The sequence below is a fragment of the Salvia hispanica genome, chromosome 6, assembly GCF_029641045.1.
Source record: "Salvia hispanica isolate PSC_SH4W2 chromosome 6, Shi_PSC_v1, whole genome shotgun sequence".
Classification (NCBI taxonomy): Eukaryota; Viridiplantae; Streptophyta; class Magnoliopsida; order Lamiales; family Lamiaceae; genus Salvia; species Salvia hispanica.
Window position 1 is genome coordinate 23509092 of NC_142697.1, and position 138871 is coordinate 23647962.

At 35.7% G+C, this 138871-nt stretch overlaps 21 protein-coding genes, 3 long non-coding RNA genes and 2 pseudogenes across 32 annotated transcripts; 14 read left to right on the plus strand and 12 right to left on the minus strand.

Annotated features, from left to right (window-relative positions):
• Positions 1–730: 730 nt before the first annotated feature.
• Positions 731–1632, minus strand: LOC125200331 (uncharacterized). Its single transcript, XR_016132395.1, has 2 exons — positions 1516–1632; positions 731–1009 (listed from the first exon to the last, which is right to left on the minus strand). It is a non-coding gene; the product is annotated as an uncharacterized LOC125200331 (long non-coding RNA).
• A 7837-nt stretch (positions 1633–9469) lies between these two features.
• On the minus strand, positions 9470–11135 carry LOC125208232 (uncharacterized). Its single transcript, XM_048107813.2, has 2 exons — positions 10676–11135; positions 9470–9761 (listed from the first exon to the last, which is right to left on the minus strand). The coding sequence occupies exons 1-2, from the start codon at positions 10951–10953 to the stop codon at positions 9722–9724; spliced, it is 318 nt and encodes a 105-aa protein (XP_047963770.1). The 5' UTR covers positions 10954–11135; the 3' UTR covers positions 9470–9721.
• A 2768-nt stretch (positions 11136–13903) lies between these two features.
• On the minus strand, positions 13904–16855 carry LOC125203673 (transcription factor BHLH094-like). The gene is made up of 6 exons (XM_048102075.2): positions 16305–16855; positions 15765–15956; positions 15555–15620; positions 14850–14918; positions 14623–14688; positions 13904–14394 (listed from the first exon to the last, which is right to left on the minus strand). Exons 1-6 carry the CDS (start codon positions 16572–16574, stop codon positions 14266–14268), a joined length of 792 nt encoding a protein of 263 aa, XP_047958032.1. The 5' UTR covers positions 16575–16855; the 3' UTR covers positions 13904–14265.
• A 9511-nt stretch (positions 16856–26366) lies between these two features.
• LOC125203440 (uncharacterized) lies at positions 26367–30006 on the plus strand. Its single transcript, XM_048101778.2, has 9 exons — positions 26367–27128; positions 27397–27480; positions 27563–27988; positions 28111–28246; positions 28336–28498; positions 28827–28955; positions 29181–29375; positions 29581–29703; positions 29826–30006. The coding sequence occupies exons 1-9, from the start codon at positions 26966–26968 to the stop codon at positions 29934–29936; spliced, it is 1530 nt and encodes a 509-aa protein (XP_047957735.1). The 5' UTR covers positions 26367–26965; the 3' UTR covers positions 29937–30006.
• LOC125203439 (exocyst complex component EXO84A-like) lies at positions 29968–32984 on the minus strand (annotated as a pseudogene). The gene is made up of 7 exons (XR_016132863.1): positions 32701–32984; positions 32509–32558; positions 31410–32427; positions 30849–31335; positions 30590–30783; positions 30372–30508; positions 29968–30292 (listed from the first exon to the last, which is right to left on the minus strand). The product of XR_016132863.1 is annotated as an exocyst complex component EXO84A-like (transcript).
• A 3018-nt stretch (positions 32985–36002) lies between these two features.
• On the minus strand, positions 36003–37891 carry LOC125203096 (glycerol-3-phosphate acyltransferase RAM2-like). Its single transcript, XM_048101379.2, has 2 exons — positions 37230–37891; positions 36003–37000 (listed from the first exon to the last, which is right to left on the minus strand). The coding sequence occupies exons 1-2, from the start codon at positions 37842–37844 to the stop codon at positions 36113–36115; spliced, it is 1503 nt and encodes a 500-aa protein (XP_047957336.1). The 5' UTR covers positions 37845–37891; the 3' UTR covers positions 36003–36112.
• A 1932-nt stretch (positions 37892–39823) lies between these two features.
• Positions 39824–43987, plus strand: LOC125203903 (hydroxyproline O-galactosyltransferase GALT6-like). The gene is made up of 7 exons (XM_048102414.2): positions 39824–40945; positions 41352–41581; positions 41664–41954; positions 42055–42183; positions 42274–42444; positions 43189–43296; positions 43505–43987. The coding sequence occupies exons 1-7, from the start codon at positions 40096–40098 to the stop codon at positions 43712–43714; spliced, it is 1989 nt and encodes a 662-aa protein (XP_047958371.1). The 5' UTR covers positions 39824–40095; the 3' UTR covers positions 43715–43987.
• An 852-nt stretch (positions 43988–44839) lies between these two features.
• On the minus strand, positions 44840–46055 carry LOC125204619 (Putative membrane lipoprotein). Its single transcript, XM_048103327.2, has 2 exons — positions 45146–46055; positions 44840–45072 (listed from the first exon to the last, which is right to left on the minus strand). The coding sequence occupies exons 1-2, from the start codon at positions 45996–45998 to the stop codon at positions 45020–45022; spliced, it is 906 nt and encodes a 301-aa protein (XP_047959284.1). The 5' UTR covers positions 45999–46055; the 3' UTR covers positions 44840–45019.
• A 4926-nt stretch (positions 46056–50981) lies between these two features.
• On the plus strand, positions 50982–55451 carry LOC125203399 (uncharacterized; annotated as a pseudogene). Its single transcript, XR_016132839.1, has 5 exons — positions 50982–51207; positions 51326–51388; positions 52015–54288; positions 54554–54623; positions 54697–55451. The product of XR_016132839.1 is annotated as an uncharacterized LOC125203399 (transcript).
• Positions 55452–56633: 1182 nt separating this feature from the next.
• On the minus strand, positions 56634–59662 carry LOC125203400 (HIPL1 protein-like). The gene is made up of 7 exons (XM_048101732.2): positions 59321–59662; positions 59082–59239; positions 58125–58907; positions 57816–58032; positions 57551–57729; positions 57206–57444; positions 56634–57108 (listed from the first exon to the last, which is right to left on the minus strand). The coding sequence occupies exons 1-7, from the start codon at positions 59412–59414 to the stop codon at positions 56727–56729; spliced, it is 2052 nt and encodes a 683-aa protein (XP_047957689.1). The 5' UTR covers positions 59415–59662; the 3' UTR covers positions 56634–56726.
• Positions 59663–60822: 1160 nt separating this feature from the next.
• LOC125203402 (glutathione S-transferase U17-like) lies at positions 60823–63499 on the plus strand. Its single transcript, XM_048101736.2, has 2 exons — positions 60823–61173; positions 63001–63499. The coding sequence occupies exons 1-2, from the start codon at positions 60859–60861 to the stop codon at positions 63379–63381; spliced, it is 696 nt and encodes a 231-aa protein (XP_047957693.1). The 5' UTR covers positions 60823–60858; the 3' UTR covers positions 63382–63499.
• Positions 63500–64556: 1057 nt separating this feature from the next.
• LOC148923392 (glutathione S-transferase U17-like) lies at positions 64557–65710 on the plus strand. The gene is made up of 2 exons (XM_089061269.1): positions 64557–65039; positions 65119–65710. The coding sequence occupies exons 1-2, from the start codon at positions 64719–64721 to the stop codon at positions 65485–65487; spliced, it is 690 nt and encodes a 229-aa protein (XP_088917395.1). The 5' UTR covers positions 64557–64718; the 3' UTR covers positions 65488–65710.
• Positions 65711–65895: 185 nt separating this feature from the next.
• Positions 65896–67048, plus strand: LOC125203405 (glutathione S-transferase U17-like). The gene is made up of 2 exons (XM_048101740.2): positions 65896–66450; positions 66548–67048. Exons 1-2 carry the CDS (start codon positions 66133–66135, stop codon positions 66920–66922), a joined length of 693 nt encoding a protein of 230 aa, XP_047957697.1. The 5' UTR covers positions 65896–66132; the 3' UTR covers positions 66923–67048.
• Positions 67049–67860: 812 nt separating this feature from the next.
• LOC125203406 (glutathione S-transferase U17-like) lies at positions 67861–68850 on the plus strand. The gene is made up of 2 exons (XM_048101741.2): positions 67861–68297; positions 68377–68850. Exons 1-2 carry the CDS (start codon positions 67980–67982, stop codon positions 68746–68748), a joined length of 690 nt encoding a protein of 229 aa, XP_047957698.1. The 5' UTR covers positions 67861–67979; the 3' UTR covers positions 68749–68850.
• A 158-nt stretch (positions 68851–69008) lies between these two features.
• On the plus strand, positions 69009–70030 carry LOC125203404 (glutathione S-transferase U18-like). 2 transcript variants are annotated; one of them, XM_048101739.2, is made up of 2 exons: positions 69009–69445; positions 69543–70030. In XM_048101739.2, the coding sequence occupies exons 1-2, from the start codon at positions 69128–69130 to the stop codon at positions 69894–69896; spliced, it is 672 nt and encodes a 223-aa protein (XP_047957696.1). In that variant the 5' UTR covers positions 69009–69127; the 3' UTR covers positions 69897–70030. The 2 variants fall into 2 exon arrangements, with proteins under 2 accessions (XP_047957696.1, XP_047957695.1); XM_048101738.2 differs by having other exon boundaries at positions 69018–69445; positions 69522–70030.
• An 891-nt stretch (positions 70031–70921) lies between these two features.
• LOC125203401 (Tetratricopeptide repeat (TPR)-like superfamily protein) lies at positions 70922–75227 on the plus strand. Of its 4 annotated transcripts, XM_048101734.2 has the most exons (14): positions 70922–71097; positions 71477–71629; positions 71735–71833; positions 72345–72446; positions 72583–72726; positions 72991–73085; positions 73160–73289; positions 73378–73482; positions 73864–73970; positions 74035–74086; positions 74461–74550; positions 74634–74718; positions 74798–74862; positions 74942–75227. In XM_048101734.2, exons 1-14 carry the CDS (start codon positions 71002–71004, stop codon positions 75026–75028), a joined length of 1410 nt encoding a protein of 469 aa, XP_047957691.1. In that variant the 5' UTR covers positions 70922–71001; the 3' UTR covers positions 75029–75227. The 4 variants fall into 4 exon arrangements, 1 of the variants encoding a protein (XP_047957691.1); XR_016132840.1 differs by lacking the exon at positions 74942–75227 and having other exon boundaries at positions 74630–74718; positions 74798–74868; XR_016132841.1 differs by lacking the exon at positions 74942–75227 and having other exon boundaries at positions 74468–74550; positions 74798–74852.
• A 159-nt stretch (positions 75228–75386) lies between these two features.
• On the minus strand, positions 75387–77522 carry LOC125203323 (Protein kinase superfamily protein). The gene has a single exon (XM_048101643.2). It carries the CDS (start codon positions 77453–77455, stop codon positions 75506–75508), a length of 1950 nt encoding a protein of 649 aa, XP_047957600.1. The 5' UTR covers positions 77456–77522; the 3' UTR covers positions 75387–75505.
• Positions 77523–83045: 5523 nt separating this feature from the next.
• CRR28 (Tetratricopeptide repeat (TPR)-like superfamily protein) lies at positions 83046–86953 on the minus strand. The gene has a single exon (XM_048104455.2). The coding sequence runs from the start codon at positions 86850–86852 to the stop codon at positions 85026–85028; it is 1827 nt and encodes a 608-aa protein (XP_047960412.1). The 5' UTR covers positions 86853–86953; the 3' UTR covers positions 83046–85025.
• Positions 83351–84963, plus strand: LOC125205486 (uncharacterized). Its single transcript, XM_048104456.2, has 3 exons — positions 83351–83911; positions 84243–84534; positions 84646–84963. Exons 1-2 carry the CDS (start codon positions 83351–83353, stop codon positions 84531–84533), a joined length of 852 nt encoding a protein of 283 aa, XP_047960413.1. The 3' UTR covers position 84534; positions 84646–84963.
• Positions 86954–90110: 3157 nt separating the features above from the next.
• LOC125205886 (uncharacterized) lies at positions 90111–93029 on the plus strand. Its single transcript, XM_048105060.2, has 3 exons — positions 90111–90265; positions 90422–90923; positions 92358–93029. The coding sequence occupies exons 2-3, from the start codon at positions 90451–90453 to the stop codon at positions 92803–92805; spliced, it is 921 nt and encodes a 306-aa protein (XP_047961017.1). The 5' UTR covers positions 90111–90265; positions 90422–90450; the 3' UTR covers positions 92806–93029.
• Positions 92970–93810, minus strand: LOC125205887 (thioredoxin H-type-like). The gene is made up of 3 exons (XM_048105061.2): positions 93570–93810; positions 93379–93501; positions 92970–93291 (listed from the first exon to the last, which is right to left on the minus strand). Exons 1-3 carry the CDS (start codon positions 93738–93740, stop codon positions 93160–93162), a joined length of 426 nt encoding a protein of 141 aa, XP_047961018.2. The 5' UTR covers positions 93741–93810; the 3' UTR covers positions 92970–93159.
• A 1478-nt stretch (positions 93811–95288) lies between these two features.
• LOC125205908 (uncharacterized) lies at positions 95289–100265 on the minus strand. Of its 3 annotated transcripts, none has more exons than XM_048105102.2 (6): positions 99550–100265; positions 98718–98917; positions 98452–98538; positions 98309–98353; positions 95840–96040; positions 95289–95760 (listed from the first exon to the last, which is right to left on the minus strand). In XM_048105102.2, the coding sequence occupies exons 1-3, from the start codon at positions 100181–100183 to the stop codon at positions 98512–98514; spliced, it is 861 nt and encodes a 286-aa protein (XP_047961059.1). In that variant the 5' UTR covers positions 100184–100265; the 3' UTR covers positions 95289–95760; positions 95840–96040; positions 98309–98353; positions 98452–98511. The 3 variants fall into 3 exon arrangements, with proteins under 3 accessions (XP_047961059.1, XP_047961061.1, XP_047961058.1); XM_048105104.2 differs by having other exon boundaries at positions 95840–95890; positions 95977–96040; positions 98309–98538; positions 99550–100264; XM_048105101.2 differs by having other exon boundaries at positions 95289–95501; positions 95571–95760; positions 98309–98538; positions 99550–100264.
• Positions 100266–103313: 3048 nt separating this feature from the next.
• LOC125208041 (uncharacterized) lies at positions 103314–104436 on the plus strand. The gene is made up of 2 exons (XR_007174050.2): positions 103314–103563; positions 104202–104436. It is a non-coding gene; the product is annotated as an uncharacterized LOC125208041 (long non-coding RNA).
• Positions 104437–113217: 8781 nt separating this feature from the next.
• LOC125203705 (uncharacterized) lies at positions 113218–114484 on the plus strand. Its single transcript, XR_007173425.2, has 3 exons — positions 113218–113364; positions 113563–113623; positions 114150–114484. It is a non-coding gene; the product is annotated as an uncharacterized LOC125203705 (long non-coding RNA).
• A 4322-nt stretch (positions 114485–118806) lies between these two features.
• LOC148923393 (protein FAR1-RELATED SEQUENCE 4-like) lies at positions 118807–120420 on the plus strand. The gene is made up of 2 exons (XM_089060630.1): positions 118807–119774; positions 119871–120420. Exons 1-2 carry the CDS (start codon positions 118889–118891, stop codon positions 120257–120259), a joined length of 1275 nt encoding a protein of 424 aa, XP_088916756.1. The 5' UTR covers positions 118807–118888; the 3' UTR covers positions 120260–120420.
• A 7788-nt stretch (positions 120421–128208) lies between these two features.
• On the minus strand, positions 128209–135620 carry LOC125207394 (AMP deaminase-like). The gene is made up of 19 exons (XM_048106715.2): positions 135118–135620; positions 134472–134638; positions 133736–133937; positions 133412–133587; positions 133260–133311; positions 133038–133165; positions 132771–132950; positions 132575–132642; positions 132349–132491; positions 131801–131862; positions 131264–131377; positions 130526–130666; positions 130023–130175; positions 129594–129647; positions 129403–129513; positions 129143–129316; positions 128994–129074; positions 128667–128765; positions 128209–128594 (listed from the first exon to the last, which is right to left on the minus strand). Exons 1-19 carry the CDS (start codon positions 135533–135535, stop codon positions 128526–128528), a joined length of 2592 nt encoding a protein of 863 aa, XP_047962672.2. The 5' UTR covers positions 135536–135620; the 3' UTR covers positions 128209–128525.
• Between the last annotated feature and the right edge of the window lie 3251 nt (positions 135621–138871).

Here is a 138871-nt window from a genome sequence, read left to right on the forward strand (position 1 = left end):
TAGCACAGCATTGGCATCTCGTCGGGCCTGGTTTTATGATAATATTTCTTGTGAACTTTTGTCGTAGTCAAGCTTGGGAAAGAAGTTTAATAGATAACGGGTATCTATTGGTTTCATTCACTCTCGAGAATTAAGACAATAGTCGATTCGAATATCCTTAAGGTTTAGACACTTGAGCGATAAGACAATCTCGTGTGTTTCTTTTGCGTGTTGAATGACTCATTGTTACGCCATTCTCTTAGTTTTTTTTTTTTTTGTTTTTTTTTTTTGCTCAGAAAAGCGATGCTAAAATCATACATGTCATTCTAAGTTCAAACTAAGTTCCATAAGGGCAGTTCTTCTTAAAACATTCTAAGGTTCAAAAGGGACAGTTCATTTTAAAGCATTCTATGTTCTTCGATCCTAAAAGACAACTTAAAGAGTTATTCCTTCCCTTCAACCTCTTAAAAAAAAATTTCACATAAAAAGTTACACTTCCAACTTTTGCTAAAAAAAGTAAGTTACCTTTTTTTGGTTGAGTGTGATGAACTGGTGCTGAGCTTTGGTCGAGTCGACACATGGGCTAGTGAAACAAATACAGACCATTTAAGAATGAAGACTCGCGGGTTCAGAGCGGAAAGGAAACCTAGGCTCTGATACCACTCTGTTACGACCGCACCTTGCTAAGGATAGCATTGCTCGGTGAATCATGACTAGGGGAGAGAAATAAGAAGAGGGTATAGAAAGGGGATAAAAGAAATAACGATAAGACAATCACATACTTCTTAATAAGACAAAGGAGGTTCACAAGACAACGAAAGATGATGAAATTTAAAAGAGTGTTTGACACAGTCACTTGTTACTAATCATTATTCTTACGATCCATCTAGTAAATAATACTACAATAGTGCACCGCGGAAGGAGTTGTAAACACATGACCATATGTGTGAAGACATATGCCACAAGAACCCTACAAAAGAGATGAGACGACCACCAACTCCACTCAGCCACCATTTCATCACTGCTCAACCTGCACATTTAGAAATACATGCAGGGCTGAGTGCGAGGTACTCAGTGAACACATTGCCAAAAGTTACACATATATAAGAAAAAGTCATTATCATGCCATCACAGTAACACACGGGGTTTTCTTAAAGGCCCGAGCTTACTAAGTTCATTTTCGTAAAGTTCGCTTGATCAAGCTAAGTTCATTCCATCAATCCGCCATATCTGATAGTTCATTGTGTGTCGGGAAGGTGGCCACCTTCCACGATCACATTGACCGGCCAACCCTTACGATGACTCACGGTCCATTCCTTTGTGTACACTAACTCGAATAGGATCTTGGTCCTATTGGAGCCGAATTCGTTTCATTCATTCATTCATTTGGCATCGCCAAGCAGATAGGCATCATAAAACAAATAATTTATGGCACGATAACATTTTAAAAAAAGTAAGTGCGATTTTATCAAACAAAAATCATTTCATATATTTGATAATTTTATCCACACTTAATGTGTTGGATATAAAGCCCACCTCAAAGCTTCCGAATAAAATGCTACAAAAGCTTGGCCTTGGAAATCAAACTCCGCGAGCATGCCCTTCTTGAAAGAGTATAATGATTTAAATTAGTCTTATGAACATACATAAGGTCCATGACATGAAATGATCCTACAAGGAGTATGCATCCTATGTTCGGGGTTCGATCAAGATAACTTCAATTATTACAAAAGTCAAATCAAATATCACAAGAAAAAAATAAAATGAAAACAACATATGAATATGAAGATGAACACTATAAAGAGATAACACAGTAAGAGTTTCAATTTTTAACTAATTATTTTCACTATATTACTTTATCTTTAACAACATCTGTTTACATAAATTCAAAATCTTCTATGAACATATAAAACGTAACATTTGTTATTTAGAATATAACAGCAAAACAAAATTTTATCTAAAACAGTAGTAATATTTATGCGAATGAAGACCAACTTTCCATAAAGTGTTCAATACTGCCAAATATGCAAAAATAATATTATAAAAAGTTTACTTTACAAACTATATATTCCATTTCATATACAAAAAATATTTCATATACAAACTATATACTCCATTTCATAACATTATGTATCAATGAATTGAGAAATTTTTGCTTGACAACAGCATTGCAATTGATAGTTTATTGCCTTACATAGTGAGTTACATTTATAATGCATTTCTCTGAAAAAATGGTCTTCGCCTATTCGGATGAAAATTAATTTCCACAAAGGATATTTTCTTTTTAATCACTGTTCAACATACTTCCTTACAAAATTAGTTAACAATGTATATTTCATTTTTGTTAATAAAATTCCATCCCTAGATGAATTATCACCCTATCAAACATATCATATCAACTAACTTGTTACAGATTTTACACTAACAACGTATGAAGTAACTAAAACAATTGAAACATCCAGCAATGCAACAACAACAACAAAAAAGAAGAAGAAAAATGTTCCATCAGCAGAATACAAAGTAGCACAAAAAACTTCTTATGCCATATCTTTGAGATTACGTATGAATGACTGTACAACTTTACTCTATTGAACTTGCTTCAGATTTTTATAACTATATTATAGATTTATAATTAACTTGTTGCATAACCTATTTTGCTAATTATTTTGTACAACAAAAATTTTCGGAACAATAAGAAATAATGACAAAACTAAAACAAAATATATTATAAACATTAGACATCATATTTTAGTAACTATAATTTATAACAATTTAAATCATAGCTTACAAACTATTGTACATACATATACATTATTTTAAAATCAATCATGACTCTGTCACCGATTGACATACTCTTTCAAACAAATAATAACAAAGTTCAAAATATATTTTCTTACATCATCCGTGCTAATACATGATACAATAATTTCAATTCCAATCTATATAAATACAAAGATACCAAGAGTATGAAAGAAAATACGGTGTTATAATCCGATGTTTGGATTTACATCAATGGGAGGCAAGATTTTGTAAATACATGTTTGGATTTACATCAATATGACGCTAGATTAATACTGCCCCCGTCCGCAAATAGGATTCCCAATACATTTCGGCACGCGTTTTAATAGGGAGTAAAAATCTTAATAATGCGAGATCTACTCCCACGCACTATTACATTAAACAACACCGCAATATTATGTAAGCTTGTCTACCAACTTCTACCTACAAAATCAATCCACTTTTCATCATCCACATAAAACATACAAAAGATTTTAAAAAATACACACCACCTACATAATAAGGCTAAGACACCGCCTCCACCTCCACTTCTAAAACTAAAATGAAGACTAAATTAATTTTAAAAATACCTAAAATTTCCAATGCCGCACATTCCGAAAAGTGAATGCTTTTTCATCTGAAATTTCATCCTTTTGTTACCTAACAACACGTGCGTATCATCTCCATCTAACATTGAACCATAAAAACTTTGAAGCAAATAAAAAATATTGTTACTGTGAGTCAGTTCAATATTTATTACAATAGAAGAAGAGAGACAACACTAAAGAAATTGTATTTTTTGGTGTCCTCGCCACAAACGCATGGCTCATTAAATAAGCAACCTTCTCAAAAAAATTAACAATTTTTCACTTAATTTATGTATTCCAAAGAATTCTTATTTAAGACGTTAGTCATCCCATTCTTTAGGCTTTTGAAAAACCATGAACAAACCTGACAAGATTCCTCACCATAATTCATACTGAAAAAGCTGAAAATATTCCTCAGCATATGAAGTACCATCATTATGAATGTGAAAATTTAATTTATAATTTTCTCCACAAAAGTTAGTTATTTATTAAAGATTATTATTATAAATATTTTTTTACTACATTAGAATTCAATTAAGATAGGATTACATCCAAATGGAAGAATGTGCTTGGATGAACGATGGAAACAATTCCACAACGATCACAAGTTAAACTATGCAGATTTCTTGACTTTTCATTTGATCGCAAGCAATCACTTCTTTGTGAGAATGTTTGATGAATCAGGATGTGCTAAAGTATACCAACAATCACATATAATTTTTAACTTTGTCAACAAAATTTTTAACACACCATGCTTTAATTACTCATTTATAAATTTAATAGGCCAAGATATGGACGACACTTCAACTTCACATTCTACTGTTTCACATTCTTCAACATTGAATTTTGCAATGGCGTCTAATGATGTTGTTGTGGTTAATGGTAATCTTTTTATTTTTATTTTTAATTTTGTTATCTAGGGCTTAATTTTATTTGTTTATTTTTATATGATGCGATAATGTCTATGTTTCAATGTTGTTGATATGTAGGTGTTAAGCTTTCTGCATTGGAATATGTTAATCAGGTTATCTCAGTTTTTATTTATTTATTTTTCACCGTTTATCTCAGTTTTTATTTATTTAAGCTTTCACCGTTTATGACGTATGGTTGTGTGTATCGTATTGATAATCTAAAATGAACAACAAATAATAATAACAACTACTGTTCAAAATGATCAAGAAAACTATATAAATATCTTAAAAAATAATTATGTATTATATTAACCAATAAACCATATACTTATATTATAGACAAAAAATCTTCACAAATATTTAAGATATTTTACCACCAATAACACATAATAGATTACAAATATCTACATCATTTTGCAATACTCCTACAACATTAATTATAAATAGATAACAAAAACAATATTTACACAACAATAAAGAAGATGACGGAACCATCACATCAACAAATAACACTATTGACATTCAAATCCAATCCATCTGCATCTCACCGTTTCAGAAAGTCAGCTTTTTTCATATATAAAATCAATTGTTTCAAGAATCAAGCAACAATTGATATTTGGTAGGCAAGAATAAACCTTTTTTCATAACAGTCAATGCATACAAAAATATACATATATAAAATAAAACAACTGCACCACATTGAAAACATAACAAAATATAAAACGAATCAACAAATATTAATAAAAAATATTTGAATCATTATTAGACAACTACCGATTGACAATTCCAATACATTTAACCAATACATATAAACTAATGGATGCATATACACATCTAAACATTCTATCATAAATTTTAAATTAAGCAAAATATTGAAAAACATGTCAATCAACAATAAATGAAACCACCTCAAAAACAGTGATTTAGATTATCTATGAATTAATACTGCATTAAATAATCAAAATTATTGTATTATAAATCTTGACGAAGCAGTATAATCAATCAAAAGAGTACTGTAATAAATTATAAAAAATACTACCATATGCTAACCGTATGCATTAGTAAACCCTATGGATATAGATATATCACGATTACCTAATGAACATCAAGATATGATTACAACTATGAAAAGTAGGTACTACACCCTACACCCATGCAACACTAAACCCTAGAGTTATGCGTGTATTACAAACACAAAATATAATTCGCACATCTCAATGTTCTCTGCATACATACAAACTTGAATAACACGTCGATCAACGATAAATGGAATACCTCAACAACTAATTTATCAACTATTAAAATTAAATAACTGAACTTACAAAAACAAACAACACACATGTAAACATATATCTGTAAAAAAATTCAGTGGTACACCATAAAATATAACAAAAATTCGACATAAGTTAGTATTCACAAATAACTTGATGACTAATTAAAATTTTTGTGGTACACCACAAAAATTCAGTGGTACACCATAAAATATAACAAAAAAACCATATAGTTTTGTGGGAATTAAAATTTAATACATACAAATACCTCTAAATGATCAACATTAAACACTATAAAAACATCAACGCAAAAACCTAATAACTACAATCAAAATAAAGTTTGATAACATTTAAATTATAACTATTAGTTAATGTAGTATTTTATGCATAAAATTACATACAAAAAAATAATGTATAAAACTGTAAACAAAATTCGCTAATTAGATGATAGACCCTAGCCCTATGGATTACTAAACCCTTAGGGGAAGGATTTAACTACGATCAATTATGAACACTATCATAAGGTCATAACTCATACCCATAAGGTACAACATAAAAAATTACAAAAATCCAACAATAACTTATCATTCACAAATAGCTTGATGACTAATTTCATTACATAAATAAGCTCAAAAAAACCATACAGTTTTGTGGGAATTAAAATTTAATACATACAAATACCTCTAAATGATCAACATTAAACACTATAAAAACATCGACGCAAAATCCTAATAACTAAAATCAAAATAAAGTTTGATAACATTTGAATAATAACTATTAGTTAATGTAGTATTTTATGCATAAAATTACATAAAAAAAAATAATGTATAAAACTGTAAATAAAATTCGCTAATTAGATGATAGACCCTAGCCCTATGGATTACTAAACCCTTAGGGGAAGGATTTAACTCCGATCAATTACTGAACACTATCATAAGGTCATAACTCATACCAATAAGGTACAACATAAAAAATTACAAAAATCCAACATAACTTATCATTCACAAATAGCTTGATGACTAATTTCATTACATAAATAAGCTCAAAAAACCATACAGTTTTATGGGAATTAAAATTTAATACATACAAATACCTCTAAATGATCAACATTAAACACTATAAAAACATCGACGCAAAATCCTAATAACTACAATCAAAATAAAGTTTGATAACATTTGAATTATAACTATTAGTTAATGTAGTATTGTATGCATAAAATTACATACAAAAAAATAATGTATAAAACTGTAAATAAAATTCGCTAATTAGATGATAGACCCTAACCCTATGGATTACTAAATCCTTAGGGGAAGGATTTAACTCCGATCAATTACTGAACACTATCATAAGGTCATAACTCATACCAATAAGATACAACATAAAAAATTACAAAAATCCAACATAACTTATCATTCACAAATAGCTTGATGACTAATTTCATTACATAAATAAGCTCAAAAAACCATACAGTTTTGTGGGAATTAAAATTTAATACATACAAATACCTCTAAATGATCAACATTAAACACTATAAAAACATCGACGCATAATCCTAATAACTTCAATCAAAATAAAGTTTGATAACATTTGAATTATAACTATTAGTTAATGTAGTATTTTATGCATAAAATTACATACAAAAAAATAATGTATAAAACTGTAAACAAAATTCGCTAATTAGGTGATAGACCCTAGCCCTATGGATTACTAAACCCTTAGGGGAAAGATTTAACTCCGATGAATTAGTGAACACTATCCTAAGATAATAACTCATACCAATAAGTAGATGCTACACACTACCATCAAAGACTACAAAACCCCAGAGTTTTGTGTGTATTAACAAACACAAATATGCATAACAAATTCAATGTTACTCGAATATTATTATTTGAACATCCACTGATTATTCAACATTCGACATATTATACAAATGCTTTATTACACAAAGACACAGATAATAAAATAAAATAATATGCATGACAAAAACAATGTTATTTTATTATCTGAACTTCAAATAATAATTATTTAACATTCCAAAAACTGTACAACTGTTACTCACTATTCCACTATCTATCTGCCCTATATACACAGGGTAAAAAATTTACACAGTTAATCAACTGTCAGAGCCATCTTCCAAACTCAAACTACGTTTTCGGAATGTTCAGCCATCTCCATTAACCATCTCCATCTTCAACCATCTCCACCTTCACTCTTCAAACTGTCTCTCCATAAAAATCGTTCTCAGCTCTTCATACAAAAACCAGACTGAAAAATAGCGAACAACTGCCTAAAACTCGAAGACGATTACTGCAGAAGAAGTGAAGATATTGTTAAAACAATAAAATAAAATTAAAAAAAAAAACGAAGATCTATGAAGAGGAAACAATAATAAAGTACAAACAATGGAACAACAAAGATCTCACTTTATAATCTGCAAAATGAAATATCATCAGCGTAAAATGAACTAATCAAAATACTAAAACACAAACGATGAAACAACAAAGATTTCACCTTTACAATCTGCAAAATAAGAAACCATCAGAAATTAATGAATTAATGAAAAAAAATAAAAACGAAACAATACTAAAACAGAAACAATGAAACAACAAAGATTTCACCTCTATAATCTGCAAAACAAAAAATCATCAGCATTTAAAGAAGGATTAAAAGAAAATAAAAAGAATAAAAGACATATAAAAGCAACAATAAGGGAATAGAGAGAGAAATAAGAACTGCAGCAAGAGTATTGTTTGCAATGACAACTGATATTTATAGAGAAGTTTCTATTATGAAGGTGGGAAAACCGCCCTTTTCTTTGGGGGGAAAACCCTCTCTTTTTTTGGGGGGGAAAACCCACCCTTTTTTTTATCGGAAAAACTCGATTTCAAAGTGTAAAAAAAATTAGCCTTTGATGTGATATAATTAGATTTAAAAATCAGTAAAATGCTCTTGACCATAGGATTTAATGCAAGAAGTGTGTACTGTCAATGAAACTATTGGTTAATATATGGGAGTGTGTGTGGGCAGTTGGCATTACTAAAATTCCCCCCAAATTGCAAATTTGAAAATAGGGGGGAATTCCCTTTGATTTCCCCTAAAAAAAAACCGAGCTTTTATTGATAGTATAGATATGTAATGGTATTTATCTTTTTATTTTGATTTTTTATAACCGGATAATTTTTTGTAAATCATTCTTGAGTTCACAAAAATAATTGCCACATAGTTATGCCAGTAATTGTAATAAGATTTTTTCGTTTAATAGATATTCATGTGATAGGGTGATGTTCAAATGAGGAAAAATTTACGATGGATACCTAGGCACCAAAGACGAGCGTGGAAGAGAGTGAAATAGAACAAGATATTATAAGCTCCCAAGCAGTGGGACAATACTCAATTAATCATGTCAAGATAGAGTCTGCGGTTTGAGACGAGTTTGGAGAATCTGAAATAACTTTAGCAATTTCGAAAGGACTAAAGCCTGATGACCAATACAGCACAAAAGAATCTGATGAAAAAGACTAACCCCAACAAATCAAGCTACTTTAATTGGTGGATTCGCTTTATGTACTTATTTTAAACACTTGCCGATTATAATTTTCATTAAAGTAATTAACTAAAATTGATTAAAGGAAAATTCTTATATCCGAGCTTTCCTTTTGATTAAATTCTGATTCCATACTTCAGTTTTATTTTTGTTTCAGAATAATGAGCCGTTGTATCTACAGTGCATGGTAGCTGCTACATGTAATATTATATCTTTCTTAATTTTAAGTGCACATTTTTGTAATGATATACTACTATAAAGTAGACTAACAAGGATATTAATTAGTACTACTTCATTAATTAGAATATAATTGTGATAAATTATTCTCAATTATAATATTGTGTTGGAAATTGCCTAGAGTCAAATAAATATTAACAATAGAAATAATAAAAATCAAGCTCGGTAAAAAACAACCTTCTTACATGCATTCGCGAAAATTTGCATAATCATCATTAGAGAAATCTACAATTACACCAACACTGTAAAATTCAGGACAAATAAATGCTCTAAAACAAACTTAGCCCACATATATAAACTTAATTCTGTAAATAAAACTCAAATATTTCCTACCTAATTGAAACAAAAACAAAATTTAATCCAAACGAGCTCGATTTTTTTTTTAAGTTCCTGAGATTTATTTAACCTTCAGCCTTAAGCATGGCCTGGTGGTCGATGAGATTTTCCAGCTCCTCTGTTATTGCAAAGAAAGTCTAATTAAATTTGTTATGTTAGAACAAAAACATTTAAAAACAATTCATGAGGAGGATAATAATGATAATATTCACATGTAAATCTAATTAAGTTTTCTTGCATTTAACTTGGTTATGAAGTTCAAAAGAAATTAAATAAAAAATACTCCATATGCTAATGCATATGATGAGTGTCTATATCGAATTATAACGCTATACTACATTCTCTTATAAAGCCATATTGTACTTAATTTTGGGAAAGTGTTTAGCCTAAAAATAAAGGAGGGAGTAAAAAAGAGAGCAAAAAAAAGGCAACATTAAAAGTTTGAATTTACCCTCAAAAGTGAGAGAAATTAAAAACACAAATGTTTGTATAAAGTGATGATAATGTTAGTAAGCTTTTCTTTTTCGTCTGCTTTATTTTCTACTATATAACTAATTAGATGACAAAACAAAGTACACATTTTTTTTTCTCTATCATAACCTCGAAAATTGCTATAGGGCATGCCAGCTCCACCTTTTTAGAGATAGTACGTTGCCAAAATTGAGTTGCATATAATAAATTAAATTACTAACTAACTTTGGTAGTTAAGTTATATACTACTACCTCCGTCCCTGAAAATTTGATACAGTTTACTATTTTGGTTCGTCCCTTAAAATTTGATACACTTCACTTTTACCATTTTTAGTAGTGGACCCCATATTCCACTAACTCATTCCTACACACATTTTATTATAAAACTAATACTTTAAAAGTAGGATCCACATCCCACCAACTTTTTCAACTCACTTTCCATTACATTTCTTAAAACCCGTGTCGGGTCAAAGTGTAGCAAATTTTGGGGGACGGAGGTAGTAACAGTAATTGATTTTGGAAATATAACAATATTTGATGCAGAATTGATTATGAACAAACCTGTTATGGATGGGGTCAGGACCATTAGGAACTCTCCTTTTGCTCATGTAGTTAAGCTCCAACTTTGAAAGATTCCTATGCTTCTTTTTCACCACATTCATAGCTTCAACAAACTCATTCTTCGTATTTCCAGAAGCTTCTTTTTTTATAACTAGCATCCCGAAAGCCCTAATTCTTGGTTCGTGGTGGCGATGATGATGATTAGCCTCAATGATCAAGAATCGAAGAAATCCGAGTAAAAGAACTAATCGAAGACTGGCTTTCAAGAACTCCCTCATCTCCAGTTTCAAACTGTAGGAGAAGAAAATGTGTGAGAATTAATGGAAAATAAGAAGGAATGATTGGAGATGTAAGAATGTGTAGGAGATGATGAAAGGAGAAGGTGTTTTTGTTTGGGGTTTGAAGTGCATGGCTAGGGTGGTTTGGTTTCTTTATAGGCTGGAGTGCTTCTGTTTGCTTTATTGATTCTAGAGAGAGAATGTGAGTTTTGAAAATTAATGAGGATTCTAATCTTATCTTTGTAAATTTCACCCTTAATAATGCCTAATGGCATTAAATTTGTAGGTATGATATGGCGAAGTTATTAATTAATTACTACTACAAACGTAGCCTTTTTGGAAAATGTTAAATGTAGCAAAAACAATTAATGTCCATTCAATGAAGAAGTGACAATTTTATTTTAATTTTAATATTCTCTTTCGTTAGTTATTTTAATTTTAATTTTTATTTTAATATTCTCTTTCGTGTCTCACAATGAGTAAGAGAGAAGAGCTTGCTTTATTTTGTGTACTGACGGCTTGTTTGAAGGCTGAGGCTCTCTTTTCTTTTTCCCTTTTTATAAAGATCTTGACTGAACATACAAACATACCAATCTTCAATTAAAAAGAGCATAATCTCATTAATAAATAAATGCAGAAACAAGCTCAAATTAATTAAGGATATGAAACTCGTTGATCCTTGATCAAATTTAAGATTTTTAAATGACTACTGTAGAGAATAATTGCAGTACAAGATATGATTAACAACTTTAGAGTTTCTTGTGGCCATGGACCCATGGTCCACCTCTCTATACAAGAACCACTCTTAGTTGGAAAATGGTCATTTGATCATCTGAAATTAATGGACAACAGAATATATTGGAAAGTGACAAAAATTAATCTGGATTCTTTGCTGCAGACAAAAGATGGTTTTATCATATATGTATATATATATACACCAAGTTAACCAGAAATTAAACAAATCTGGGTGTCCGAGAATCAAATACTACTAATACTTTGTACTGTATAACTGTAACGGCTTCATTTGCAAGTTTAACGACGCTATTAAAAAAGTTAATAATTTGGCATCTTAGTTATTCAGTATTTTAACTTCGTATTAACGATACATGTCAAATCAAATCTATAAAAGGATAATCAAATTATACATGGTCTCGAAAGTAGGTACGTGTAAGCAAATCGATTATCAATCTAGAAAGAATAATTATGTGTAAGTAATTGGCCTAAAATCTGAGTAATTAACAAATGGGGTTGAAAGAATCAAAACGTAAAGTCTTGTCGTCTTTACATATTCGTACAAGTGTGATTACTGTCCAAATTTCCCATGATTCTGTTGTTACTAAAGAAGAATAATTCGGACATATATTTGAAAGTGAGGAATCTGAGGCTGTTGATTTTACTGTGTAAGAAAATAGCATGGATTTTGGAGGATGCTTAACTTTGTCGCACAAGCTTCTGTGTTTGCCAATTGGATAAGTTCAAGTACACTTTTTGAAAGAATATAATTCTGGCATAAGGTATCTCTCTAAAAAAAAAAATACTACAACTTATGATGGATGACACGAGTTTTAATGGTTTCTTCATGAATATGTAAACTAAGGGTTTGTTCGATTTGCAAGATTATGTTATAGTATGATTAAATATGTGTTATGTTTGGTTCATGAGATTGAATCTCACAACTTAATTTTAGATAGATAATTATATAGTCACCCTCTTAAATTAAAATAATCTCACAACTTAATTATAGATAGAGATGAGCATACTATAATGAGTCATAGCATTGGAACCGTAACTAATAGGGTTATTTTGGCTAGCTAATAATGTGGCAGAGAGAAAATGGTACTAGAATCCTCAACCAAAGACACAATTAGGTATGTGAATATAAAGGATAGAGAGAGAATGGAAGGGAAGGGTGAAATGAGTGATCCTCCTATGAAGCATTCCTCTATCTTTGGGAATCAATCTTGGAGCCAAGAATATAGCAAAGAATATCATCATATCACTGTGTCCTAATTCTTGACTAGAACAATATATTTTTATCATATCAAACATGCACCTTGTTTCATTTTGGCAAGATACAAACCTTTTTTTTTGTTTTCATGTCCCATCTTTCTGGTTGATCCATGGAGGAAAACGCGTCACCTCGACGTATCAGAAGGGCGGACAGGTACGACCGGGTGGGCACGTTGGAGGTGGAGGATCAAGCTCATACAACAACCTCAACAGAATCTGAGCTTCGAACCTTGTTCCATGATCTCAACATGCAGATGCAGTCTGCATGCAATGTCATAGATTGGGATCGCATATTCATGACAGCCTTAGCCACAATCTCATTAGTATTGGTTGTGTTTGCATTCTTCCCTTACCTTCAAACTCAGATTGTGACAGACCAGGAATTCCAGCATCTCTTTGTCCTGAAATCTTTAACGATCTCCGAGTTTCAGGCTGCCCCGGATAGGGTGACCGGGAAATGTGATGTTAGGTTCAACATCAGCAATCTTGGTGAGAGAAGCATCTACCACGAGACGTCTGTGATGTCGATTTTCTTGGACCATGAGCTGCTGTGGGTGTCTAGGACGGGCGACTTCTTCATAAGTGTTGGTGATTACATGTTGTTTAATGTCACCATAAACACGACCGCAATCTCTGTCCCTGCCTCCTTCGTCCCAACGGCTCTCATGGAGAGCCGCTCGTTTCATAAGCCCCTTCTGTTCAAGATCAAGTATGATGGGATGGTCCGGGAGGGCCTGGCTGCGTGGTACGAGGAGAGGACTCATGTGTATGTGGTTTGTGGTTGGGTTGAGATGCAGTTCATCAATGAAACCACCATTAGGGGAGGGCCAGCAAATTGCACTTTAGAAAATAGTTAGGAATTTTTTTTGTGTTTTTGCTTCCTAGATTGCAGGAAGTATAAAAAGCAGAGAAACAGATGGTGTGTGCATGTTTCTGGATATATATGTAACTTATTTTTATTCAACGAAACAATAGACTATGTCACACCCCAGTTTTTAATGGCAATGACAGATAAATACAACAAGAAGAATTTCAAAGTTGGGAACAGGGCATTTTACAATATCATTGATACTCTGTGAAATATGAATCTTCCCTGCCTGACAGAAAAGGGGAGGAGCTCTTCTATAGGAGACCGACGTCGGGCATGGATTGTTAGGATACAATCTTCAGTAGCAACGCGCTTAAACACATCTACACCTGATTATACGAACTGAGATATATCAGATTTAAGAAAATATGTATACTTCTGCAGTCTCTGAGGAAGAAGCACAGCTTTTCAATGCTCTTATTCATGGAGAGTTCTCATGATGATCGTTCAAAACCGCCACCAATCTGCATGTGCAGCCATTCTGGTGAAGAACCCCTACCGTATTCCCTCGTATTTTGAGAAACATATGCCATGCCAGAACTATCAAACGATTGCTGAGAGAACTGTCCAATGAAAACAGGTAAAATTGTCATCTCACACCATAGACATTTCTGTATTCGGTGACGGTAAAACATGCAAAGATATTGTACTGACAATTAGGCATATTCTCTGTATCAACCATTATTTCTGAAACGTTTTCCAGGGAGGATCAGTCATCTTTCAGAATAAATGTTATAGAAATGAAGTTGATATATTTTCAAGAAAGTAGGTGATTTGTTTGAAGCACTTACATCTTTTGAAGGGTATCCATCAATGCCCACTCTTGCATTGACTGCTTCAAGCTTCATTGACAGAAACTGTGACATATAATGATTAATTAGATAATATTCCAAGTGGACCGGTCACGGTATGCGGTACAGCACAAAAAGATCACGCAGACCCCCACGGCCCCCTCCCACCACCACCACTCATCACACTGCCCACACAAGAAGGAATCGAGAGAGAGACAGCAATCTACCTCAACCTGGCGTTGTAATGATTGGATATAGTTAATAATCTCATCGAGCACTAGTGCTTTGCCTATAACCTGAAACCATAAATAAAATACTGTCATATACTACAAGTTTTTTATAAAAGAAAAAATAAATATCAAATTTCAGGATGATTTGCCCATAAAACAGAAAAAAAATATGAGAAAATACATATTGAATGCTGAACTATATACACGACAGAAATCAACAAATAGTCACATAACAATCAAAATGAGAGATTGAATAGATTAATCGATAAAAGAAAGAATACATAAGTCAGCACCAAACTCTTAAGACTAAGGCACGGAGATGGTTAATAGCTGAAGACAACACTAATTTGTTGAAAAAAATAGTATAGATCATTGAGCATCAAGTAGCGTAAGTAACTTATTCGGCAAAAAGAGAATAGCAATGGAAGAGTCCGATATATAAAGAGATGCAGCTGCAGGAATTATGCATAAATATTAGTATCTGTCATATTAAAAGCTTTCCGGTACAAGCTTCAACAATGATCAAAGCCCTCAGCATCTGTTTACTAAGCCTAATTCCTTGAAAGCTGAGAAACCTCTTTGCTAACATATCTAGTAGTATATATTTCAATGTAATTAACAAGAAAAAGAATAGGCTTGTGTAAGGGAAACTAATTTCTATGAGAGAATGGAGTCCAACAGTTATTGGTACGGAGTACTTACTTTATTACAGCCAGGAACTAAATCTTGAAGAATTCTCATCCTCTCACTAATCTTTTCTCTCCTAGCCTGCAAACAAGATGGTGAAAATAAGAAAAGCAACTTAGTTACCATTCATCATCTACTACTTATTCATCAAGGCTAACAAACCAACATGTAGACTTATTTTGTCCTTCCCCGAAACCTCAAAAAGATTAAAAGAAACACATTTACCCTTTCAGCTAAACTGTGGCTGTCAGTAGCTTGACCTCTTCTTGCTCGTACATGGATGTAGTCTTGCTTTGATGGATCAGCTGGCTTTGCAAGTGCTTCTGACGCCTTAGTCGAGTTCCCTTCCCCTTCGGTTTTAGTTTCACGAGCACCATTAGATCCAACGGCCTTCATTCTCTTCTTATCTGCTTCACACTGCTCCATTCCAACAACAATTTACCAACTTATAACTTCAACAAAATGAAATTAATATCTCCCTATACACTTTTCACACTATTAATCTCCAACAATCAAATCACGCATAAAATTGTACATCCCTCCACACCCACAGAAACACATACTATATATAAAATTCCTTATGAAGCAGATCATACAAGGTTAATCACAATACAATCAACTGTTCAGGCTGGCAAACAGCATTATCCCACACATTGAATTTGAATAACAACACAATTATCAATATCCAAACCAATAATTGTAAAAATGAATTTGATATTAATCACCAAAATTAAGTGAATTTGTGACTTAAAAAAAGAGATTTACCATAACATTGGTGTTGTTATTATTGGTAGTATTATTGCTGTTGCCATTGCTGTTGCTAGTGGAAGCTCCTCCCTTGAGAGAATCATCATCTTCGCGGCGCTTCCTGGAATTGGGATTTGGCGGACTATGATTCGATCTCTGGTCCATGAGCATCGGATCCAAGCCCAATCCATACGACGTCGCAGCGGCATTCATCTGAAAACCCGGCCAGATCTCGGCGAAGTTATAAGCCCCGCCTTCATTCATCATAGCCGCCCCTTGTGGATCCATTGAATCGAATTGCGGCGATCACCGGAGCATGAATGTATAGACACAGAAAGGGGTGTGTGTTTTGTAAATTGTAAGTATGTATAGATGGGAATGGAAGGAGAAATAGAGTGGATCTTCTTTCCTTTCCTTGAATGAGTGCAGCAGATTGTTGGGAGAGAAGTGTAGCCAGTAGCGTACAATGGCTACTAGCAGTAGTGATTCTCAAATCTAGAGAGAGAGAGAGAGAGTGAGGAGACCTTGGGAGTTGAAAAGAAGTGACTTTGAGTGAGCTTTCCTCGGAGCCTCCAGCGCTTCATGTCTTTAAGCCTCACTTGCTTTTCTACTCTACAACCGGCTCACCTGCACCTGCCGCTAACTATTTACTGTACTTTTATTTTTTCTATTTATTAATTTTCCATTCTATTCGGATTCTCTAATTTCTTTTTTTTTTTCATTATAATACGTTGCAAATAATGATTGCAAAATGCCACTATAGTGAGATTATGCGACGTTGAGTGTTAGTTTTACCGAATTAAGTTGTAACACATTTTCACAAACACATTTAGACAAATCGTTGCTTGAAATATTATGCGTCACTAATTGATTAGGATTTAGGATATCCTATGATTTGAGCATCCCTTATAAATTCTACAAATATTGTCTTGGCTATAGATATAACTATAAGCAGCAATAATTGAATAGTTTATGTGTCAAGGATTTTTTAAATCATATGATAATATGGATGAAAAATGTATACTAAATAATAATTATTAATATATATGATGATAGTATAAATTTTTTTAAAAAGGAAATTTTGAGTTAGTTCACGATTATTGTTTCGTTTATTTTTGAAGTTATATACGCCTTAATGAAAATGTAAAAGAGCTTTTAAACAATTCATAGTAGTCTTAATTAATTTCTTTCCAAAATATAATCGATCATGTCACCAAATTCAAGACGTTCGTTTTCGTTGATTAAGTTGAATAATAAATAAAGAATACTAAAGTAGATCTGCAATAAATGCGTTTAAACTTTTATAATTTGGATTATGATTAAGCGTCTATTTGTAGAAAGGTTAGTGATAATGATGGTTTTGGCTTTGGAAATCAGCCTTTTAAGGATAATCCTGAAAGTCTGGATTGATAATGACTACCCCATAATTTATTGGCCCACATGTTTTAGATTGTTTGTTTGATTTTGTACCAAACAAACCACCATAATTATTATTTGCCTTGATTTTTTTTAAATATTAAAACTATTTAACATTTTAAATATAAATAAGAAATACTTTCTCCTAGCATTACATGTATACACATAGGACCACATCCAAATAAGGACATTAAATCATAATTGAAAATCAATAAATTTTAGTTAGAATTAACTAATGTATAGTATAAAATCCACAATAATAATAATGTTTGGAATAAAAGTGTAATTTAATTTATGATAAGATTGCAGTTTCCTATGCTTTCAACTTTTCATCAGTTACTTGATACCTTTGATTTTTTATGAGGATTGCAAATGCCAAGACATGGCCAGATTCAGTTCTCCGAAAATACATTAAATGCACCTTAAGAATTAGAAATATTATTAAATGAGTAATTAATAATCAAGCAGCGAATCAACTTGCAAAGGATTAAAGGAAGCAGCAGCAGAAAATATGTTTTTTATAAGTCCCCAGCTATTTTTATTCATTCTGTATTTCGCATGCTTTATAGGAAAAGGGGGAAAAAATAATGATTCAATTTTTTGCATGTCATTGTATTAGTTTGCAATGAAACGTGTCTCGTGTTGCAATTTCCAGATAATTTGACTATTTTAATTAAATTGATCGTCTTTACTAGAATAAGTCATTAACCAACTTTCCATACTTTAACATATTGTTTGATCATAAGTGCTTATTTCCCCTTTATTTCACTTTCTTCGTTTGTCACAATTTGATTGCAACAAGAAGTTAGATGTGCGTAGTAATCAATCATTATAGTATTTCAATTGGATAAACTGCAATTCTGCTGATAAACTTTTCCTAGGACTCGGGAAATCCTTGATATTTATAGTAACAAAATTATTATTAATGAATTCGACCTTTTCATTTTTTCAAAATAAAAAATGAAAATTATAGCAGTATTATTGGCGAAATAACTGTAATTTATTTCAATTTCATTTTTCTTTCTTTTTTTTTTCGGGCAAGTGGTATTTATTATTTAAGTCCAGTACTACACGCCATAAAGCATGCCTTAAATTCAAGAAATGATCAATAAATTATTTATTAATTTGATGTCATCTTTAACCACTAGGGCGATTTCTGTACCATTAGTACACTTTATATCTAAAAATCATTTTCTAGCTAGTACATTTCTTGGTAAGAAATATTCAAACCAAATTTTTTGATGAACAACTAATTAGTATAGCAGTACAGAAACAGTTTGTAATTAACAAAAATCAATATATAGATAAAAGTAAATATTTTATTCAAAAAATTATTAAAAAAATAATAAATTAACGAAAGAAAACAGAAGCAAATATGCAACATACGTCCTAGCTTTACCGGTCATCTTCGCCTTTGCACGCATTCGGCATTTGTGTAGAAAGTGGTTTGCATGTGTGTAAAACTGAATTAATTCATTTCCCAATCATATCTATGAAGAGACATTTAGATTTCATTGATGACTTAAAGCCAGATTACTCATATAGGCATGATAATAGAAAATGAAGATGTCGATATACATCTTAAATAATAATAATAATAATAATAATAATAATAATAATAATAATCCCACAAAAGACAAAATATTAATTGAGATTAGACAAAATAAAGCAATATGTGTCTAGATGTATACATTCATAATCATAACACCGTATACCAACTCATATAGCAAGCATGCTAGTGACGTACTAACGCATGAGAACGATTGAATTAGCTAGCGATAACCTAATTAATAAATTTCCAATTCCAAGGCAATAATGTTAATGTTAGTATGTGTTAAACCCTTTTTTTGAGAAATATTAAAAATATTTGCTAGTTATATTTGATGCTCAAATTTGTTAAAAAAGGGAAGCATATATTTTTATATTATCAATTAAATAGAATAATAAAAAAGAAATACTCTCGATAAGTTAAACATATAATTGAGAGCGTAGGTAGTGATATTAAATAAAGTTGAAAATCGGTGCCAAAATTAACAATTTGGATTTGGTAACTCCAATATAGCTGCCATGCCAAACTTGGCCTACACATTGTCCAATTTAGTTAGACACCAATCATCGATATAAAGCTCACTGCCTACTTTCTTGGAATTTTTTTATCAGATTCACACCACACCCTCTTCAAATTTTAAATTAATCGATCACTAATTCGGGTTCCAAATAAAATTACAAAGTGCCACAATCCTACTATATAGGGATTATTTATGGAATCATATATAGCCTGTTTTACTTTGATTTTATATTTTATTTTGAATCTCTTCCTATATACATATATATATGTAGTTGTTCTAGAAAACCGCAATCAAGGGTAGGGAAGAATCATAATTGAGAGAAGTTTCTAATTTGAAGTATAAAGTTTCAACATATTTCAACACGTTGAAACATATACTAGGATCTAGGCATATTTGTATTGTGGTGGGAAAAAATGCACAAGAAAGGTATGTAAATCGTGGCTTTTTAACTATACTTTTGTTGTTACGACGGAACAGCAAGCCATGTGATGGATTGATTAAAATGGTAATGTATTTGAGGTATCAATTTACTATCTTTTACAATTGCTAACTCTATCCACAACCTTATCGGAAAACACCAAAACTACTATTAATATTTTTCACTAAAATAATGGTTTAGCAGTAATTCTTGGTTGTTGTATGGTCAAGTGGAATCTAAGATTAAGATGCCATTTCATAGGACTTGCTTTACTTGTTATAAATTCAAGATATTAAACTAATTCTCATAAGAAAATAATGGACAAACAAAAACAACACACATCCTGACGTTATCTGTCAACCTCATCCGCTACAAAGACCTGATAACTAGAAACAGCAGTAAACAAAAAGCATATACTAAAACTCAACAACAACTAAATCATAGTCCTTAAATCATATATAGCCCCACTCGGTAATTTACCCAATTTAACAAAATGTTGCATAAAATCGAGACATGGTTATAGCTAAGACAAATAATCTAATTAATCTTGGCTCGTATCCAACGAGAAATTGCATATAATTAAGAGGAGAATATAAATTGTTTCAAGAAATTATTTAACAAATCTAGTAACGTTTACTTTATAAAATATACATTATAAAATAAATAATTTTAGAGCCATTTCTTTTGACCATACCTATGTCCAACAAACACTATTGAAATGTAAAACAAACTAATAAACGCTCTTTATTTTGAATTGAACGACCTTTCTGAAAATCGAAGTCAATAGGACGAGATGATGGATAAATAAATACTACATGTAAGTATTTAAAGAATTAATCATTTCATGTCCACAGTTAGTTAATCAAAAGCAAGTATTTGTAGCAAGTAGTAATTGTATTATTTAAAGTTGGTAAGTGTAACGCACTACTTGCATATAAATATATGATTCTGACTTAGATCGCAGTGTACGCTGAAATACATAGTTTATTTCACTTTAAACAGGACATGAGTATACTTTAATGTGATTTACTGTATAATTTTAGCTAGTATTAATTAAAAGAAGGCTAGCTGCACAACACCATTAATAAATGCACCCTCCTTATAACAACCTTCACTCCATATAACCAACTTTTATATGAAAGCAATAACTATTTGTAATTTGCAATTAAATAATTAATCAATGTAGATTAAAATTCTCGTTTCTACCCTTGAGGTTGACTTGGTGATAATTTTACATTACAAGGTTTGTTTCTAAATGACTACAACCACCAATTTACTGTATTAATTAGAGTACTAGAAACTCTTACCTTATGTTCATTGATTTTATTCTATTACAGTATAAAATTTTCAGACTAACTATTTGAAGTGGAATGATTACGACCTCTTTGCGTTTAAGTGTGTCATATATACGATTTCACAAGTAAATTTAAGTCTTTCTTGAGAGAATGTGACCTCCTATATAGTAAAGATCAGCTTTTAGGTGCAATTTTACAAATCAATAATAAAATGATTTCTAATTCTTTAGGTGCATTCAATTGGTCAAAAGTTTAAACCAGAACTCCAGAAGTAGTAATTATTTATCAGTAATGAAACCCTAAAATTTGAGGTGTAGAAGTATTGATTACAGACTTACAGTATTTATCAGTAATGAAACCCTAAAATTTGAAGTGTAGAAGCCGTGTTACTCGAAATTAACCACGGCAAGCGGACTTTATTGCACAATTATTGCTCATTAGCAGTAAATAAGAACAGTTTTTATATTTTTATTGTTTCTTTATATTTCATACTCTCTCTATTCTATTAAAAATGAAACCTTTTTGTTTTTGGGTTGTTAGTGCCACTAAAAATGAAACTTTTCCTAAAATGGAAACAACATTCTCTACATTTTCCATGACTCTCTTAATTTATTCTCTCTTTCTTAATTCACAACACAACACTACATAAAATTATGTGCTGAAAAGCAAATATTTCATATTTAATGGAGAAAGGAATAGTTAATTTATAAGTGCATAGTAGGATTCTTAGTCAATGTCAGGTCGTCTCAATATATCGATAAATTAAAGTACTTTTATTTTATGTTATTTGTATGAAATAATATCATTTGTGCATACTGCATAGGTTACACACTGGGATTAGTGTTGCACTAATTGGTTTCTAGTAGTACTACTTTTTATAAATGAAATTGCAGTTATCAAATACGCTTGGAAGAACTGATCCCCTTTTCAGTGGGACAGATGAATGAATATTTTGGGGACGGTGGAGGTTGGAATTTAGTTATAAATTTTCATGGACTTTGATTCCTGCAGGTTTGTTGTCAAAAAGTTGGAAACAATATTTATTTATATAAGTAATTTTCAACTCCAATTAGAGTGAGATTTTTTTTTAAAGATCCAAATATAAATTTATGCATGCTAAGCTAAAACAGACAAAATCAAACTAATGATATGGAGTTTAAATATATTTCTAATAAGTGGTACCAGAGCCAAGTGTGCATAGACGCAAAATGACCAAGGTTAGGATTGAGCTCAAAATTTGTGAGTGGATTGATATCATGGGATGGGTCTTAGAAATCAATGACAAAATCGCTTAGACCTTGTATTCCCCATTTCCCCTCTCATCCTCAATGTGCTTGTTGAGGCTTTTGCTAATTTCCATACTTTTCTTTGTTGGTATTTGGTTGCTATCTATCCATCTTTGTGTATGAGTTTTGAATTCCACTCCATTCCATAGAACTATTATCTTCATTCATTAGTGCTTCTTTTTAAATGTGTGTTGAGGTCAGCTTTTGTTTGTGTGTCTTGTTGCCGGTGAACTATCATATTTATTTTTATTGAATCTTGTTTTTGAATGTTTTGGAGGTCTTAATTTGCTCAATCTCTTGATGTGACCGACTTTTCTTATTTATCCAAAATATGGGTCTTTAACGCCCAAGTATTTTGCTATTCAATCTATAGCTTGATGATTTGTTATTCGTCAAAAAATCACTTGCAAGACGTGTGTTAATTTCTTTTTTTTTTATTCTCCCATATGGATCCAATTTCCAATTTCCAAATGATGTCATGCTGCAAAAAGCCACAAAACCAAAAATATCATCGTCGAGTAAATCATGCACTCTCTTAAAACACACGACATCGACAACACATATACAAAAAAACACAGCTCATTTTTTGGAAATATATATAATACTTATCACATCTCAATATATTGCTTTGAAAATGAGCCTATAAATCAAGCGTGACTTATAAAGATTGTACCTCCAATTGTCCCGTCCCTAAAGCTATTAATCATGAAATGAGATTTACTATGATTAATTAATTTAGGAGATTTGTGAAGGGTCATGTCACGTGATAATTTTATAGTGAAAAAGGTTGATTAGAGATGGGTTGCCAACTCCAATAGAGATAGATTTTGAGATGAAATGAAATTGAAGGACCCCAAAACACAGACATCTACAGCTAAGTCTTAGCACACCCAAATACCCCACAGCTACACTATCAAAGTTTGTAATTAATTTCTCCCTAACTGGACCCTTTTCAGCTCTAATTATTGAAAAGATTGATCAATTGTACATTTTTGCCATGCAAAATTAATTTAAATAGTAGTATGGCACTTCAACATGTTTCAATAGGAACAATTTTGTTGACTGTTGTAATGCCAAAGATATAAGGTATAATACGGAAATTGTCCTACTTGGACCCCTACCCTAGCTGCCGGCTACTAATCATAACCTTTTCTTTTCTTTTCTTTTTTTAAAAATCCATATTCCCACATTATACATGTAAGTGGGCATTAATTGGTAATTATATAATAACGACGTGATGATATTGAGAGATTGAGCCGGTGTCCCTTTTTTTCATTATTGTGATTTGATCAAATTTGGTGAACTTTATTTTGAGGGGGTGAACTTTTTAACTAAAATATTAAATTGGATATTAGTTTTTGATAAGATATGTCCGAAAACATAGTAAATATAAATAAAGAACCAAAAAACTTTAGCAATAATAGCGTAAAAGCTCTTTAAGCACGATAAAAGGTGAGCAATATTCTAAAAAAGCTCAGAAATCTCGCACTGAAAAATAAGATATCAAACTCAAATAAAGACTAAACACCACTAAGTCAATGAATAAAGAAACATGACAAGAAGACTATTTCTATAGAAGTATAGAAGAGCTGAAATTGGAGAACATTAAAGAAGCGCACATAACAAATCTAAACAACAAAGTTGAGAAGGTAACACCACAAAGGAGCAAGGGAACAACAAAGAACATGTTCTTAGCTTCCAGTCCAATTCTCATATAATTCAAATCTCCTCCACCATAATTCCCATCTCCATGTTCATTCTTCCACTCTCCTATCTCCTTCAAAAACTTATTTATCTGAATAGGTACCATAAAAAGTTTTGGTAATAGGTTTTTGAGGCTCTTCTCCCATGTTTGGGCCTCGTTTCTCACTCATCTCTCGAATTTCCAAACTGAAGCACTCAAAGTTTACTATTTAACCCTATAAAAGTTGTTTGTGTCTTCCCACCCAACATGTCATGATTTATATATAATACTATAAATTTAATTATATTTTGGTAGACTTTTACTTTTTTTTCCTGAAATTTCAGAAAATTATACTAGAAGCACATAATATCTTCAAACTATCTTGAAGTAGAGTAAAAACTACAGTAATCCCAAATATTCCTAGAGTTTACAATTATTAATTCAATCTCGGAAGGGTCCATACGTATTAAGCCCATATTTAAGTAAAGGCCCACAATATGTGGCCCAACCCTTGCTTATCACAACTATTCCGACTATTTTATATTACTCCATTTTCTTCTTTAAATTATTTAGTCTATAATAATAGTTCGTCCTCTTTTTCTCATAATACAAAAGGTCTCACTTTGTACCATTTATAGCAATCTAAGTAGTACAATTTGATCTAAAAGGGTCTTTATCATTTTATTAGTGGGACACTGGCCACTGGTGAGTTTTGTAAGGGCATCCACCACGATGGTGGCCCTCTTGGGCATGCCCAAGCCATCATTTCTTGGGCATGCCCAACAAACTTGGCTCTTGCCCTCAAAACTTGGCCACCACAATGGTGGCCCTCCGGGCTACCATTTTTTTTTCTATTTCAACAATTAAAATTGTTTTTATACATTTTTGGTATATTTTAATATTTCTAGAATAAAAATTATATGCATATAATAAGTAAAAAATGCATAATTAAAAAAAATGCATACTTTAAAAATTACTAAAAACATTTGAAATTTTTAGGGTTTAGAATGGAGGAAGATAAAAAAAAATGGAATGAATATAGTATTTATAAATATAATTTTCGAATTTTAAAAAAAAAAAAAAAACAATTCGGTGGGCAGGGCCGCGGCTCTCGGCCCTTGCAGTGGCGGGCCGAGCCGCCTGCCCAAGAGCCTCGGCCCGGCCGAGCGCTCGGCTCTCTCTCGTCCACCCTCCCGAGCCGCGGGCTGCCCTCGCCTCAGTAGTGGGGGGCCGCGGGCTGCCCAAGCCCGGGCCGAGAGCCACGGCTCCCCCACTGTGGATGCTCTAAGGACTACTATCATCACAATAGTAGTAGTATGTCATTTCATTGATGGTAACTTTGGAAAATATAAGATCACATTATATGCACTTAGATAAATATTTGTTTGCTACTAGTTGTTAGATTTAAAAATAATTTTTTTAAATCGTTAAAAAAAACAATCCTAATCGTACTTGGTATTTGATTTTTAAAATTTTTGGATTTTTGATATTAGACTTTGAGATATACTCTCTCCGTTCTAATAAATATGCAACATTTGGTTTCCGGCATGAGATTTATGCAGTGTTGTTTTGTGAGTTAGTGAAGAGAGAGTAAAGTAAGAAAGAAGAAAAATTAGAGATAGTTGTGTTTTCATTTTAGGAAACGTTTCATTTTTATTGAGACAATTCAAAAAGGGAAATATTTCATTTCTAATGGGACAGTGAGAGTATATAATTTTAGATTTTTCGAATCGAATTGCATAATTTGAATTTTGAATTTTCAGATTTAGATTTTGGAATGAAACTGAGTATTAATCCAAATGATCACTTCTAATTTTAGATTAAAAAAAAACATTAGATAAAAATAGTGAGGTGTACAAAGTGTGAGATTTAGTTCTGACAAACAGACCTGAAAGACAGCAACGTTGAGAAGTGTATTCGCACAGCACACGTACGACTCTGTGAAGTGAGAGCTCTACTCCCACACGCTTGACCCCTTTAAATCCCGACACGTGTCACTGAGACTGCATTCAAAGTCTCAACTGCCGTCGCCGTTCTGGCTAAATCTCTCTTATTTCCTATACTATATTTTCGGATTTTATTTCCATAATTAAAGAATATGGATTCGATTGCGCATTAATTAGATTTGACCGGCGTTGTTCGCATGACTTCCTTTCTCGACTCAAAAATCCAGATTTGTTTTATTTTTTTTGCTCTCATTTATTGCTCGAGAGTTTGAGTTTTGTGGATCTCAATGGACATGGAAGTGATTAATGGCAAAGAATAATTACTTAAATTTATTGAGTGCGACACATAGTTGGAACTGCGGTAGGGAGATGAGGCTGCTCGATTGTGCTCTCTCTCTCTAGAATGTGCTTTCTCTCTCTAGGATATAATCCTGCACTGAGATTGAGAGGAAGATGATGTGTCCATATCTGACTTTTCTCTCTCTTAGTCTCAGTCTTCTTCTGTGATTATTAGTTTGTTTGTTTTTTTTGGAAAAAAAGGTGTTGATTTAGATTTTAGAGAGAGATGGGGGCATGTGTGTCTCGGCCAGAAAATTGCGTGGGAGGTAAATTAGGAGGTTCAAGGAAGAAAAAGAGTAGAAAGAGAAGAAAATCTTCCAAGAGAAGGCAGCCTTCTCATCCTTCTAATCGATCATCTTCACCTACTGCCATCAATCCCACTTCTCAAGGTTCACTTCTCCTCTCTTTGAATCTGAAATTGCTTAGGTGTTGGTGAGATTTAATAGATGAAAATTCCTAAACAATGGGATGCTGCATTATAGCCTTCTTGATTAATTTAGTATTCGAACCATGTCTAGTTTTTGGTTTCTTTGGAATTTGTTTATATGCTTAGATGAACTGAGCAGAGCAATGTGCTTTGCACCCTTTGTGCGAAGATGATGAATGAGTTATATTGTTTTGCCATGACTCGATAACGATATATTTTGGTACTAACAGGAGGTGTGGATGAAGCATGGTATGATTCTGCTGCAGTGCTAGAATCTGACTGTAGTGATGATGATTATCAAAGCCTTTCTGATGGTATGTCAATAACTTGTTTTTGAAGCTGCATTTAATTCATCACTTTGATTCTCTAATCAGATAGTGATTTGTATTTGTGTAGATGTGAGCTCCCTTAGTGGCTTTGATGGTGCTTCTAGAACTGGCATTGTTTCTCAGAGAGATCATGTCTCTTCCCTTGAAGAACCCCAAGAATCAGGCGGTGGTGTGTGTGATTTTTCCGGTGAAGCAGCAAGAAGCTCAGTTTCCACTAGTGCTTCTGATATCAGTGTGATGATAAATGATACGAGTGATGTGCAGCCTGTTTACCTTGATGAGTTATCGGGAGCCTCTAGGGAAAACGCTAACAAGGAGGATAATTTATTGGATAACTGTGGAATCCTTCCAAACAACTGCTTGCCGTGTCTGGCTTCGACTGTTTCTCCTGTTGAAAGGAGATCCCTTAGTTTTAGCCCTCCGAGTGCAAGGAAGAAGACAGCCTTGAAGCTCCCACTCAAATGGAAGGAAGAGCATACTGCGGCCTCTAAATGTGAGTTTGCATCATTTTGGTTCTATTTGGTAGTATTAAAAAAAATTCATAAGCATGTAGTAGTAGTTTATGAAATTAAAAACAGGGAGATTTTACACTTATCTGTCTTATGTATGTTGCAGTTTCTTCAAAGGCGGTACTGCAACGACCTATAGCTGGTTCACAGGTTCCCTTCTGCCCCCTCGGGAAGAAAATACCAGATAGTTGGTCGGATATTGGACCCGAGACATTCAAGATTAGGGGAGCGAATTACCTGAAGTAACAAACTTGCACTTGTCGCCTATAACTTTTGTCTCTAGTTATGTTTTGTTTTCCTTTGGTCTTCATATTGCACATTTACTGTGCAGGGATAAAAGAAAAGAGTTTGCTCGCAATTGTGCTGCATATAATCCTTTTGGTCTTGATGTATTTTTATCTCAGAGGAAAATCAATCATGTTGCTCGATTTGTGGAGCTTCCTGCTGTTCATTCTTCTGGAAAACTTCCACCTATTCTAGTTGTAAATGTCCAGGTACTCCTACTAGATCAGACATCGAAGACTACTTTACTACAGCCTTACATAAAAGAAGAAAGTCGGCATGTCTAGTCTTGCCAGATTTTTACCTTCTACTGATAATTTGATAGTAACCAGTTAAAGAGATATATAGAAGATACACAGATACTAAATCCTTATATAATGCATACACTACAATGTGTTAGCGGGTGTTGTGTCCAAGGTTAGATCAACGTGATTGTGTATCAACCTTGTTCTTATTCTTAGCAAGTCTTTGTGTGCTCTTGTTTTTCTTATTTGTCTTCTTGATAGCACGTAATAATGGGTCGTCTTTATGGTTTTACAGATACCATTATATCCTGCAACAATTTTTCAAGGTGAAACAGATGGTGAAGGGATAAGCTATGTTTTGTATTTCCAGCTTTCTGAAACCTTCGCCAATGAAGATTCAGCTCATTTTCAAGAAAATATTAGGGTGAGTATGTTGATGAATCTTATGTTCTCATTATGAGCAATGGTGATTCTTTGCCATGCTTCTGAATGAACTCAAGAAAACAGTTGTTTATCTTGGCAATTATCAGTGGGTCAGTTGCGATAATATGTGCGAGTGTGCTCCCCTTAGCAGATACAACAGCTGCCATTGATCATTTCTTTTTATGCATTAATTTGCAATGCACCTAACACCCAGTTTAAATTTCAGAGACTAATTGATGATGAAGTAGAAAAAGTCAAAGGTTTCGCTGTAGACTCTGTGTCGCCTTTCAGGGAAAGACTAAAGATATTGGGCCGCATAGCGAACATGGAGGACTTGCCTCTAAGTGCTGCAGAGAGGAAACTCATGCATGCATACAACGAGAAGCCTGTTCTTTCTCGTCCTCAACATGACTTTTACTCTGTAAGTTTGAGCTTAATTTTTTTTGCAGTTGTCGAATGTGGTCTATCGATTCTTATTTGACTTAACATGCTTAATTTTGCTTCATTGCAACTTCAATGAAACTATGTTTGGAGAGCTCCCTAGCTTTCAAGAGGAGTTGCGCATGTCAAGCGCTGGTATATTTTGATTTTTGTTTTAATTTTTCTAATATCTTTTCTTACTGCAGGGTGAAAATTATTTTGAGATAGACTTGGACATGCATAGATTCGGCTACATTTCTAGAAAGGGGTTCGAGACATTCTTCGATAGACTAAAGCTGTGTGTGATGGATTTTGGATTAACAATCCAGGCAAGTATCAAGTCCTTAAGCTAGTTTAACCAAACCTTGTTGCAGAACAAATTCTAGCTTGTGCTATCAACTCTCCTTGGTTAGTCATGATGTTAATACATGCTTCCTATTATTGTTGTCAGGGTAATAAAGCTGAAGAGTTGCCGGAACAGATCTTGTGCTGTATACGTGTAAACGAAGTTGATTATCTAAACTATCATCAACTTGGGTTCTTTGAGAAAACCCTTGAATAGGTATAAAAAAATAAGTGTAAAGCATCATAGATTATAGCAAAAAAATAAATACTAGACATTTTTTTCAGAAGCTTTCTTCCATTGTTTTGTGCAAGTCTCTACATCAACAAACTCTGGAGGATACTACAAATGCTGATATAACCCGGTTTCAGATGTCCTAATAATTTAAACTCATTGTCAGGTGAAGAATACCAAAATACCTGACCAATCCTAAATCTTGAGTTGATGCTATTGACTTCCATGACGCAGTCGGACTAGTGATATCGCAGTCCGGGTTATCAAAATTGGCTTGTCCCAGCATCATTTTTATTGCGATTTGAGCAACCTCAGCAAACCATTCGTCTCCGGGCAGGAAACTAAAAAATCAAACAAAAGTTTTGGAACAGAATAAATGTGATGTTAGATAGATAAGAAGCTTTTTCTGAGGAAACTGACCTATATGGATCAATGTTGTTTGCCTGAACTACTTCAATAGCTCTGGCAACAACGTTCTACATCACTTGATGCAGATTCCGGGATAAGTAGTGTCCTTGAGATGCAAAAAGTATCACAAATTCCATATCCAAATAGAACTGCACAAAAATGCAGATTATAAATCTCTTTGTAATTGTTGATTTGAATTTTATTGACTGGAAATGAAAGTAAGATTAGACCTGTTGAAGCCCCAGAGGGCCAAGCGGCCTCTGCGCTCCTTCGATCTCTTCCCAAAAGTTTTGATCCTCAGAAAACCATAAGATCACAGTCTCTGTGAGTTTCATCAACAGAATAGTTGCAAATCTCTCTCTACCCACAAATACATCAGATGCAATACAATACTGCCTAGTCTTGTCAGCTTAGCAAACAGTTCCTGAACAAGTGTTTCAAACCAAAATGTAAACATGTACTACGAAATTATTAGTACTGAATCATCACCTGATATACAAGAGATGGGAACCATTCAGGCTCCTCCTTGGTTTCTTCCATGCTTGTATACATCTCAGCACTCAAACGAACGCCTCCATCCTCCGTGACTATGAGCTCCAGCACATGCTGGCGGCAGAAACTATCTCTCAGTTGTTCAACTGAACGTTGGAGCCTTTTCTTCACCTCTCTTTGCTCGGGAGGGAGGTTTTTCCTGTCAGACCCTCCCCTGTTGTGGGCCATCACCTGTCATGGTGGAGCATAACTTGATGGTTGCGCTAGGGAGAAGCTCGTCTGCCAGCAAAACTACATGTTGAGTTTCAGTTTCTGCTACTCCAACTATTCTTCTTCCACTTCCCTCCAAGTTCTCAGTGTCCATGGAACTAGGCAATGCATTTACGAGCAAGCTCACATACGCATTAAATGACTGCAGGACGCCTTCCAGAGCTTGCTCAGATAAATGCAAGATCTCAAGAGAGCCAATATCTTCACAAAGCTCCTAAACCAAGATTCAGTTCTACAAACTAGAATCTCAGATATCAAGAGAGAGAGAGGAATTTGTGATATAATCACCTGAATCATTGTATGAAACCTGTGTGCAGTGTTAGAAAGCTTCTGGTGCGAGGCGACCATGCTAACTGAAGCACTGCCCCAGGAACGGCCAGCAATCGGAGAATGACAGAGCGACCAATCTTCAGAAGCAGCAAGGGCAGCTATACACAGATCAATCTTTTTTAAGGTCGTAGTGAGGGCCTGCTCCAAGAAGGACCTGAAGCATTTCCAAACAGTCGGCCAAAGAGCCAATCCGCGATCCTCTAGCAGCAACAAGTGCTCTAAGCATATATGAATGCACTCAGCAACAATCCTTAGCCAGCCTGATGCAGCTGGTGTCGCCACAACATTCCTCTTGATAAGCTGTGCAAAATCCAGCGTCTGATTAACTGCCCAGGTCACAAGCTCAGATGTAAAAGCTGGCTCATCATCAAATATAGTCAAGGAATCATTTGATGCCTGAGCAATGGTGGAGAAAACTAGGTGTGCAAGTGCAGTAGTGTATGCTGGTCCATATGTAGTGCTCGATGGCTGTAGGGACTGCATATTTCTATGCAGCTTCTGCTGGTGAGACTTAAGCAGCAACGTATGCGCCCGTGGGCCATCTCCAATCTTTTTCATTGCTTGAACTGCTGAACGAAACTCAAAGCCGTTGGTAGAAGCCTGGCAAGTTGCATCAGCTAGTTGATCTGCTAATTTTTGCCTGTTTACCATGATAGAGTGTTCTAGCGACAATATTGCTTTGGTAGTCATTGATTTAGAACCTCGCCTTCGTCTAGTATAGCCAAAGCTTCATCGATTCTTCTCTCGGCCAGTAAGACCTCAATCTTCTCCATAAACTGTGACAACCACTTGTCATATTTTGGAGGCTGTGTGTTGGAATTCTAAATCTGCAGCCTCTCTGGCATGATCAGTTCCGTCTGGCAAGGACTCGATCCGAACTCCATCAGCTATCCCGTGGATGATATTTGCTCGCGATGACAAGGGGTTTTTCAAAGAAACAAGCTCCCCTTCAAGATCAGAAATCTCTCTTGATGTCCTGTAAAAGGAATAGCAGGAATGAGCAGACACTTTAACACGATCACTGGCCTTAAAAAAGATGCATAATTGGCATAGACACTTTTCCGCCTTCTTCAATCTGTCAAGGTGCATGCACAGTTGCCTAATTTCCTGCTCCAAATGTGTGAATTCAGTCCAAATTCAGCCCCATAGACAACTGTTATAAACATCCCGCAGATGCAAAGATTGATTTCTAATAAAACACATATAAATTAATCTAGGTTTGCCGGGAATAATGCGAAAAACGATGGACCTTTTCGGCCATGGTGCCGCTGTTGCTGTGGAAGTAAGATTGAGGATCGAAATTGTTAGATTTGATGTCACTCAGTGTCATCTCGGCGTCGAAATCTATGGATCCTTGCATCGACGAGAATGCCATCTCTCTCTATATTTCTGTATGGTACTAGTATTAAACTCACCTCTATCATACGAACAACTCGATTGATACGCAAGGATATTTTTTGGAGTGCGAGTTGCGGTTGATCGTGAACGCAGACAATCCGATTTTGGATGCCATGCTCATGCGATGTGGATAAATGGATATTGCTGAAAATTTGCTCGCAATTACAGTTATTTTAAAAAAAATAAAACTACAAATTTTGGAGTTTTACTACTAAGTTCTTGTTACGTTTGTGAAATACAAGTACTCCTAATTGAAACTATTTTTTTATTGCAACTAGTCCATTCCCATTCTATTGATTTATTATGAAACTTGTAGAAATACATGGACGACATTATGGATTTTCAATTTCAGATTTCGATGAAAACAATTATAAATCCTAATTGAAAGTATTGTAAAACGTAGTAGAATGCTAAAAAAAATATGAAAGTTGTGAATGAATGAAATCTATACCTGTATAAAAGGCGAGTTTTGGCCTTCTTTTGAAATATTTGTAAATTTTATTCTCATTTTGGAGTATCTATAAGTTATGTGATCAATTTGAATATTTATTGAATAACTTATTCATTGAAATTAATAAATAATTTGCATTAACATGGGATTTTGATATAGGCGTTTGGAGTGATTTATAGGTGTAGTTTGGCCATATGAATTGACTACAACATTAGTGGATTTAGGCGTTTTGCCGTTTATCTGTCAAAGAGAGAAAATAATTTAAATGGCAGTTATTTTGCCTATTGAAGGTAAATAAATGTCATATGGAACGTTGACTATTTTAGGTAAATAAATGTCATATGAAATATTGATTGATACTATTACATTTAAGAGCTTAATTGAAAATTTTGGAGCTAAGAATAATGATTCATTGTAAATACAATTTTAAATTCATATACTACCGTTTCATCTTATATACAACATTTTTTATATTAAAAAAATTATTAATTATATCTTATTATTATGTAACCGCCACATTTATGATTCCTTTTCAATACTTTATATTTATAAATATGTACCATTGATTCCAATCCATTTCTTCATTGTCTCCGTTTCTATCACAAATTTTTGGCAAAAATAAAATTTTGTTCACACAAGGGAATTCACATTCCTTAACGATCTACAGCCTAATAATGCTTCATCAGTAATTCGAGTGCGGTGCTTGCATGTTTATGAATTCATTAAGCATGGACAAATCAATGTAACCTTCTTGAAATATGTGATCAACGATCAGATGGTATGTGTGTCATTGCTTAGCTTATTACTATTTTTTTAGAAATTTATCTAAAAAAACTAAAATCGTTCATTTTTATTTTTCCATGCCGGGAACAAGGATTCAAAGCACGGTCTCAAGAAATTTTTAGAATACTTTCACCATTCTGTCTATAAATATGTATCATTTGCTAACTTATAATTTATTCCTCATTGTCTTATCCCATTGCGTCGCGAATTCTCTGCAAAAAGAAGAATTTTTCTATGGGTATCACTCTTTATCTATAGTAGTACATTTATTTGAGATTATATTGTTTCAGTGATGTTAGTTCATATTTATGTTTTTTCTTAATGTTAGTTTGTTTTATTTTTTTGTTAGTTTTGTTCTAATTTTTCCGTCGAGGCTATAATAATCATTTCTTTTACAAACATAGACCTAAAAGTGTAGTAATTTATTTAATTTTTTATCTATAATTATTTAACATATCGTCGTATATAGTACTCCCTCCGTCCCAGATAATTTGTCCCAGTATTTCATTTCGGTCCGTCCCACATAATTTGTCCCCCTTCACTTTTACCATTTTTGGTAGTGGACCTCATATTCCACTAACTCATTTCTACTCACATTTTATTATAAAACTAATATTTTAAAAGTAGGACCCACATCCCACCAACTTTTTCAACTCACTCTCCATTAGATTTCTTAAAACCCGTGCCGGGTCAAAGTGTCCCAAATTATCTGGGACGGAGGGAGTACTATATTTTTTATTTTTTAATTATGTAATGATTTACTATTTTTTATTTTATTTAGTATATTTATAATGTATAATTAATAGAATAAAAATATTATGTGTCGCGCATAGCGCGTGGGCTAATACTAGTACTATTAAAATACAAAAACTAACATTAAGCACGAATTGGACATTTATAATGTTGTACATTAACATGAAACTCCCTTAAATCGTATTCTCATAGTAGTACTATTTAATTTCATTGTAATTAATAAACTTAAAACTTCTTCTCTCTCATTTTAAATGATTTATTTTTCTTTTGAGAATGTCTCATTCTAAATTACACATTTTTTAAATTAGAAACACCAGTACTCTCTCAAGTTTTTTCCTCTCTCATATTTTTTTCCTCCCCATTTAACTCACAACAACACTACATAAAAGCTCATGCTGAAAAACAAATGTTCCACTTAGAATGAGATGGAGGGAGTATATAAATTTAAGTCTCATATTCCATTAAAATTCATATCAAGTTAAACAGAACAATCTATCACATAGAGACAGATGAATGGAGAATTATTAGTGACACAAATCTCGCCCAAAAACAGAAGTACCTCAACAATTGACACATACCATAAATTGTCACCATAACCACAAACCACCACCACTAGCTATCACCAACGGTATCACAAAACTCAACAAAATGATTCTCCTAATTAACAATCCAAGATTAATTGGCGCAATTTAACTAAACCGTCTACCACATTTATTTCAGTTTGGTTTTATATTTCAGTCTTCAAAAATGTACTATAAATCTTTTTGATTTCATTTATATACAACCTGGAGCTTAAACATATCTGCGTCCAAATATGAAGCTGCCAATCAAAATATCAAGACAGAAAAATACTACTACATCCGTCCCCTAAATTTTGACACACTTTGACCCCGCACGGGTTTTAAGAAATGTAATGGAAAGTGAGTTAAAAAAGTTGGTGGGATGTGGATCCTACTTTTAAAGTATTAGTTTTATAATAAAATGTGAGTAGGAATGAGTTAATGGAATATGAGATCCACTACAAAAAATGGTAAAAGTGAAGTGTGTCAAATTTTTAAAGACGGACCGAAATGGTAAACTGTGTCAAAATTTGGGGGACGGAGGTAGTACTATAATTCTTCTAAATAAATATCCTTACAAATTTATTTATTGTCACACACAAATAATAAGTGAGAACCATGTAGCATATAGTAATATGTTCTGTATATATAAAGGACATTAACAAAGTTGCTTGTATTTTAGCCTATGCCTATTAATAAAAGATGTCAAAAATGACTCAGCACCCCATAGCTTGCTTCGGCTTCTCCGGCACGGTGCCATCGTTTCCGGCGAGCGCCGTGTACTTGTCCTTCCTCGTAAACGCCGTGCACTCGTACGACAGCGTGGCCGCAATCACCCTCTGTATGTAATTGGCGACGTCGTGGCTGGACTTGCCCGCGCCGCGCGTGAGCTCGCTCGGCACCTTGTTTAGGAAAGTGACCTCGTAGGCCGGGCTCGGGTTCATGAAGAAGTAAAAAGGGTCCATCCCTTTCCACCCCCGCGCCGTGGTGCCGTGGAACATGCTCATCCGGTTCACCATCGCCACGGGCACCAGCTCGTCGGTCAGCTCCGCGAAGAGGGAGGAGAACCGGAGGAGGAATGGCTCCCGGCAGGTGGTGCCCTCGGGGCAGATGGCGAGGTCCCCCTCCTGGAGAAGCTTCCTGATCATCGCGGCGTCGGTGGCGCGGTCGCGGCTCAGGCGGACGGTTTTTATGGGGGATATTATCTCTGAGAGGCGGGACACGGAGTAGGTCACGGCCGGGATGGGCCGGCCGAGGGCGGTCGATAGGAAGATTGGGTCGAGGAGGGTGCGGTGGGAGCAGATGAAGAGGACGCCGGATTTTCCCGAGGACTTGATCACCGGCGGCGGTGGGGTCCCCTTGACGGTGACGCGGACGCCGAGGGCCCAGAAGGCGTAGTAGACGAGCGGCATAGGGAGGAGAGCGCCGGCTGCTATGCGGAGGCAAGCTAGGAGGAACCCTACCGGCATCCATAGTATGATGAGGAGAGCGAGGAAGGGCGTCGGCTTTTGCACGAGGCGCCCATCGTGGAATATCACCGCTTTCGGGAGCTTATCGACGCTCACCGCCTTCACTTCGGGTTTTTTCGGCACTATGTAACTCTCCTGTATAAGAGAATATATGTAAACTGGTATATTTAACCTATAAAATTGATATTAGTTATTAGTCATTATTGTAAATTAGTTAGAACTGTAAATTAGTAATTAGTATTGTAAATTAGTAATTAGTATTTGATCAAACAAATTTCAGAATAGGAGAAAAATATTTTATTTGTGAAGTAGAGTGGTTATCTATTTTTCTAATTAAGAATACTAATAATAGAGATAAAAATACCTTGCATAAACTCATGAAGGGAAAATCAGTATGCCTATCGCCGAGGCCAATCTCCGGTGGTGTATCGCCGAATGCGGCCCTAAGCGCGGCAGCCTTATTCTCATCGACCAAAACCCCGGGCAGCTTGACGAAGCCCGTGGCTCGCCCCTTAAACGTGGAAAGCTCGGTCCCCATCACCAAATCGGCTCCCAAAAAGTCCTTGAGAAACGCCTCCACCATGATCCGGGGATTCGCCGTCAGCACGTAGCGCTTTCCGCAGGCGGAGAACACGCGCCACGACTCCGGGTGGAGGTCCCCGGAGTAGAACTTGGGCAGCACGGCCCGCGCCACCGACTCTATGTCGGAGACGCGGAGTCCGGCGAAGGCCGAGAAGATGAGCACGCGGATTCCGGCCGACTCCGAGATGAAGTAGTAGAGAAATCCGGCGAGAGGAGAGAGAAGCAGCAGGAAGAGGAGGCGCAGGGCGCCGCCGGCTTCGAATGCGACTAGTGCGAAGTAGGGGAAGGAGCTCCTCCCCCTCAGCAGCGTCCCGTCCATGTCCGCCACCACGGCGTCGTTTTCTCTCCCCGTCGACGCGCAGTCGTGGATGCTGCGGAAACACGCCGCCGTCGTCATGTTGTTTTTTTGATGGAAAAAAAGGTATACGTATGTAGTGATGTGTGTTTGTTGAATTTAGTGTGTATATATAGAGGGAGAAGAGGTTGCCATTGAAGAGAGCGGTTGACAAATAGACAAAACAAAAGGGCATGGTTTTTGTGGGAGAACGATGATGAAATTTATGCTTGCTTTCTGATTTTACTAGTCAAAATTCATCGTTTTTTAAGAACATCAACTCTGTGTTTTTCATTCTTTATTTTCATTTTAGGACTACATTGTTACATGGAGTACATAATACAGAATCTATGCATCCACAACGCTCGAATTCTTAGTTATTGTCAAACTATGATTTTCAATTATGTTTTCTAAGAGGTATATTCTTGTCCAAGACAAGAAATCATATGATCAATCGGATTATTTTTTTAATTTTCAAACTCAAGACTTTTTGGCCTCACACATTAACCATTTTGTAGATCAACACAACTTCATTACCACAAGATTTTTGTTTCAAAAGATTATTTCTATCACATTCTAATTTTTTAAGATGGTTATTTTTACTTAGTCATGAGCCTTTTTTTTCTTTTTCTTTTTCCTAACTCCGGTGAACCATAGATTAAATTTTCAAACAAGTCAAGTTAATATAAGTAAGCGGTATAATTATCTTATAAACTACGTTTGTCTAGGAATTCCATCTCATTTTTTATTCTTCTTCTTCGTTTTGGGTGGGAGTTGCATGGAGAATTTAATGGTGCAAATAAAGTTGAAAATAGTCAAAGCACAAAGTCTTGGAAACCGTGCAGCGTTTGACTTATAGGGTGAAATGTCAAATAGGAGTATCAGAATAGAGACAAATATAGATATAGGTTTGACTTTTGACGAGTTTAAGGTAATTAATTGCTGCATTTCGTCATATCGAATTTCACTTTTCCAGAAAATTAATTATACGCAACTCACTTGGAAGTTGGATCTCTGCTAAATTAATGTGCGGCGTTGCTTGTAAACAACATATGGTGTATACTATATGTTTTTCTTATTATTGTAGTACTAGTATATAGTTAAAGATGAAATGTGTTCGAAATATGGTGTGATGCTTCACAAGTCTATTAGGAAATCAACATTTCTCGATTAATTAAGATAACTTATATTGTGAGTTGAGATTTCACTATCACCTACATACACTATGGTGGTTTTTGATTTTTTTATACTATAAATAAATAAATTAAAATGAATTTCTTAAAATTCATAATGATTAACAATCCCAGATGAATTGAATGAGTTAGGCCATTGTAGAGAAGGCCTAGCATTCTGGCCCAACCAATAAAAAATTATCAATTGAACTTTTTTTGGGACCATGTTTAAAGTCAAAATGAATTTTGGGTTTATAATCAACTTACCCAAATCGAATATATTCATTAAATATCCAAGAAACGAATAACATTAACATTTAAGAAATTTTTTATGATTTTTTAAAAACTTTGTTTCTTTTTCTTCCATACGAGAATTCGGAAAATTGAGCCAATTTACGATTAAACCACTTTATTAAGAGTGATTTATTGGGTAACTTCTATAAGTATATCACTAATTCAGTAGAAATCCACCCGAACCTAAAATTGCAAAAAGGACTACAAAAGTAGTAATATCTTAAAAAAGAATTAGAAAACTAAGATCATTTCCTCAAGATTGAAATGTTGAATAAGCTTTTAGCTAAACACCCCTTGATAAAACATTAATTACAATCAGCGTAAGTTGAAGTATCAATTTGCCTTAAAATAAAGGGGCATGATAGCAACAATATCTATAAAAGTAGATCATCAAGAATAAAGTTTGAATCCATAAGACACCTGTCTTTCCTGCCATTAATAATAATTAAGTAAGCCTACTGATTAATTAATGCTTAATCGAAACAGTTTATGATGACAGATAAAACGGCGCCGTTTGCATATTGACGACCATGACGCCGACGTGTGCCTATATTCAAATATTTCCTCCGTAACCGCACCTGCTCTCTTGCAGTTGCAACTCAAACAATAAAAACGCCATATTTGACAACATTCTTTCAGCATTGGATTCACATCTTACCTCTTTTGGATTGTTGGATCGAATTGCTGCACTTGTTTATGGAATTAGACCAATACCATTGGGGGGAAACCGTTCTAGATTAGGAAATTAAAATCTTGATCTGCGATTGGTTTCTATTAAGATCCAAACCCCTGAAATTTTGCTCTTTTTTTTTGTCGGGTTTTGTTAGTTAGTTTGATTTCTACGCGAGATGGGAATGAATAAGCGAGCTAAGATAGACTCGCTGATCTCACTGAGTCGACTCCGATCGATTCAAGTGTTCACAGGTTTGCTGTTTTTGTATTTGATTTTCATTAGCTTTGAGATTCCCATGGTTTTGAGAGCTGGGTTAGGGTTGGAATCCACAGAGGCAGAGTCTACTATACCTATTATTTCACATCCAATAATGAAAGCGGAAAATGATAATCAGCTATCACGATCAAAAAAGAATGAAACATTGGTTTTTCGGGCGCAGGGGCGGGAAATGGGCGGGTTTAAGAATGTTTCGGGTATGAATTTCGATGAAAATGCGTTCAATAGTGTGGGTAACGATGAGTTTTCTGAGCTGCACAAAGTGGTTAGGGATGCATTTGCTCTAGGAATGAAATGGATGGAGGATTTAAAGTCAGGAAAAATGCAGAGTGAGCTGCTAAATCGGACGGCTCTGAATAGAACAGAGGAGCCGTGTCCAAGTTCGGTGGTGTTGTCTGGGGACGATTTGATTGCGAGAGGGAAAATAATGGTGATACCGTGTGGTTTGTCGTTGGGTTCCCACATCACACTTGTTGGGACTCCACGGCAGGCCCACACTAGTAAGGAGTCGCAAGCGGGGATTAGGAAGGATGATGGGAGGAGCAAGGTGGAATCGCAGTTCCTAATGGAGCTGCAGGGGTTGAGAGCTGTGGATGGGGAGGCGCCACCTAGAATACTGCATTTCAATCCCAGGTTAGAGGGGGATTGGAGTGGGCATCCCGTGATTGAGCTAAATACCTGTTATAGGATGCAATGGGGGACTTCTCAGCGCTGTCAAGGGTGGAGGTCGAGGGCTGATGAGGAAACTGGTGAGACAGCATTACATAGAATTTATGACACAATCTGTTTGCTTGTTCAAATGTCTGGTGTTCATTTTGTATATTTGTTGATGACCAGTGATTATATGGATCCGTGGTTTCAATTGTTTATACATTGTGTAGTTGTAGTTTTTTTGCCTTTGAATGGTGAAGGTGAAGTAAATGAGTATAACATTCTAGAGTTGTGTTACATGTTCAGTTAGGTAGGTCCTACCGGTTGTTGAAATGTTAAAGTTGATCAATTGCTTAAGCAAATCTCAGAAGTCAGAATAAACCTGCTCCTAAATGTATTGTAAAATACTATTATGCAATGCTATGCTCTAAAAGTTTAAGTATTTCCTGAGTCTTCAAATTGTGATTTTGCCCTGCAAAATAATGTTTTTTCAATTGAATGAAGTTGATGGACAGGTGAAATGTGAGAAATGGATCCGTGATGATAGTGGGTCTGAAGAATCAAAGACCACATGGTGGTTAAAAAGGCTGATTGGGAGGACAAAGAAGGTCACTGTTGATTGGCCTTTTCCTTTTGCACAAAACAAGTTGTTTGTACTTACACTTATTACTGGTTTGGAAGGGTATCACATCAATGTGGACGGGAGACATATTTTATCCTTTCCATATCGCCCCGTGAGTACTCTTGTCTAGTTACTCTTTATGTGGAGAAATTCTGAATTATGTTGACATATCAGAGGTTGTATGATGTCAACAGGGTTTCACTCTTGAGGATGCTACGGGGCTGTTTATCAATGGGGATATCGACGTTCATTCTATTGTTGCTGCTACTCTGCCTACTTCACACCCAAGTGCTGCACCCAGGGAGCATCTGGATATGTCTGTGAAGTGGAAAGCCCCAAGCCTGCCTACTCAACCTGTAGATCTCTTTATCGGCATCCTTTCTGCTGGCAATCATTTCGCTGAGCGGATGGCTGTGAGAAAATCTTGGATGCAATATGAATTAGTCAAATCTGCAAATGTTGTCACTCGCTTTTTTTTAGCAGTGGTAAGTCTCCATAACAGATGGAAATGTCAGTTAAAGTGTATCCTATGCGGAATCCTTTACTTTTACAGGCTTTTTGTTTCTTAAATTCACATTTTGGCAGCATGGAAGAAAGGAAGTGAATGTGGAGCTCATGAAAGAAGCAGATTATTTTGGTGATATAGTCATGGTTCCTTACATGGACAATTATGATCTCGTTGTACTGAAGACTATTGCAATTTGTGACTATGGGGTGAGTATGTGACTATGTACTATTCATTGTTTCAGATTCTTTATCATTATTCCATGGTCCTCCTTTATTGTTCATGGGTCTGGTTGTTAGGTTCACTCAGTGGCAGCTAAGTACATTATGAAATGTGACGATGATACATTCGTAAGGGTAGATGCTGTTATGAGGGAAGTAAACAAACAAAGTGGTAGAAGCTTCTACATTGGAAATATCAACTACTACCACAACCCTCTACGGCATGGTAAATGGGCCGTCACTTATGAGGTATGGATATTTAGTGTATTTACCCCCATAGCTATATAATATGGATCTTCTTTGTAGTGTTTAAGTAATTACATGGACATATTTTTTGTTTCTTGGTTTAGAGTAAAAAGTGCACATGCAGTTTGTTTGGTAGTAGATACTTTGGTTTAGAGCCAAATTTGGATTAATATTTTCTTCTATATGGTTAAGTATATATTTTCACTGAAAGTAATGTATGATAATCAACTGAACTTGTAGATGCATATTCTCATCTTGCAAGTGTACACGTATCACCTATTTGCTACCCCTTCAAATATATAGTATAGGTATCCGGAATTGTGAGATGCAATTTAAACTTTAAAGTAAATTAAACTGGCCAAGTCTCTATGATCCACCTTCAGTACTGAAACTGCTCTTTGAACATTTCCTTATTTTGTTTAGAAAAAACCCTTAAACTATCTCTTTTTAGGAGCTCCTATGATAAGAACTTTCAAGGTAATATGCTTGGTTTTTTTATTTTGAAAACCTAGTTGTTAATTTTCACAACAACACTTCATAAGTTTTTGGTCCCAACTCTAAATAATCCTTGGGATTGTCAGACTAAGATATTAGTTAAATGGGCCTATTGATTCGAAAAAAGCTGTTCTTTTATCTTTGTATTTGAGTTAATTATGTCATAGAAACTTCTAATTTTGAATGAACAAAGAAAAAGTTATCTTTACTTGGGTTCATTTAATCAAATTCTGTAAAAAATATGGTTTGCAGGAATGGCCGGAAGAGGTGTATCCGCCCTATGCAAATGGCCCTGGTTATATTCTGTCATCTGACATAGCAGAGTATGTCGCATCCAAGTTTAAGGAGCATAAACTAAGGGTGAGTAAGCTCCCGACTTCCTTTAACAATCCTCTTTATGTGTGTGGGTTTTGGCCTGATTTGAATGGAAAGTAAAGGCTGTGTGACTGTAGATTGGAGTGTATATCCTGGACCAGTTCCTGTGGTTTTAGTTATACACTTGTACTAGTTTTCTTTTGGTGGTTCTTGATGTGCTGACTAAATTGAGCTTTTCATTCATTTGACTCAGTTATTCAAGATGGAAGATGTTAGCATGGGAATGTGGGTTGAAAATTTCAACAGCTCGAGGCCGGTTGAGTATGTGCACAGCTTGAAGTTCTGTCAATTTGGATGTGTTGAGGGTTATTATACTTCACACTACCAATCTCCCAGACAGATGGCCTGCTTATGGGAAAAGTTGCAACTTCACGGGATCCCCCGATGCTGCAACATCCGATGACCCCCCCTTTGTGATGATGGATGACTATACGACATTGTGACCTGTACATAACCCAAGCCCTGAGCCTTGGGATTGTTTCTGCTAATTGTCAGTTCATTCATTTCCTGATCCACCTTGTTTCAGGGCCCATTTTTTGTAATTGTTGTAGGACTATGCAAAACTAATATCTACTGCGGTTGTAGACTTGTAGTTGATATCAGACAATGTAACATTAACATCAGAATTCTGATGGACTTCGCCTCATTCCACTTATAGGCATGTTTTATTTTTCCATTTTCCTTAGCAAAGCTAACCAGATATGCCTAAATGGTATCCTCCTGAGAAATCAACTGTTCAATTTCTATGCGATATTATTCTTGTTGCTGGCCATATACCTTGTTTGGATGTTCTTTGCCAGTAATTAACAGGAAAAGTTAGGGGATGGTTTAGCTAATTATGCTGCTTCTGTGTCTGAATGTAATGTTGATTGTGCTTAAGAAAGCTGCTGCTCAAACTCAAAGCAGTCCTTTTCTTTTAAATTTACAGCTCTAATAATTCTTGCACTTGATGGTGATGTGTTCATTTTCCTGCATATGGTTGTATCAGCGTTTAAATGGATGCATAATCTGATCAATGGGATCTTTTCTTTTTCTTTTCCCTTGAAGAAGCAGGTGGAGCGAATTCTGGAGTGACCCGAGACTGATCATTTAGTGGGGATGCAAATGATGCCAGATCAAATGGTGGAGAGTGAACTTTGATGGAATTTGGGATAAAGAAAGAACATTTGAGAAGAAAGTGGTTATCCCTTTGAGTGGTGGCGCTTTAAAGAAGGAATATATTCCATAAGGTATTATTGTTGCATCTTATTTTTTTATTGATGTTGGTTTCTTGGGGCTTGAAAATCAACTTTTTGCTAGCTGTGCTACATATTTTGCTACTGTCTTGACCCACAGTTTCGGGTGAACAAGAATTTGGATGGTTATGAGATAAAGTCGATTTCGACTGTAAAGTTTCGTGCTTTGTGAACTGATCGAATGTTCAAAACCTTTGTGAGGTTTATGTGCAGATGACTGACTGCTTTTTGGAAATCAGTTTTGTTTGATTTAATGTGGTTTACTGTATGAGATTATTGCTAATAGTAACTGATAAAACAAGCAAACACATAGTGATGTTCTTGACTGAATGGTAGTACGATATTTGCAGCTAATAGAAATACATGGTAAAGGAATTAATCATCTTCCGTACATTAGGAACACAATTTACATCAAACTGTTAAGAGCATGACCTTTGCAGAGACGTGTCGAGTTATTCAAGACAACGGCTAGTCTAGACGAAGACCAGCATGATGAACCATGAAAAGCCGATTAGTGACAGAGCCTCTGCAAGTTGAAAATATCATGTCAGTTTGCAAGGAACATGCTAAATCTCAAGGTAAAACAAACTAGTTCTTACCAGCTTTCCAAGGAATAGATCTCGAACCATGGCTCCACGTTCCTCCATAGAAACAATCCATCGTCCTGTTCAAGCCATCGGGGCAGTTGCAAGTGAATGCCTTGTCAGGGCTGCTCTTGTATCCACAGACTCCACCACTCTTCTCACAGGTAGCGCACAGTGTCGGGTAATCATTGTTGTAGTTGAACTTATACTTGATCGCGATCCCATATTTCCACCCTGCGGGATTGGATTCCTGACCGTTGAATCCATACAGCGCTGAGTAAGACGTGCATTGCAGCTTCTGCAGGTCCATCTCAAAGGAAGGTCCGAGGTCCACGGGCGTGTAGACACAGCATGTTGTGATTGGCAGGCTCAGCCTGCCAATGGCCTCACAGGAGTAGAGCAGGCTGCAGACAGAGCCACCCTCAGAGTCGCACATCGGGAAGGTGGTATTGCCGTTGCTTCCGCCATCTTCACTGACACTGTAGATCGGTGAGGAGGTCGTGGAGCAGCCGAGCAGCGCGAAGACTGTGCTGTCATGGAAGCTGAACGGGGCGTCCCAGTCGAGGCCGAAGCCTTTGCTGGGCTGAGTGCAGGAACAAGTTGACATGGTGGGGTCGGAAATGTACATGACTTGGTTGCTATAGTCTATGGTGGTGATGGTGTAGCAACCGGTGTGAGTGGTGAACGTTAGCTGCTCGCCGGTGCAGGTGACGTAGGGCGTGTAGCGCGGTTCGCCACAGCCGGCGCCGGTGCCAAAGGGGTATTTGATTGGGACTTGACCACAAGTGTTTTGGCAGGTTTGGGATGAGACTAAGTAGGGAAGAATGATGATCAGGATTGAAGAAAGGTGAGTGAAGAATGAGTTCATGGCTTCACTGGAGAGACTGTAGAGTAAGATGGTGATGGAAAAATGAGCGCAAAGACTAGGCCAATTTTAGGCTTAATATAGATGTTTTACTGGCTAAAATTTATACGACGACTTCAAATTTAAATTCAAATACAATCAAATTCTAAGAAATTTACAAATATACTTGAATCATTTCAGAAGTATCTTAAATTGGGAACTATTAAACAAAATATATTGCTTCCCCTTCCTATAGAAATAGATCAATTATAATTGACTAAGATTGCGTGATTGATAAAGTAAGAGAAAATGAGAAAAAATAGTTGAAAATTGTGCAGTGGATAATGGGACCCACAAATAATAAAGTAAAAGTGAAAAAGAAAAAGATAGTATATGTGATAGGGGCCTCATCTTGCTCGACATAAGGACCAACCCTACAGCTCCGACGTCTCCACGCAGCCCAACAAATCGAGCACATCCACAGCTCGATGCCATCGCCTCGCAGCCAAAGCTTGAAGCCAGCAGCAAGCCGGCCCATGTTTAGTCGCACATCAACCCAGACCATGCAACGACTTCACAGGCCCAGCCCACCCATGAAGCCAAACCCTAGACTCCAAATCAGCCGCATATCTTTTATTATTTATGTCATGTTATTTGATTCATATCTCCTATATATAGGAGAATTGTTTTAGCGTAAAAGACATTGAGAAATAAAGTTTAAACTTATTCTCATTCCGGTTCTGGCGGAAATCGCCCCCTAGCACCTCAACTAGGGTTTATCTTGTTCTTATTCTCACTTCAAACGTTCGTGCTCTAATTCGATAGAACTAGATTCTATCAATTGGCACTTTCATTGTTTACTCTTCCTCCATCCTATTCCTACCTCTCAAATTCCCTAAAATCTCACGCCACAATTCTCACGCCACAATATTCCCCAAACCCTCCCAAAAAAAAACACCAATCCACTTTCTCAAGATTCTTGACGAACTATAGAATCACAACAACACGCTCTCTGCGATATCACTGAGATACTCATGGACTTACGCCGTCTAGTAACTACTCACGGCGAATTTCTAACCAATTTTAGACATCATACACTGACCGAGGAGCCACCGGACCAGCAGCTAGTCGCAGCGCCTCCGCGGTGCTGGACACTTCCTCCGTCAATCACACAGCCGCCGCTGGAAGTCAAGGCCGAGCCCTTACCGCGCCTTCGCGTCAATCCCCCTCGCTTTGACAGCGACAATGCTCATGATTGGGTTCATAAAATCCAACACTACTACAATAATCAGTACATGCCGCTCCACGATCATTTATACCTGACCCAATACTTGTTTGATCATCCGGCATTGGAGTGGATGGCATACTGGGAGGAAAACAATAAAGGCAAAGATTGGGACGATTTTCTATTGGCAGTTCTTTACCATTTTGCTTCGGAATTAACTGAGGAAGTGGACGATGAAAAGCAATTAGGAGGCAATCAATTTGCTCCGGAATCGAACGAAGAGGTTTCCCAGGTAATTATTGACAGTCAATTTGGTACTCAACTATTGAATGTGGCATCTACCGATATAATTGCTAATGAGAGTAGTTACAAGTCAATTATTAGCAACGTGAGTTTGAACATGAATCTGGAATCGAACAAGATATTTGCTAATGGAATTGAATTTGATATGGATGTAAGAAAAGAGGTTGATCCATTCCATTGTATTGGTACTCCAAAGTCGTATGCCAGTCGGAGTGTGGATGCTGATTTGCAACTCCCAAATTGCGAGATGGGTGACGGAAATTTGCAGCCTGAAGTACGGAATATTCGAGGGGTCTCCGCCGACGCAGCGAGTCTCCTTGCTCTATACGGCGATGCTCGTACAATACCACCTTGTGACGCATTTCCCCCCTTTGAGTGCAGTGGCGTGGATGATGACCATCAGGTTGAGGCTATTATTGTCGCACACAAAAGACACACGTTGGACTCTTCAATTCCAGAGTTGACTAAGACATTTAGCGACATCGAGGAGGTTGTGTTTGATGGGAGTTTAGAAACACATAAAGACTATCAAAGATTATACCACTGCTAAGCACGGGGTAGGCGTATTAGATGATCATTTGGCTCATATTGAAGTCATGAAAGAGAGTTTCCATGGCCAAGCCATTAATGGAGACATTTATGGGTATGCTCCTGCACATAGGTCATTGGTACTTGCCTTGAAGTTGTCAGCCAACACGACCATTGCCCTACAACTGCTTTCCTATTGTGGACATGTTGATTGGAACATTGCACCTCTACAATTTGATGCAGATAATGAGGTTCACATATTTGATCCAGGAGTCTTTGGGGCGGATGATAATAGCGCTAGTGAGAACTCAGGCAGACGTTCAAAACGTCAACAATTCCAAGAAAATTGCCAGAAAGATAACATACAAATTTATGGTGGATCGGTGACACCGATTTCCATTTGGCCTGTGGGAACAATGATATCAACATTCCTTTCAAGGTGGAGGGGTACTATCGGAAGCCCGAGTTACGTTAGAATGAGTTCGTTCAAGCTTGGTAAATCAGCACAACTGGAAGGGAGCTTAGTTACTGGTAGGCCGCCCTCTTCTGCATCTGTTCCTGTACCGGAAATGCATGGAGCTAGGAGCAGCTTTGCGTTCTATGGCTTAGAAGAAGTTGATCCAGAGATTCGCAACATTATCCACAAAGAGAAGTGTAGTCAATTTACAAGCTTGGAACTTGTTGCTTCAAGGAATTTCCATTCTCACGCTGCGATGGCTTTCTGTGTTCATATGAAGAGCCATTCTTTGAGAGTAATAAAGGTTTCTATTGTTGTTGGGTCAATTGGAATTTGTATCGATGTTTCAATGCGGGTGTTTGCTATCCTGGACTCCAACTTGAGGGCAAGTCGAATTTTATCGGAGGGGGAGTTGATAGGGGCCTCATCTTGCTCGACACAAGGACCAACCCTACAGCTCCGACGTCTCCACGCAGCCCAACAGATCGAGCACATCCACAGCTCGATGCCATTGCCTCGCAGCCAAAGCTTGAAGCCAGCAGCAAGCCGGCCCATGTTCAGTCGCACATCAGCCCAGACCATGCAACGACTTCACAAGCCCAGCCCACCCATGAAGCCAAACCCTAGACTCCAAATCAGCCGCATATCTTTAATTATTTATGTCATGTTATTTGATTCATATCTCCTATATATAGGAGAATTGTTTTAGCGTAAAAGACATTAAGAAATAAAGTATAAACTTATTCTCATTGCGGTTCTGGCGGAAATCGCCCCCTAGCACCTCAACTAGGGTTTATCTTGTTCTTATTCTCACTTCAAACGTTCGTGCTCTAATTCGATAGAACTAGGTTCTATCAATATGTTGAACATGTGAGGAAATTTGAAAAGGCTTTAGCCTGTCATTTTCCTAAGTCCTTTGGCCTTTCATCTTAAGGTAACCTCCAAAATGTTTTATGAGGTGTCTTAATGCCGAGACCTCTCATGTGGTCAATCCTATCCTATAAATAGGTGTGGATTTGAGAGATGGAAAACACACCAACAAATCTTTCTCTCATCTCTCTAGCTCTCAAGCATCCTAGTTCACATTTAGGAACATTGCATTGCTCGATTCTCAGTTCTCACCTTCAATTCAAGTTCGCCGGTGCGTAAGAGTTTGAGGTGCTTCAACTCGGTAGGAGGAAAGTCGTTTCATCTTTGAGGACGTTGCATCAATCCATGAGCACTAGCCGGGGTGTATCTCGTCTTGCGGAGAGAGGGATACCTTGACTCGACTTGAAGAAGACAATAGTTTACTTTCTTGTTGCTTTAATTGTATTTACTTTGTTATCTTTACCTTCTAGTTTTGATTATTTTGCAATAGCAAGAGTTTGTATGTGTAAAAGCTACAGAGTAAATACAATGAAAGCAACAAGAAAGCAAACTATTGTCTTCTTCAAGTCAAGTTGAGGTATCCCTCTCTCCGCAAGACGAGATACTCCCCGGCTAGTGCTCACGGATTGGCGCAACATCCTCAAAGATGAAACGACTTTCCTCCTACCGAGTTGAAGCACCTTAAACTCGTAGGCACCAGCGAACTTGAATTGGAGGTGAGAACTAAGAACCGAGCAATGCAATGCTCCTAAATGCGAACTAAAATGCTTGAGAGCTAGAGAGATGAGAGAAAGATTTGTTGGTGTGTTTTCCATCTCTCAAACACACCTATTTATAGGATAAGAGTGACTATATGAGAGATCTCGGCATTAAGACACCTCATAAACATTTTGGAGGTTATCTCAAGATGAAAGGCCAAATGACTTAGGAAAGTGAAAGGCTAAAGTTTTTTCAAATTTCCTCACAAGTATAAATGAATATGAATTATTTTTATGAAATGGAAAAAAAAAAGAAATATCGTCTATTTCTATGTAACGGACTATTATATTTTATGCTACAACGGATAGTTTTTATCACCAACTTATATGTTTTTCGCTTCCAACTTTATAAGTATGGATGCGTAAATGGTATCACACAAATTTTTATTTATTCTCTTATGTTTTTGTTCAAATAACTTGTGAGAAAGTATTTTAAATTCAAAGGATGTGATTGAATGTTCCGATAGGAACTTATTGATCCTTTATCAGTTTTTTAATACTCCTATAGTTCATCTATTCCAATGTAAATGAGACCGTTTTTTTTTTTTAATATTCCACCTAAGGTTTTGGCAAAATATTAAACTCCTTTATTTTTTAAAATATCTTCTTCTATTTCATTCATTCTCTTAGTTTATTTCCATTTATTATTTATAATTAATTTACTAAACATCATTATTTAAATTCATGTCTCAAAATAAAAACACATCATTTAGAAGGAGATAAAGAGAGAATTAAAATAATAATTACATATAATTTTCCAAAAATAAATCTTAATAAAAAATCATTGCGAACGACCTATCTTTATTAAATTGGAGTAATACGAATAGAAATTTATTAATTATATTTGTGTCTTAATGAAATAGTAATATGAAATGAAAAAAGAAGAGGAAGTTCTCCCTCTCGCGTGAACTCCATTGCCGCCCGTTGCGCCGTTCACGCCTATCGTCGGAAGTTTCAAACGCCATCCGACCACAGCCCGCCTCCGTCTCTTCCCCTATTCATCCCTCCTTTTCCATCCTCTATTGAAGAAATATTTAATAGCTTGAAGCTTCACTACCATTCACACCCAACCTTATTTCTTGCAAAAAATTGGTAAGAACTACATTGAATTGAAAGAGTTGTTCTTGAATTAAGCTAGCGAAAGGGGCTTATCTTATACTTCCAACTTTCCCTATTGAAACTTCCACTTTTCATTTTTTTTTCCTCTCAGGAAATCGAGGAGACTTCGCATTGCCAAAATCCATCATCTGCTATGCGAGATTGAAGATTTTCAGTTAGTACTCATTTATCCTCTGTGGTGATTAAATTTTTGGTTGCTCAAGCTTCTGTAGTTAATATGAAGTGGATTATTATTTTATGCTGGCTACATGTTTGATGAATTGCCTTGAGTTTTATGTATGGCGACTTTCATGCACAATGTATTCGTTTCAATGAATTTCAGTTGTCTCACATGCATACACTAGGAATTCTACTGTGTGCTTATTATGTGTTTGATGAATTGCCTTAGTTTCATGTGTGGTCATGGGCATGGGCATAAATCTCGTTAACATTTGGTTAATCATGGATGAGGTGTGCTTTAATCGCGATATGATTTCAAATGAGCATACGCAGAGTAACGTCAACTTCTAGCAATGCTGTTGCTGTTAGCCTGTTAGAGTTATTTATGAAATTAATCTCTTTGCTATATGCTTTATATCTAAAAAGTGGAATTTGCAAAAGTGGAGCAAAATCATTAGTTGGTCAGACGTTGAGACATCAATATGTGATTTTTCTAGAAGGCATATGTTTTTTGTCAAAGCTTGGTTCTTTATCTGCACTCATGTCATATGTATAGTAGTTTTTTAATATTAATTGTGGATTTATTGATAATTAACTTTGTTTCATTTTTGTATGTATTAGATGATACATTGGTTAGAAAGTTTGGAGGGCAGCCACTTTGACCAGACATGTATTATTTGAAATTTGTGTTGACGGACCTCTTCCGACAGCATGAAGAGGAGCCCTATCATACTTTCATGTTGTCTAAAACCAAGTTCAGGGAGAGGTCATCTCACATTCACATGCTTTTCAAGTTTTTCTCCGTCGGGCTCATCTGGTCAGCGATCTTTTCCCAATTATTCACCAAAGAAACCTTCTATAAAAGATTCGGAATTTGTCCACCACATCTCAAGTATCCTCAAGCAACGCTACTATGAGCCTCTTCGACAAATTATGAGGTCCTTTGAGACCAAATTCAGGCCTGACCATCTGGTTTGGGTTCTCATGGAAATAAAGAATGATTATAGACTAGTTATGAAATTATTCAACTGGTCATATATGAGAAGATCCCCATCACTTGAGGCTCGTTGCATCATCATTCATCTTGCTGTTGCAGCTAATGATATAAACACGGCTCATAAACTTTTTCATGAATTCTGGACAAGTTCTAGTGCTGATGGCAATACCTTGTTGGTCTCCCACTTTCTTGAAAAATTGATATACACCTACAAAGATTGGGGTTCTACTCCCTATGTCTTTGACATCTTTTTCCAGGTTCTTACCGAAATTGGACACCTTGAAGATGCGCGAAAGCTCTTTGATAAGATGTTGAACTATGGTGTGGTTCTCAGTCTTGATTCCTGTAACCTGTTTCTTTCCAGAGTTTCAAAAGACATTGGTGGTCCTCTAATGTCGTTAAAAGTATTCCAAGAATTCTCTGAAGTGGGTATTAACTGGAATACTTTCTCATATAATATAGTTATTCACTCACTTTGTCAATCAAGGAAAACCAAAGAAGCTCATAACTTGCTTCTACAAATGGAGTTAAGAGGTTGCTTTCCTGATGCAGTAAGTTACAGTACAGTTATCAATGGGTATTGTAATGAAGGAGAACTTCAGGCCGTGCTAAGAGTTACTGAAGCTATGCTGCAGAAAGGTCTGAAGCCAAATGCATTTACATATAACTGTATAATCACTCTTCTATGCAAGACTGGTAAAATGGTTGATGCTGAGAAAATTTTGAGGGAAATGACTTCACAGGGAGTTTTTCCTGATAATGTTGTATATACAACACTTATTGATGGTTTTAGCAAACTTGGGAATGCTTCATCTGCATTAAGAATGTTTAATGAAATGCAGAGTCAGGATATAATTCCTGATGTTATTGCATATACTGCCCTAATTTGTGCCTTTTGTCAGAATGGAAAAGTCGCAGATGCAGATCAGTTTTTTCATGAATTGCTGAATAATGGGTTGAAACCAGATGAATTTATTTATACAACACTCATTGATGGTTATTGCAAGGCAGGTGAAATTAGAAAAGCATTTTCGCTGCACAATGAGATGATCAAAATGGAGTTGAATCCTAATGTCGTCACATACACTGCACTGGTTGATGGGCTGTGTAAACAAGGGGATCTTGAAACAGCAAATGTACTTCTTCATGAGGTGCGTGAAAAAGGACTTATTCTCAATATCTATACATGGAATGCGCTTGTCAATGGTCTTTGCAAATCTGGGAATATAGCACAGGCAGTGAAGTTAATGAAAGATATGGAAGTGGCTGGAATACAGCCTGATGTTTTTACCTATACTACTCTAATGGATGCTTATTGCAAATCTGGTCAAATGATTCTGGCACACCAGCTGCTAAGTGAGATGTTACAGAGAGGGGTTAAACCAACAATTGTTACATTCAATGTCCTTATGAATGGATTTTGTATGTCAGGGATGCTGGAAGATTGTCAGAAGCTGCTATGCTGGTTGCTGGAGAACAGTATAATGCCTAACGCCACCACTTATAATTCGCTTATTAAACAACAGTGCATCAGGAATGATATGCGTGCAGCTACTCAAACTTACCGTGATATGTGTGATCAAGGAGTGGTACCAGATGGAAATACCTATAATATACTTATACGAGGACATTCCAAGGCAAGGAATATGAGAGAAGCATGGTTTTTGCGTAAGGAAATGGTTGAAAAGGGACACAATCTCACTCTTGAGACCTATAATTCACTAATTAAGGGATTTATTAAGAGGAAGAAGTATAGGGAGGCTAGAGAACTTTTTGATGAGATGAGAAAGAAGGGATTAGCAGCAGATGAAGAATACATACTGCACCTTTGCGGATATGAATGATGACAATAGGAACATCGATTTGACTTTGATGTTCCGTGACGAAGAAGTTAAAAGGTGTGTCATTAATTGTTTTGTTTGGCCGACCTTCTTTACTAAATTATTGTATTTACTAATTAAAAATATTGCCTGTTTTAACTTGCATCAAAGTATGGTCATTATATGTCTATATGCAGTAAAATATGATTTAGGGTCAGCTATAAATATTTCATGGCAATAAAGCTAGATTTGAATAGAAGCAAGAATAAAGAAATGCTACGGCCCAGTTCAAAAAACAAATTTGTAACTGATAGACCTTTTATATATTCTTGTTGTTCTCTAGGGCGGCTGGAGTGGAAAAACTGTGATGTGGTTGCATGTAGAGTAAAGTCTATAACAGTAACAGGGCCAAGGTATGCTTGTTGCTTAAATCTTTAACTACACACCGTGGACAATTTATAACACATTTGGTAAAATGCTGTACAGGAACTTGTTGGATCTTTGGATTCCCGTGATGGAGAGGAGGCAGGATGAGTTTTGCCTAAAAAAAGTATGTGTACTAAACCTTGCGAATAGCCACTGGTGGTCTGACTTTATGATGCTTTGTGGATACAGAGGTCAAATTTGCGCAAGCCAATACTTTTGGATGTTTGGTCCAACTCCAGGAGAAGGATTGTAAATGTTAGAACTTGGAAACATTGAATTTGATTAAATAGTCCCACAAAGAGCCAATAGGAAGGTTTTTTTGGAACGAGAGGGAAGATAGTGGATGGATTCTATCTTGAATACTTCAACTCGGTTTATGAAGGAGTAGGACGATGAATAGGACTTGATTTTATGCATGAATTGAGATGATGATGAAAATCAGAATCGGCCATCATGAAGAGATTGAGATGGGATCTCATCCAAGTGATGGAGAGGCTTTGCTGTTTTATAAGCCCTTTAGCTGTGTGCATGGGCTATTTTACTTCAATTTCTGTCGATCCCTTGTTTACTAAACTCATGCTATCACGCCAATATACTCTTGGCATGGCTTTGGGAGGAAATGCTAACAAGCCAGAGCCATTATTGCAGATAGTCAGCTACTGCTTGGCATATATTGGTCTGTTTTTCCATTTATCTCGTGTTGATCATGTAATACCAAAGGTTGGCCTCTTGATGATGCCGACACTTATTCTGTTTCGTTGATAAAATAATTGATTTCACGAATACCTTAAAATCACACTGGATTTTTTCTTTCTTTCTCCGTCTCTTTATCTTTAATTTGTACAGTATTATCTATGTATTCATGTAATTGCATGCAAATTGCAAGGTTAGTTTCTGTTGAAGATGCTAATCAGGACTGGGAAAAATTCCTGGATTTTTTTGAAGGATGTTTTCTTATTCATTAGTTATTTTTTTGTAATAGTTTAGGTGAGTTTGTTTGCGTTGACCATAGTCTGTGAAATTCCTTTAACAAATTGTGTACAACGACATTCATTTCATAATTTTTTATGCTTCAAATGCTGGTGACCATCTCCTAGAATTGGTACTGTCTTGATTCAAAAGAAAATGGAAAACCAATCTTGTTATATATGCCATATAGAGTAGTCAGAATGACTAATTTCTTGATGGTTGAAATTTCTTAGCACAAAGTGTGGTTTTGCCACACGATTGGGGTACACTTGAACAGATGAAAGAGCTAAGCACAATTCGAGAGCAACAAGGACTCCATCAATGAGAGCAGCAATGTTGCAGAGGCCACATTGCAAGGGAAATTTCTGGAGGTCTGACTTTGCGTTTTCAACAGGTATATGCTCAAGCAGTTCAAGATTGATGCTATTTCGCAAAGCCGAATGGTGAAATTGAACTTATATGTGGTTTTCTTATATGGGAATTACTCTTTCAGGGCATACAGAGAGTGGAGCAGTACTTGCCTTTTGGGGAGAACATAGTCCACTACTGTAAAATTCAAGCATCATCAAACGCATAGATGGATTGCAGACCTCAAGATAAGATGGAGCAGCGCGTTTGCTTCCTTGTCTGTTTACACCTCAAAGGTCCAATAGTGTATCAAGTGCACGGCATACACTTGGAGCTAGGAATGATTCACTCTTTATAATGTGTGATGCTTTGGAACTTTCATCATCAGGCAAAGCATACACATTTATTCCTGGTGCTTTTCCCTAGATATATTTTCTAAATTAGTACTCCATATAATTTTTTTTATTTGGTTAAAAGTAAGAAGTTTTTGACAGTTATGTACTTTTACATGCAATTAACCTATAATAAATCCTACGATGCAAAAACTCAATTCAGCAGTATATCCAGCAATTCTATCTGCATTTAGTTTCCATTGTATTTAACTTGCTCTCAATTCTAAGAGATGTGTGCGTTTCTCACAACTGATCACAAGCAGTGATGGTAAATAAAATTCAGAAAGATTGTAAACAAACACATCATATTGGATATTGATGGAGAGACATCATAAGTCTACTATATTCCATTCTCAGGTTCAGTACAAGGAATCTAACATGTCACAGGAAAAGCAAAAACGCCAAAAGAAGAAGAAGCTTCATGGCTGAATGTGGCAGAAGAAAATATCCATGAGACGGAGCAGGTGCAGGAGGATTTCTAGAAGTCGCAACTTCCTTGGAGCAGGCATAGTTGCATCGGCTTGGGCGAACTATTCTGTACACTCCACTCTGTGTTAAAATGTAGACATCTCTTTTGTTATCTTGTCCAAATGAAAATATATACTCTAAAGCCGGAAGATTGCTGTTGGGCACGACGTCACACTTAATGGGAGAATCTGTGGCACAGCTAAAAGGAGTGTCACTGGTTGTAAAGTTCCCACTGTTTCGAGGAGTTTCTGACGCTGCCCAAATGTGGCTTGCGTAAAGGTCCCCGTATAGGTAACTGAGAACACACAAATAGGCAAATGTAAGTTAGTTTCTCAATATAAGCCATCATATTTTCAAAGAAACAAAACAGAGATGGTTTCTTGTGTTTTCACCTTCCGTAGGTGCATGGATCGGTCTGGGACCGGTAAAAGAATCCACCTGATATTGCTGCAGATCCAAGTTTGTTAATATTGGAGTGACTGTATCCCAGCACTGGGAAGATGGGATCAATGGAATCTGCAGAAGTATTGCCCCCCGGAGTCTTCTGAGGCTCGAATTCTTGGGGGCCTTCATAGACACGCCATCCATAATTTCCTCCCTTGGAAATGATATCAACTTCTTCATATTGATCCTACAGAGACACCAAAAAGGTAAGCATCACTCAACAGTGGCAGTTTTCACACTATTAAGCAGCATTGATATTCGATAAAGTTCTGTTTATAGCAGTATATTTGAACCTGTCCAACATCAGCACACATAAAGTAGGAAGGTCTCTCTGCATCAAAACTACAGCGCCACGGATTCCTGAGGCCATAAGCCCAGATCTCCGGTTGCATTTCTTTGTCTTCTAAATAAGGATTATCTTTTGGGATAGAATAGTTTCCCCACAGGTCTAGTTTAGCCATCTCATCTTCGCCTGAGAATTCAACACATTATTCTGTGAAATTTGAGATCATATGAAAAAACAGTGTCTTTTATAGATTATGTATCTTGATTACTTACTTGGAAGCTTGTCGACATCTACCCTCATAATCTTTCCAAGAAGCGATTTCTTGTTCTGAGCAAAGTTATAGGGATCTCCTTTACTTCCTCCGTCCCCCAACATGACATATAGGTGGCCATCATCTGGGCCAAAGAGAATTTGGCCACCATGATTTGCTGTAAAGGGTAGTCCCAATGTGAAAATCCTCTGTACCTCTCTCGGTCTTGCTTTGTCTGCCTAGAGATATCAATCACTCAACTCAGTTGCATTATTCATTTTCTTGTTCAATCTATTTACTGAATATCTGTTTCTAATGTGATAGTGTTTACCATTGATGGGCTTGCAGCAGTTCCATTGGCAGAATACTCAGCAACAACGATATGATATTTGCAGACTTCTCCTGACTCCAAGGAGCCTAACTGAGACGGATCACACCCGACGTCTGAATTGCAGGCACACCTCCCACTACATCCCGGAGACTTCTCCTTGTCGCAGTTGAAGGACGCGAAGAACCTCCCATTCGTAGCAAAGTTTGGATGAAACGCCATTCCCATCATTCCAAAGCTTGTATCCAGGTATACTTGGTCCGTCAAGTCAACAAACGGGCTCGATTCATCGACTCCCATTACCTCACCTGAATCCTGTTCTGGTATGGTGGCTAACCAGATTTTTCCTGCCAGGTTGGAGAAGAAAGCCCGGTTGGATCCATCAGGATGAGGAACCATGTTGATGTATGAGCCATTGCCGATTTTCTCAAGGCACATGCTTTTTGGCGGAGGCAGCGTGTCTGTTTCGTTAAGTGAGACAGGCTCCCCTTCGAAGCAAGGAGAGCTTTCGCCAGAGGCGCCCCCAAACGCATTGCAGAAGTCGGACTTGGATTGCCAGAGGTCGGTTAACTTGGACAGAGTCGCGTTTTGTGAAACCACAGCCTTGCTTTGCAGCGCGGGAGCGAATGGGGAATTCAAAATCAGCACATCTTGGCATGATTGCCATACACTTGAGCAGAAGCTATCATTTCTCTGGCTTGATGCTGCTGTGGAATTACACAATATTGGGACTGATCGAGGCTCTGAATCAACGTTGAACAGCTTTGCTGAGAATGGATCACAAGTCTGGTACATGAAGATTTATGTAATAATCATCAGAAAAATGCATTCATCTAATCACAGACTTTTTGATAGGTAAATTCTCTCTTAACATTTGTCATTGATTACAGAAGCTAGTGGAAGCTTATGTTCTTTATCTTCCAACAAAAAGGAGTAGTAAAGTTTGAGCAAAATACTCACTGCGCAGATGATAGATTTGACAGCTGAAGCACAGAAAGAATCAGAAATGTTCATGGCCTCAAACTGCTTCTGCAGCTGAACATCTTGTGCTTTACTGCAACAGACTTTCCCATCGTACGGACAGAACGACAAACGCCCCGTCTTGCTGCTCGGTTGCCCTGCGCGCGCGCACACACATGCTCATTAGTCTAAAAATAAAAAACAAGAAATGGCACCAAAAAACAGACACAAGTACATACTCAAGTTTGTGCAGAGGGGATATGAAGAAGAAGGAGAAGGCAAGAACAGCAGTAGCAGACAGAAGAGACACAAATTCTTGACAATATTTTCCATGGAGTGGAAAAAAGTCACATGCACCAATGGCCACCAAAGCCTTATCTTCTGCACTGCCACTATAAATGCTGAAGCTGGAAAGGCTGGATTGAATTAAATATTCAAGTGATTATCCAGAAGCAATTGAACTTTTCATATTTCTTCATGAGAAGAAAACTCCCTCCTCTTTTATCAAACCAGAAAGGTAAGTTTGATGTAAAAGGAGTCTGAACTTTGAGGGCAAGTGGTGGTGGACATTTATTTATAGACTATGGACACTTTTGACTTGTGCATTTACACAAAATCTCAGTGGATAGAAGTGGTTAAAAAGGAAAGCAATAATGTCTGAGACCAAATAAATGCATACTCCTATATAATTGGTGGGTGATTGGTGGTAACACTAAATGCACCCTTTATCATTTTCCTAACCTCTCTTTTCAGTCTGACTTTGGCCTCTTTCATACCTCTTTTGAATGTTCAAAAAGTTCAATCACCTCAATTTCAAAAGATGAATGTTGTTTCAAAACCGTAAAGTCAAAAGCACGTCGGAAATAAACAATCCTACATTGAAAATTGAAATTGTATTAATCATAGATAAAATGATTTTAGAGCATCATATCATTTCGATAAGATTTTCAAAAATGAGTTTATTTATTGGGATTCCATTACTTGGAGTGGTGGTATATTGCGACAGAGATATTTCATTTCTATTATTAGACACGTTAAAGACACCGTATAAACTCAAAAAAATGGACAATCGTATCAAAGCTTATCTGTCAGGAATAGATATGTTTTTATTTTTATAATTAATTAAAATCGCCAAAATAATAGTAGTGCGTTGCTAGTCGGTCGTTGAATCCAATAGATTTTATCTTATGGAGTATTTAGCTCACAGCCTCACATGGACTATTTTCATATTAATAATAGCCCAAATAACCTCGTTGGGCCCGATTTGATTATTAGATTATCAAGCCCAAATTACAAATCCAATTACTATTGTTAATATTTTTTGTTACACAACAAATTACAGTATAACAAAAATTTAAACATTATGCATCATATTTTATTATTATTGTTGTTAATGAACATATTTTTCAATCAAGAATTAAATTAAGAAAATCTTACATTAAAAATGCATATTAATTCTAATTTTACAACATACTATCTATTAGAATATAGTTAATTGAATTTAACTAATAGTAGTATAAGAGTTCGTTTCATAAGTTTGCTAAGATAAATTTAAGAAAAATAAAGATTATGTTAGTTCCCCCTATTTGCCGCCAAACAAAGGTACCTAAACAAAAAGTTGAATTCATGGAAACTTAAAACCAGAAGCTTAAAAGTGACGAAGATGGTGTCTTGTCTTCACACCACTCATCCTACCTACCTCATTCACTTAAATACATACCACCTCTACCTACTCTTCAAAACTCGCATCTCTCTCTCTCTCTCTCTCTCTCTAATAATGGGTTCAAACCAAGTGCAGTTGTTAGGCGCATGGCCAAGCCCATACGTTTTGCGTTGCCGAATCGCGCTCAACATCAAGTCCACCAACTACCAGTTTTTGGAGGAAACATTCGGCTCCAAAAGCGATCTCCTCCTCAAATCCAACCCCGTCCACAAAAAGATCCCGGTCCTCATCCACGCCGGCCGCCCCATTTGCGAGTCTCTCATCATCGTCGAATACATCGACCAAGTCTGGCCTTCCGCCCCCACTCTCCTCCCTTCCGATCCCTACGACCGTGCCACCGCCCGTTTTTGGGCCGCCTTTGTCGATCAGGTACCTAATACATCTAGTAATTCATGTCACCATCTAATGATTGCACACGGGGACGAAGCCAGAAATTTGTAGGCACGTGACGAAGGAATTTTAAGAATTGGAGGAGGGCATTTAATGAAAGATTAAAAGAGAGAAACTTTATGATTAATAATATTTATGTGTATTAGAAAATATTAGGAGGGCAAATGCCCCACCAAAGCCTATGCTAGATCCCCCCATGATTGCACAACAAAAATAACACTTACTATAAACATAGGATTAGATTCATAATCATAATATAAGTTGAGTAGTAAGCGCAACATATTTAGGGCTCACAATTTTCGACACGGCAAAACATGACACAAATAACACAAAATTAATAGATTTGGGTGGAGCCTTATTAGGTTCATGTTAGGAATCCAATAATTTTAGATTGAGTTTGGATTGGATTAGGTACCGTATAAAGCATGTTTTAATCGTATAAATTAGTTTTTATTATGCAAATCTAGTTTTAATAGTATACTTTAGGCTCGGGTTGTTGTCATGTTTTAATCATGTCATGTCAACCCATATATTATATCGTGTCTGGATCATGTTCGGGTTTCAAGGTAGGCAGTCGGGTTAATTATGTTCGGATTGAGAATTTCCTTAATAGGTCGTTCGAGCCAGTGGCGGAACCAGCATAGGCCAAGCCCCCGCTGGAGCGGGGGCTTGCTGGTTCCTGATCACTATTACCACCGTCCACCGGAAATTGTAAGGGCGCGGCGCCGCCCAGTTGCAGCATCTGTTGAATGCTTTAGAAAGAAGATGAAGTTTACAGGCTTAGGTTTTGCTATTGGGCTGGAATGTATAATAAAATCAATTGGGCCATTAGTATTTAGTAGTAGATGCTATTAATACTCTTATTTAATTCCTGACCAAATATCTCTCACTAGATAAATCGGTAGTCATTAGTTTTATAACTCTAACTCATTTATTTAAATTCCTATCAATTTATTCCTATCAATTTATAAATTCTATTTCATGTATCAATTATACTTGGTGCATGAATTTAGTTCCTCTATCTATTATTTGTATTACTCCGTATGGGATGGTGTTCTCTTTATTTTTTTTCAGTTTACTTTATTTTTTATTTTTATTTTTTAGTCATTGCTAATGAGAGTATGAGTTTAGGGGATATGGTTTCTTACAGAAAATGGGGAGAAATATTTTTAAAAAAATTAATCTTTATAATTTTATGGTGAAAAATTATATAAAAAAATTTGTTATCAAATTGTCTTAGAATTTTGGTGTATAGTTTTTCTTGAGATAATGTTATTCTATTTAAATTTTGTAAAAGCTTATAAGTATTACTCCCTCCATTTTTTAAAAATAGCAACTCTTTTCATTTTAGTCCGTTCTTTAAAAATTGCAACTTTCAAACTTTCTGTTTTAAGAAATCTTTACACTCATATACATCAATTTATTTACCACTTATACCACTACAATTAACAACTTAAAATTGGACTCCATGATCAACTAACATTAATTCTATGACTTTTTTCTCTTCCTCTCTCTTACTTTACCAATTTTTCTTCCTCTCTCTCTTACTTTATCAAATTGTGCATTAAAACTCGTGCCGTTTCAATTCTCCATATTTTTAAAAAACGGACGGAGTATCAAATTTTAAATTATTTTAATATTATTAATTGTTATATTTCAGCACCGGCTTGTTCATATTTCTGGTTCCGCCACTGGTTCGAGCTCATGTAAGATTTTATTTGGTTGGATAGTTATAAGGTTGGCCCGATAACAACCAATTGGCAGTTGATGAATCCAGCATTAATTCGAAATTTATAAATTTGGCAGTGGTATGTATCCCTGAAAGCAGTGCTGATGGCGGAGGAAGAAAATGATAAGAAGGCGGCAGCGGTGGAGGAGACGAAGCGGGGGCTGGGTGTGTTTGAAGAGGCGTTTGTGAAATGCAGCAAAGGGGGCGGCTTCTTCGGAGGAGAGAGAATCGGGCACGTGGATATTGCGTTGGGGAGTTTGTTGAGTTGGATAAGAGTTATAGAGATAAAGCGGAAGGTGAGTTTGATCGATGAATCCGCCACCCCCAATCTCTTTCACTGGGCTCTCCGTTTTGCGGCGGATGATGCGGTTAAATCTGTTTTTCCCGACATTCATAAGCACCTCCAAATTGCTGACGTCGTCATTGCCAAATTTAAACCAGCTTCTCACCAAAACTAATTCATTTCATTCCCCATATTAGTTTCGTGTTTCTGTTTGAAGAAATAATATCTATGTACTGTATGAAATAACATGGGATTTTAACTAATTTTCTATTCTAGTCTATTATTCATAATTACATTTAATTTGGAAGATATATCTACATGTAAATAATTTAGCTACCACCAATTGATAGTAAAATATAATTAATGAAGTCAATTTATTTTTAGATAAGTAAAAATCATAGACAGCATAACATCATGCAACTACGTTGAGATTATAGAAATTTATTTATGTTCAAATTAAATTGAATATGCCATCAAATTAAAAATATACCACTTTTATTAAAAATTACTATGTTATTGAACACTTAAAATTACATAATTTAAAATATAAAATTACAAATATGACTCTATTGAGACCAAGAGATATTCGTTCGATTAAATTTAGTCTCATAAATTGCTATAAATTTAAGTCCTACGAAACCTTTTTTATTTCAATCCTTGAAACCATTGATAAATTATAGGAGTTGCACAGCTGTGAACGATTTGGTATGGAGAATTTATATGGAGGAAAGAGTTGGTGTAGAGAATTTATATAGAGAATTGATTGCATAACTGCCATGCAATATAAGGTGGACCAAATCTTTATCCTTCACCCAATCATGGTCTTTAGTTGTAGTCAAGGAGTATTATTAATTGTCTCTCCCTCTCAATGATATAAGGCTGATTGGATTTTCACAAGAATTACTAAAACAAAAGCTTCCTAATATGTGAAATTTTGTTGGTTAATTAATATGCTAAAGATGAACGGAGTATATAAGTAAGTGGGTTAAGAAAATCATTCACTTTCACTTTCACTTTCACTTTCACTTTTTGATATAACTTTCCCGCAGGTATTTGCATTTTCAGTTTCATGCTTAAATTCAATAAATTTGGGTGGCGTATATCTATACAATTCGGCGTTAGGTGCCTAATTAAAGCCCTAAACCACAGCAAATTAAGTTAATTATATGAAAACCTTTCAATATTACTGTTTGAAAAGAGATACGCATATGAAAATTATGGTGAATAATATTAGGAGTTTAGTCGATATTTATTATAGTGAAACTTTTTTTTTGCCCAAACATTGTTGTCTTCTTATGATATATCTTTGTCAATTCCAACGATGTTGATTAGCCGATGACTAGATCCTAAGTTAAAATGTAAGGTTTCGCAGTGTATGAATATATTTGAGTATTATATTTATGATGATATCAATATTGCCGCTGTAGGAAATGCTACAATGACTGGTTATATAGTTTCTAACTCCACTTCAAACTTCACATCAATAATCCAAAAGATTCTTGTATCTTGATTATGGCTGCTGCTAGTGATGTAAAACTTCTGGGGATGTGGTCCTGCCCCTACGTGAACCGGGCTCAGCTTGCGTTGTGCATAAAGTCGATTGAGTATGAGTTCATCGAAGAAAATACTTTGCAGAAAAGCGATTTGCTGCTCAAAAACAACCCTGTTCACAAGAAAATCCCAGTTCTAATCCATGGAGACAAGTCTGTTTGTGAGTCATGCATCATTGTGGAGTACATTGCTGATGCCTTTGACACAGGCCTGCGCATCCTCCCTTCTGATGCCTATGATCGCGCCTTAGCCCGTTTCTGGGCAGCCTACATCGATGACAAGGTACATACCTACATTTTCCTTCAAATAAATCATGTATAATAAACAGCTTCTGATAAACTTACCAATATAACTCCTACAGTGGTATCCGTTGGTCAAAGTGCTCAGACAGTCAGACGACGAAGAGGAAAGAAAATCACTAGTTCAGAAATTGTCTGAGGGCTTGATCTTGCTTGAAGAGGCATTTATCGGTTGTAGCAAAGGAATGGCTTATTTTGGAGGAGATAGCATAGGTTATCTCGATATCATTCTTGGGTCCTGCTTGGCGTGGCTGAGAGTGACAGAGAAAGTTGTTGGAGTCGAACTGATGGATCCGACAAAGGCTCCTCAACTGGCAAAATGGGCCGAGAGATTATGCTCGGACGACAGGGTTAAGGCCGTCTTTCCAAACTTTGACAGGCTCATGGAACTTCATGAGTTGATTCAAGCTTATCTTAAATCCTCTAAGTGAATAAATGGCTATAAATGCTGTGATGGTTTAACATTTCTGCTTTTTCGAGGTTATGTAATGTCATATGTTCCTGGATCACGAGCCACTCGGGCTAATAATGTAAAATGGTGGCCATAGATATGATCTAGCTGAAAATCAAGTATTAAAGTCCTTAGTTTCATGAATCTATGTATACTGTGTTGTTGTATGAAAACTACTGATAAGCTTCTCTGTTTCATTAAAATTTACCAATTGTCATACTTCGAGCAAAATGTAATCATGAATTATTAACCCTTTCATCTTAACCGTAGTGTACTGGCATCAAGAAAGTGACCACTTATGGACTAATCGCAAGGTAATAAATAACATGAAAATGATTCTAACCATTTAACAATTATTTTGAATGAACAGAAAAATTCACAATAGATGACTAGTTAAGTAGGTGTTTTAGTATGAAATTAGTAGCCTAACAGTGCAACTTACTGTTAGAGATTCGTTTTGATCTTCCTTGGCCGGCAGAACCAAACGACATCTAAAAAAAAATCCTCTCTTTCTTCATCATGTAGTGAAAACAGAAGAGTCGATGTCTTCAAAGTGAGAGACTTTTCACATGTCTATATAGCAACAGATAAGATCAGTAGTCTTGCTCGGATTGTAGCATCAGCTATGACTACAAGCAGTGTAAAGCTTTATGGAGGGCAGCATAGCCCATATGTCAACAGGGTTGTGATGGCGCTCGAGGTTAAATCTGTCGATTATGAGTTAGTAGAAATGAATCCATTTGAAAAACCTGAGCTTCTCATCAAAATCAACCCCATTCACAAGAAAATCCCAGTTCTTGTCCATGGTGATAGGCCTATCTGTGAGTCTCTTATCATAGTTCAGTATATTGATGATGCATGGACTAATGGCCCTTCAATCCTTCCCACTGATCCGTATGACCGCGCCACAGCTCAATTCTGGGCTGCTTTTGTTGATGATGAGGTACAGTTTTCCTCTTCTATGCTAACTCCCAGTAAAGAAAAGAAAAGATATGTATAAAATTTAGTATAGTCTGCTAACAAAGTTAAAATGGTGTCAGTTTGTTCCATTACTCAGGAAAATGAGGGAGACCGAAGGGGAGGAGGCGAAAATGCTGGTTTTCGAGGAAGTGCTTGAAGCATGTGTGTTGTTTGAGGATGCATTCATCACCTGCAGCAAAGGCAAAGCTTTTTTTGGTGGAGAGAATGTTGGTTACCTTGATATAGCTCTAGGGTGTTTTGTTGGACATCTAAGGTTGAATGAGATGATGAATCCGACTTACAAAATCCTTGATGAAACCAAAACTCCTTGTCTGGCTGGATGGGCAGAGAGACTTTACTCAGACAGTCTTGTTAAGGATGTTATGCCGGACCTCCAGAAGCTTCAAGAACTTCTCAAAAAGTATCAGGCAGTGTCAAAAACTGTTTCTGATTGAATGATTGAATTCATTGTTCTGTTTTGTGTTCATATCAGTGTTGTTAGTTAATGGAAATATTCTCCATCTTCCATCGTATGGTCTTCTAGAGTGAATTCGATTCGAACAATAAACATTTTTAACTTATATGGTAGCTGGTTTGGATATAAACAATTTGTTGAGGCGATTTATAACTGCTGATCCAAATCAGTATACTATTTAAATGAATAGAAAACTCCAGAAAAGTGGACTCACTGAAGTAGGTGGGTTGGCCTGAAATTATTGATCCAATAATGCATCTCTTTTTTATCTAGTTTTTTTTTTCTTGAGTTGGGATAATTAAAGTTAGCTTTTCTTCATATTCAAAGAGATTTGTGTTTATATTCATTACAACTGCATCACTTATTTTCACATAGCATCATATAAGATCAAACTTGCTCAGATATTCATACCACCCATGGCAACAAGTGGTGTGAAGCTTTTAGGAGCCCATTTGTGAACAGGGTTGTGATGGTGCTTGAGATGAAATCCATCGATTATGAGTTGGTAGAAATGAATCCATACGAAAAATCCGAGCTTCTCATCAAAATAAACCCCATTCTTGGCCAAAGAAATCTCACTTTGTTCTTTGTTGTTTATTAGTCTTTTTTAGTGTTTTGCTGAATTGAAGAATGAGTTATGAGTCCTGAAATTCTATGAAGTACTTTAAATATATGGAGAAAGTTGTACCAAAATTGTGAACTATTATGAGGAGTTAAGCAATATGCAAGACTCATTTTAGTATGAAAATTATGGTGATTAAAATTCTTTTGAATGAACAGAAAAGTTCACAATAGATGACTAGTTAAGTAGGTATTTTAGTGCTATGAAAGTATTTGCCTAATAATGCAACTTTAAGAGATTCGTTTTGATCTTCATTAGCCGGCAGCCGGCAACCAAACAAAATCTAAAAAAATCATTGCTTTCTCCATCATGTATTGGAAACAGACGAATCGATGACATCAAAGTGGGAGACTTTTCACATATCTATATAGCAGCAGATAAGATTAGTAGTGTTGCTCAGATTGTAGCATCAGCTATGGCAACAAGCGGTGTAAAGCTTTATGGAGGGCGGCCGAGCCCATATGTCAACAGGGTTGTGATGGCTCTTGAGATGAAGTCCGTCGATTATGAGTTAGTTGAAATGAATCCATACGAAAAATCCGAGCTTCTCATCAAAATCAACCCCATTCACAAGAAAATCCCAGTGCTTGTTCATGGTGATAGGCCTATCTGTGAGTCTCTTATCATTGTTCAGTATATTGATGATGCATGGACTAATGGCCCTTCCATCCTTCCTACCGATCCCTATGACCGTGCCACAGCTCGATTCTGGGCTGCTTTTATTGATGACAATGTACAGTTTTCCTCTTCTTTGTTAGCTCCTTAAATAAAAATCTACTCATAGTTTTCTAACATAGTTAAAATGGTATCAGTTTTTTCCATTACTCAGGGAAATGAGGGAGGCCGAAGAGGAGGCGAAAAGGCTGGTTTTCGAGAAAGTACTTGAAGCATTTGCATTGTTGGAGGAGGCATTCATCACCATCAGCAAAGGCAAAGCTTTCTTTGGTGGAGATACTGTTGGTTACCTTGATATAGCTCTAGGGAGTTTTGTTGGATATCTAAGGCTGAGTGAGATGTTGAATGCGAATTACAAGATCCTTGACGAAACCAAGACTCCTCTTCTGGCTGAATGGGCAGAGAGACTTTACTCAGACAGTCTTGTTAAGGATGCTATGCTGGACCCTCAGAAGCTTCTAGAATCTCTCACAAAGTTTCAGGCCATGCCAAAAACTGATTCTAATTGAATGGTTGTTTTCATTGTTCCGTTTTGTGCTCTTATCTATCAGTGTTGTTATTGGAAATATTCTCCATCTTTCTTAGACATCGAATAATGGTTTGGATATAAATTTGTTGAGGTGATTTACATATAACTGCTGCTCCAAATCAGTATGCCAACAGCATTTATTAGTACCTTTTTTTTTATGAACAGAAAAGTCCATATAAGTAGACTAATTAAAGTAGGTGGTTTGGCAATAATGCAAGTCTTTTTTGTCTTTTTTCTTGAGTAGGGATAGCCTTTTCTTTATAGTCAAAGAAATTTGTGTTTATCTTCATTACAACTGCATCACTTCTTTTCACATAGCATCAGATAAGATCAAGCTTGCTTAGATTTTCACATCATCCATGGCAACAAGTGGTGTAAAGCTTTTAGGAGCCAAGCAGAGCCCATTTGTGACCAGGGTTATGATGGCGCTTGAGATGAAATCCATCGATTACGAGTTAGTAGTAATGAATCCACACCTAAAACCTGAGCTTCTTAGCAAAACCAATCCAGTTCACAAGAAAATCCCAGTGCTCATTCATGGTGAGAGGGCAATATGTGAGTCTCTTATCATTGTTCAATATATTGATGATGCATGGACCAATGGCCCCTCGATCCTTCCTCCTCATCCCTACGACCGTGCCACAGCTCGATTCTGGGCTGCTTTTGTCGATGACAAGGTGCACTTTTCCTCTTCCCTTTTAGCCTCCCATGAATAAAATCTAGTACTTACTCACATAGTTGAAATGGTTTTAGTTGGTCCCGTTACTTGGGCAGCTTAGGGAAGCCGAAGGAGAGGAAGCTAAAGAGTTGGTTATCAAGAAATTATCTGAAGCATTTATGCGGTTGGAGGAGGCATTCATTAACTGCAGCAAAGGCAAGGCTTTCTTTGGTGGAGATAGTGTTGGCTACCTTGATATAGCTCTAGGGAGTTTTGTTGGACTTATAAGGGTGGTTGAGATGATGAATGAAACCAAACTCCTTGATGAAACCAAGACTTCTCGTCTAGCCGGATGGGCCGAGAGGCTTTACTCTGACAGCCTTGTTAAGGATGTTTTGATGGACCCTCAGTTACTTCTAGTACAACTCCAGAAGTTTCTGGCCACGATGCCAAAAGCTGCTTCTGAATGAAAGATTTTTTTTTTAATTGTTTGGTTTTGTGTTTTATTAGTGTTGTTATTGGATGGATACTCCTATCTTTCTTACCAGATCGTCTGTTTTCTAGTGAATTAGTTTATGATAATAAGCCTTTTTTGCAGCTTCTACCACATGCCTGCAGTTAATTATTTTGCATAAATCGAAAAGTCCATAAGTGATGACTGGTTCAAAGTGGGTGATTTGGTAGTAGTTATTAAAGTTAACTCCAATAGTCCATGTTTTTATTCTTTTTCCTTGAGTAGGGATAATGAAATTAAGCATATTCTTCATATATACCCAAACTAGATTCGTTTTGCTCTTCATCACAACTTTAGCAATCAAAGAAAAAAATGGTTTCTTTCTGATAGTCTTTTTAATTTGAGTTTTGACATCTAGTTAAGTCCTCCTTTTCCCCATCATGACATTAGTTTTAGAGAGCTGATGAGATGGAACTAAAATCCTTGACCGAACATATATATACCCATTGAGACATGATTTTGTTGTTGTTGGGACACCTCAGTTATTTCCCTCTACATCTACATAATTTGCATAATACAGACTAGTAACATTTCATGATGAGACAACAGCAACAAGTGGAGTTGACCTAATCTTTGAGAGATGCCTTTGATGTTGTTGGTTTCCCGCATTCAAGGAGCTCGAGAAGGCATCGGGAGACGAGGCTAGAAGCACGATCATTGAGAGGAGACATGAAGGAGCAGTGTTGTTGGAGCCTGGAGGAGAGGCTTTTGCAAAATACAGCAGATTGAAGGCTTATTTTTGTGGAGACAGCCTTATTTAGCAACAAATGAATCTGATGCGCTTACGTGGCAGTGAAGTGTCAGTACCAATATATTATTATATCCAATCTTTGAATAAGTATCCTATATAATGTAATGGATTCAACAATACATAATTCTCATGTTACCCTTATAATTACAATTGTTTTAGGGGTGAAATAGTAAATTCCATACTTCATTGAAATATTATGAGGACACAGCGCTCTTAAGTCGCGGTAAAGCCTGCATAAATCAACTTAAAAAAAGCAGTTATAATTATTATTGTGAAACGCGAAAACTCAGAGGAAATCTCTTTGTTGAAGATGGCGGCAGCAGAGATGAAGCTGGACAGATGGGGCTACCAAGTTAGGACTTCTTCCGATGCTTGCATTTCTGCTATCAACGATTACTACCACCAGGTTTATTTTTAACCCAACATCTTTTGCATACTTTGAATTTGCTGAAATTCATAAGATTTGATCGACTACACTATACCAGGCTTTAATTTTATGGTTGAATTCTGCTATACATATCTCGTTAAATTCAATGAAATTATTGTTAGTTCTACCCAGGGATATGGTTCGTATATGTTACTTACGCTAATTTTCTTCTTCTGAGTTACTGTTCGGCTTCTTGTTAGATAGTACTACTACTATTTGCTATACAATTGGGGAAATTTAGGTGAACATTGTGGAAACCTATTATTGAGTATTGCAAGTTTTTTTGAGTTTGTAAAATATGCTTGCTGATAAGTTTGTTGAATTGTTGATACGGAAAGTTCGTTTTGTGGATTATTAGGTGCTTAGTTATGGAAGGAAAAGGTCGGTAATATTAGAAGCTCCAAAAAGTGATCCGGAGTGTGTTCTAGGCAACATTTTGGCTGCTCATTTTATCTGCTCGGCTGATCCATCCCGTGCTCCTGAATTCATCGATGCTGCCAAGTCTCATCTCGTATGATTCAATTTTGTTATTGTAATTTTATAATTTTGGGTCTTAATAAGCTTCTTGAAATTCAACATGTCCTGGAATTCTTTTTTCTTTTGGGAATGTGGACAGGAATGTGCTAGCTCATATGAGAAGGCAGTGTTTGAAGTCATCCAATATATAATTTCTCCAGATAGAGATGACGATTTAGTTGTGCAGCAGCATTCCAAGGTTGACATTTTCAACTTCAAGATAGTTTTCATTATATGTGTATCTTTTGCTGTCACTGCGGAGAACATTGCTGTGTGTTTCAAGTTCTATTAATTTTAGCACATGAAATGTTGTTTTCGTTGTGTTTTTCTACTTCTGATTATATATATTTCTTATCTAGGTAGCTTGTATAAGAATTACAGTACTTGAAGTCTTGAGGAAGAAACTTTAAATGCTAGAACATCATGTTATTCAGTCAGATGTGTCAGTACAATGGATTATCATAATTAGGCAGCCAGAAACATCTCAAACATACCTGCATCATGATGATAAGATAATAATTAGATACCCATTAACTTTTCACTGTTTTGCTTAAATATCATAAATCAACATATATATATATATATATTTATCTAATCATTCACTGAATCTGGGAGTATAGAGTAGACCATGTTTCTTGAATTGATTATGTGATCCCTTGGTTTAAAGAAATAATGGAAATCTGACTGTCAGAGTATTGGCTTGGTTACAGCTTTTGCAAGATTTCCCCCGAGATCTTGTATCACTGAAGAGAGCTCAAGTGCAATGCTTTTATATGGGTCGACTAGATCTATTTCTGGGAATTGTAGAACAGGTATTCATTTTGAAAAGAAAATAGCAATTATCAGGTTTTCAATAAAATGCCCATTGTCTACTGTCTGTCCTAAAAGCACGTGGTATCCTTTCAGTTTGGTTTTACATAACAAATACGAGTAACATATAACCAACAGGTCCTGCCAGTGAATGACCATGAGGATTATATATATGGCATGCTTGCATTTACATTACTAGAGCTAGGTCGAATGGAAGATGCAGAGAAAGCAGGAAAAAAGGGATATGAGCTCAATAAAGATGATGCCTGGTCACAGCATGCAGTGAGTTTCCAATTTCCTCTGCTCGTAGTTTAAGGCAAAAACCGTGCTAGGTCGACAAAGACCACAAATGCCAAATTAAGTCTAAATATAAATATTCACTCAAGAAGGAAAGTCGAACAAACAATGTTGGAATATTTGGTGTATCATTAGGGCATGAGAAGTCGTTATGCCTATGAAGTTAAAATTTGTAAACATGGTGATATCATCAAATATCGACTTAGTACTGATAACTTACTGGCTCTCACCTTTTTCTAACACATGCAGCTATGCCATGTTTACCAGTACGAGTGTCGTTTCAAAGAGGCAGTGGAGTTCATGATGAATTGTGCACAATCATGGGGTTCTTTGTCATCTTTTATGTGTGTGGATATATCACAATCAGCTAACATAATTCTTTCATGTGTTGGCTAATTAAAGACAACTATTTAATTAGGTATACACATAATTGGTGGCACATTGCTCTATGTTACTTGGAAGGCCATGCTCCTATAACAAAAGTAGAAGATATTTATAATGAGCACATTTGGAAAGAATTGGAAAGAAGTGATGCCACCCCAGTGGAGGTCTACCACAAATGCTTTTTTGTTCTAGAACACCTCTTTACATTGTGCTTCCACATGTGCCTTATCTAATTTCATCTTATCCATACAGGTATATTTAAATGCCGCCGGTTTGTTATTGCGTCTGTATGTGCGAGGTGTGCATGATATTCTCAAGGATCGTCTACATGAGTTAGCTAATTGTCTGACAGATCAAGTGAGGCTCCAATTTGCAATAACGTTATTTACTTTTATTGAAATTCATGAGAGTTGAATTTACTTTTGGAAATCCACAAAAAGTTGAGTTCTATTCCAGCCCTTGTAGTACCGCGTTACACTAAGCAAGGCATGAAGTGGCATACATTAGTTACTAAATTCATTACTTCTGTTTGTTGCTTAATGACTGCTTTAAAGAGCTAAATTATTAGAAAATGTACTCAGTCAGTTTCTTCTTTGTGGCTTTTCCCTCATTTTTTCTTGATTGGACACATTTATTTCCTTGAATGGACTATGGAAGGCCGCATTTTCCTTCTCATTTTTGTTGACTTCATTCTGTTCACTTGTTTTGGCAATTCATACATAAAACTTCGTAGCTCAGGCCTTCTGGTTTCTGGAGTGGCACCTTGACATTTTGATATTATGGACCTTATCTTGCACTGGGAGATTTAATAAAGCGGAAGAATTACTTAAGGGCTTGAACTCCAGGTAAGGAGACTTTTCAACCTCTTCCTCTTGTTAATAGTTATCGGCTGATTCCTTCTCTTTGCAGGGTTTCAATGATGAACAGGAAGAAACAACAACAAATGCAAACAGGACTTGATGTTCGTTTCTGTCATTCACTTATTTTAAACAATAGTATTTTTTTATAGTTTATATTGTCTATCAGCTTTATGTGTGATGTCTTAAGGAACAAAAAAACTCACTTTTAGTTTGACAAGCAACTCCTACCTATTGGGTCTGTCTACCTACCTACTGCTTCAATATGTTTCCTGAACTGCTTCTCATGGAAAAAAAAAAAACTCAATTTGTTATGACAAGGAAATTATATTGTCTTATTTTGCATTGTAGTCAACTCTAGTGTTTAGATATGAAATCAAATCTGAACGTGATGTTTGACATATAGATGTTGATAATGTTTGTACTTAAATCAGTGCTGGCCCATAAAAAAACTGCTTATATATGTTAGTGCTTCTAGCTTGCAGAAGCTCTCTATAGATACGGGAAGGGAGACTACAAGAAGGCTGTGGAACTTCTTGGGCATGACTTTGATGCCATTAACTACAAGGTACTGACAAAAGCACCTAATCATTCATCTACTTCAACTTATATTAAATAGATCTAACGTGATAGCTGACTATGCTAAGCTAGGTAATCGGAGCATCTGATGAACAGCTCGATGTGTTCACTGAAGTGCACATCACTCTGCTGCTGGAAACTGGAGAAGTTTTAGCAGGTATTTACTGAACTTTTTCCAGATAACTGCAATAATCGGTATGTTATAGGAGTAATAACAATGACTAGGGCTGTTGCAGCTAAAGAAGCTATTGAGAAACAACTGAAGAAACGGGAAGGTGCGCCGTTTCTATGGTCTCTCCTGGTACGTGTCCAATTCAACGTTTTTTAGCTAGAGCTGTGTTCAAGTTTCGCTTTTATTCATGCAAGTTATTGCAATATAGGAGAAAGCATGTTCGATATTAGGAATGGAGGAAGCAGGTAGTTATGGTCAGAAAGCCAAACAATTAGAAGCTGCATACTTCACTTAGCTAAACTTGCACGCAGCATGATCTGTGTAGTGTTGTAACACAATGGAGGTGAGAATAAGATCGCTACGATCTACATGTATTATGTATTAGTATAAGAGAGGTAGGAATAAGCGCGATATGCCACGTGAGAAACTACAGCAAGAACATTATGTCCAATAATTAGTTTGATTCATCATTAATCAGTGATGGGTTTGGATTATGAATGTTTTGGATATCCAGATTAGATAGATGGTTTCTTAACAAGCCATGTGAGTTTGTCTAATCATTATTAGTAGTACTATATGATTAATTAACTTGATAACCAACCACATAGTGATCACGATGACCATACTAACAATCCAAAGTCTGCAAGCCCGAATAAGGAGAAGGGGGAGTTAAATAAATTCAGTGAAAGTTGAAAAAGACAAGCGTGACATCTAATGTACATTTAATTTCACCCAGAAGAAGAATCCCCATTTAAAATCATTAGGCCTACGCCTACCCAATAACATCAGGCACAACCACATTGCTTGAATTCGAACTCCTCAACATGCCGCTACAACTCTTCCCCCGGCCCTTAATCCTCCGCAGCTCCATTGCCACCTCCCGCGCATCCGGCCGGTCGTCCTTGTCGGCCGCGACACAGCGGAAGGCGAGCTCTGCCACAGCGGCAGCCCCCTCCATGGCCTCTCCATCCACCACCAAAACAGGGTCCACCACCTGATGCAGCAACCCCATCTGAATCCTGGGCACCACCATATCCGCCAAAGTCATCTCCCTCATATCCCGGCTCTGATCGACGGCTCTCATTCCCGTGATCAGCTCGAGCAACACCACCCCGAAGCTGTAGATGTCGCTCTTCTCATTCAACCGGAAAGACCTGTAGTAATCGGGGTCCAAGTACCCGGGCGTCCCCTGCGGCCCTGTGCAGACGCCCTCAGAGGCGTTGCCCGATGCCATGGTGGAATCGGGGCACACGAGGAGCCTCGACAGCCCGAAATCGCCGACCTTCACCTTCATGTCTTTGTCCGCGAAAATGTTGGCGGAGGTGATGTCTCTGTGGACCACCGGCGGCACGACGGAGAAGTGCAGGTACTCCACGGCCATCGCCGTTTGCAGCGCGATGTCGACTCGGGTGCTCCACGTCAGCGCCCCCTTTCTGTACAGACTCTGCTTGCCGTGGAGATGATCGGCGAGGGTGCCATTAGGCACGTAATCGTATACCAATAGCAAACCTCTCGGATCGCTGCAGTATCCATGGAGCTTCACTAAATTCGGGTGATTAATCGATGATAGAATCAAAATTTCGTTGCAAAATGACTTGTTCGAGAAGCCTTTTTCTACGGCGGCGCCGGCGGAATTGTGCTTGTGGAGGTGTTTGACGGCCACCAATCTGCCGTCGTAAAGCTGCCCTAGAAACACCGAACCGAATCCTCCGTCGCCGATCTTGCGTTTGGGATCGAAGTGGTTAGTGGATGCGTCGAGCTCCTCGTAGGTGAAAACCGGCGGGAGAAGACTGGCGGAGCGGTGGCGGCGGAGGAAAATGGTGGTTGGATCTTCCTCTGCGTCTCTTCTCTTTGAGCGGAGCACGACGAAGGCGACGGAGAGCGCAATCAATAAGCACACAAACAAGGATAGAATGGTGAGGATCGCAATTTTGTTAGGGCTTTGCTGGCGGATGATTGCCTTGGGCGAGAAACAAACGAATTGCTTCCTCGAATCGGAGGAATTGAAACCGCAAAATCCGTTGCAGGATTTGCAGCTTGAGAAATAAGGATCTTCGTCTTCATCCTCATCCCACTCCACTTCAAACCCTAATCGGAGAATGTTGTCGAGGACGCCGAGGACGTCGCCTTGGCACTCCGGCTGGACATCATCGCGGTGGCGGGCGGCGCCGCAGTCGTGGATGAGGTGGACTGGGCTCTTGATGAGCTTGCATTCGAAGGAGCAGTGGCTGCAGTTGGGGAGATTTGGGGGAGAGCAGGGTTTGAGAGCGGAGAGGCGGGAGCAGGAGGAATCGGCGACCCGGAATGGCGAGCCGGAGAAGGAAATGGATCTGTTGAGGGCGGTGGAGGTGCAGTTGCGGCGGGGGTGTGGGGGTGGGGTGAGGGAGAGGGTGAGGGAGGTGGAGTTGGGGTCGTAGTGGAGGAGGGAGAAGGTGAGGTTGTTGATGGAAATGGAGGCGGCGGAGGGGGAGCAGTGGATTTGGAAGGAGGGGTGGCCGCAGCCAGGGGAGAGGGAGAAGGGGAAGGGCGGAGGGGAGGTGAAAGGGGGGCAGAGGGTTTTGTTCGGCGGCGAGCAGGTGTGAGAGGATGCTAGAGTGGGAATAATGAGGGTTAAGAGTAGATAGAGAAATGCGGCGGCGAGAGGTGGTGGCATGGTGGTGGTGGTGGAGCCAAAGTGGTAAATGTAGTCATCAGTGGGGGAGTGAAGATCTAAATCTTTCATCTACTTTGGGTGGCCCTACTCTTCTTGGGGGGGGTCTTGAAGAGAGGGAAAAGTGGGACGCTCACGTGAAACGAATGGGATGAAGACAAAATACAAATCATAATAATGAAAATAGACGTTATATAATCAATTTAGATACCAAAGAGGTGTACAAATTTGAAATTATAGACCAAACTTTGAAACAGAGAATCGAGTATGATTGTTTGCTTACCTTCCGTACCTACGCCCCACATTAGGTGGATGGGTGGGATGGGATGGGATGTGCGTTAGTCAATAGTCGTCCACTTTAAAATTTGAATAGTGCCCAATTTTTATGAACATAGATTTTTAATTTACAAGGGTGGTGTTCGGTTTTCTAGATAAAATAGTATACGATATAATCTAGGATTGAGTTGTGAGATTATTTTAGTCATAGAGAGTTAGCTATTACTAGTTATTCCATGATTATCCATCTAGGATTAAGTTGTGGTATTGAATCTCATGAACCAAACACGCTACATATTTAATATTGGGATACAATCTTAATGGTTTTCGATTTCCTACATAAAATAATACTTAGATACTTACCATCTATGATTGAGTTGTGAGATTATATTAGTAAGAGCATCTCCAAGGGGGAAAGATAAGTTGGGAAAAAGATAAGTTGAGAAGGTATATTTCTCATTTACCTTCTCAAAAAGGTAATTATACCTTCTTAAAAAGTAATGGACTCCAAGGAAAGAAGGTAAAATAAAAAGACAAACAAAAATAACTAACTTTTTACCTTCTTTTCCAAGAAGAGATAAAGATACCTTCTCAAAATGAAAGAAGGTATAATACCTCTCCAAATACCTTTTTCTTTGGAGCATGAAATTTTATCAAGAAGAGATAAATATGGTAGTTATTTATCTTTTACCTCTCCATTTACCCCTTCCCTTAGAGATGCTCTAATAGAGGATTGGCTATGACTAATTTTCTCATGATTATCCATCTAGAATTGAATCGTGGAATTAAATCTCATGAACCAAATACACTACTAAATTAATCCGTAATTTAATCCGAAATACAATTTTACAAACCGAACATCTCTCGACTATACATATTAGTAGTACTCCAGTAGTAGTATATTATTAGCATTGGATAATTGCGAACTAACGAGAGTTGAATAACAAAAGGAATGTAAATGAAACTGACTACAGAATGAAACCATCATTTTTAGTAAATAAGCGTTTTGGAACTTTTATTTTATTATTACTATTAGAGCACTCCCAATGGAGGTGGCGAATTCTCGGCGATAAATCGCCGATTATCGCCGAATTATCGCCGGCCATTGTGGCGAAGTCGGCGATAATTCGGCGATAATGTTACCGTTGCTTCGCCGAGTGGCGATTTATCGCCGGATTATCGCCGAGCGATCGCCGGCCACTGTGGGCGACGCTCGGCGATAATCGGCGATTTTTAAAATTTTTTTTTTTTTTTTTGGCCGAACGGCTATTTTATCCCACCCCTATAAATATTTCATCCTCTTCCTCCATTCATCACCCACAAACTTCATTCACACAAACACGAAGGCGTCCTCGACGTCACCAACGACCCAAGTGTTGCATCATCGAGTCACGGTGTCTCAACCGAGTCCGCCCGCCAGGGTGTACCGCACAACGAACATGAACGGTTCCAGGCGTTCATGGACATACACCAGAAGGAGGCCCATCAAGCACTACAACACGATATCATCGAAGAATTGTGGGCAAATAGAAACCGCGCCCACCGCCCTTGAATTTTTTTTTCTTTGAATTTTTTTTTTGATTTTTTATTTCCATTCGTGTACTTTTTTTTTTTTTAATTTTCTTCGTTGTAATGTGTACCCGTGTTTAATACAACGAACTTTATTACTATTTATTTGATTTATCTTTATAAATTAAATAAGCTAGCTTTATTATATATAAAAATAAAACAATTAAATTAGTGATGATGTAAAAATGAAATGTTGAGTTAGGGAGAAATAAGGGAGAAATAAGGGAGAAACCATTGTAGGGGTTGGCTAAAAACTGGGGATAAAATGTGATGCTGATGTGGCGCTGATGTGGCAGGAGTTAGGGAGAAATAAGGGAGAAATAAGGGAACTCCATTGGGAGTGCTCTTATACTCTATTTTGTTTATTACTAGTATATACTATTTTGGAATTGTAATTCGAAGAAGATTATATGATTTCTTGGAGCTGTCAAAATCATCATATAGTATTGGATACACTGCCTTGAAATAGTTTTGGGCAAAACGAGACGGTCCGAAATTGATTGGGCCTAATATTTTTTCAACCCACTTTGAAGACTAAATCCTTGTGTAGTAGTAGTAGTACGACTTATTCAGCCTAACACCTCCGAGCTCAAGTTCAAATTAAAATATTGAAAGAGAATCCATTGATAATATTTGGTCACAAAAAGAGGTGTATTTATATGTGGTCCATGTAAGATAGCAATAGATCGATGGTGTGCTCGATTACACAACCAATAACTTTACTTCAATACTTCTCACATGAAATGTACTAAACATTATATTTTCATTATGGGGGACCAACAAAGACAGATGGAAGACGAAACAGTATTTTCATTATTTCTCTCTCAAAAAGTTTCAACAATCAGTTTTGCGTACATGTGTAGTAATCATAAATAAAATGATTAATCGTCATATAAAGTTAGATAATAAGGTTCCTATTACATCGGTGGCCCTCCTAAATCCGCTGCTGTTTAAAATATTGCATCACAGCCTCACAGGCAAGCGGAACAACTACATTACGTATAAGATGAAAAACCTCTGCTAATAATATTTGTTAGATAAGTTTAGGTAACTAAGGACCAAATTTAAACATGTTGATTTATGTAAGTTGCTACGTAGAAGGCAAAGCATCCACAGCCCGCCATATATCAATTTATAGCCCTCTACATCAGCATTTTATAGTCCTACTCATTCACCTGCAATGGAACGCCTTATAGCCGAACTATCTTTTTAACAACTACAGTAGTATTTTGTATTTATTTTTATTTTTTTATGTTTTCGAATATGTAAATTAGCAAAATAAAATATCAAAAACACCACAAATTAAAGGCAAACCCTACATTTACTTAATTTTTAAAAAGGTATAAACATAGGAAGAGAGGAAATAAAAACAAATGCACTACGGATAAGGCGGGAGACCTGGTCTAGTCCATTCCCAACTGGCATTGGAGATGATCGATCATCTTCTCGAGGTACCAGGCTCTAACCGGGTCCTAGCACTCCATGAGACCGTTGTGTGTGTTCAACAATGTCCTTTGTCAGACAAACATGACCAAGTCCCAGTAGGCCTACGCCGGAGCCAGTGTAATTCTGCCTCTCGTAGGCCCAACACTTCGTCAGAAGCATGGTCTCCTCGTCAATGTAGTTCTGCCTCCCTGGGGCGTATTCTTCGATGACCTCCACAAACGACAACTTCTTGGCTTTCGCCTTCACCTGTTTCTTTCTTGACTGGGTGGCGGGGCGGGGCTCCATGTTGTCGAGCCCGTACGAATCCGTGGTGAAATGCGGATTGCACTGGTTGTTCGGATCCCAGTTGGACTCCATGGAACCCGGTGTATCGAATGGTTGGAATTCGTCAGGTTAATGACGCGATCACCAGGCACCACCACCGCCGAACATCGACACTCCATCGGGGCTATTCGGGTTTGTCAAACCGACGGGATTCTTCCTTGAATTACTAGTGAGAGGAAAAAATGAGATCTAGGAAGAGATTGAAGTGAAAGGCATGAGAATGAAGGTAAAAAATAGTGATATATAGAGAGGAACAAATAAAAAAAGAATTTGAAATCATCGCCCGGCCTTAAGGCTGTGGACTATGTATCGGGCATGTCATCGTCTGCCCATCTGCAGTGACGGACGATAGGGTGGACGATGCATCAAGCGAAGCATCATCCGTCCCATTGCGAATGCTCCTACCATAGCCACTCTAATAAATAGTCAAGTTCGACTATATTGTTATTTATATTCAGAATTACTAAAATGCCCCTTTGCTGCCATGCATGGGCATAGGATGGAGATCAAATACCTCTATTTTAATTATACCTGCATATCAATTTAGTTTAACAAAAATAAATCACCAAATTGATTGAAACCAAATTTAGGTAAAATATAAGTTTAAAGACTCAAAATTGAGGTAAAAGAAAAGTACATCCACCTTGGTTCAGTGTTGGTACTTAGTTTTTTCATTGGTCTTAGTTAGGTTGTACTTTTATTAGGATGTTATTGAATTTTTGCTCGACATCTTTTGATTTTAGCCTTTTATTTATTAAAAAAAAGTCCACCTTGATCTTTTCCCTAAGACATTATTTTAAGATTAGGTTATGTTGATGAAATTGTAACTGGATTGTAACATAATGTAACATACTAATATTGTTGTGGGCTAAACTTGGGCTGGTTGCCTAGCTATATAGTACTAGTTGTTTTAATTCGAAAATATAAACAAAATATATATTCACGTTATTACACAAATCTCGACCCATCATATATTTTTATGAAATGTTTGTAACATTTTAGTTACCGTACAATGACAATACATGAAAATCTATCAATTAAATTAAACAAAAAGAAATAAGATTGATAAATGCCGTATTGTATGTTAAAAATATGAAGAGTTGATTTTTATGCACCAATAAAAGAATCCACATATAATATTTAAAATGTACTACTATATGTAAACCTTGTAAAATAAAATTGGACTCAATCTGATATTTTTATTGATACAGGTCCAAGCTTTGACGAAACATGCTTATATAGAATCTGTATTCACATCTGAAAATGATACCAGTGATTATCTTCCTTTGTTGATTGCTTTTGCCAAAAAAATATTCGTTCATTGGTAGTATTGAGTTTCAAGTTCAACAACCACCTGACTTCCTTACAAATTTGAATAAGTCCTATTTGGTGAGCTCATATCCTTATCCACCTTGCGTGGATTTCCAACTTGCATCGACCGAATAATAAAATAAACTAAATTAGCATGCAGTACTTCTTCAGCTTAATTAAATTATAGGCAAATTACTAAATAAATTACTAATTTGAAACTTTCTCAATTATCACGTACTTCCCTCTTCTTAATTTGAAATGCATGGACAAAATATAGTTTAAAGCTTAATTAGACAATGTTGTTTTGCTCAACAATGTTTTATCCACGTGTTCTAAATTAATTGTGACATCAGCGCGTAATTCATCGAAAAATAGAATGATTGGATGATTACAAAAGTCTCAATCATACTTTATTTTTCAGAATTTAAAAAGTGTAGCACAGAATAAAATTTTATCCCTCTTTTATTATTTACTAGTATATGACAATTTGCCTCTTAAGTTATCTACATTGTCATTTGTTTCTCATAACTTTGAATATATTTCTCTTCACTAGTGACTCTAATTTCCATCCTTGCCTAAATTGATATGCCAAAGTACTATCTCCGTCCCACATTAAGTGTCACATTTTATCATTTTGGTCTGTTCCACAATAAGAGTCACATTTCACTTTTATTATAAATAGTAAGTAGTCATCACATTCCACCAATCAATTCCACATTCAATATGACACTTAATGTGGGGTGGAGGTAGTAATATTTTCAATATTGTATTTTAAATCAATAAATATTTTAGTACAATCTTCTAAATCTAATTAGAAATAGATCACATATATTGCAATAAAGAAAAATCGTCTTGAGTTACAGTCAAACTCGTCTTGTACACGTGATGTCAAATATTTCACCCCAATACCGCGTTTATGACAGCCTGCCTTTCTTCCTCTCTCTCCTCTTTAAATACTCTGTAACAGAACAAGTCAATCCAATTCCAGTTCATTATCTGGAAACGCAACTTGATCGATCACTACAACAAGAGGCAAGAGCGATGGAGCAATTCCTGAACGCGAAGATCGTCCGCCTGAAGAGCAGCCACGACAAATACCTCACCGCCGACGAAGACGAGGAGTCCGTCATCCAAGGCCGCGACGGATCCTCCAAAGCCTCCAAGTGGACCGTCGAGTTCGTCGAGAATTCCGACGGAATCATCCGCCTCAAGAGCTGCTACGGCAAGTACCTCACCGCCTCCAATCAGCCCTTCCTCCTCGGCATGACGGGCCGGAAGGTGCTGCAGACGCGCCCCGCCCGCCTCGACAGCTCCGTCGAGTGGGACCCCGTGCGGGATAAGGGCGCCGCCGTCAAGCTCAAGACGCGCTACGGCCACTTCATGAGGGCCAACGGCGGCCTCCCGCCCTGGAGGAACTCCGTCACTCATGACATCCCCCACAGGACCGCCACCAAGGAGTGGATCCTCTGGGAGGTTCATGTCGTCGATATCGTCGTCGCCAACTCGCCCCCGCCGCCGCTTGTGGTGGAGGACAAGGATTCTTACTCGCCGCCTGCCAGTTTCTCTTCCAGGCCGGCTAGCTTTTCCTTTTCCAGACAGCAGGTAATTAATTCAATTACTCATTTTTATATGGTTAATATTTCAATGTTTGGTGGAATATTGTTTGGATTTGCATGAAAAGAAATGCTAGAATATTCAAAAGTTGCAGCATCTATGCATATACTTTTAAATTAACACGCAAGTTGATTGAATATTCAAATCATGCATATATGCTTTTCCAGATAAGGATTCAATTAATATACTTTTAAGTGATCGCAATCTATGTTGAAAATAAAGAGTCTTGATGCAGAATTGGTTGGTAAATTTATATGTATTTTAACAATTATTCAGTCTATTTATTGAAATGGACGCTCACTGTGTAAGTTTTGTGCAGTCGCGTGATACTGAGCATAGCTCGCCTCCGAAGGGCAATGACGGAAGGCTAATATACTTCCACATTGCTGATGAAAACGGGAGAGTAGACGAAGGTTTTGAAGAGCTCAGCATTACGTTCAAGGGCACTGGAGTGGATGAATTAACCCAGAGGATGGAAGAGGAGCTTGGAATCGAGCGTATTAGTATATGTGCAAAAAGCCCCTTGAATGGGGACCTTTTCCCTCTTCGTTTGCAGCTTCCCCCCAACAACGCGACTATGCACGTCGTTGTGGTTCCACAATCATCATAAGGTACTACTATTACGCTCTAAATTAATCCCTTCTGCAACTTGTATTATTTATGACTAAGATAGTATGTCAACAAGTATCTCACTGGTTTTCTGCCTTGTGATGATGTAACAGTCTTTGGTGATGTTGGAGCAATTGGAAATTGTTCGCTGATTTCTGCAAGCGCTGCGTGTTTCTGTACATCCTACCTCAGCCTTCTTTCTCCACATGCTTGCAAAGAAAACTCAGATGCAGAAGGCATTATCTCTATACATATATATGTGCAAGAAGTATCATGTGTCTGATTAGCAGCTTATAGTTTGCTCTTATTCTTTATTCTTTGGCCCCTTTTTTGGAATGATTTTGTAGAGAATCAGTGTATTATGGTCTGAACCAGTGAAATTATGGCTAGTGAATATAATCAAATAAACATGGTGTGGGATTGATTGTTTATGAATATTGTTCGCTTATGAATCTTATGATACAATAATTAACAATGTGAAGTAATGAAAACATTACCAGAAATCCATGCAAGAACATGAGCCATTGCTGAAGCGATGGAAACGAAGGCGATCTCTGATGATAATCTCCACATTCATAACACTCGAGATCAATTTGATAAAATTGTGGCAGTCGTTGCATATGCGCAGATTCTTGAATACACGTACAGGCGCCGCCCCTGGCTTCGAGTTCAGCAGTGCGAAAGCTATCGCCAGCTTCTCGCTGTGCAGTCTGAGAGAATCCCCCTTCCCGTCTCGATCCTCATCGACCAAAGGCGCTTGCGACAAGTCATGAACATACCCTGCCATCTTCACCCTCTCTTCAATCCACTTCAAGAACTGGTAAATCTCTCTGCTACATGGATGCGTCGTGTCTCCTGCGAAAAACTCGTGAACGACACCATCCACCTCGACTGAGCTACACCCGGGTTCTTTATCAACACCCTTATCCATCATTAGTTTCCTGATCAATCCCACTTCATCCCATCGATTAGCGGATGCAAACACCCTTGAAAGAAGAACATAGGCTCCGCTGCTTTCGCCCCCATCGCCTTCCATCAGGCGCTTTGCCATTTCTTGGCTCAGATCGATCCCTTCGCCTTGCTTGCAGCTAGCGTCGAGAAGGCTCCTCCATATCACATCATCCGGCTTCACAGGCATGCTCGACACAATGTCAAGCGCTTCATCTATACGCCCCCTGCGTGCAAGGAGGTCGATCAGGCAGCCGTAGTGCTGCAAGACCGGCTCCACATTGTACTTGTTCGCCATCAAATCAAAGTATCTACGCCCCTCGTTAACCAAGCCTCTGTGATTGCAAGCGCTCAATACACCGACGAAGGTGATGGAGTTAGGCCGGAGATTGTCTTCGTTGATCATTCGATCAAAGTGCTCAAACACTCTCTCTGCTTCACCATGCGCTGCAAGCCCTAAAATTGCAGCATTCCACGAATTCACATCACGGCTATGCATCGATTCAAGTACTTGAAGAGCCATTCTCATCGAGCCGCATTTGTAGTACATCTCTATCAAAGAATTATTCACTAACACATCAAAACTGGGCTCGATCACACACTTATTCAATACATAAGCGTGCAGCCACATCCCCATGGATAATGCCCCCAAACCGGCGCAGGCATCGATCACGCTTTGCACCGTGTACCCGTCCGGCTCAAATGACGGAATCATCTTCGCAAACATTCTCAACGCTTCATCGAAATCTCCCGCTAGCACAAGCGCGTCGATGATCGCATTCCACGACACCAAGCTTCGCTCAGGCATTTTATCGAACACTTTGCTCGCATCCTCCTGGAGGCCACACGAGGCGTAGAAATGGATCAAACTGTTGCTCACGTACACATCGGATGCGAAGCCGCGTTTCAGAGCTTGCGCGTGAGCTTGTTTCCCCTGGCGCAGATCGAATAAAAAGGCGCAAGCTTTGAGCACGAACGGGAACGTGTGCTTATCAGGAAGCAAGCTCTCTTGTTCAAGGAGTTGTTGGAAGACGGAAAAGGCTCGCTTTTTGTGGAGCTTGCTGTGGGCGTAAGATCTAATTAGAGTGTTATAGACGAAGGTGTTAGGGTTTGGAATGTTCTGGAAGAGTTTCAGTGTGTAGATTAGATCTTGCAAGGCGGAAAAGTGAAGCAGCCTGCTGAAGAGATAGACGGTTTGGGGACTCTGGTGAGGAGGCGGAGCGGTGCGGAGGATTTTCGCGTGTATTTGTTTGAGGTGAGGGAGGGAAACGGTGGCGGATTGAGTTAAAATGTGGAGGACTCGGTAGTGATGGTGGTGGCGCGGGGCGGTGGAGAACTCAGCCGGTGGCGTGGTTGCTAAAATCATATCCATAGCTTCAACTTCATTTCCCGCGAATGCTGATTATTCCAACCACATTTAACTACCATACATCGGAATATTCGTAGGCCCAAACTGTTTGGGCTAAAATTAGAAAAATTGCCTATTCTTACTGCCCCAATAACAACCCAATTGCTAAAATTAGAAGATTTCGATTATACCTCTGTCACAAAAATAGTCCATTTATTTTTGTTCATTTTGATCTTTCTATAGAAATTATGATCATTTTCTTTCTATATGACTATTTTTTGTAGATGAACGTAATATTAGTAATATTATTAGTTACGTTAGAGGTCATATGCGATTGAGATTTGAGATGACTCGAAACTCCTATATATTGATTAAATGGAACCGACGACTTATCAATTAAATTGAGCTTAATCACCAACTCGCGCGGGATCTTATTGTTATTGAGCTCAAGCTCAATCACTTTTGAGATTTCTTTGATTAAGGTTGAGTGGCTCATGAGCTAGTTCAACTCACTAATAATCATGTACTATAAAATATAAATTAAAATTGTACTGTCACAAATATAATTTCTATATGTTTTATTTACGATTTACTATGTTGCATGTTTACATTTTTCTAGGGTTTGTAATCTATACTCAAGGTGTAGACACCTTAGAGTTTGAATATATTTATTTAGAGAATATAAGTAGAAAAGTAAGCGACATCCATCATTAATGGAGTCATGACTCGTGATCATTAGGAAATAAACTAGCATATCCGAGTGAAATGAGAAGTTATAAAATCAAATTTCCTTCCTAAGTGATAACAATTGCAGTGCCAAGTACAGATATGTCTCTCTTACAAAAAAACATGTGGAACTCCCACCCCATACATTATACATAAATATAATAGTGACGAACGACAAATCAAACAAGTTAGTTGAGAGGTACACGATCACAAATCACAACACAATTATCAAAGATAGGATGTTTCAAGTTTGAATGCAATCATCAAAGACAGGATATTTCTCTTGCGTAGAAGTGTCCAAGTGTGAGGAGGCCCCCCCACAATTATAACACAACCATTATTGTTACTGCAATTGGATTATTTAGTCCACCTCCCACATTAAATTAAACCCATTAATTAACTCCTAAAATGGGCCCTATTTAATCCAATCACCCTCACCCTCAAGGCCCACGCAACTCCGACTAACCAACCACACGTACAAACGACAAAAATACTTACGGCGTCGTTTTAGCCACCTACCGACGCCACCAATTTGGTCATATTATGGGAATTTCAAGATTGGATGCAAGTAGTAGTGAATAAACATGATCTGATTTTCAGAGTGAATAAACATCAAAGTTAGATTGAAATGTTATTAATTTGTTCTTTTATATTGTTTGATAATAACATTATCTTTTCTTTTTTATCTAACTCATTTTATAAATACGTTATTCGCACGTCAAAATCATTTTCTTCTTTAATTTATTCTCATTTTTTTTGTCCAAATGAATTTCTGTTGACGTACTCATGTCATTGTATTGACATTTTTTACATAATATGTTGAATAATTATCAAAGTTATCGCATTAAGTCAATTATCAATTGATAATTACACTCCTAGGGCTGTGATCAATTGCTAACTTTTTTACGTTGCTAACTTGTTAACTCATCAATGCAGTGCATTAAAAATGTCAACATGATGATATTTAAATGTCAATACATAATTTTGTTGAACTTCAATATAGTGTGCTGATATTATGTGTTGACATTTTGATGTCACCGTATTGACATTTTTAATACACTATATTGATGAGTTAGCAGAGTTAGCAATTTAAATAGTTAGCATATAACACACCCCTACACTCCTATATATATATATATACATAAATGTAATTATTCTCATCGTCCCAAGTTAATCGATATGTTTTTCTTCAACATGAGATGTAAGAAAGTTGTGTTAATGAGTTAAATGAAAAGAAAATAAAGTAAAAGACTATACATCGAATAATATTAGAATCCTACTAGAATGCTAACACTCCCTTTAACTACAACTAAATATATACTAGTAACATTAGATCATGGAATCAATGTACAAGATGAACACAACCTCGCGTATAAATACAATGAAAAAGAAAACGTCAATTAGGGGTCTTAATGTCACTATCAACTTATTACTAGTAACAAGTACACTATTTTCTTTCTCTTCAAAATATCTCCGAACTTTGAATTTATATAGCCATCACGTTTCAAACTATTTTGCAACACAAACATATCTCAAATTATGTTCAAAAGATAAAATTAGATAAAATTTTCGTGAATTTCATATACTTTTTTATAATCATTCGAATATTAACATATCGATCATACTATGTCATTGTAACACAAGCACAATGTGTAGTATTAAAATACATCAACATACTTATGTCACTGTTTTTATATTTTTAATATACTATATTAATATACGGTTTTATACCTTAAATACGATAAGTGTTATTATCCTTTTGATATAAATGATAAAATATAAAATTATTCGTGAGTCGTGACAACATAAAAGATCATTATATTACTAAAATTATATAATAGTAGTAACTAGTAATTAGCATTTGATTTCTACTCCATCATATTATGAATAGTAGTAAAATGCAATTTTATTGCCCACCAATTAATTGTGTCACACGCCTTAAGTTCTCAATTATTAAATTGAGATTACCACCTTTTCTATAATTTTTTATACTCTCTTGTCCTATAAAATTAAGGAAATTTTTTATTTTGGAATGTTCTAAAAAAATATCTCATTCTATTTATGATAACTTCTCTCATATTGAATCTCATTCTCCGTTAACAATATTATACTGTAATTATTTTTTCTTTCTAAATTTCTCTTATTTTACTAATTTTACATTAATTTTTGTATCGATCTAAATATTCATATTTTTATGGGACGGACCCAAGAAATATAATCAGACAAGATAAACAAATGACAGTAAAAACATGCTTCTAGATTTCATCAAAATTTTATATGGTAAAAACAGTCGGAAAACAAAGACATGGAAGAAGATCATAGTCCATAGATGAATAAATATATTCTTAGAAGAATATTAATAGTACTACATAAAATATATTTCTTTCCTTATCTATTTTATCTAGATTTCATCAAAATTTTATATGGTAAAAACAGTCGGAAAACAAAGACATGGAAGAAGATCATAGTCCATAGATGAATAAATATATTCTTAGAAGAATATTAATAGTACTACATAAAATATATTTCTTTCCTTATCTATTTTATCTAGTTATTCATTCATACTCCGTAGTAAATACTCTGTTCCTTCACTATATATATGAAAAAATAATAACTTGGATTCAATTTGCAATAAAATATTGAACACAGTCTTGATCATCACGCCTGCAGTCGAGAATCCAGATCATCGCTTTGGCTCTTTCATTGTGTGGGTGAGTATCTCTTCCTCGCCTGTCACAAACCGTTAAAAATATCGCTACTTTCGCGTACCTTAGCGCATCACCCGCCATTCCGCTAGCCTGCGCATCTAGAACCCTATAAAAATCCTTCTTTATCAACATTTGATTTTGATAAAGCTTTTTTTGCAGAAGAGAAAGGGATAAAGGCGAAACCTTTAATGGGGGTCGATTACTACAATATTCTCAAGGTTTCGAGGAATGCGGCTGAAGAGGATTTGAAGAAATCGTACAGGAAATTGGCGATGAAATGGCATCCGGATAAGAATGCGGTCAACACTGAGGCAGCGGAGGCCAAATTCAAGCAGATTAGCGAGGCCTACGATGTGCTCAGCGATCCACAGAAGCGGCAGATCTACGATGTCTACGGTGAGGAAGGCCTCAAATCCAGTGTCCATCCGCCGCCGCCGAGTAGTGGCGACGGAGGGGGGAGGGGGTTTGAGTTCAGCCCTAGGGATGAGGAGGATATTTTTGAGTTTTTTTGGGGGTCCGATGCTGAAAAGGGGAAGAGCGGCGGTGAAAGGGTGAAGAAAGCGGCGGCGATGGAGAGTAAGCTGCCGTGTAGCTTGGAGGAGCTGTATAAGGGCTCGAGAAGGAAGATGCAGATAGCAAGAGTCGTGCTTGATGAGTCTGGGTTGGTACATTTTTCCACTTCAACAATCTGTTTTCTTTCAGTTTGTGTGTGTGTGTGATTGCATAATAATTGATATAATTTGATCTTAGATATTGTTTTAGAAAATTACTTAAGCCGAGGAAGGTGTTCGTTACGGGAATTGAGTGGTTTTCTGAATTAGTCTCGTCTTTCATGAACATTCCTCCTTCTTACCTGTTGATTAGTAGCTTCAAAATTTGGAAAGAATCGAATTCAGTCTTTTAGGTTAGATATTTGACCTATAAGTTTCAGAAAAATTATCTTTGTTTGGTGTTGTGTGGCTGCAAAATGCGTACACGTTTGCACCTCATGCTTTTGGAATACAATTAAACTGAGAGATGAATAGGTTGTTGGTGGTTATTAGTTACGTACGTGGAAGAAAATTCGAGTGCTTGTGTTTTTGTATTACTTGAATCCTTTTGTTCTTTAGCTTAATAAAGGACAGTTGGAGAGTCTTTAAATTACATCCATTTATGGTGCCTTAAGTTAATATGAGGTGTTTTATTCTGTTGATGCAGAATTGATACTCTATGCTTTTATTTCTTTTATCGATGCGTAATATTCTTTTTAGAGAGTCAAAAGTGTTTGTGGTTGTCTTTGAGTTATTGATTGAAACTCTGGAGAAGTTTCTTTTATAGCATACCTGGAAATAGTCGGAGAAATGTAAAGTAGAATTTTCTGATTCATGCAAGTATGCGACTAAGAAATTTTGGAAAAAGTGATTATTACATCGTGAACTGAGATTTATATTTGGATATTTGTTTTACTCTTTTCTCTTTCATGTTTCTAACTTCTGATGTCTTTTTTTATATTATCTATCTATTTTCACATTGATTGATTCGTGGTGCATGCAATCGGAATACTTTGGAAGCTTTAGCTTCTGTTTCATGTGCATGAATGCACTCTTTTATATTGACTTCATGTCCCTCATTTCAAAATTTAGGTGTGGCTTATGCATGAGTAGTTCCCCATTGAAACTATGATTAGTAACAGACCGTAACTAGTTTGCAAGTTTATGGAGGAAAATATTTGCCCCTCCTATTTTTAGCATTAATTTAAGCTTTGTGGTTGTAGCTTTTGTTGGCAGTAGATACAGGTTTTACAACTATACTTTTTGACATCGTTTCCAATTTTTCCCAATACCCTGTTTCACCGAACATTTGTTACTTCATTTTATGTTCTTTAACTATTATACGTTTATACTCCATTAGTAAACTTTCGAAAGATAAATTAAAGTAGATGGACGGTTAAATAGTTTCTTTTATTCTAGCGCGTGAACATCATCTGTGGGGTTGCAGGAAGATGATTTTCAAATTACAAACTTTCACGCTTGAGATTGCAACTTGTATTGGTTTAGTTTGGTTGCTATTTGATGCATATTTCAAAGTGTAGTGATGTGCAGTTTTATCATTGCAGTAAACCGGTAACTGTTGAAGAGGTTTTGGCTATAAACATCAAGCCTGGTTGGAAGAAGGGCACAAAGATCACTTTTCCTGAGAAAGGGAACCACGAAGCTGGTGCCACTCCTGGTGACCTCATCTTTGTCATTGATGAGAAGCCACATCCAGTTTTCAAGAGAGACGGAAATGATCTAATCATCAATCATAAGATCTCCTTAGTAGATGCTCTCACATGCAAGACTATCAACATAACAACCTTGGATGGAAGGGATCTACCTCTCAAAGTATCGAATGTCATCAAACCGGGACATGAAATGTTGATTGAAAACGAAGGGATGCCAATATCCAAAGAACCTAGCAAGAACGGCAAGTTGAGGATAAAATTTGATATCAAATTCCCTTCAAGGCTCACTGCGGAACAGAAATCGGATTTGAGAAGGATTTTGGGCAAGGCGAACGCGTAAGTTTAGTAATACTATAACTCTAGTTACAATTAACCTATCGAGACTAGATAATCTACTGTGCATAGTAGGAGAAATGTCCACTTCAGTTTCTTATTTATCTTCGATATTTTGAAGTATTTACCAGTTACATATTAGCACAGCTATCTCTGCTGTAAAATACTATCTGCAATGAGAAATCTGTATCATATAATAATTCCTCTTAAATGGAAAGCTCTTTCTTCATAGTTTTACATCTCTCATAGCTGTTCGTAAAGAAGATTGTGAGCCAAGATTATTGAAGTAATAAATATACTAGAATCTCTCTCAATAGCCATAAAGGCAAAGGTATTGATGCTCATTATATCTGATAGAAATTTAGAATCTGTGTTTCTCAATCTTGTTTTGGAGATCATCTTTCTTGGCTCCCACCACCTTATCCACTTGTTTTCCTTTCTTTATCAGTATGAAAGTCGGCATTGCTTGAACCCCGTATTCCTCAGCCACATCCTGTCACATTGTTTGTCACGAATGATTAGGATATTTTTCTTAAGGTAGTTTGATGGGTAAGAAAGACACAGCAAGTGAAATGCGTACATCTAACTCATCAACGTCGATTTTGATGAAATCCACTTCTGTATATTTCTCGGCGAACTCATTGATCGCCGGAAGAATCTGCTTACACGGCCCACACCACGTGGCTGTGAAGTCAACGACGATCTTCAAGAAACATAAACTTATTAGAAGACTGAAGAATGTTATATAAATACATCCCTATATATATTTACCAGTTTTGACGTCTGCTTTGCTGCTTCGTAATGGATTTTCCACTTAGCCGAGGAGTGGAATGCGATGACCTGGCCCTTCTTGGCTGGTTGAGGTTGCGTCGGCCGTGGCATTTGGTAGATTTGTTTTGGCGAGCCTTGGCCGTCATAAGCTGTTGAAACATTGGCTCCCATCTTGATGAAGATTTTCTTGAATCTGGCTAGTTATAAGAGTTTAAGGAGTGAAATTACTATGTTTGTGAATTGATGCAATGCTCTATTTATAGACACTTTGACACTGCAATGGTTTCTAGTTTTTTTATTACACACTTCATTGCCGAATATGTTCTTGTTGGGACCGTGAGCCATTTCCACCGCTGATGCTAATTGCGGCAAGATTTTATGCATTAACAAAAACCAATATAAAAAACCACACTGTTTCTTGAAGCTTGCTTCTTCATCACAATATTCCTTGCATCAAAACATATTTTCTCACCTAGTATTTTACAGTGAAGAATAGCCTTGAGTTGAGTGATGATGAGTGCAGATTTTAAAGTGTAAAAAGAATAATTTGAGTGGAGAAGTTGATTCTGCATTTGTTTCGTTTTTTTTTTTTTTGCTTTAGTTTTCGTCTCATTCTTCACATGACCATCCACAAATGCAACAAGTAACCTTCGATGATGAGACCCTAGCATCTTATTGGGCCGACATATACTAACCAATATGGAGTGGAACTCTATTCTCCAAAGGGTCTATTGTTCGTTCGTACGGTTAAATTTTAGTTCGTCCCACTTCAAAATTTAATAAGAAATTATCAATTATGTCAAGATAAAAAACTTAGGTCAAACTGTATCTGATACGTAATGCCAAAAAATCATAAGTAGACATCACTGTCAACAAATTGAATAATATCATTTATTCATAAGTAAAACAGTATTGTTTGATAAGAAAATATCATCAATATATTACGATTAAGCTTTTTAGGGAGGAATATATCCACTTTTTATGGCTTTTTTTCCAGTTGACTTTTTAAAGTTGCAAGACATCATATTTAATCAAATTTGACAATTTTTTCGGTAGTTTGCTCTTCTCTGATAAATATTGTGATTCAAATGATAATGTTTCGTTGCTATATTAATGCAACTGCTTTTGTGATTTGTGATTCCATGCAAAAGACGCACGTTCTTTTACTAATTATTTGCTTCTTTATAACTTTATATGATTCGTATACATCTTGAAATTCCCTATTTAAGGTGTGTGTATTTATTAGGCATAACATATACTCCTATTAGATAGAAAAAGGTGAGAACGTATGGCATATAACGTAATAGACCAAAATGAATTGATGAATTTATCTAGTTAGAACAAAGGGTGATAGAAATCATGAATATCAATTTGAAAAAGTATTAAACAGCCGTAGCTCTCTTGGTGTTCATATGATTTTGGCCACAAAAAAAGGGGTGACTCTTAGTAAAGGTAAAAGGTTTGTGTCCCCCATTAACATTGACTAGATAGTGGTATTAGTTTTGGTAATTCTCAAATTCGTCACTAATGACACCTCTCAACTGTGATTGTCAATTTATGATCGTTCTTAAAGCATCTACCAGTTAAGACTAAAGTAAATTGCACTAAGATTGCATCATGATTTCTAAAGTATGCTTATTTTATATCTGTGGATAAGTAGGGAATAAAAAACAATCTTGATTTGATTATGAAATAACAAGTTACAATTTAAAGTAGCAATCACCACAAAAATATCATAATCTTACCATTTCAGAGGAGATCACACAACATATGTTTGTGGAAAATTTGTACATGTAGTTGATAAGTTCTCTGTTCTCTCATATATGTTCACAACAATAATTAAGAATATCCTAACAAAACTGTAAATCATAAGCTCCCTACATTAAGAGGTGAGGATGTTTGGACCAACCCCATTTCAGACATTATACGGCCCTAGCCAAAAAAAAAAGAGATCATATGCCCAATATATAATATAGTACTATAGTTAATAGTACTACTTACTTTTATGGGGGGGACTTCTGAACCTGGACCTAAGGTGGTCACAATTCAGGCCACGCTGAGGGCCGGCCTAGCTTGAAGACGGTCAGTACAGCAATAATCATAGCAGCGATCCATACCTCTACCAATTCAGCATATGCTGGTATGCGGTATGCCCTTGATGAGATGCTCTCCATGCCCGTTTGCATATCCTCTGCAGCCACCACAACGATTTTTTAGTTCTTACACAGTTGCTCCTGAGATTCCATCTGCCTGAAGTTTTGAGGAGTTACCTGCTCAGTCTGCATATGGAGTCCTAATGTGCTTTCCACCTCTGATGCTTTCTGAATAAATTGAGCAGATATTCTTGTAAAATAACCCGACCTGAATGTGCTTTCAAGAATTTAAAGATAACCAGAACTTGACAAACTTCTCCAGCAAGGTCGGATTCATCTTTATAAATGCCATTGTCATTACAATTCTGCGGCTTCCTCCTGCAAGATACAAGGATTCATAATTGTGAGCAATGAAGGAAGATATTGCAAGGAATAGACATAGGTCTAATTTACTTTCATAGATTGCATAAAGAGAGAGCTTGCTTAAATACATGTGGATATAACAATTATTGGAGAAACAATACACAATCGACTTAGTCTAGCAACCAACTACAAAGTTGAATAACAAGATCTCCATCAATATCACAATATATAGGCAGCATATAACAACAATTTTTTCTTTTAAGTTGGAGGAGGGGAATGGGGATTGACCTACATATAATCCAAAACTAGCATTTGCTGGCAAGTAGAAGAGAATAAGGGACACAATTGATATGAACAAACTTGTATTTGGTTAAATAACTCCTAAGAAGAAACCGGAAAACTAATATTGACGACTAAATACACATTAAAGGTCACAAGGAAAATCAGCAGCCACCTAAGCAATGACACCCCAGAGATTATACAGTCAATTAATATCAATAATGTAGGCAATCTCAAGAAAAATAAACAAGATGAAACAGGATTCAACAGTAAGGAGCAGTCCAAACTGGAACAAGACAATCTTCCTATTTCAATACACATCTTTCATGGAATTCAACAATCATGATGCCTCAAAAAATAAACACACTTTTGAGGTACCAGATTACATGATTAACATTTTGACATTTAGACAAGATCCAGAAAGGAAGTCATTCGGATGCAATAATCTTTCGCCTAACTCTTTTTCGCTATCTGGGTTATTCTATTTCATTTTAATGTATCCAAAGGATGTCATATAATCAGCTACAGTTCTATATATTGCAAGTGAACTGTGATTATACATGTTGATCAGTAATAAAGAATATAGCGTCTCTCTACGCAAATGAATAAGACAAAGTACGAAGAAAATGGCCACTCCGAGGATGATGACAAGAATACGAACATGAAAAGTTACCAGGCAATAGCAAAGACCAAAGAAGCCTGTAGGTGCAAACTATAAACAAGAACATTAACTGAAACTAATTACTTTGGGAAATTTAGCAATATATAGAAATTAATTTATGGGCTTTCTCTCCAGAGGAAATTAAATCAAGATTTGAGCCAAAAGGCTAAGGTAAATAAATGCTCTTGAAAATAAATACTTTCATCTTTTACTAATCTAAAAATCTTCAGCAGATACATTTTAACCGAACAAGCAGTTTACACATGGACAATAGTGGCCAATAGAGTTCATGATGAAAAAAGTAGGTATACCTCTCACATGGCAACTCCAAAAATTTGTTTCGACAAAGAATCATCAAGGTGGGAGAAAGACAAATGTGGAAAGAAACAAGGTAATTTTACTGTGCAGATTAGCGCTTCGTAACCAGAACATGGAAAGCCACTTCAATATTGCAGCAAATATGGTAACTATACATCGATATCGCATGGGATGTCGAAAAAGGCTAACAAGATATTCAAAACCCAGGATGATGCATGTAACTCTTTTCATTTTCCTCAAACAAATCACCGACTCTGAACAAACTTTTGAATGGAAGAAAAGGGCATGCACATAAGTGCCGGATGCTTTTATCACCCTTGTCGTTCATATTCCCAACTTAGAAATTAGACCAAGCTATTTCTCCCTCTAAGGCTGTAATCCTAGCTTCGAAATTCAGGATACCATGCAACAGCCCCAAGGAACAACAGCTTAACCAAACATTTATGTGTCTAAATTAGTTGCAGTCACTTTCTATTTTTCTACTGATTGGCATCACTGACATTTTCCAGCAAAAATCAGGAAGACACTGAGACGTTGCATGCTAAATATAAATTGACGACACACGTGTCAGAGTATATGACCAATCAGACTTATGGTTTTCATCAAATGCTGGCATCAATTTGTGGACGGTATTCTCTGTTCCTGAAGAACTAAGATGTTCGAGTTCTCTTCTTTTGGATCCTGAAGCCTTTCACCCCGAGGTCAGTTATTCTACTCACACGGTTGCATCGGTATAGATAACATTAGGGTTTTATGTGTCACATTCAATATAACTGCACATGCACACTTTACTATACTAAATAATTTAGATTGTGATACTCTCCCCTGTTTTTTAAATTTTTTTAAGATGGTGATTATGCATGAAAGGTTTTCGAAAGGGGTAAAGTCCCTATGGAAGGTGCTAAAAGTTAATTATCGGCTACTATTTTCGCCTAGAAAAGCACATCACCAAGCCTGTTGGACAATTATGCATATCTATGCTACCATGATCTAGAAATGCACCACATTAAGGTTTTGAAGCCTACCTAACAAACTTTGCTAGAAGGCTTCCACATTTGTTCTGATCGAGTCTGTAAGTCAAACAAAGCATCAAAGGTCCAACCAAAATAAGAAGAAAACTTTAAAACTGAAAGCACGATCCAGGTCTAAAATGCTTGCAAATTATAACTTCAACACCCAACAAACTTCAATTTTCCGAGAGTGCAATGGGGCAGGTGTTGAGGGTGAGCTAGAACCATCTTCCTCGCTGTATGACCTAACAAATTAACATAAAAGGAAGAAGTGATTACAGTATCCACTGTGTAAAAATTCAGCCAACATGCCCAAATGGTAAACAATCAAAAGACTTTCAATCTAGTTAGACAGGATTATTTCCGTACTATTGGCCAAAGGAGAACCTAAACAGTTATTCAATCCATAAAAGTAAGATTCTACCTCTTGCTCAGATCCTGAAGCTGAGCCTTCCACAGGGCCAATGACACCAGCATGAGGAATTATAGAACGATGCAGCAGATCCTGAAAAGAAGTAAAATTTCCCACAGCTGCAGCCACTTGAATAGGAGCGATTATCTGTGGGGTTGTTGTGAAGTAGTCCGAAGCCATAATCTTGTTTAGCTTCTCTCTCAAGCCAGTGTCTAGAAAAACCCCAAGAATAGAGAAAAATACAAAAGTAAAAGAAGGTCCAAACATTTAGAGAAATTCAAGATGCTTTCAACCAAAAAGACATCTCCAGATAATCATAAGCAACCTAATTATTCTACACGAACAAGCAAAACTCTACTGCAAGTAAGTTATGGTGGTGCATAATTTAATTGGTAAAGTACATTCCTTGAAACTACAAGCCCTATTGAAAATGACAGTCCACGTCCAACAAGTTAAACTTCTCAGAAGGCTGAAGAAAGGACTATAAGATAGCAATAAAACAATCAAGCATAGGAGACTCACACTAAAGTAGGGAAAATCATTTCTTCCCAAGTTAAATCCTAAGACTACTTACCCTTGTAACAAAATAAGGAACTTAAATGAACAACAAATAGCAAAACTTATTCATAAACATTCAACAATAAGAAGCATGCGACTTTCTCAAAACAAAATATTCCATATCAGATAAAAGAACATTAAACTCCAGTGTATCAATGCAAATTGGTCTCCAAAAAAAATCAATTAGTTTATCAAAGCAAAGATTTTCACCAAACATATAACAACAAAAGGCATTAAACATACTACTCAATGCAAAATTAGAGAGGTAGGGCGAGAATTTGCATACAAGTGACACTGGAATTAGGCTGAATTGGGTGGTCTGAGTTGGAAAGCCACAGATTTGCACGCTCCACACACATTTTCAACGAGTCCTTGTGTGACAGGCGGGAATACGGTGGTCGCGAGGTGAGAAGATCCCCCAAGAGCGCAACCAAATCCAAATCAAAGTCGTTCAAGGGATCGCCAGCAGCGTCATCATCCGTCACGTAATCATACGAGAGGCAGCAGTTCCTCTCATGAGTCCTCCTCATAAAGTTGTCGTTAGCCATCGACAGAGTGCGGACATCAAACATGCTCCCAAAATACACCAATTTGAGCAGATCGGCAACAGCACCACTTTCATCACTCTTCTTTTCCTCTGATTGAGTCTCGGCCAGAGCGATCTGAATTTCCTGATCAACGGCCTGCAGGAGGGGCTGGCGGAACCTCTCTAACTCGTCGATAAGGGGCACGATGAATGACTTGGAACGGAGGGCTTCCTGCTGCTCTTTGTTGAGGGATTTACCGCGAGAGAGGGATTCCTCCATTTGCGATATGCGGTTGAGCTTTTTGCGCAGCGCGCGAATGCGCTTGTTGAGCAGGCCGAGGACAGGGCCGTCGGTGGCGGTTTCGGAAGAGTGAGATGATGGAATCGCGGCCATTGTTCGAGCGGAGAAAACGAGGAGGAGAGGGATTTTGAGAAGCGGTGAATGAGTGAATAATGATTCTAAAAGGCTAATAGTAATACAGTGGATGCTGATGCTGTCAAACTGTCAATACAAGTCAAATAAAGCACATTTCATTTTCTAGCATTTATTACGACTGCTCAAAAGTGGACCTATCAAATCTGCATCAGTGTATGCGATTTATTGCGGCGGAAAATGGTCTATTGACAAATAAGTTCTCCGTTATAAATCAAACATTTCTGTTTCGGCAATCCATTTTACTCCCTCCATTCCATAAAAATTGAGTCGTATTTCTTTTTAGTCCATCCCAATAAAGTTGAATCATTTCCTTTTTTAACTAAAGATAAAACATCTAATCACTATTACTTTATTCCATCATTTACTTTATTCTCTCTTATCTTTCCTAATTTTTTCATCTCTCCTATTTATTTAATATAAATTCTTAATCTCCGTGCCCAAAAGTTTTGTATCAACTTTTGTGGGACGGAGGGAGTATGTCCATTTTAGGAGTCTCAGTTGAATTTGACATATGTTGTAAGAAATACTCCATTCGTCCTAAGGAAGATGACCCCTTTCTTAGGCGGCACGGAATTTTATGCAAATTTATTTTGTGTGTTGAGAGGAAAGAGTAAAGTAAGAGAGATGGAATAAAGTAGAGATAAAAGTGTTTCCATTTTAAGTAATGAGTCATCTTAGTTAGGACAAACTAAAAAGGAAAGTGAGTCATCTTCAATGGGACGGAGGGAGTATAAAAGAAAGTTGCTGAAAAAAATAGTGGAATGTGGATCCTACTTTTATATATTAGTTTTATAATAAAATATGAGTGGAAAAAGGTGAGTGAAATGTGGGACCTATTACTAATTATGAAATATTCTAACCGGGACTCCTAAATTGGGACGGATGGAGTATTATTTTGTGAGTTAATGAGAAGAGAATAAAATAAGAGAAATAAAAAATTAGAGATGATGTTGTTGTCATTTTAAGAAACGTAAACTCAAAAGAAAAAAACGTTTCATTTTTAATGATACAATGGAGTAGTACTCTTCCTTCTCTATTTTTGGTCCACTTTGTGTTGGAAATGAGTTTTAAGAAATGAAAGAAAAGTGGGTTGAAAAAAATAGTGAAATGTACGTTCCACTTTTATATATTGATTTCTTATAAAATGTGATTGAAATGATTTAGAGGAATATGTGTTCTACTTAACATTTATGGTAAAAAAGAACAATAAATGAAGGATGAATAAAAATGGAAAAGTGAACTAAAAATGGGAGAAGTGGAAGACGAAGAGAGTAATTTTTATACTAGGAACACAAACGTTAAGTGCAGCGATAGATATAAATGTCAACAGAAGACATATGACATACAAATGTATTGACATTTATAGCATAGGTTAATGACATAGTACTCAGTTAACTACTCCCTCCGTCCCCGATTAAGAGTCACACTTTGATCGGACACGAGTTTTATGAAATATAAAGAAAAGTTGGTTGAATGAGTTAGTGAAATATGAGATCCATTTTTTTATATTAGTTTTATAATAAAAATGTGAGTGAATTGAGTTAGTGGAATATGAGACCTACTTACTATTTATGGTAAAAATGAAGTGTGACTCTTAATTGGGGACGGACCGAAATGGAAAAGTTGGACTCTTAATCGGGGACGGAGGGAGTATTTAAGATGGTTGTCAAATTAATAAGACCTTTATATATCTACGAGTGCGTTATATTGCTAATTATTTAAATTGCTAACTTTGCTAACTCGTCAATGTTTTGTACTAAAAATGTCAATACGGTGATATTAAAATGTCAACACATAATATCAACACATTATATTGAAGTTCAACTGTTGACATTTTAATGTCATCGTATTGACATTTTTAATATACAAAATTTATGAGTTAGCAAGTTAGCAACTTAAGAAAGTTAGCAATTGATCACATCCCTATATATCTAATATCTATATATCTATATCATTTGTAGTAGAATTATCTACTTATAGAATCTTGTAAAATTCTCTATACATAGATATTATCTAATAAAAATATGTAAGTTTTTATAGAAAAAAAAACTAGATACGAATATAAAAAAAATAGAGTAGATAATTCTACAATATATGAGCAATGGCTATATATATATCCTTCCATATTTCAAAAAAAATAAAAATCTTCTAAACACAATAATTAGTCCAAGTGCTCTTTTTTCAATATATGAATAGGTGTGTTGTTTATTAGTCTCCATTAACACATTGATAGCACTGCAATTGCAGTTCATTTGAGCTAGGCTTGTCGAAACTCGAGAGGGGACTCAATAGTAAAATACATGCTCCATAATAACTCAATAATAAACATGTCGTCATATGATAAATCAATTTTACAAGACATTAGTATCAAAAGTACTTGTGAATCAACCAACAAATTAATCACAATAAATCATTGGTAATTAATCTTTGCTTTTGATAACTTTGAACAAGTTATAACCTTTTTACTTAACAAAGAAAGACCTAGGATCTCTTTTAATCATAAGATCCAATTTATCATGTTACCAACCCAAAAGTTTGTTCACCCAAAAATTTGTTCTTGAAAAATAATTAGACAAAAAATAGACAGTCTCAGAATGAGTGGCTACAGAAGCAAGACCACATACAAGTGTTAATACTTTTAGCCATTTACAGGAAAAGGCACGGTCTATTGTTTGTAACATCCTTGATCAAAATATGCATCATTTTATATTTGATGTATTATATTGTTATTTGCATTATAAATATATTAATTAGATATTATAGAGATTAATAAACTGAAATTCATCCATAATTAATTATTTATGATTTATAATGTTGAATATTTTTAATAAATAGATAATTAAGTGTACATGTGAACGTGTGATTATGTGCATGAAATAAAGTAATTGTGTGCATGTAATATTGTTTTTATATATGCACGTAATTATGTACTATATAATATATATATATATATATATATATATATATATATATGCATACATGAATATGAATATTAGGATAAGGACTCACTATGGAGCCACACGTGTAAATTTATAATTATAAATGGAATAGAGTTACGTGGTGGAAAGAAGATAGGAATACACTTCCTTATTTAATATAAATGGGAGTCGGTTTATGGAGGATAGGAAATAATATAAATAATAATCATAGGGAGGGGGATGAGTTTAGCGAGGAGGGAGTCAGAGAGTAAAAAAAAAACAAAGGAACTTTTGGAAGAAACAGAAAAGCGAGAGGGTTGGAATTGAGAAGAAATTCACGTATATTTTCGGTTTCGGGATTGATGGCTATGGAACAGGAGATGGAATCAAAAACTCGGTTAGATTACATGTTTCAATCAGGTGTGTATAAATCACACTTTTAGTTTTACATATTTTATGTGATTAATTGTTATGTGTTAAATTGGAGTTAATATTTGAATTATATGATGTGATACTGATATGATATGTGTTTAATTATGATGATAGGGATATATGCTTGCTGCAATAAATAGTATATTAAATTGGAATTATTGAGTGGAATATGATATGGATATGTGATTGGTGCAATAGATATGTTTTGCATATGGTATTGGAATTAATTGAATCATTTGATTAAAGAGGATATGTGATAGTCATGTCTTGGATCTGAAATCACAGTGGACATATTGGGACCTTCGGGTCAATCATATTGGGACCTTCGGGTCAATCATACTGGGACCTTCGGGTCAAATCATATTGGGACCTACGGGTCAAATCATAGTGGGACCTTCGGGTCAAATCATAGTGGCATATTGGAAATCCCGGGCAGATACTATGCTTGAACTATCACAGAATAATAAACTGAACAAAGTGGCATGTGCATATGTATATGGAATTATTTTTTTAAATATTGTTATATATATTAGTTAAAGAATATGTTTGATGTTTGGGCCGTGGAATTAAAGGTAAGATTTATATACACTGAGTTGTGGCTCATATAAACCACTAATATTTTTCAGGAATAAGATATCAGTGAATTTATTCGTTGTCATACGTCGTAGGAACTGCACATGTTATCAGGTTTGGCGGCTGACGCATTTTTGGCAACCTTCTCCTCCTCGTCATTTTTGCATATAGATAAATACTATATAGTATAAAGAGTGGTGAGAGGGTGCCACTATAATTTAGAATGTTTGTAATATGTACTTGACAAATAGTGGTTTTTGAAATTATATAATATGTGCGCTTTATATACTCGAAATGTGGTTATTTGTTTTAAATACTTGAATTTATTTATAATAAGTGCATAAGCCATAAGCCAGCTAAAGATACAGATCCGTTGAAGAATTATGACATTGATATTGGTTTAATGGTATGCTTTTATCTATGTTATAGACATATTCTCTACATTGTGTTGAAATGCTTTGTATGTGTAGTTTAATTTAGTTATTTATATATTTTGCAGAAAGATATGTTCGAAGCATACTTCATAGAGAAGAAATTGCTAGATCTTTCAAAAAATATAAACAAGTCTTCATTCAACTTTCTGAATTTAGAATGGGCGACAACCACAAACATAAAGGACTGCGGTGTCTATTTGATAAGGCACATGGAGACCTATGTTGGGAAAAATGGCAGTGATTGGGATATCGGCTTCTCTGCGCGTAGTCTGAAGATTATCCAAGTACTCAGGGGAAGGTATTGCTGCACGATGATTGCATCAATTTACAATAACCAGAGATCACCAATGTTACAATTGGCTCATGATTGGATGGAAGCAAACATGGACAAACTGCTTAAGCTAAACAACAAATACAAGAAATTGTTTAGTTGTAGAAAGAGGAAGTGAACAAAAACTAATTTTAATGTTTGATGTTAACTTATTTTTTGGATTGGATTTAAAATGATTATTATGCATTCTGACTTGTGAAATTAGCAACTTTATGCTAATGTTGTTAACTTTCTTGTTTTGGGATGGATTTCAAAACAACTACTATTGTGGTTTCTTACTTTTGAATGAATGTATATTTTCTGTTAATTTTATTATGATTCACATGACTTATTATTATTGTTGACATGACTTATAATTGTTATTGACATGACTCATAATTGTTGTTGACATGGTTCTATACGTACTAAAAATAGTAAATAATATAGTTAACACGGCAATACCAATATAGATAAAAGCATACCATTAAACCAATATCAAGGTAGTAATGGTTAATAGAACAAACTGGGAAGAAGACATGTATGACATGAAAGATAAAATTATATTCATAGAATACTTGTTCATATTCTAACATAGATATTATTGTTAGATCTTATTACCAAATCAATTTTTCTCCAGTTGAAATCTGGTCTTCTTTCAACCTCATTATCTATCTGAGAAATGAAATTTCTCTTTGCTGTCAAAGCATCCCAATTTTCCTGCTGATTTGTTACATTGAAGTTCTGCATTTAACATGTTTGGTTAGGGAGACATCTGACTCAAACAGTTTACATATAATTTAAGATTACTTACACATGGAGATGTACTCATAAAAAGCGTGAAAGTGATTATGTTGGCCTTTCATTTTCTCCGTTGTTCAGGTGTGAAGCCCATGCGTTAATTACACCCACATTAATTTCTACATGGGGCTTCAGTGATAAAAACAATTCCTTGGTCGCCCAAGTAAAATCATCTTCATAAACGCATGCATTTCTGAAATGAAGTTATACAAATTACATATGAAAAATATTCATAAAGTATGTTTACTGCATAGAAAACTAAAAATACTTTTAAGATCAATGAAATAATTAAATAATGCATACTCATCTGTTCCTTCTGTTTCTAGTATGTAGTAGTAGACAGTTCTTTCATAAGTTTCCAGGTATGTTTTTGTATCTACAGCTCTTATGTCAACTGGAGAGCCTAGGAATGGGTCGGAATGCGTTTTATCATATGACCTTTTTAAACTAGCTTCTGGCAGTGGAATCGCAGAGAATGGAACAACAGTCTTCTGTCAGTGCAAATAAAATTCATGTTAGTTTCAATTAAAAATCATGTCAACTATATATACTAGTCATGTCAACAACTAGTATAATTATGTCAAGTATGGTGCATATCATGTCAACAGCACATACGATTTATGTAAATTACGGTACATACTATGTCTGCTAGACACAGAACCATGTCAACAATAAATAAAATTAATGTCAGCAACAATTATAAGACATGTCAACTACATGGATAAATCATGTCAATAATAATTATAACCAAATCTAAACCACAATTTCAAGCAATTTTAACAACAATTCAGTCATTTTTTAAAACCAATATACTATTTAATCTTAGTTTTAGTTACTTTACTTTAACAATATTCTCTTCTTTCTCTTTTCCTTTCTCCTGTTGCTTTGCTTTGTTCATTTCAACATATGCGTCATCCATTGGACCTGCACCTGGTGTTGAGATAGGAGAGGTTGATTCACTATTGTCATCACCCACTGTGTCTTCTTTTGTTCCTTCATCTTCTTTTTCTTCAACAGCCTATTAAATTAGTAATATATAATTAATATCAAATTAATTCTAAATACAAAAGATGAGATTTGGCTCACCCCTTTAGGATCAGAAACTGGCGATGTAGGGATAATTACTCTGTTTCTTTCTCCTGCCAACTGCTTTTAACTTAGTTTTATAACGTTAGTATCTAAATTATAGGAGTAATCTAATGTCAACTCAAAGAAACATATGTAAACAAAATGATGTACTTACTTTATTAACGAGATGTCTGTATCTGAAAGTTGGAAACTCTGTCAAATCTTCAAGTGCTTCCTTTTCCTTTTCAATAGTAACTATTGATTCAATGATTGTTTTCCAGTTATCAAAATTATCAACCTTGTCTTCAAGGAACGTGGACAAATTAACAAACTTTTCGTTCACAGATTCAATTGGACTTGTTTGGCTTCCAAGTGCAGATCTAGCCATATCACACATCAATTCGGAAGCAAATTTACTTTTGATGTGTGAGGGAGCTTCTGTAAAGGCCCTGATAAGATTCATCTTCCCATAATTCATCATAAGAATGTTTTTCTCTACTTTCTGCAGGAATTCTTTTGGGAGTAGATTCAGGGAAGACTCCACCATTGTCATCAACATTAGAACTTTTTTCTTGAGGCAACTCCTCATCCTCCTCGTCCTCCATCTCCTCTTCCTGTTCCTCGTCCTCATTCTCCTCTTCTTGTTCTTCCTCCTCCTCCTGATCCTCTTCCTGCTCCTCCTGTTGCTCCAGGTTATGGACATATCTCTTCTGGATAAGTCCCAAACCAAATTTTCCTGCATCTATCTCCTCATTTTCTCTATCTTGCAAATGTTGACTTGTCCACCCTTTCATTAAAGGAAGATTGCGAGGAACTGAACGTTTGTCTTTAATAACTCTATCCATGTAGCAGAGCTGCATATACAATTGATTCTAAGCTCCCTCTGATAAAGGACTATCACAAAAATAAAGTTTCGCGAATTCACATGAAGAACAAAATCATTAGCTGGAGTTTTAAAAAAATTCTAACGAAATTCAAATAAACTAGCGCCTGCAGAAACATCTAATTCACGCATTCTGCCTCAATCACAACAAGCTAACATAGCATAAACCTAACAATAACTCGATTTCGGCACTGAAATTGAACGAAACACAAATGTCGATCCTAACAGCCATTGAAACAAACATACCCTATGTCAATAATTGTTGACATACTATTACAGCCATACATATGTATGTTTTCTACAGCCACTCTAATAAGCATACAATATGTCAATATTATTATGTCAATACCAAGCACAATTAACAGAATTATTTCATTAGATATCAATTGTGTGTATATTACTAAAATTATTTCATTAGATATACCAAGCACAATTAACAGAATTTCAGGCATTAAGTATGCTATGTCATTAACATAGCATACTTTGTTAACATAACCTGTTGATTATCTTATAAAGTTTATGGCAAGTATACTCTGTTTACATAAATATGACTATGTCAACTATTATTTAAATAAGCTTAGAATACGTCAATAGCTATTGACATACTACTAAAATCATACATATGTTTTGTACAGCCATCCTAACAGCCATTGAAACAAGCATACCCTATGTCAATAGTTGTTGACATACTACTACAGCCATACATTTGTATGTTTTCTACAGTCACTCTAACAAGCATACAATATGTCAATATTATTATGTCAATACCTATTCAAACAACAATACACTACTGTCAACAGAATATTATTATAGCTAGGTCAATAGCTAGTATATAAAATGTCAATAATTTTAAAAATTTAAACAAATCTTAACTGGAAGGTGAAGCTTTTTCTCTTCCTTTTTTTACAGCTGCATTTTTCTTTGCAATCTATTCCGATTCTTCCATCGCAAATCAACAAAAAAATTTAGCAAGTATCGAATTCATAAAAAACGAAATCGAGATGTTTTTTAAAACACCAAAATCAAAGCAATATACTTAAAATTTGAATCAATTTCTTAACCTGAAGAAGTAGCTTCATGCGTCGCCGATTTTGACTGCTGTTCCTCAGCTTCAATCGATTTTTCAACCGATTCTTTCCGATTTTCCTCTTCGTTCGTCATTTAGATCAGCGAGATTTTCAATGTTTTCGGTTTGAATTTTGAAAATCAGCGAGTTTTTGCAGATTTTGAAGGATTCGAATTGTATGAAGATCAGCGAGATTTGAGATTTTTGACGAGAGATTTTAGAGAAATTTTAAGAAACTGGTTTGAAATCAGTTTGGATGTTTCACGCTTTTTTTATTTATGAAATTACAATTTTACCCCCTTGTTGACATAATGTTGTATTTGTTGACATTTTGTTTAGCTTGTGGATTAGTGGCCCATATTGCATCTCATTTCTCAATTTAGCTAAATAATCTCAACCTAACAAGACCCTATATATATATATATAATCTCAACCTAACAAGACCCTATATATATATATATATAGGGTCTTGTTAGGATGAGATTTTTGGGCATAATTGAGAAATGAGATGCAATCTCAGCCACTAATTCACAAGATTAACTTAATGTCAACAACTATCACATTATGTCAACACGGGGGTATAATTGTCATTTCATTAAATTGTATTTGAAATCATTTTCTAAAATCCTCCCTAAAACTCTAGCTTCAAATATTCAAATCTTCAACATTCAAATCTTCAAATCTCTTCAACATTCAAATCTTCAAATCTTCAACATTCAAATCTTCAAATCTCTTCAACATTCAAATCTTCAAATCTTCAACATTCAAATCTTCAAATCTTCAAATCTTCAACATTCAAATCTTCAAATCTTCAACATTCGAATCTTCAAATCTTCAGCATTCAATAAAATAACACTTATAATTTACATATGAATACCGAGATATCGAATGTCAACAACTCGTATTAAAATGTCAACAACTAACAAATAACAATTACAATTCACATATGAATACCGAGAATATCGAATGTCAACAACTCGTATTAAAATGTCAACAACTAACAAATAACACTTACAATTCACATATCAATACCGAGAATATCGAATGTCAACAACTCGTATTAAAATATCAACAACTAACAAATAACACTTATAATTCACATACCAATAGCCAGAATATTGAATATCAACAACTCGTATTAAAATTTCAACAACTTAAAAAATAACACTTGTAATTCACGTATCAATAGCCACATTATCGAATGTCAACAACTCGTATTAAAATATCAACAACTAATAAATAACACTTATAATTCACATATCAATATATCGAATGTCAACAACTCGTATTAAAATGTCAACAACTAACAAATAACACTAATATTTCACATATCAATAGCGAGAATATCGAATGTCAACAACTCGTATTAAAATGTCAACAACTAACAAATAACACTTATAATTCACATATCAATAGCCAGAATATCGAATGTCAACAACTCGTATTAAAATGTCAACAACTAAAAAATAACACTTATAATTCACATATCAACTACGATGTCAACAACAAACATTATTCATGTCAACTACGATGTCAACAGCAAACATTATTCATGTCAACTACGATGTCAACAACAAACGTTATTTATGTCAACTATTATGTCAATAGCAACATTTTACAAATAATTAATGTTAATAACAAATATTTTCATGTCAACGACCTATATTATTTATGTCAACAACAACGTTTTACATATAATTCATGTCAACAACAATGTTTTACATATAATTTATGTCAACAACATTTTTCATAAAATTTATGCCAACGACCTATATAATTTATGTCAACAACAAACGTTATTATGTCAACGAGCTATATAATTCATGTCAAAAATAAACATCTTCATGTCAACAACTTATATAATTTATGTCAACAATAATATTTTAGGCAATATCACAAACACCTTATCTACACAGCTCAAAAATTCCAGCAACACAATCGAATTAAAAGCTGCACCCATATATTTCACAAATTAATTGTAATTTGCTTTCGATTTTAGAAAACTCGAATCCACAGAATTAACAAATGAATTCACAAATTTCGAATTAAAAAGGCAATCAGTAATTCGAACAGTAACCACTTCAAATCCTACCCTATCATACGCTTCTCTTACCTCACCTACGTAAATCAGTTACATTCATCAATAATATACTCTATTATCTAACTCCTTTGCCAAAGCGAGATTCAATAATTTCCTCATCAATTAACTAGTGATCAATTGCAGTTATTTTAACTTATTTTACTTCATATCACTTCAAAGCAATTCCAGTAACACACCAAACAACAGCACAGAATAGCAACAAAGATATCAAAGATAAACACGGTGTTACTAGCTACTTACGTGTGCCTTGTGAATCTGGACAGACTGAAGCTGAAGAAGGCCCAATTGCAGAGGGAGGCAGCAAGGGAACTGGAACAGAGCATTTCAATGGTCAAAGCTCCAGGTGCTCTTCTACGCGATCTGTCACTCACCTTACCTATCAAGATCAAGGTTTCCAAACCAAAGACAGTGGAAAATCGTATGGAGGAGTGAGTTCAGCTCACCTTCACTTTTGTTCACAGTTAAATGAGGTCCTTTGTACTCGAAGAGGTATTCATATCAGTAGAAACTAATGATTTGACATTACAACTTATCAGAATAGGAATTAATTTTGTTCATTATTAAGACAATATCTTGTTTTCTGCATCTCCTTGAACTCAGTGCAAGTTTTGTGATATGTTTTATAACTTTTAACAAGATATCAACAACTAAAAAATAACTTTTATGATTCACATATCAATAGCGAGATTAGCGAATGTCAACAACCCGTATTAAAATGTCAACAACTAAAAAATAACACTTATAATTCACATATCAATAGCGAGAATATCGAATGTCAACAACTCATATTAAAATGTCAACAACTAAAAAAGAACACTTGTAATTCACATATCAATAGCCAGAATATCAAATGTCATCAACTCGTATTAAAATGTCAACAATAAAAAATAACACTTGTAATTCTCATATCAATAGCCAGAATATCAAATGTCAACAACTTATAGCAAAATGTCAACAGCTTTCACCGACGACGACTTCTATTGGCATGCAATCAACGATTTCTCAGACAACAAATCGAATGAAATTGAGCTGAATCAACAGATGGTAACAAGAAATCGTTTTGTTTTAAGACAAACATCAAGTAACACACATCAGCAATGCAATATCATTCGAAACTTCAAATGTAGAAGAAATTGTTCAGCATATCAGCCAGTTTGATTACCCACACAAACCTCTGTGATCAAATTCACATGATAGATCTTCCCTCCAACTCATATCTAGGGGGGGAGGGGGAGGGGGAGGGGAGGGAAAACACCGAGACATTGCAAGTTATAATTGAAAGAGATTCAGTGACCTCTCCACCGATTAAAGGCCTGCACTCATTTCCATTAACCGTCACACTCTCACTGTCAAGATTCAAACACTCAGTAGAAATTAAACGATTAATTAAACTCCTAATTCATCGAAATTGAGATTCAATTTACCGCAGGAGGTGTTCCTCGCCGGATCGGAGATGACGAGCAGCACGATCGAGTGGGCGATGGTGGAGCTACTCGGCCACTCGGTGGAGAAGGAAGAGCTCCGCCGCGTCGTCGGAGAAGGCAACAGATTCGAGGAAGCGCAGATCGACGATCTGCCGTACCCGCAGGCGGTGGTGAAGGAGACGTTGCGGCGGAGAAGGAGTCAGCCTCCGTTTCATCGTCGGAAGAACCAGAGCCGGTGGAATCGGACGGCGAGGTCGAAATCGGCAGTGATCTCGACGGCGATGATGATGATTCCGCCGTTGATCTGGAATCGAATTCCACTTCGCCATTTTTATCGTCCGATATCCTATATCGTTCCATCCGTGACGAAATTGAAAATCAAAACCCCGAATTGGCGAAGAAATTCATAGAAGTGCGATGAATTTGATAATTTGCTAGCCAGAAAAGCTTCGGCGGTGGGGATAAACAGGACTGGGGAATCTGAGAGAGATTTTCCTCTCTTTCCATTAAAACATAAATTACAATTATACCCTTTCATAATAAATTAATCTTAAAATAATTTTTGTGTGGCAAAATCTAGACCACTCATTTAATAAAAATGTGTGGCTGATATTGCATCTCATTTCTCAATTACCCTAAAAAATCTCAATTGATCATGAACCTCTATATAAGAAGGAAATAGGACACTTAGGGTGCAAAGGAGTCTAACGCACCCCTATATATATATAGGGTTTTAATCTATCAAAAGAAGGGCCTAAGTACCAAAATACAGACCAATTACCAACCGTCAGATCCATATGTGAGTGGCCATGATTTGTTGTTTAAATTATTTCGTTTGAGTCATAATAAAAGCAAAATGCGTCATGTGAAGGGTATTTTCGGTAGAATAAATAAGTGGAACCGTCATGACCGTTTTTAGTGGGCGGATTTAATGGGAGTGTTTACTGCACATGCTAAAATCACTCATTTATTGAAATCCCCCAAATCAAACGGATTAAATCCCAAAATCAGAGACCCAAAACCTAAACCACTCTTCTCTCGCTTCTCCAATAAACCAAAATCCTCATCGCCGACGATTCTTCAGTAATGGTGAATACACGCTTGGCTGGAGCAGCGAAGGATGACGGAAAAGGTTAGCAAGGGTTTCTAAATCCCTAGTTTTTTAGAATGAGCAATCTGAATTGACGCAGCGTTCTTTTGTGTTGGTACCGCCAAAAGCAACAACGAAAATTTGTATGTTGTCTAAAATATTTGGGTTATTTTTGTTCGGATTATATTTGAATTTTCATCTGACAAATCTTTTCGTGTTGATGTTTGTCTTCCTGAACAGCGACTGCAACTATTCTACACGTCAAATGTAAAGGCTGCTGGAAGAGATGACCCAAAACAAGGTTAATGTGTTATTTTTTAGGTTATTATTATGTAGTAGGTTATTATGGTTTTCTACACTGAAACAATGAATTTTGTCTACAAATTGAGTTCAACTTAGGATTACATACTCAGACTGCCGTAGTGGATGTTTCAAAGGCTGTTAAAGGTTAATGTGCTAATCTACACAAATAATGAATGAGGTCATAGCTTTGAGTGTTTTGTGTCATAGTTCAGAAACATTGATTGTTGCAATATTTTTTTAAAAAAATTGATATGAACAGAGTTTAGTGTTATGGATTGTTTGAGGTTATTCGATAACATTTCTAGTTTTTTAAGTCATTGTTAGTTTTTGTTTACATCATTTTAGGGTATGCTTAATATCATAACATAAAAAGCATATTAAAATTGACCTCCGTGTTGTCTAAACAGGACCTATGTAATTTAAAAGTACGGGTTTGAAAAATACGGATGTCATTTTTAGATCATTTTAGGTCATGCTTTCTATATGCCCTCAAAGACTAAGAATGACTTCATTTATATGTGCAGGTACTGTGGTAGAGAATGTTGATGCAGCTGACTTACAAGAATGCGGAGATCAACGTTGAAAAATGATAGCAAACTACATATCTTAAGCAATTGCTATATGTCATAAATAAAAAGACTGGAACTTTGTTTCATTTTTTTTTTAGTTTACCACTGTTTTAAATTAAGGATGTTTAAACAGTTTAGCTTTACATATTTGGATGGTGTTTTAGAAGTGGCATCAGATGTTATTGTTTCTTCAATTTATATATGAATACTAGTGCCAAACAAGCTCTTTTTTATGTCATACTCTATGCGTGTTAGAATATTTGGGTCATAATAAATGAATATTTGGGTCATAGCATCGTATGGTTAATTTGTGTCATAATAAACCAATATTCTGGTCATTATATAACACTAAGGAGTACCAGAATGCGTCATGCAAATCTGATCAAAATGTTCGTAACAAACAAACTGAAGTTAAATACACGATTATATGTCGCAATGTTTGTAATGCTTTCCTCTTGTTTCTTGTAGTCGAAATACCATATGATGAAAATTACTTCATACATTGGATCATAATAAATGAATATTTGGGTCATAGACTTGTTTTGGTTAATTTGTGTCATAATAAACCAATATTCAGGTCATTATATAACACTAAGAGTACCAGAATGCGTCATACAAACCTGATCGAAATGTTCGTACCAAACAAACTGAAGTAAAACACAAGATTATTCTCATGTTTTTGACATATTAAAAAAACTCAATATTAATATGGCCGAAGAATACACAAACAATAGCCCAAACATCAATTCAGTCAACAGCTTGAAAGTGGGTGAAGGACCAATATTAGCACCAGCACAATCCGTAATAAATTTTTGGTGTACTGGATCAAGTTGACGATTTAATCTCATGAACTTCTGGTGTTGTACCAAAACCATGGGGTGGTTGTGTTCTTTGTTCAAGTGTTGAATGACATAACCACGGTCAGAATCGAATTTGAATGCAACCCGAGCATTACATCCACATTTTTTCGATTTACGTCGTCGTTTGGGTTGTTCATCGCTAAATTTATGCTCACCTTCTCTGTTACACACCATGTAAAACCATATGGTGAGATCATCAACCTTTTTTGAACCGTTCTTCCTTGTGTCAAAATCGACACGGCGCCCATAGTTCTCGTAGAACTCAATGGCGTTGTCCAATGTGGGGAAGCTACGGCCAACAAAAGGTTTATGCTCTATAGGGCATTCTGGTGTATTTAAATCTGAAATAATTCATATTCAGAACACATATAAAAACTAACGATGAAGTAAAGACAAGTTTCCATCTACTGGATTTAGAATGATAATAGGTCATAATAGGATGAAATCGCGGCATACAACAAGTTCAATTGTCTTATACGAAAATGGGTCATACTAAACACAAATTGAAGCATAGCGGAAAAATCGATCAAATAATATAGGTGAAAAAATTCATACAACAGAAGACAATGTCAGTTCATAAATACAAATATATAAATTGGAGCAACACAAACAAATGAAAATAAAAACAATAACCATAACTTGTATTATCAAGAACGTCATCGGAGTATGATCAATTATCTACGTGATAAGTAGAATGGGTGTCGGATTCCATCGACGATGATATAGAATTGAAAATGGAACAGATTAATCTGGAACACGATTGGAGTTGGGATCTGCCAACGACGATGATATAGAATTGAGAAGGGAACAGATTAATCTGGAACAAGTATAATGGAAGTTTGATGGTACAGTGGCCGAAGAAGATGAAGATACGAAGGAGATGATTTGTTAGTGGAACAAGTATAATGGAATGTTAACTCATAATCACGCATATGATTTGTTAGTGGAAAGAGAAATTGCAAGATTATAGGAGTTGACATAACAATCGAGATGTAGCTAATGACTTTAGTAACCTTATTGGTTTTTTAGTGAATAAAATAATAAGATTTAGTGAATTAATTGAGCCATTAGATGTTTTAATCTCAAGATGATCTCGTCAGATCCTAAGGCTGAAAGTTGGCCTGTATTTCTTTATTTAAAGTCATTTTTGTTTTGATCAAAATCCTATATATATATATATAGAGAGAGAGAGAGAGATGCGATCATATCATAACCCTCAAATCACATGATAACTCTATAACTAAATCTGGACCACACATATTTTATAATCTTGTGGTTGAGATTCAAACTTAGATTTACTTAATAAAAATAGGCGCAGAGGGTAAATATGTCATTTCGCTAATTTAATTTTTGAATTTCGCTCCAGATTCACTCCAGATTTCACGCTCTTCTCATCGGTTTCTTCTCAGCGATTTTCGATTCTCTCCTCTTCTCTGTGATTTTGTTTCCATTTTGATCCAGATCACTCAATTTGATTCTCTCCTCTTCTCTGCGATTTTGTTTCCATACTTCTCGCTTATTTTGTTTCCATAGGCTCCAGATTTGATTCATTTTCCATAGTCTTCAGATTTTGTTTCCATAATTGTAATCGGGAAGATGTTTTCAATTTTGCGTTCTTATTTTCATTGATTACCTCTTCAATTGCTGTGAAAATTTGCTTCGATGGAATCTGTAGCAAATAACGAAGGTAACAATCATTATCTATTATTTAGCTTATTGATTGTGTTCATATTCATGTATTGAATTTGATTTTAGATTAATATTAGTTGTTGATTGGTTTATGTTTCTGATGTACAGAAATTCTTATTTGATTATATTATGTATTGTCGATTATGTGTTAAAATGATACTTTTGGCTTATAAATGTTAGGTTTACTGCATAACATGATAGTTTCGTCGGATAAAATGATATTATGATAAAATGATACTATGATAAAATGATACTATTACTGATTTGTAGGTATGTACATTCCTTTTTGTGATGATAGGTTTACTGCATAACATGATAGTTTTGTCGGATAAAATGATACTATGATAAAATGATACTATGATAAAATGATTCTATTACTGATTTGTAGGTATTTACATTCCTGTTTGTGATGATAGGTTTATTGCATAACATGATATTTTTACTGCATAAAATGATACTTTTAGTGCATAAAATGATATTATGATAAAATGATACTATGATAAAATGATACTTTTACTGATTTGTAGGTATGTACATTCCTGTTTGTGATGATGCTTTGAAGCCAATGATTGGTATGAAATTGAATACATTAGTAGAAGCAGTTGGTTTCTATGAACATTATGCTCGTTCAGTTGGTTTTGGCATTCGTAAAATGGGTAACAAATCAGTTCAAGGTATTACTAAGTGGCAGTATTTGGCTTGCAACAGACAAGGCTCTAAGAATTTTATACCTGGTCATGCATCCCAATCAACTGAAGTGTCTTTTAAGAAGCGTAGGTGTCGGTCATTTAGGTGTGAATGTCTTGCTAAGCTCAATTTGAGATATTATTCAGATGGCAAGAGCAGAGGATATGAGGTTTATCAGTTTGTTGAGTATCATAATCACTTAATGGTTGCGGATGAGCATAGGCATTTTATGATGGCCAATCGCAATCTGGATCCTATTCATCGGAGGTTTATGGAGGATTGTGGCAGGTGTAATATTGGTCCCACTCTCACATTCAAACTTTTGAAGGAGATAATGGGTGGACCTGAAAATATTGGATGTGATATTATTGATATTAGAAATGGTTATCGTGATATTATGTCCAATATTGATGGTTCAGATGCTCAAATGATTTTTGATTATATGCGTTCTCAAAAGGAATCATCTGATGCCTTCTATTATGAAATTGAGATAGGATCTCATGGAAAGTTAACTAGACTCTTTTGGGCTGATGCTATTTCAAGACGAAATTATCATATGTTTGGAGATGTAATTTCATTTGATTCAACATACAACACTAACAGGTATATTACTTTTGTTGCTAATAGACATAAAATGATACTTTTTGCTAATAAAATGATACTCATATCTGATAAAATGATACTCATATCTGATAATATGATACTCATTGCTGATAAAATGATACTTGCAGTAGATAAAATGATACTTCTTACTAATAAAATGATACTTTTGCATGATAAAATGATAGAAATTGTGCTTTTGCATAATAAAATGATAAAATGATACTTTTGCATCATAAAATGATACTTTTGCATCATAAAATGATACTTTTGCATCATAAAATAGTATCCCTTCTGTCAATAGCTGATAAAATGATACTCATTGCTGATAAAATGATACTTTTGGCTGATAAAATGATACTCATTGCAGATAAAATGATACTTTTGGCTGATAAAATGATACTCATTGCTGATAAAATGATACTTCTTACTAATAAAATGATACTTTTGGCTGATAAAATGATACTCATAGCTGATAAAATGATACTTGCAGTAGATAAAATGATACTTCTTACTAATAAAATGATACTTTTGCATGATAAAATGATAAAATGATACTCATTGCTGATAAAATGATACTTTTGGCTGATAAAATGATACTCATTGCTGATAAAATGATACTTCTGGCTGATAAAATGATACTCATAGCTGATAAAATGATACTCATAGCTGATAAAATGATACTCATAGCTGATAAATATAATTCATTTTTATGTTATATTCTGAAGGTATTGCATGATTTTTGCTCCATTCACTGGAAAAGATAACTATTCTAGACCAGTTACATTTGGAGCTGGCTTGTTATCAAGTGAAGGTAGAGAATCCTATTCTTGGTTGTTTGGCTGTTTTGTTCGATGCATGGGGGTAGCACCCAAATTGATTATCACTGATCAAGATTGGGGGATCAAACTTGCTGTTCAACAAGTACTTTTACAAACAAGGCACCGATGGTGTATGTGGCATATCATGGTTAAGGTGTCAGATAAGTTACCCAAATCTTTACTTGGTAATGAAGATTTCAAAAAAGAGTTGAATGCATGTGTTTGGTCTGATTTGTTAGAGCCTGATGAGTTTGATATAATATGGAATGATATAATCGAACGGTATGGATTAGAAGACGTGCACTGGTTTGGATCAATGTTTGAAGATAGAGAATTCTGGGTTCCTGCTTATTTTCGAGATTTTCCCATGGGGTCGCTTCTTAGGACTACATCGATGTCTGAATCGGAGAATAGCTTTTTTAAAAACTACACAAAGCCACGTGCAAATCTTGTACAGTTCATCAATTTCTTTAATTATGTTGTGGGAGATCAAAGGAATGCCAATTCACGATTGAACTACTTGGATTACTCAACTATTCCTGATTTGTCAACCCAATTGCCTATTGAGAAGCATGCATCTACAATCTACACTGATTCTATTTTCAAACATGTACAACAGGAAATAAGTATTGTATGTGAGATTGTTTCTATAACTACTGTTGAGGATAACATCAAGAAGCATCAGGTCAAGGACCAATATGGTAGAACATTGGATGTTATGTATGATTGTAAGCAAGACACATTCGACTGTAGTTGCAAGAAGTTTTCCAGAATTGGTTTGTTATGTTGTCATATATTTTGTTTGTTGAAGAATAAGTCTGCTAATCTCATTCCTGAGAAATATTTTGGTCGAAGGTGGTTGAAGAGCTCTTTACTAAAGGCAGCACATGGTCTACCATCTGAGGAACAACAACCATTTGAACGTGTGTTCCATTTTTAACCTTTATTTGTAAAAATTCTATTTTTCAGTCAGAGAAATGATAGTACTTATTGTAATAATGTTATCTTTTATCTTGCAGATTTGGATGAAAAGCAGGAAGTTAAGAAAAAGTTGTTCTCCAACTTTTATCGATTAGTCCAAAAGTCTGAAGGAAGTATGGATCATTTGTCTTTGTTAAGTGCTGGTCTTGATGATTTGGAACAGCATATGTTTGGAAATTGTGCAGCACCTTCAGTCATTGAAAAGAAGAAGATGGTTGAGGATTTTTATGGAATGGCAGTACCTGATGTAATTGATGTACATCCTCCAGACGTTGTTAGTACTAAAGGATCAGCTAGTGGCAAAGTAGCAAAGAGGCAGAGTGCAATAAGGAAAGCAAATAAGCCTCTACGACGGTGTGGTAAATGTCATGAGATGGGTCGTCATGATTCAAGAAATTGTGGTAGAGTCAATGAGAAGTCAGATTGAAGCCATTTGATATAGTTTAGGTATTTTAGGTGTATAAAATGACATTTTGGCTGATAAACTCATTCTTTTGTTTATAAACTGATAAAATGATACTTTAACCTGAAAAAATGACATCAAAAATGATATATAAGCTGATAAAATGATACTCGCAGTTGATAAAATGATACTCGCAGTTGGTAAAATGATACTTCTGACTGATAAAATGATACTTTAGCTGATAACATCATTCTTTTGTTTATAAACTGATAAAATGATACTTTAACCTGAAAAAATGACATAAAAAATGATATATAAGCTGATAAAATGATACTTTTGGCTTATAAAATTATAAAATGATACTCGCAGTTGATAAAATGATACTTTCAGCAGATAAAATGATAAAATGATACTTCTGACTGATAAAATGATACTTTGGCTGATAACATCATTCTTTTGTTTATAAACTGATAAAATGATACTTTAACCTGAAAAAATGATACTCGCAGCAAATAAAATGACAATAACCTTATAAAATGATGTATAAGCTGGAAAAAATGACATATAAGCTGATAAAATGATACTATCAACGGATAAAATGATGTTTTAATCTCACAAAATGATATATAAGCTGATAAAATGATACTTCTGACTTATAAAATTATAAAATGATACTCGCAGTTGATAAAATGATACTTTCAGCAGATAAAATGATAAAATGATACTTCTGACTGATAAAACGATATAATGACAAAATCATACTTGTAGCAGATAAAATGATAATTTGGGTGATTATATTCGAAACCACTATTACAAAACGCTATTATCAAGTCATAGAAGTTAGTATACAGGGGGTTTAAATTCTCTAATCATCTTTTCAACATCAATTTCTTCTTTTTTGCTGTCATTCTCAAACTTCTTCTTTATCATTGTAAGTGTCTCAAAAGCCTTCTTGTTAGTATCTCCAATAAGCAATGCTTCAGTATATCTGGCACGGAGTTTTATGAAAGACTCTGTTCCCTTCTTCGTTAAACCCGAATTCCAGTTACGAACAGGACCACCCATGTAAGTCTCCAAATGGCGCATCACATAAATTCCACAGTCAACTTTATTTGTATCGTTCTGCCATGGCATATTCATGTATCTGGTTTTTGACAGTTTGACAGTTCTTCCCATTGATGGATTGAGTCCATTTCCAAGATAAGTTCGGAAGAAATTTCTCTATTCAAATAACACAAATCATACATGAGGTTGATTAAAAATTATATTATGTTCCATACTGAATTATAGTCAATGCATTTTAACTAATAAATACTGAATGCATTTAACTACACATACCAGAGTACTTGGTGCATCTTCATATTTCTTCTCAAGTAAATCTTGACTAACCAGAGAATTGTCAATCACATCCATCATTTGCATTTTGAGATTGAAGCAGATGATATAATAATGTTCGTACGCCCAGATTGGAAAGAATATCTAATTTTCAAAACATTATATATAAATGTCATTTTCAAAAATATAGGTATGTTGTTCTGTAAGGGATGTGATCATATCATAACCCATATTTATTGTGATAACCTAATAACCCTCATTTTATGGATGAAAAGTATCATTTTGTAGAACAGAATATCATTTTATGGACGAAAAATATCATTTTTAGTAAAAATGATACTTTTGACCCATAAAATGATAGGGTTATTAGCTTATCACATAAATATGGGTTACCATTATAACGCACCCTTGTTCTGTAATGTATATCTAATTATGACTTACCAGGTCATAATTTTCCCATTTGAAATTTTCAATCTGTGACACAAATTCATTCAAGTTTGAGCAAAATCTTTCTCGACTCTCTGCTTCAGTCCAACCAGATCTCCTTGCAGTAATGTTGTAAATCTGTCATGTTTACATTTTTGTAAATATATTTTAACTTTTAATGTAATACTATTATTTATTTACTCGTTTACTGTACTCGTTTATTAGCCTTTTCCTTTTCGCTTTCATTCTGTTTCTCTTGCTTGTTTTCCACCTCATCATCTTTTTCCTTCTCCACATCCTTTTCCCGATTAAATTCTTGATTCTCATTAGGACTGTCATCACATTCAGGTATCAGAGTGAAGGTAGGGAACTCATTCTTATTTTTCAATATATATGTCCTCTCAGCAGCTTTAGTTAACTCAATCATGATATCAATCCATTCAGGATCATCAGTTTCATCATTGTTTATAGCCTCTGTCATTGTATTCTGACTTTCTATAACATGCTCCACACCTTTGTCTCTCAATCCCACTGCATTTCTTGTTGTATCACAGACTATCTTAAAGCTATTTAGATTCCTGAGTTTTTCTGGCGCTGCTTCAAGGACATCAACAATCTTCTCCATTGACGATTTAACATTTTTAGCAGTTGCCTTCCATTCATGTATGAAATTCTCCCATTCATTGGTTGTCCCCACTTCATCATGATCATGATGATCATTTGTCTTCAAAACTTCTACATCTTGAGATTCATCTTCTTCGTCATCTTTATCATTTTCTTCATGTGGTTGCTTTTTATATCGGTCATACATATGACCCAGACCAAATGTTGAATTCTCCATTTCTGCTCTTTGTCTATCTTTCAACAGTTCCGCAGTCCATCCTTTCACTGTTGGGTAACATCTTGGCACCATTTTTTTTTCAAAGAGAATCCTGTCCACGTAACAAGCCTACATTAAACAAAAACTAAATATTAGTTTTTCTGTAAATAGATTCATAGACAATGGAAAACAAATATATTCTTACCACTACAAAGATAACTGGCCCGGTAAATATCTTTGTTGTGTCTTTTTTCCACCTCTTTTGTGTTTCATGCAATCTGGATATGACATAGCCACACCAATTGTATTCTTTGATCTTCTCAACATCAGCTATATAATCTAAAATTTTTGGCCTCAATTTTCCATCAGCAGGAGTGTTAATCAAGGCATACTCCATGAGAACCATAAAAGTCCATTTAAAGAACTCACCACCTTCTTTGTCTCTCTCCATCTGCTCTACAACATACTTTGGCACCATTTTTTTCTCTCCACCTTTACAGAATTTAGCAATTTCAGTTTTGATGTGGGTATTTTTCTGAAATTTGCTTTTATTGATAGGTAAAGATCCAATCGGGAACCCAAGAGTTATGTGAACATCTTCATCATCTAAAAACAGTGATTCCCCACTGTTCAACTCAATTGATGAAGTTTTACTGTTAAAGTTGTTGATTAGATAATACGCTAATGCTCTTGGGAAACTTCTTATATTGAAGTTTAGGAGTGCGCCAAACCCAACTCTCTAACAGCTCTTCTTTGATTCTCGTTTAGAGATTCAAGCATGTCAACGAAGAAGTCAGTATTCCTTCTTCCTGCCAAAGTTGCTATCCTAATGACTGTAATATCTTGAACAACTTTTTTCTTGCCCTTCTTTGATGCTGTCTTACCATCAGTTGTATCGTCATTCTTTCTTTTCTTCTTATTTCTTATATGTTCTACTTCTTCTGCTAATGTTCTACGTTGATCATCATCATCATCACGAATGTTCTTTCCTAATAAACAAAAGATTTCAGTGTGTTAAACAGTTTATGTCATTATATAAAGTCAAAGTATCATTTTATAATCTGAAACTATCATTTTATCAAGGGTATTATCATTTTATCTTCTGAAACTATCATTTTCTATATTTCAATGAGTTTAAAAAAGCAGAGAGGGAATAGCAGAGAGGGAATAACTTGTCACTTAAGTAGAACAAAACACTATTTACAAAGTATCATTTTATCATTTTCAGAAACTATCATTTTATGCACCCAAAGTATCATTTTATCAAGCAAAGGCACAATTTCTACATACAAAAACACAGAGATACACACAACAACACACACAAAAACACAGCAGCAGTAGCATCAGTACACACACACAAACAAACATAAAGTATCATTTTATCCCATGAAACTATCATTTTTTCATTCAGAAACTATCATTTTATCCCATGAAACTATCATTTTATTCCATATCCCATGAAACTATCATTTTATAATCTGAAACTATCATTTTATCAAGGGCAATTATCATTTTTTCTTCTGAAACTATCATTTTCTATATTTCAATGAGTTTAAAAAAGCAGAGAGGGAATAACTTGTCACTTAAGTAGAACAAAACACTATTTACAAAGTATCATTTTATCATTTTCAGAAACTATCATTTTATGCACCCAAAGTATCATTTTATCAAGCAAAGGCACAATTTCTACATACAAAAACACAGAGACACACACAACAACACACACAAAAACACAGCAGCAGTAGCATCAGGACACACACACAAACAAACATAAAGTATCATTTTATCCCATGAAACTATCATTTTTTCATTCAGAAACTATCATTTTATTCCATATATCCCATGAAACTATCATTTTATAATCTGAAACTATCATTTTATCAGAAACTATCATTTTATCTACATTTAAACAGATCATGCAAACACATAGCAACACACACAGCAAAACACACATAAACAAAGCAAAACACACACCAGCAGCATACATTGTTATGCATGAACGATATTGTATAAATATAAGAAATATCTACACTAAAAAACTACAGAATCTAAAAATAATCGAGAAAATCATCAGCAAAATGATAAATCGATCAAAATCAAAAGTGAAATAAGTAATAAACTTCATCCAACCTTTCTTCGATGAAAAAACTATGATTTCCTTCGACATATTCCAGAATTGTGATGATTTTTCCTTCGATTCGTAGGGTTTCAAATGCGATTAAGAGTGTTTGAGTGTTTCCTTCGATTCGTAGGGTTTGAAATTCGATTCAGAGTGTTTGAGTCTGAGATGAATTCAGAGCGTTTTCTTTTTTCCCACCAATTTTAAAATTGAAATGACAATTTTGCCCTTAATATATCCGAAAATGATAGTTTTATTTGATAAAATGATAGTTTTGTTAGATTAAATCTAGACCACATATTTTAAAAATGTGTGGTGGAGATTTAGTTATAGGGTTATCACACAAATTGGGGTTATCATTATAATGCACCCCTATATATATATATATAGAGTTGTGATCAATGTCGAACCATTCTTAAGGGCCGAACTAGAGACTAAATCTCATCCATGCATTAATCACATCTAATGGTTATTAATAATTTCTGAATTTTTTACTCAATTAAATTGGTAAAGGGTAGTTTAGTAATGTGCAGCTCATCCTCACTTCCCAATTCCAACCAACTTCTTTCTCTACAATTCTCTCTCATCGTAGAGAAGGCGCCACCGTATCCTCTTCTCTAGCTCTCTTTCTCTCTCTCATTAGTGCTTCTATGACCACCGCTCCCTCCACCTCGCTACTTCGCTGCCCGCTTGCCACCGCCAGCCTGGCCGCTTCGCTATTGGAATTCTCATCGGATGCATCCTTGCCTCCGCTCAATAGCTCGGTGAAGGAAGCAACATAAGAAGATTTCTCTTTCTCATTTTCCTTAACCGTCTTCTCAGATCTGGAAATCGAGGTCTCGAAGCTGCTGCTACCACCGACCGCCGCCGGAAAGGGGGAATTGATCTGCGGCAACTCTGCAATCGAGCTAGCTGCTGCCGCGAGCAGCCACTCCACCGCCTTGCTCGGCTGATCGTAGCCTAATCGGTCCTGCAAATCATAGAATTCGATCGCGGTGTTAACCGCTAATCGAACGCAGCGGTCTCTTAGCCCTCGCGATGTCAGGACCTTGCTGTGGCTGTCCTTCCCGCCGGTGGCCGTCAATTCGCTTTAAAGTAATAATACATAAAAATGAAGTAAATCACAGTAAAAATGAAGTAATAAAATATTATAATGAAGTAACATCTTTAATTAATGTGTTGTTTGCATATTAAAGTATGCCATCAATTCGACTCTTATTGAACTAAATTGTTGTTACAACACATTAAAATGAACTACATATTCTTTTTGATAAAATAGTAAATTGATAAGATGAAGTAATAAATTATGATAATAAAGTAATATAAATGATCTATTTTCCTATTAACTATAATCTAGTTAGTATGAAGTATTGGATTCATATAATGAAGTAATAAGTTATGATAATGAAGTAATATAAATGATCTATTTATACATTAGGTTTTATTACTAAAATGAAGTAATAATACATAATAATGAAGTAAATCACAACAAAAATGAAGTAATAAAATATTATAATGAAGTAACATCTTTAATTGATGTGTTGTTTGCACAGTAAAGTATGCCATCAATTCGACTCTTATTGAACTAAATTGTTGTTACAACACATTAAAATGAACTACATATTCTTTTTGATAAAATAGTAAATTGATAAGATGAAGTAATAAATTATGATAATAAAGTAATATAAATGATCTGTTTTCCTATTAACTATAATCTAGTTAGTATGAAGTATTGGATTCATATAATGAAGTAATAAGTTATGATAATGAAGTAATATAAATGATCTATTTATACAGTAGGTTTTATTACTAAAATGAAGTAATAATACATAATAATGAAGTAAATCACCACAAAAATGAAGTAATAAAACATTATAATGAAGTAACATCTTTAACTGATGTGTTGTTTGCACATTAAAGTATGCCATCAATTCGACTCTTATTGAACTAAATTGTTGTTATAACACATTAAAATGAACTACATATTCTTTTTGATAAATTAGTAAATTGATAAGATGAAGTAATAAATTATGATAATAAAGTAATATAAATGATCTGTTTTCCTATTAACTATAATCTAGTTAGTATGAAGTATTGAATTCATATAATGAAGTAATAAGTTATGATAATGAAGTAATATAAATGATCTATTTATACAGTAGGTTTTATTACTAAAATGAAGTAATAATACATAATAATGAAGTAAATCACAACAAAAATGAAGTAATAAAACATTATAATGAAGTAACATCTTTAACTGATGTGTTGTTTGCACATTGAAGTATGCCATCAATTCGACTCTTATTGAACTAAATTGTTGTTATAATGAGGTAATAACACAACTGAATGAACTAAATTGTTGTTATAATGAATCCAGTTGTTGCGAATTCACCGATGAACTTATCAGTAGTCTCTTCTCAAATACTGTATACTTAATTATTTGGAATCAAGTTTATAATCTCAGGCCACAGCCACTACTCTGGTGCGTACAGCTTTATTGATGTCAGATTCGTCGGAGCTCTGTCTCGCAGCGCTCGATCTCTTGGAGGAAGAAGACCTCTTCCATTTCTTCTTCTCCATCGCCTCATCCATCTCTATCTGTTCCTGCCTGCACTCCTGACTACAGAACGGCGTGCTCCCTCTGCAAAAATCCACCAAATTAGAAACTCCGCTAACCAATTCAGCTCCAAATCTCTTGGATTTTCACCTAATTTTACCTGTACATGAAGATGTCGTTGTTTTGGCAGAGCGATCTGCCGCAGAGGGAGCAGGAATCGAGGAAGTGCGGCTCGTAGTCGTGTTCGCATCCGGTGTAGTAGTATGCTGCTGCTGCAGCTGAGCTCATCGGAGGAGGAGGAGATTCAATTCAATTGATGATAAGATCCGTTGATTTGCAGAAGATTCGTCGATTTGTAGAAGAAATTCGTCGATTTTGGAGAAGAAGATAAAGAGAGAATTGAAAATGAAGAAAATCACGTGAATTGAATGAAGGTTGCTGCAAAATTTTTACCCTAAATGTATTTTGGCCAAAATACCCCTGGATTGAAGTAAATTGTTTACCTAATGAAGGAGTTAAATTAAAAAGCATGGTCTAATCTCATCCATTAAAAACTACATCTAAGGGCCCAAATTTGGTCTCTAGTTCGGTCATTAAGAGAGGATTTGTGGATAATAGGACTCTATATATATATATATATATATATATATATATATATATATATATATATATATATATATATATATATATATATATATATATTTCTCTAGATCATATAATACAAATAATTAAATCTGATAAATTACTACTTTAACAGTTTTCAGTACACCAATATATAGATTAGATTAGTGTGACTCCACGGGAGAAAACGTTGCATATTCATAATTCTAATCATCGTTCAAATTTGAGCTAAACAACTACAGAAGCAAAATTGGCAGGGCGCAACTGCGAGAATACTTGCTCAAATGGATTACCACACAAGCTACACATCTTATGAATATCGTCCAACTCTTCAACCTTTAAGCATATTCTGTGGAAATGTAGCTGGCGCTTATATCTCAAGGATGTAAAATTGTGTAAAAATTCTGCCGAATTAGTGTTCGATCTCCTCTGGCACTATAGCTTTCCCGGAATACACATACTGCATCTCCGCCTTCCATGTCTGCAAACACACAATTCGTTTGTTTATATCCGATCAGATATAATGGATGAGAGCAGAAAAAGTAGAGCTCACCTCATATCTGAAGTCGATCCTAATATTTGGCACATTAGTCTTGTGTATTACATTTCCTTTAGTGCCTCTTTTAAAGTAATCATCTCCAAGCCAGTGCAACTAAGAAGAGAATTAAAGTAATTCTTGTTAGCTTTTACCTAAGAGATAACTCTAGCCAAAGCAGCAGCAATATCATGGAAAAGGGAACGAGAAAAATGGAAAATACTTCTCTAACCCAACAAAGTGTTACAAAGAAGAAAGGCAAGTGTTGCTTCAGATTTACATTACGCAGCAAAACCTTGGATCTCTGTTAAAATTTATTTAGAGAAGTAACTTTAGAGTTCTAACCTTTGAAGCATGAGGGAATCCAGACTGATAAACAGAATTTCTGGCAATCTCACAAAGGTCACAGGAACTGAGTTTCCATACCTGATGAGGGAAAAAAGAGGATGATCTAACATGCATACGTTGGTAACATAGAGAAAGGAAAAACAAACCTTTGCAGCTACACTATATTCCTCAACGAGAGGCTCCTTAGTCAAATGGATTTGTAGAGGATCATCAGTTGAAAGGGACACATTCATGCCGCGTTGGAAGAACATTGGAAATGGGTTGCGATGATAGTCCAAGAAGAGTGAGTTATTGCTGAGTGGCGACATTGCTAAACCAATCTGAAAGTGAAATCGGTTCCATTCAGTAGTGATTGCAGACCCATGTCACTAAGGTCATTAAGCCAAAATGAAGTCAATTAACAAACCTGAGCTAGATAGTACAGATATTGCAAGACTGGAGATTTCCGCAAGTTTATTCCATGTGATATATTATGACATAGGAGAAACCCAGCGGCTAAATGGTCCACATCACCAGCCTGCATGACTTGTTTCAGTAAGTAACCATTCTAGAAAAGTACTAAGGTTTCATATGAAGAAAGGTAAGTCAGAAAACCACCTCTCCACAGTGAGGCCGAAATCTTATTGTTGGTAAACCTTTTGATTCACGAAGCTGAGAGAAAATTACCAGACAATTAAATGTTAGGCAAAATTTGTATGGACCAGTCCAACATTTACCACACACTCCAGTTAGATTAAATATCAAAATATTGAGAAGGCAGTCAGGATATATTTGGTACTTTATAGTAATCAGTTCTCTCAGTTTGTAGCTTGCATTCAGTTAACTGTAGTATTTGTTAATTCCTAATACTCTAAGATAGTTGTTCCATCACAAATTCACCAGGTAAAGACAGACTAATACTACAAAATACATGGAGTATAAATATAGAGAATGAACAAAACTTAATGCTGCAGACTGCAAAGATTGATAAGAAGTTTTTTGGGCAATAATCTGACACAGTAAACTCAACAAAAGAATCAGACAAACCTTGTTAAGTGTAAACAAATTTGCATAGCAATAATAAGCATAATAAGAAAAGGCAGGATTGAAATCATTTGTCCATTGTGATGGAGTTGGCATATGTTTAGTTGGCCGCCTCTCAGGTTTACTTTCATCATCAACCATGTCAAAGCCTACAACCTGCATTGTAGAACATCATAATGATATAGGGAAAAAATATTAGTGAGCATGCATAAATGAGAAATAGATAAATTTGATTCCTGTTAAACAATTACAGATACAAAACAAAAACCAAACAAAAATCTACAGAAAGTTGTTTTGGACCTTTAAATGGTTCTTTTAAATGTAATCCTGTATGAGAGGAATATTTATTTGCTTGCTGTGAGAATTATTAGGACATGATTCTCTATTTTACAAAGATATGGCATACTGCACATGAACTAATCTCTCAAGCATATGCAGAATGCATAATAATGAATACATTATACTTGAAAGAGCAAGATGTAAATAGTTTAATTTCCAAAGCATACCTGCAATAAGAAGAGATGCAAATGAGGGTGGGAATTTGGATCCACTGTGACTTCAAAAAGTGGAAGGAAGATGTTATCAAGTATGTTTTGAAAGGACGTTACTGTCCCCATACTTCTGTATATGTTGTATAACCTTGGCAACTGCACAGCTCAACCAAACATAGAAAGTATTCACCATCAGGAATTATATCAGTGTACGTTTACCAATTACTACTAACAAACTAGAGACTTCTTTTTTTAGGGGAAGTAGAAACTGTACTTTTTCATAACTTGTGGTATATATTTAGAACTCAAGTTCAATGTCTAAAGACGCATGATAACAAACCATATTGCTCCTTAAGGAACCAATCAACAAAAACAAGGTTGTCATTTGATACAGCTAACAAACTTATAAATCAATTCAAGAGAGAAAATTAAGATAAAACAGATGAAGGATAGGCATCGAGATATCTGCTTCCTCTACAAGGATCAGGACTAGACGGTAGAAACTTCCATGATGGGATTTCCAGGAATCTCATAGCAGCAAAGCAGATATTCAAGATATTGACAAACACGAAAAATTGAACCATTCAAATCATTGTAGAGACCAAAGGATAAAAAAAACTCAGAAAAGTAGAGCAGCAATAAATGTATCATTAGCCCTCATCTATGGATGCTGAAGGAGACCAATTGAAGTTGTAACAATCAACAATTTAATAAGACAAGACAAGAGAGTTCACCAAATCATTCACACATTACCTGAATCAACCAAACAGCATTTTCACTGTAAATTCTGTTGTTTACAACCCAACTTGCCAGTTGATCCCACTCACTCTGTTTCCTCCCATAGATCGAAATTCGGTATTCAGCCAGCTGAAAGTAACATGGTTATATTAGAGTTTAAAAATTATAACCAGAAAGTAATTGAGTAATCTGAAATCAACAATATCATTCCTTCTTCAGTCTGGACTTTTAATATATAAAAAATGCTCTCAATTTGAAACAGGAAACACAATGACATAAGTAAAATTTGGTTAAAGTGAAACAATTACGCGTGCATGTATAACTGCAATGAATTATTACTCTCTGCACTCTTCTTCTTCACGGATTATATTAAAACATTTCAATAAAGAAATTTCATTAAAAAGATTACCACCATACCTCCATTTCTCTTTCTCATTAACCGAGCATCACCCACAAAAACAAGCATATCAGACCACAGTTTTACCAAATCATCAATCACGTGACAGCATTCTCCTTAGAAGTAAATATAAAATACTAGAGATGCAAGCAGACCTGGTATTTACTTGCTTCCAAATCTGATAGAACCTGCTTTGTCACGTCAGCAAGGAAACGGCCTGATAAAAGAAGAAAATCACTTAATGATTGGGCGAATTACAATAGATAGAGTGACATGGTTGCGTGAGTTCAAGCATTTAAAGTTGTGTTATAAACTGAAACAGTTCCTTTTCTGTCAGTTAGAACCAGAGAGGAGCACACCTCTTCATTTCATCCACTTAATTGGCTCTAAAGATATTATCCAAACCATGCAACGACTACCGTGGTTCAGTCTAAGCTCAAAGTTTGTAACACATTCTGAAACGGGAAAGACTAGTCTAAAATGTATCATCAGTAAAGAGCCGTGCTATTTTTCATCGATTTGATCAATCCACATTATCATCTTTGACATAGAAATTAAGTCACATAACATTAAATTGAGACTTCATAACAAATACATTTTCAAGAATGTTGAACAGACAATAAAGGGGTTTATGTTTCAAGGAAATCAATTTCCTATAATTCTGACATGTCAGAAAGCTTCCACACTTGCATACGAAACTAACCTTGAATAAGATTATCCTGCTTCAGAAATATTTCTCTGAGTCTACTTTGTCCACAAGGATTGTACTTGAGATTGAATTTGTCAAAGCGATGAAAGGTACTCTTGTCTGCATGTACATCCAACAGATCTACACTAAGATCATACCTGCAATGAGCAAGCCCATCAAAATGAAGGACAGGTAGGCGTAACAACATGAGAAAATATAGATTGAAGAAAGAAACACACACCCTGTCAAGTCCAGGCTGTCAAAGACTTCTTTCAGTGTAAGATACTGACCATCACGGTAGATAACAACCTGCAACATCATAAGGAGAGCATGATGTTAGAGCATCCTTGGAGGATTTCTATTAAATTAGTGACAAACATTTAGACATTAGTTGAAGGTAGAACAACTTTTGAGTCAAAGCATTGTAAGATTCCCACCTCATCTGGTTCCTTTTTTAACTTTGACTTGATGAACCGGAGAAGATGTTTTTGGTTCATGCAAGCAGAATGATGGACATGAGTATCCACTTTCCTTATATTGTAGAAATCACGATGAGGTGCACTTTTCTGTGCAACAAATTCCTTATCCGCATTCACCAGCAAATGAAGGCGAAATTTCTGCAAATAATAAAATTTACTAAGCGTTCAAACGGATGGTAAATATAGATGTAATATAGACTATAGTAGATTGGTAATGAATATTACTTCCTCAAGAAAACGTAATCGATGATGGCAAGCAGAGCGGACATTTCCAATAGACATCACTTTCAGGAGATGATGCATATCAGTAAAAAAGGATGTTGAACTTGCAACAGGATACAGTTCTTCAGAATCTAAATTATTCAAAGGAATTAAATTAATAATCTTTAAGGCATAATAGAATAGAGATGCATACAGTATTTTCAGAAGAAGCTCCTTAAAGCTTACCATTTTCACTGGCATAAACACGCACTACACCATCTTCCATCCTGAAGAAATGCTGCTTGCCCATCATAGAAATCGTACCAGATAATTAGCTGGGCTATAGTAAATGGTTTAACTTGATAGCTTCTGAAATGAAGGAAGGAAGGATAACTTACGGAAGATGCTTCAACAGGGACAAAGTTAAATGGATCACTTTTGACTTCTGGTAAACCAGTTTTTTCGGTACTCTTTGCCCATGGATCAACATTTTCCCTGAAAACATATTTTCCCCTCAAATCTAAACATTCACGAATCATCCTTGTGACTTCTTGTTCTTCAACACTTATTGAGTCTGAATTCATATTTTGAAGAGCATAAACAACACTTAGTAATACAGAAGGAGCACCAGAAAATAAAACAAGCACAAAAGCAAAAGAGACAACACAAGATTCCAACTTTGAATCTTATAAAGTCCTTGAGATCCAAAAAATTTTATCTACCATGTGATGCAGTTATTGGTGGGAATGTGTTATTGCTAGATACAGGATCATTTGCTGGAGTTATTTCAACTTTTCTGTCAGTGAGATCTGTATCAAGCTTTGCCTCAGTAACAATTGCCTCGGATTCTTGAACATGAATGCAAATCCCATTTGAGGCTTGAGCAGGTAGCATCTGTTGAAATTGACTCATCAGATTTGTATCCTGCAAATTCAGAGGAATAATGGTTGTAAACAATCAACCCATATATAGTTGAGAGTTGTAAGGGAGGGAAAAAGCATATATGTAGAAGAAACCAATATTTAAGAATATGACAACTGGGAAGATGCAGTCTCCAAAAAGAATTACTGAATTAGCTATATCAGATTAGACCGGTTCGATACAAAAGAGAAATGTGATGTAAATCAATGTATGGTGAGAGGCAAGCACATACAACAAGGTTTATACTTTTGTTGTCTCAATGTGCCCAGTTCCATGCTATTTCAGGTTATTAACTTTCAAATGTAAGTTCCAGATTTCTGCAATGTTTTCTAGAAATTGATTTATATTCGTACACCCACTCCAATAATACCGAAAAAAATGTTCCAGTGCTGGCATGTAGTCTGATACATGGTAACTCATTTCAAAATTATGCCCCCTGCCTTTCACTCCCCAAAAGACGATTATATATGCATGCATACATGAGATGTGATGGTTAAGATTCTTAAGAAAAACCAAAAAATACAAGATCAAACTTACGTTTTGATAGGATGAGGCATTCTCTTCCATTTCAAGTTCGGTTCCTTCATCATCAGAATCCCCTGTTCCTTCAAAAGAATAACCACATGTTGATCCAGGAGTGACAAGCCTACCAACTGATCCAACCCGCAAACTTGTACCGGAATGATTGACATAATGCTCATCTCCTACAAGAAGCAAATAGGATAAATAGGTGATTCCGAAAACCACAAACTACAGAAAAAGAATACATTTTTATCGATCTAAATGTATATAACAAAAGCTAAAAATACAAAGCATACATTCTGAGCAGTATACATTAGGTCAAACTTACCTCATTACTTATTAATATACTCTATAAAGATTACTTGACTGATCAAAACAAGTCCAGACAATTATGAATGCAATACAGCCGTGGTATCTTTATTAAGTGCTCAAAGAGGAGAACTCAAGACAGTGCATTACAAAACAGGCTGTGAAAAAAATAAATAAATAAGTTTCACCCTAGAACCTAAAACTATGATCACATGTTCACAAACATAGAACTTTAGGCCATGAAAATTTTATGAAGTGAATATCAAAAACATATGGAGTATCATGAAAGGTTAAAATATGTAATCAATACTTCAGAAGTAGTGATGATATCCAAATAAATAAACAAGCATACCATCCCTCTGACCGGTCCGGACTGGTGGTAAATCGGAAGAAATCGACTCGAATTTAGGCAATGAATTTGGCAGCGTCGGGTGCACAGCAACCCCGGGTTCCTCATTATTGAGAGCAGTGTAATTAGGCATCGAATGTGAAAGTCGGTAATCCCTCACCGCGTCAGATTCAGCATCTTTAATACTATGATCTTCAGTCTCAGAATTGTAGTCAGCCTCCGAAAACTCACAATGTTCATCGTCGGAGAGCAGGTGGTGATGGCGGCGGTGGCGGATGTTGATGAGACGATCGAGGACTTGATCGACGCTGCGCTTGTGGATGAAGAATGCGGAAATAGCCATGACGGAGGCGCCGAACAACGCCGCCACCGCCAGCTGCGCGGACGAAACTGGCGAAAATGGTGACGGTGGCGGAAACATCGCGCGTGGTTTGGAGGTTTTAGGGGTTTATGAATGAAGGCGGAGGTGATAAATGATAATGCACCTGTGTGTTTCAGAAGAGAGAGTGTCCGGTTAATTAGTCGAATCCTATATTTTAAGTCTCAAATATTTATTCCTAAAATATACACTTTGGTCAAATAATTACTAATTAACAAAATAAAACATATTTTATTATCTTTCCTTACCAAAATAAAGTACTAATACTGTTATCTAACTTTAGGGTTCCCTTATAATTCAAGAATAGTTCTTTGAACATCTAAGTATCAATTATTTAATTTGGTATATCGAACATGTAGCCACATGGCAGCATATGTTAGCCAAATATTGTGCTCAAATATTTAGACTAATGAGAGTGTGACAATGAAGTGTCCTTGCACCAATATCGGACAATAGTAGTAATATATTCATTGATAAGACAAATAAATTAATATTGGTGGTTGATCTTAAATAAGTTAAATTAAAAATTCGGAAACATTTTATAAATCAAGTTACGTAGCCATTTCGAACTTCATATACAAAATAAAATGACCAATCGAATCTTGAAGAATGTTAGTAAGTGTAGCTAAATTGGGGCCCGATTGTTAGCCCAAATCCAATAAAAGAACCAACACGGGCCCAATTGGAGCATTAAATTTGGACTTGATCTTGGGCATGGGCTCAATTTCTAAATTAAATTATTGCCCGACCAAAATTTGAAGAATGAATGCTCACAAAAAGCAGCTCGGATAGTTTTTTTCAAGGATAGTGTAAACCTTTTTTTTAGATAAGAGTAGTGAGATTTAATATGGTGCGATTCAGTAGCTTCTAAATGATATTCGAGGAGCATATTTGTGTGTGTATTTTGTTTTATTAATAGTATAGTTTAAGGTTTACATAATGGCATGTATAGTTTGATCTGAATCCATGAATAAATAGAAAACTTTGGGATCCAAAATTATGTGAAGTTTGTATTTTAGATAAGTTTAGGTTTTATGAATATTGAACGGTTGAACAAATATGGCTCATTACTTAAGCTTGGGACAATGTCACAAAAAAAAGATCTAAGCTTAGTATAACATAATTAATCTGGGATCAATTTAATTTAAGAGAGTCTTAAAATAAGTCAATCATGGCAGTTAAACCCACTAATTACTAACCACACATTTACATGAGTAAAAACCTCTCGTATCATGTTTCTTCATTATCATTGCCAAATCGATATCGACTCCTCATGGTGAGGCTTGAGGCTTGAGGCCCCCCCTCTTGCCATTTGGATACTGGTTAGATTAGTTTACAAGTTTAGATCCCGTCACAATAATTATATCTCATCTCAAGTGTCAATTATTTCTGAATTTACCAAAATGCATCTTAATCCAGTAGAGATCATAGCGTTGGATTTTGTAACATCATATATCATAGCTATAGCTATATTCATGAGGAAAAGTACATTTGTGGAAAATATATATTCACAATTTAAAACTCTTGTACTATCACTATCACTAGTAAACAAATTCATACTACTTGATAACACTGTCAACTAAAACACACACTAGCTAGACTATACAATACGAGCTACGTACACTATATTATCTTTTTTATTAGGAAAGTTGACACTTTACAAATCATATGAACAATCCTAATATAAATATGGGCAAACCCACAAGAACGATCAAAGGCCAAAAATGCATTCCCACCATATCTAAATAGCACAAAATGAAAGTTGAATTTGGTGACTGAGACACCGAGATTTAGACACACATTATAAAAAAAGGTTACAACCATGAAAGAAACATACAAACTTTTTTCAATCAATCCAAATTAACTTTATGCAGAAGCATGTGTGATCCAAACGTAGGTGAGGATCTTTCTTGTCACTTAACAAGACAAATGGAAAGTGGGAAAATGAGCAAATTTTGTGAGAAGATATCATAATAAAAAAAAGGTGTGTGGTACAACAAAATTCTTATCTTTTGTATATGGAAGATGGTAAGATTTCGGAGATGATTTTGATTGAAGAGTTGATATTTTGTTTGCCTAGTGTTTGAATGGAATGAATGATTTTAGACGGTGGTAAGAAAAGGAATTTGGTCAATGGTTGGATTCTGTTGTCTTGATCCATTTGGCAATCTCCACCCATGTCTATCTTCTTTTTACCCTCCATTCTACTAGGAATATTTTGTCTCAATCATAGGATATACTATTTCGTATTTTTATTTTGCTTATGCACGTAATTTTTAAAATTAAAGTAACTATATAAATAGTACCTGACTTTTTACTTTCGCATATAAATGGTACATGATCTTTACAAACAAAATGGATAATAAAATGTTCAAGTAATTTTCTTTTTGATTGATAATAAAATGGATAAGTAGGGCTTACGTTTCTTTAATTGGATAATAAAATGTTCAAGTAATTTTCTTTTTGATTGATATGAACAGAAATTTAAAGTCGGTGTAATGGTAGACTCGAACCTAATATGTACCTTTCACTTCATAATTTTCTTTCATTTTTGTTTTTGTTGCTGTTTTTTCTGGTAAATTACAAAAAGACAATTTTTTTACTCTCAATAATATACTACTTCATGCTGTCATTAACTTGGTCATTTTTAGTATTTCATTTTCTAAGGTCTCATATAGATATATAGTCTAGGAAACATGCATACAAAACATGATTTTATTACAAAATTTACAAAATGAAATATTGTGCAATTGAAGCCAAATTTATCTCTACCATTTTTTTTCAATAATTAGCAACCTCTAATGATGGTGTATAATCGGCTTGAGAAAAGGATGGGTACAAGCCTGCAGGCTGCAGAAAAAGGGCCTAAAATATAAAAATGCTAATTATAGTGAATTTTTTGTTTTTCATACATTAAATATCGTCCATATATTATCCGTTGCCTAAGTAATGTTTGCATATATATCTCCTGAGTTTTATGTCCGGTTAGATATTTGTGATTGGTATGATAATTTTTTAGTAATTAAACATCAAAAGTTGGAATCATCCTAAGGAGAAAAAATTTCCTAGCCAAGGAATACCAAGGTGACAGTCCTATTTGGTATGTCACGCCCATAAAATTTTGACAATTCAAATATACAGTATATAGCAATGTGAAACCTGTAAACAAATTTTATTTGATAGACCAATTTTAAGTTGGGGAAGGAAAAATAGGTAGTGGGACACGGAAATATAAGGATTGGTGGAGATTACATTTTCTAAATATTATACTACTATTTAGAATACGAGAATCTAATTATTGTTGGAATTTTGCATAACAATTTAAATAAGATTGATCAGCTATAAAGGAAAAAATAAAATATGGATCGAGTAAGATTT

Bases quoted from the DNA above. Each gene is read 5' to 3' on its own strand.
- LOC125208232 (XM_048107813.2), bottom strand. From the start codon at position 10,953: ATGAGGGAGTTCTTGAAAGCCAGTCTTCGATTAGTTCTTTTACTCGGA. The intron at 9,762-10,675 runs GTTTGTTCATAA...TTGCAATAACAG, and splicing joins CCTGACCCCATCCATAACAG to AGGAGCTGGAAAATCTCATC.
- LOC125203673 (XM_048102075.2), bottom strand. From the start codon at position 16,574: ATGGATCCACAAGGGGCGGCTATGATGAATGAAGGCGGGGCTTATAAC. The intron at 15,957-16,304 runs GTAAATCTCTTT...GGAATGGAGCAG, and splicing joins ATAACAACACCAATGTTATG to TGTGAAGCAGATAAGAAGAG. The intron at 14,689-14,849 runs GTAGATTGCTGT...TATATGTCACAG, and splicing joins CATTACAACGCCAGGTTGAG to TTTCTGTCAATGAAGCTTGA.
- LOC125203440 (XM_048101778.2), top strand. From the start codon at position 26,966: ATGGGGGCATGTGTGTCTCGGCCAGAAAATTGCGTGGGAGGTAAATTA. The intron at 27,989-28,110 runs GTGAGTTTGCAT...TGTATGTTGCAG, and splicing joins GCATACTGCGGCCTCTAAAT to TTTCTTCAAAGGCGGTACTG. The intron at 29,376-29,580 runs GTAAGTTTGAGC...TTCTTACTGCAG, and splicing joins CTCAACATGACTTTTACTCT to GGTGAAAATTATTTTGAGAT.
- LOC125203096 (XM_048101379.2), bottom strand. From the start codon at position 37,844: ATGACGACGGCGGCGTGTTTCCGCAGCATCCACGACTGCGCGTCGACG. The intron at 37,001-37,229 runs GTATTTTTATCT...TCTCTTATACAG, and splicing joins CCTTCATGAGTTTATGCAAG to GAGAGTTACATAGTGCCGAA.
- LOC125203903 (XM_048102414.2), top strand. From the start codon at position 40,096: ATGGGAATGAATAAGCGAGCTAAGATAGACTCGCTGATCTCACTGAGT. The intron at 40,946-41,351 runs GTGAGACAGCAT...AATTGAATGAAG, and splicing joins GAGGGCTGATGAGGAAACTG to TTGATGGACAGGTGAAATGT. The intron at 42,445-43,188 runs GTATGGATATTT...TATGGTTTGCAG, and splicing joins AATGGGCCGTCACTTATGAG to GAATGGCCGGAAGAGGTGTA.
- LOC125204619 (XM_048103327.2), bottom strand. From the start codon at position 45,998: ATGAACTCATTCTTCACTCACCTTTCTTCAATCCTGATCATCATTCTT. The intron at 45,073-45,145 runs GTAAGAACTAGT...TTCAACTTGCAG, and splicing joins ATCTATTCCTTGGAAAGCTG to AGGCTCTGTCACTAATCGGC.
- LOC125203400 (XM_048101732.2), bottom strand. From the start codon at position 59,414: ATGGAAAATATTGTCAAGAATTTGTGTCTCTTCTGTCTGCTACTGCTG. The intron at 59,240-59,320 runs GTATGTACTTGT...GCGCGCGCGCAG, and splicing joins TCCCCTCTGCACAAACTTGA to GGCAACCGAGCAGCAAGACG. The intron at 57,730-57,815 runs GTAAGTAATCAA...TTGAATTCTCAG, and splicing joins AGATGTCGACAAGCTTCCAA to GCGAAGATGAGATGGCTAAA.
- LOC125203402 (XM_048101736.2), top strand. From the start codon at position 60,859: ATGGGTTCAAACCAAGTGCAGTTGTTAGGCGCATGGCCAAGCCCATAC. The intron at 61,174-63,000 runs GTACCTAATACA...TAAATTTGGCAG, and splicing joins GGGCCGCCTTTGTCGATCAG to TGGTATGTATCCCTGAAAGC.
- LOC148923392 (XM_089061269.1), top strand. From the start codon at position 64,719: ATGGCTGCTGCTAGTGATGTAAAACTTCTGGGGATGTGGTCCTGCCCC. The intron at 65,040-65,118 runs GTACATACCTAC...TAACTCCTACAG, and splicing joins CAGCCTACATCGATGACAAG to TGGTATCCGTTGGTCAAAGT.
- LOC125203405 (XM_048101740.2), top strand. From the start codon at position 66,133: ATGACTACAAGCAGTGTAAAGCTTTATGGAGGGCAGCATAGCCCATAT. The intron at 66,451-66,547 runs GTACAGTTTTCC...AAATGGTGTCAG, and splicing joins CTGCTTTTGTTGATGATGAG to TTTGTTCCATTACTCAGGAA.
- LOC125203406 (XM_048101741.2), top strand. From the start codon at position 67,980: ATGGCAACAAGCGGTGTAAAGCTTTATGGAGGGCGGCCGAGCCCATAT. The intron at 68,298-68,376 runs GTACAGTTTTCC...AAATGGTATCAG, and splicing joins CTGCTTTTATTGATGACAAT to TTTTTTCCATTACTCAGGGA.
- LOC125203404 (XM_048101738.2), top strand. From the start codon at position 69,128: ATGGCAACAAGTGGTGTAAAGCTTTTAGGAGCCAAGCAGAGCCCATTT. The intron at 69,446-69,521 runs GTGCACTTTTCC...AAATGGTTTTAG, and splicing joins CTGCTTTTGTCGATGACAAG to TTGGTCCCGTTACTTGGGCA.
- LOC125203401 (XM_048101734.2), top strand. From the start codon at position 71,002: ATGGCGGCAGCAGAGATGAAGCTGGACAGATGGGGCTACCAAGTTAGG. The intron at 72,447-72,582 runs GTATTCATTTTG...TATAACCAACAG, and splicing joins TTCTGGGAATTGTAGAACAG to GTCCTGCCAGTGAATGACCA. The intron at 72,727-72,990 runs GTGAGTTTCCAA...TAACACATGCAG, and splicing joins ATGCCTGGTCACAGCATGCA to CTATGCCATGTTTACCAGTA.
- LOC125203323 (XM_048101643.2), bottom strand. From the start codon at position 77,455: ATGAAAGATTTAGATCTTCACTCCCCCACTGATGACTACATTTACCAC.
- LOC125205486 (XM_048104456.2), top strand. From the start codon at position 83,351: ATGGAGCAATTCCTGAACGCGAAGATCGTCCGCCTGAAGAGCAGCCAC. The intron at 83,912-84,242 runs GTAATTAATTCA...AGTTTTGTGCAG, and splicing joins TTTCCTTTTCCAGACAGCAG to TCGCGTGATACTGAGCATAG.
- CRR28 (XM_048104455.2), bottom strand. From the start codon at position 86,852: ATGGATATGATTTTAGCAACCACGCCACCGGCTGAGTTCTCCACCGCC.
- LOC125205886 (XM_048105060.2), top strand. From the start codon at position 90,451: ATGGGGGTCGATTACTACAATATTCTCAAGGTTTCGAGGAATGCGGCT. The intron at 90,924-92,357 runs GTTGGTACATTT...TTATCATTGCAG, and splicing joins GTCGTGCTTGATGAGTCTGG to TAAACCGGTAACTGTTGAAG.
- LOC125205887 (XM_048105061.2), bottom strand. From the start codon at position 93,740: ATGGGAGCCAATGTTTCAACAGCTTATGACGGCCAAGGCTCGCCAAAA. The intron at 93,502-93,569 runs GTAAATATATAT...TGTTTCTTGAAG, and splicing joins CAAAGCAGACGTCAAAACTG to ATCGTCGTTGACTTCACAGC. The intron at 93,292-93,378 runs GTACGCATTTCA...ACAATGTGACAG, and splicing joins TCGACGTTGATGAGTTAGAT to GATGTGGCTGAGGAATACGG.
- LOC125205908 (XM_048105102.2), bottom strand. From the start codon at position 100,183: ATGGCCGCGATTCCATCATCTCACTCTTCCGAAACCGCCACCGACGGC. The intron at 98,918-99,549 runs GTATGCAAATTC...GGGTTTTTCTAG, and splicing joins GCCTAATTCCAGTGTCACTT to ACACTGGCTTGAGAGAGAAG. The intron at 98,539-98,717 runs GTAGAATCTTAC...TTAATTTGTTAG, and splicing joins CTTCAGGATCTGAGCAAGAG to GTCATACAGCGAGGAAGATG.
- LOC148923393 (XM_089060630.1), top strand. From the start codon at position 118,889: ATGGGGGTAGCACCCAAATTGATTATCACTGATCAAGATTGGGGGATC. The intron at 119,775-119,870 runs GTGTGTTCCATT...TTTATCTTGCAG, and splicing joins GGAACAACAACCATTTGAAC to ATTTGGATGAAAAGCAGGAA.
- LOC125207394 (XM_048106715.2), bottom strand. From the start codon at position 135,535: ATGTTTCCGCCACCGTCACCATTTTCGCCAGTTTCGTCCGCGCAGCTG. The intron at 133,938-134,471 runs GTAAGTTTGATC...CTGAATTTGCAG, and splicing joins ATGCCTCATCCTATCAAAAC to GATACAAATCTGATGAGTCA. The intron at 132,643-132,770 runs GTGGGAATCTTA...ATGATGTTGCAG, and splicing joins TAAAAAAGGAACCAGATGAG to GTTGTTATCTACCGTGATGG.